This window comes from Martes martes (assembly GCF_963455335.1).
Source record: "Martes martes genome assembly, chromosome: 2".
Lineage (NCBI taxonomy): Eukaryota > Metazoa > Chordata > Mammalia > Carnivora > Mustelidae > Martes > Martes martes.
In genome coordinates, this window is record NC_137889.1 from 108,656,645 (window position 1) to 108,789,015 (window position 132,371).

Below are 132,371 nucleotides of genomic sequence, written 5' to 3' on the forward strand. Positions count from 1 at the left end.
CTTTTCAGTAGCGGCTTACCAATGGTTGAAGTCTGGCCAGCAGGCAAAGGCACTGGGCTGGACACTGGTAGAGGTTTATGATTTCCACCACATATGCACACTAGCAACATATCATTGCCCACAATGACCGTTTTTGAAAGGCAACATGTATTTATACAGCTAAATATATTTAAGTGAGTCCGAGAAAAAAATAATTTTGTTATATTTTTATCACATCTCATAGCATTTTCCTATATTTATTATGGGAGAAGGTAACACTGAGCCAGCTGCAGATCTGTCTCGTTTGTTTAATTAATGGAAAAATAACAAAAGAAATTAATTTTTTTAAAAACTCGAGTTTTCTGATCTACTCTGCTGTCTGTTGTCAACTTTTAAGTACTTTCCTAGAATCATAGCACTTTCAAAATCTTAATTCATAACTTATTGACCAGAAAGTGTCCCATGGCCAACCTAACCACCAAGGTCATCGTGCTGAAAGGCAGGGTTTTGGAACAACTCGGTACCCAGTACTTCATACTGCTGTCCCCCGTCACCGACATCTCTGCCCTAGCACTTTAAGGCTTATCTGTATTTTAAAATTAAAAGGACAAAATCTTTAAAATTAAGAAGACATAGGACCATCTTATCAAAAAAGAGTAGATCCTTAATGTTGAGATTTTAAGTGTAAGAGAAGTGCGATTATAGAAATAAAAATGGATGTAGAAACAGAATTTCCTGTCCTCTCAAATGAGAGCACGGGTAAACATCTTTACTTAAAGTGGTCCATGGTGCTGGGGTTGTTTATGGAGTGATATATACTATGGAATGTGGAGTTGAAGGACTCTAATTCTAGCAAAATTAGTTAAAGAACATTTTCATTACTTTGGTTCCATATCATCCTACTTTGTGATCCAACACCTAAAAGTGATTCTGCTTTCTAATTACTAAGAAACAAACTATTTTTTGTCCATTTTGTGTTTAAAAAAATTTTTTTTAAAGATTTTGTTTATTTGAAAGAGAATGAGTGAGAGAGAGCATGAGAGAGGAGAAGGTCAGAGGGAGAAGCAGACTCCCCAAGGAGCTGGGAGCCCAATGCGGGACTCGATCCTGGAAGTCCGGGATCATCACCTGAGCCGAAGGCAGTCGCTCAACCAACTGAGCCACCCAGGTGCCCCATTTTGTGTTTATATTCCCATGCATTCTTTTCAGATTCACTGCATTACAGAACTCCTCTCAATCACACTCTTCACGTTCTGTCTTCTCCAGTCAGAGCACTTCTATTCATTGTCCACCAGATGGCGATAGAAGTCCACCGACACGTTATACCAACCACAAACCCAGAGAAAAATGAGGTAAACCCAAAGGGAGAGGTAGAACTTTCTAATTTGTTTTTAAACTTAATTGTTAAATGGAAGAGGGCTATTGCATCTTACAGCCTCAAATATTGGGCTTCTTAAAAAGCCCAATTTTTAAAAATTTAGAAAGGTTTGTTAACGATAATGTTTTTAGTGAGGTAACTAGATAAAGTTTGCTAACATTTTTTTTCAAGTTCTCAGTAATCTCCTTATTGAAACTTCTTGGGTGGGGAGGAATCAAAAGTGGTGTTCCTCAATGTGCTTGAAATCTCTTATACTTTTTCATACTCTACTATAGCATAGAAGAGAAAGTCTTCATAATGGATATCATTAGCTACTGGAGACAGGATCAACTACCTTCATACCTGGATTCTGGAGTCTTTCAGGCAACCCTCTCTCCTTTCTTTGTGACTTCCCCCATTTCCTATCCCATTCACTGAATTATTGAGATAATTGTGATCTTGGGGTGAGTTTCTTAATCTCTTCGAGTTTCAGATTTCTTGTTTATAGAATTATTATTTTTTAAAGATTTATTTATTTATTTATTTATTTGTCAGAGAGAGAGAGAGAGCACAAGCAGGGGAAGCAGCAGGCAGGGAAAGAACCAGGCTCGCCATGAAGCAAGGAGCCCAATGCTGGACTCGATCCCAGGACCTTGGGATCATGACCTGAGTGGAAAGCAGACACTTAACTGACTGCGCCTCACAAGGTGTCCCTATAGAATTATTTTTTAAATGTCTACTATTTTGTGGAATTAATATACTAGCATACCTAAAGCAATGCCTACCACATAGTAGGTGCCCCCAAATGGCAAGAATTTTTTTTTAAAGATTTTATTTATTTATTTGACAGACAGAGATCACAAGTAGGCAGAGAGAGAGGGGAAAGCAGGCTCCCCGCTGAGCAGATAGCCTGATGTCGGACTCGATCCCAGGACCCTGAGATCATGACCTGAGCCGAAGGCGGAGGCTTAACCCACTGAGCCACCCAGGCGCCCAAGAATTTTACTTTTATCACCAACTTTTCCCTTATTTTGAAAGTGTACGTGTTGCTTACTAACCGTAGTGATTTGTATACAGTTCTTATCATTTATGCCTAATGATCATGGGACAAAATTATGACTATGCCTTTTGTTTACATATGTGCAGATTAACTATCAAAATGACTACATTTTGTATCTATGAAGAACTCCTGTGTTTGCAGCCATTACAATTTTTTGCTACTTTATCTTGGTTGGCTGATTACAATATTAACATAATACATAACACATACACACACACACACACAGAGAGAGAGAGAGAGAGAAGATACGTTACCTAAGCCCAGAGTGTGTCTCAAAGCACATATTTTCCAAACTTCAGCTAGGGGGAAAACTAACAGATACCAGACACACGTCTGACGTTCTCTGCCTTGGTTCTAGAGAAACCAGGTGGGTTATATGACCTGATTTCAGCTCTACAACTTCTATACCTCTACTAGAGTTCCATGGAGAACGAAGTAAGAACTCCTTGTCTTAGAAAGTAGGTAGGAAATCCCCCACTTCACTCATGTACCAGAAATCTCCCAGATCCAGGAAATAAGAACAGCTAGGTCTTAGAGATGGCTTTTGGATGAAGTTTGTGCAGTCTACGACGGGGCACCATCCATCCAGTTTCGGTGGGGCGTCTCATTCAAGGATAAGACGATTAATTTTGATAAATAATGAAGATCTTCAGTAGGTTCCCTTAAAGTTGTAACACAGAAATCTTTCACAGAAAAAAAAATAGAAAGTCAAGCTACCTACAACACTTCTATGTGCCATTCCTCACTATTCATGACAGTTAAAATTCTCCTCCTCTTTCAATCCCTCAGTCCCTCCGTGTTGTTCTCTCGGTATTGCTTGTACTTTGCTCACTCCCTTCTTCACACGTGGTATAAAAGTGAGAAGCCATCAGTCGTATGCAGCCGGGCACCAGTCACAACGAGGACAGTTAGAGGCCTCTCTGTTCTCTCCTTGTGAGAAGAATGTAGGATCCCTTAGAATGTATCGTTCTCTCTTTCTGAACGTTTTTTCTCAAAAGAAATGTTCTCAGAGAATTTCTGGGGAATAACATTACCCATGTTGTTATATTTAAAAGAAGAAAATCTCATGGGAGAAATTTCTGTTTAAAATAACCCTCTCCCATACCAACTTTCTTGTAGCTCAACCCCCATAATACCAAATAAATTTGCTAGAGTGTGATAAGGACTTGTTTTAGTGTATTATACAGCCACTGTGAATAGGATTCTGCGTGGTTTCTACTTTTCACTAGTGAAGAAGAAAGTTGTTATAAGAAAAAAAAAACCTTTTTGAAAGAAATTGTGAGCCAAGAAAATAAAGAAAATCTACTTCAATCCTTGAACAAAACACAGCAGAAAGAAAGACCCCACGGGAAGAATACTGTATTAGCTTGCCAGGAGTGCCTTAACAAAATACCACAGACTGGGTGTCTTAAACAATAGACATTCCTTGGGGCACCTGGGTAGGGTCGGTGGGGCATCCAACTCTTGGTTTGGGTTCGGGTGGTGATCTCAAGGTGATGAGACGGAGACCTGTGTCAGGCTCTATGCTCAAGTCAGAGTCTGCTTAAGATTCTCTCTCCCTCTCCCTTTGCTCCTCCCCCTCGTGCACACGTGCTCTCTCGCTCTCTCTCTCTCAAATAAATAAATAAATCTTAAACAAAAAAATAAATTCCTTTTCTCATACTCTGAAGGCCTGAAGTGCAAGATCAAGGATTCAACAGGTTTAGTTTCTACTAAGGAGTCTCTTTGGCTGGCAGATAAATGGTGGCCTGGTTGCTCTGTCCTCACATGGTCTTTCCTCTATGCACAAATATCTGTGTCCTCATCTCTTCTTATAAAGACACCAGTCACATCGATTAGGGCCAATCCATATGACCTCATTTTACCTTAATTACCTCTTTCAAGGGTCTATCTTCAAATACAGTCACATTCTGAGTTATTAGTGGTTAGGACTTGAGGAGGGGTCCATAAGGCCCCTTGAGAACATATCTTTTTGGCATGCAGATTATTTTGAGAACCTGTGCGCCCAGGAGAAACTTTCGCCCCTCCCTTAACCACGTAGAAGAATCTAAGTTAGAGAGTCTTTCCAGAATAAGGGTATTAGCAAAGATAAAATTTATCTGTGTGACCCATCTACCCGGCAGGGCAAACATCTAATTACCAAACATCTGCTCTTCTTATCTTCCTGGAATTAAATTCCTTTCTTCTGAGGTCCCAAATCCCTTCCCCCTTTTTAGTCCAGAATGACATATATACCTCGTTTTGCTGGTCTCTGGAATTTCCATGTCTGTGTAGATTCCTTGTACATATGCTCTTACATTTGATTTTCTTCTGTTAATTTGCTTCATGTCAATCTGATTTTTAGTCCCTCTAGGACCTTTGAAGGGGACAGGAATTCTTGCTTTCTGACATACAAGTTATAGGGGAACACAATTTAGCCCACAACAGAGATTTAAATTTTGTTGGAATTTTAGTTGGATATCCTTTTAAAGACTGTAAGGATATTAATAAGCATTTTTGTAATTATTGAAAATATCAAACTAAATGAAATCCATGTGGCAAGTAGAATGGCAAGTTATGGAAGCTGGAATGGGGAGCAAGTGTGGAGCATGTGTAGTTGAACTTCTCTCCCATTATGGGGCTACCTTTTCCAGAATTCCCAGAATCCCAGATTAAACGTAGTTCATGATCAAAATTCATTTGTCCTGTTCTGACACCTAAAACAATAGACTTACCACTCTTCAGAAGAAAGCTTTCTAATATTTTAGGAAGTTAGACTCATCTCTAGCCCAGCCCCCAACACCCACAAATTCTTGCACATTTTTATATGTCAATCTTTTTTTTTTTTTTTTTAGATTTTTTTGTTTGAGAGAGAGAGAGAGCAGGAGAAGAGGAGTGTCAGAGGGAGAAGCAGACTCCCGCTGAGCGGGGAGTCTGATGCTAAACTCGATCCTGGGACTCCAGGATCATGACCTGAGCCAAAGGCAGTTGCTTAACCAACTGAGCCACTGGGGTGCCCCAACCTTTTTTTTTTTTTTAAGATTTATTTATTAACTTGAGAGAGCATGCATGAGTGGGGGGAGGGGCAAAGGGAGAGGAAGAGAGAGAATCTCAGGCTGACCTCCCCACTCTCCCTCCTTGAGCTCGGAGCCGGACGCGGGCCTGATCCCATGACCCATGAGATCATGACCTGAGCTGAACTCACAAGTCAGACGCTTACCCAACTGAGCCACTCAGCCACCTCTATATATCAAGTTTCTTAAAAACCTTGTCATCGTAATGATTTTTTAAAAGTGTGTCCTAACTGAATCAGTATGTTTGACATATTTAATCTGGGATGTTTTGAAGAGAATTGTTTCACACAATTGACCTTTTTATGTAATTGAATCTTATCCTTTCCACTAGTAACAAAAAAAAATGAACTAGATCTGTAATATAGAAACACCCCTTCTTAGGATGTTTTAACTTATGTAGCTTCATAAATAAAAATTTACCTTCTGGAGCAAGTTTGTCAATTTTGCGTGCTTCCAGCAGATGGCACTAAAGATTGTGCTCAGTAATTTTAGTGGCGGGTAGCCCTTCCCAGCCCCTTCACAGCCTACCCCACCCAGAAAACAAGGGAGTTCCTGAGGGGTAAACGCACAAGGATGTTGCAGGGAAGGAAACTAGGCTGGGGATCACCCATAGGCTCCCTGAGTTGTCCCACTGTTTGAGAAGGATGGGTATTTCCCGCATCTCTCAATGCACTGTGGCCCACAGTGTGCCCTAGCCCTTCAGTTGGGAAGTTCTGATCTGAGTCATCTTCTTATCAGTTTGGAACCTATAATGAGTTTTTTTTGTTTGTTTGTTTGTTTTTTTAAGATTTCAGTTATTTATTTGAGAGAGAGAGAGAACAGAGGGAGAGTTAGAGAGACCAGACTCCCTGCTGATCTTAGAGCCTGACTCGGCGCTTCACGCCAGGAACCTGAGTTCATGACCTGAGCCAAAGGCAGACTCTTCACCAGCTGAGCCACCTGGGTGCCTCTGAGTTTACATTTTTAAAGTATATTTTATAAATATGAATCGCAGGTCAGGGAGAGAGCAGTGAGAATTTTGAAGGTATTCAGAGTAAGGCTTTGAAGATAAAGGGATTTAGGAATGGAAACTCATAATAATTAAGTATACAGTGAATTGGTACAAACCACTTGAAAGTTGGAACAATTCTGAAGGGCAAACAGTGAATCATGCCATTGTTATGGACTGAATTGTGCCCCCACTTCAAATTCGTATGTTGAAGCATTAAACCCCGCATGACTGTAGTGGAGCTAGATCTTTAAGAAAGTGATTTAAGGTTAAATGAGATCATAAGGATGGAGATCTGATCTGATAGAACCTGTGTCCTTACGCAAAGAGACACCAGAGAAGTATCTCTCTCTGTAATGTGAGGACATAATGAGAAGGCCGCGTTCTGTAAGTCCAGAACAGAGCTCCCACCAGAGCTTTACCAAGCTGACACCCTGAGCTTGGATTTCCAGCCTCTAGAGCTGTGAGAAAATAAATTTCTGTTATTTAAGTCACCCAGTCTGTGGTATCTTGTTGTGGGAGCCTGAGGTAATACACCATTTTTCCTATAACAGACAATGATCAGCAACAGGAAAGATAAATGCCAAAATGGAAACACTGCTGAATGTGTGGCAAGGTGATCAGTATCAACATCCCATGGCCACTAACCCATTAGGAGCTGGTTTGGTATCTTAAAGACCTAAGAAAGTACTGCTGCTGTAGAATGCCAGGGAAATGCCAGAACCGGCAGCATCAGCATCACCTGGAAGCTCATTAGAAATGCAGAATCTCAGGGCGCCTGGGTGGCTCAGTCAGTTAGGCTGAGCGTCTGCCTTCGGCTCTGGCTGTGAGCCCAGAGTCCCAGGATCAAGCCCTACATCAGGCTCAGTGGGGAGCCTGCTTCTCTCCTCTTTCTGCCTTCACGCTCCCTCTGCTTGTGCTTCCGCACACGCGTTCTCTCTTTCTCTCTCGCTATCCCTCTGTGTCAAATAAATAAATACAATCTTTAGGGGCGCCTCAGTGGCTCAGTGGGTTAAGCATCTGCCTTTGGTTCAGGTCATGATCTTGAGGTTCTGGGATGCAGCCCCGTATCCCGCTCTCTGCTCAGCAGGGAGCCTGCTTCCCCTCTCTCTGCCTGCCTCTCTGCCTACTTGTGATCTCTCTCTCTGTGTCAAATAAATGAATACAATCTTTAAAAATAAAGTAAAATAAACACAATCTTTAAAAAAGAAAGAAGAAAGAAATGCAGAATCTCATGACATCCCCAAATCCACCAAATCAGAAACTGCCTTTTAACAAGATTCTCAAAGTGATTCATATATACGCTGAAGTTTGAGAGGCACCACTTACCGTTTGCTACAGGCAAAAAAAGAGAAGAGTAAGCTTGCTCCTAAAGCTTCAAAGAGCTGACTCAACTTTCTGTTTGGTGGACATGCATATATGGCCCAGGAGGTAAACCTTTCTACTTACTCAGGACTTGCGAATATTGGGGCTTAGAAACAACGGCGCTTTAGGAACCTAGCCTAATCATATGTAAGAGTTTCTAAAGGTTCTAAAATAGATTGTATATCCTTGCTGCTGTATATCTGTGTGTGTGTGTATGTGTAGAAAGAGAGCTGTCCTAAAGAGATTTCAAGTTATATAGTAGGTGCTCAGTAAATGAGAATTCCATTCATTCAATTCCCTTCAGAATAGCAGGTTAGAAATTCTCAGATGGCAGACTTGTGGGCCATGTTTATCATATTCCCAGAGGAATATATATGGTTGTTCAATTTAACTAATTGCTTCAGACTGCTGTGCATTTTCAGTTTCTTCCATTTTACCAATTTTCTTGTCTTTCCTGTATTTATTTTGCCAATAGCGATTGTTGCTCTCAATGTGTCTGTATCAATAACAGCTCTTTCCCCTGCCTTGTGATTCATTGTTTCTAACTTGCTATGGGCTGGAGAAGTATAGAAATTACAGAACTGTAGATCTAAAATAATAGCCAAATATTCTAAGTAAGAACCTGAGAGAATTTCCTGCACGTACTTTTGTGCACAGGTTGACTATGTGATAACTATTTGCCTAATAATCCCATTTCTTTTTTCTTTTAGGACCTTAGCTATGTCTTTGATGTTCAGATATAACCTTGCTACTCAGAGTGTGGGCCTACTAAAAATGCACTAAATGTGTAAATATACCAGATAGAGGAGGAGAAAGAAGAAAATCATTTTTCATATTGGGAGAGGGACACCTAATAGGGAATGCTTCTAAAAGAGAAAAGGTGGGGGCACCTGGGTGGCTCAGTGGGTTAAGCCTCTGCCTTTGGCTCAGGTCATGATCTCGAGGTCCTGGGATAGAGCCCCAAGTCGGGCTCTCTGCTCAGTGGGGAGCCTGCTTCCTCCTCTCTCTCTGCCTGCCTCTCTGCCTACTTGTGATCTCGCTCTCTGTCAAATAAATAAATAAAATATTTTTAAAAATAAAATAAATAAATAAATAAATAAATGAAAGAGAAAAGGTGTTCCACAAAGTCAAACAGGATTTAAAAACTAGAGAATTTAAAAAACAAAAACAAAACTGTCTGAGGAAGATGCAGAAAGAATTGGACTATCATCTTCTGAGATACACACTGGTCTTTAGTTGTGAAATCTCTTGTACCTTCTGTTATAGAGAATAGAACTCCTAAGTTAGGGGTGACAAATAGTGGTACGTGTGTCAGAACGTCACACTCAGCAAAAACGTCCCTCCTATACCTGCAGAAGGGCTTAATTTCATTTATAGCACTTTCCCACTGAACACAGACTTGGAGTCAGCATTTGCCTCCAAACTGCCCATCATTTCAGAACTGACACAGGCCCTATCACATTTGGCATTTCTGTATTTAGATGTGTATTCGCACATCTAAAAACTATGACTTTTAATGACTGGTGTAAAAAAAAATTGAAGAGATGTCCTGAAGAAAAAGAGCATCACCTCCTAATGTTAAATAAAACAACGAACCAATTCAGCTTAACTTTGCTATTCAAAAGCAGTGTTTCTCCTATTCTCCTGTGTGTCAGAATCACCAGGAGAGACTGCTGTTGGGTGCCCTGTCCAGAGTTCAGTAAGTCGTGGGTGGGACCTAACAATTTGCATTTCAAACATTTGGAGATCCACCATTCTAAAGAATACTGGAACAAATTTTAAATATGTAAAACTGAAAATCCTTTGACAAGCAAAATAGTACATCATAATTAGCATAGCTTTATGAAGAAAAATGTAAAGGAACCCAGCAGAGTTTGTAGTGAAAGAACAAAGATTGTGGAGCTAAATAGACCTTGGTTTGATCTCTGGTTCTGCTACTTATAGGTTCATGATTTTTACTAAGATGACTTGAACTCTATTAAGCCTTAGTTTCTTCTGGTAAAGTGGGGATAAGAAAAATATCCTGTAGAGTTACTGTGAGGACTAAATGTATCAAGTGACTAGTACAGTGCCTGGTATATGGTTAAGTATTCATTCAATCCTTCTTCCTTTCCCTCCTTTTCTCCATTGATGGCAGTAATGGAGCCAAATAACATTTTTTAAAAGGTTGTAGGATCTGACATGCAAAAGATTCTTATAACCATACTAGAAAAAACTACAGTGAATTAGTGGACAAAGTGGAAGCAATTTAGGTTGTAAAGACTGGGGAAGATCTGTGGAAACATAGGGTCCCAGCCCACCTCTTCAGGAGTCGCCCCTAAAGTAACAGGGCTCACCTTCATTCCATATACCTGTGATGAAAATGGGATTCCTATACCCAGGAAAATACATTCAGGGGCACAATGCCAATTGCCTCGTTATTCCCTTGCCCTCATAATGGTAGCCCTTATCCAGGAGTTTTTCTTCTGAGCCTTTTTTCAAGGAACTCCTGGAAAAGCGTTGGAACCTATAACCATGTAATCTCCTTGATAAAAAGCAGAGTGTGATCTTTTGCTCGTGTAGAACTTAGGTTTCTGTGTGGAAAAGAGCTTCCCCCTTTTGTCTAAGTGGAGTGTGATATATCGTTGAAAATCCTAAAACTCAAAAGTACAAACCCAACCACTGAAATCCTATTTGTAGTCCATTTGGGTCATTAAAGCACCAAGTACCATTAATTTATGGCAATGAGGAGAGGCAAGCTTTGCATTATTTCGGAACACACTACATGATCTCCATAATTAATTCAGTAAATTAGACTTTCACTCCAGAAATATCTTGCTAGATCCCATTTCGAGTTCAATGATGTTTCTGAGCAATTTCATTTCAAATACAGAATGATGGTAGCATACTCAGAATTCCAAGATGGCGAGACGACTTGGCTAATGTAGTCTAAGATTTGCTTGCCTGTTAGCATGCTGGGACAGGTCAGGGATTAAAAGATTTCAATGTAGAGGAAGCAAACTGAATTTTTGCTTCGGATACTAGAGCTTCTTTCCTAAACATCAAAAGAATGGAGCTACCCTTGGCAAAAATCATAAAGATAAAGCTTGTCCTCCAGTTTCTCTTAATGTTTTCTCCTCCCTCTTCCCCAGACTTAAGTCGGCGGAAAAAAGTTTAGAATATTATTTCGATTCTTGTGCTTATCAAAGAGAAATGTTTCTTTCTCCTCTGCCGAGGGTTAGAATTCCCTGGGAATTCAGGGACCCTGAAAGCCATATTTCCTTTAGAGTTAAAAGTAAGGGGGGGAAATTCAGGATTAAAAACCAAAACCGAATCCAGGGTTCTCTTTCGGGGGAAGGGAGGACGGGTGGGTGGGGTCAGTCCGGTGCAGCGTGGCCCCGGGGCTCCGGATGTCACCCCGCGGCTCTCGGATCCCCCTCCCAGCAACGTCGCGCCAGGTTCGCCGCACACCCAGCCTCCGCACGGGTGGGAGCCGGCCCAGGTTTCCTTCTCCTACCGGGGTCCATCCCTCCCGCCTCACAGCGACCCTGGCCACGCCGAGGCCAGAGCCGTTGTCGCCAAGTTGGCGGTGAGGCCTCGGTCCCCCGCCCCGCCTCAGGCCTGAAAGCGCCGGGCTTCCGCCGGCAGGGGGCGTTGCAGCGGCGGCCCGAGGCCCGCGGTACGGGGACCGACCCGAGGCTGGAACCTCGCACTCAGCGTTGGGGTCGCGCAGCACCGCCGGGCGGGACCGGCCACGGGTCAGGGGCCAGGGTCCAGGGTCGCGGCACTCGCGGCGGCCCAGCTTGGCTCCGCGGTACAGCGCCGGCACGCCCGGCCGCGGTCCCGGGCGACTCCCTCGGTGACGCGGGGCGCGTTCCTTCCTCTTCCTTTCGCCTCTCCGGCCCCGCCTTCCTTTCCCTCCGCCCACCTCCCCGAAGCGGAGCCGCCGCCGCCAGCCGCGCCGTCATGTCGGCCCCCGCCGAGTCCCCTCATCCGGCCGCCAGCGCCCGGATCCCGCCCAAGCTTGGCGGAGCCACAGCCTCAGGAGCCGCCGCGCCCGCAGGCCCGGGCCCGGCGCCGCACCAGCAGAACGGTGAGGCGGCCCGCCCCATCGGAGCGCGGGGCCTAGCGCCGGCGGGGCAGCCTGCGCGGCCGCTCAGGGCATACCGGGCCGGGCCCAGAGGGGTGATGGGGCGGGGGATGCCGGGGGTGGGGGAGCGGGTGAGGGGGAGCCGCGGACGAGGCCAAGCTGGGGGCGGACTGTGGGGGGGTGCGCGGGGTGCGGGGCGCGGGCGGGGGAGGGGACGGGCGCCCTGGCGCGGGGGCGGGGGCCGACCCGGGAAAGCTGGGGCCGGGGCTGTTTACGTAATGTGACCCTAGGCCCGAAGTCGTCCGGGGTTAGTAGGGGAGGTGGACAAGGAGGGGCCCAGGCCCGCTTTAAAAACCCTCGTAACCCGCCCTGAGCGCCGGCGAGTTGCCCCGAGCGACCCTTTCGCCGGCGAAAAGCCGAGGCCGCGGAGTGCTCAGTCTGGGGAAGCCTGGTGTAGCCCGCGAGCTGCACGGATTGTGCCCTTCCCGTCTCAGGAAAATTGCTTTGATTTCTGCGGCCCAGCGAGCACGTTGCCTTGAAGGGAACTTAAGTTAGCGCTCAAGTTTGTAGACAAAGGGTGTAAATCTGCAACACAAGTGTAACCGTAATGCTGACCCAGTTCGGCCGCAGGCTCTGTCATTGCTGCTGCGGCTGCCGCTCTGGCGTTTGGAGTCTGCCTGTGGTGTTGGAAAGGGAGCAGGTGTCAGACGGATTTAAACGAACACCTTTAGATGGGGGGGAGAGGGGGGCTTTTTTTTCCGCCAGCTCCACTTTCAGAAAGACGACAGCGTGCCAGAGTTGGCCCCGCTTGGAGGGAAGCTTTCAAGGCCTTCATACAGGCAGCAGCCAGTGCGACTTGAAAGCCGCGTTCATGCTAAAGTCGTAGCATTTTAGTATGCGGGAGATTGAAGTGAAAAACGATCATTTCTAGGATATATATTCCCTGATCATTGGGATCTGAATGTTTGTGGGTGGCGCCGGGGAAGGGGGAACTCACGTTATAAACTTGATAGTATTTTAGATGAGAACCCTCGAAAGTCATGAAAAAGGCCGTTTTTGTAAGAGAACAAAACTACATTAGTACTTTTCAAACAGTTGTTAGATTGACCTGTTTTGTCCAATTTGTTAATGGAAATTCACTGGACTATATAAATCAGTTCAGCCAATATGTGGTTTTTCAGCTGACGCTTTTCAAACACGGATACCGTTTATCCTGAGAATCAGAGGTTGAATTTTTTTTTTTTTTTTCATAAAAGTGATGTCTTGGGCCGACTCTCCTTTGGATCAGCCGTACTTGTCAATATTACATGCTTTACTCCCAGTGGTCATTGTTTACTAGCGTGTAGAGTGAACAGTGTAGTAGGTTTTGTGTTCCTGTCCTGAACATTCATGAAGATATTTCTGAGCAGTGTTTGTCCTTGTAAACTTGATATAAATTGTTTTTTCTTTTTAAATGGTCTTCTGTGTAAAGGAACTAGCACATGTTTATTTAAGGAGAGATTGCAAGTCTTTTGGAGTATTGTAAACCTATGTTTAACAGTGATCCAAGGATTGTCTTTTCTTGATTTTCTGGGTATGCATTATTTTGTTAGTGAATGATTTTTTTTTTTAAGATTTTATTTATTTCTTTGACAGAGATCACAAGTAGGCAGAGAGGCAGGCAGAGAAAGAGAGGAGGAAGCAGGCTCTCCACGGAGCAGAGAGCCCAGTGTGGGGCTGGATCCCAGGACCCTGGGATCATGACCTGAGCCGAAGGCAGAGGCTTTAACCCACTGAGCCACCCAGGTGCCCTGTGAATGATTTTTTAAAGTCGTAAATACGGCTCCTAGGCTTACAAATTTTGTGAAGGCCCAAGAGATGCCAGGGTATCTATTGTAATGAGGATATTAAATCTGTTAAGAACATTAGAAGCCAAATATAGATGATGCTTTGTTTCTACTGTTTGTAATCATTACTTTAATATAATTCATTTCAGCATTTGTTGTGTATTTACCAGTTGGGTACTTAAGATAAGCCTAGTAGAAATCAGAATCCCTGCCTTTATCCTAAATTCACCTTTATTTTGTTGACATTCGAGTTCATTCTGACCTTGATGGATTTGAAGGGTAGGAATAGGAGGGCAAGACTGTCTTGAGGCAGAGGCTACAGCATGAACTAAAGTCTCTAATTGTGAAAGTGCATGGCATGTTTAGAAACTAAGCTGTCAGGAGGCAAGAAATGTGCTGGATGATAGGGAGAACCCAAGGCATTGAAGCTGAAAGGAATACTTTAAAAGGGGTCAGGTTGCAGAAAAGCCTTAAATGTCATTGTCAGGGAATTTGGAAATTAAATTCCTCCTACATTCCATCTCCTTCATAGGCCAAGAGAGTAAATTTTACCAGTTCTCATCACAAGGAAAAAAAAATCTGTAATTATGTATGGTGACAGACGTTAACTACACTTATTCTAGTGATCATTTTTGTAATTTATACAAATATTGAATCATGTTGCATACTGGAAGCTAATAGAGCATATGTCAGTTATATCTCAATTTAAAAAAGATAAAGAACTAGGGTCAATTTTTTTGTTGTTTTGTGGAAGGTAGTAACTTAAGTAGAGAAGTAACAAGGTCAAATCTAGTTTTGGGGGGGTTTGCTAATCTTAGAAAAAAATTTTTTGCTGCATTGTATTGGCATTTATAGATAAAGATTAAGCAGTCCTTCAGGGTTTTGGTTTATTCTTTAGGCCTACATGAAACAGTTTGCCTTTTAATGTGTCTTTGTGGAATTCCAGACATGGTGAAAAGAAACAGGTCAGAAGTGTGCATATGAAACATTACAGAAGACAGAATTGTTAAACTGGAATGGTGTCTAGTGATCACTTATTTTAGTGGTTATCCAACATTTTAAAAATCAGATTTATTTTTCCAAAGAAAGTAGTGGCTAGAGCACTGATGGAGAAATCTGAAAAAAGTGGACCTGCTACAGTTAAAATAGAGGTAGGGGTTCAGGTGTTCTTGGAGTGCAGTCTGAAAAACACCTGGTCCACTTTTGTAGATGTCCAGTTTTGTAGATGAAACCAAGATCCAGAAAGGTTAGGTGGGTATGTTTTTCACCAGTTCCTGTGTAAACTTTGTGAGGGCTGCAGTTTTGTCGCTCTTGTCACTGCTGTATATTCAGGTATTCATTAAACATTTGTTATATCAAGTCCAATTCAGTCTTCCTAATTCCTCCAGTTCTTTTTCTATTAAGAGACTGTAGAAAGTCTCTTTAGAGACTTTGACCTATTTTTGCAAAGGGTAGGGAATAGGCAGAAAACTGAGACTTCATTATCACTTTTGTTTTCTAGGTTTAACTGCTCACATGCTTTCCCCCCACTCATTTGAAGATGGTTTGATTTGAGCCTATGACGTAATTGTCTTTAACTTCCTTTTGTGTACTTGTATTTCTATACTTCAGTTTTTCACTGAGCAGCTTATGGGCTTTTAGAATTATTTGTATTTCCATATGAAGTGTTAGTTGAATATTCTTCAGATTTTACTCCACCTTTTGAGAGTCTCTCCAAAGCCCAGTCCTCAAAGAAGGGAAGATTGGGTGAAATAATATCCTGGTAATATGATGGTGCAATTCCAAAATTTCTCCCAGTTGACTTAAATTAAAAGAGATGTTTTAATTCGTTTATTTATGTATTTATTTTAAAGGTTTTGTTTATTTATTTGACAGAGAGAAAGGCAGCAAGAGAGGGAACACGAGCAGGGGGAGTGAGAGAGGGAGAAACAGTCTTTCCACCAAGCAGAGAGCCCGATGCAGGACTCGATCCCAGGACCCTGGGATCACAACCTGAGCCAAAGGCAGAGACTTAACTGACTGAGCCACCCAGGTGCCCCTGAAAGAGATAGTTTAAAAGCTTTTGAGGGGGGGCACTTGGATTTAACAGTAAACCACTACCACTTCATTCTATTTAAGAAGCAAATGGTGCTCGTTTTCAAATGAAAACGTGTTTTCTTCCTTTCATATGCCTTTTCCAGGAATGATACTACTGGCAGTTTTATCATTTCTATAGCCAATCATGTGAGAAAGATGAGTTAGTAATGGGAATTACTGGGATCCATTATGGAAGATATAAACATACCTTTCCCTCAGCAGTACTATCTGGTCAGTTATAGGAAGCCCTTCAGCTTTGAGAGCACATGCAAAATTTAAAAGGATAAAAATCTCCCTGGTGTGTCTGAAGTAAGTTTCTTTTGCTCAGAGCAGGATCTGTGTCTCAGGTTTCTAGTCTTCTTTTATAGCTTAGCAGAAGCATCAGGTCCTCTGGTGAAGATATTGCCATGGTGTAATGTAACCATCTGGATACAGCATTTTCTTCTAAGCTGATTAGTATTTCGAGAATCTTAAGAATCATTCCTTATATAAACAAGTGCCTTTTATCTGCGTTTAACTTTTCTTTTTCATTGCTGTTTGTGTTGCATTAGTTATTTGCGGTATCTTATTCCCACTCCACACCCTCCCTCCCCCCTGGTTTCTGAGACTAGATCTGTAATAATTTTTGTAAACCCCATTCCTTGCCACTGATTATAGTATTTCAGCTAACTTCATTTTCCTAATCATCTGTAAACCCTGAAGTATTAGAAGCCTAAAGACACTGAAATTTTTGAGCCACTCTTTAATGGACTTTCCTAGAAACGAGAGCATCCTCACAGTCAGCCCTGCATGTGAGAGCAGATCGTGTTTTATTCAGAATTGTCAGAAGGTGTGGGCTAGTGAGAAGGTTGATGGCTTTGATACAGCTCCAGGTTTTGTAGAGGTAATTACTTAACATCTCTGAGCTAAAGGGGATAATAATACCTTCCTTCTAGAGTTGTTGAGAGAATTATATTAAATAAGTAACTATTTTTAAAGTACCTGGTGCTTAGCAAAACGAGATACTTAGCAAATGAGAGTCTCCTACATTCCATCTCCTTCAGAATACCAGGATATAATTTCTTCAGGTGGTGGAGACTATATGAATTTTCCTCATCATATTCCCAATGGCAGGAGGCAGTAGGCACTCAACTGAGTAAGTGAACTTGGCTTCATATTCACTATTGTTTTTGAAGATGCCCCTAAAAGGATCCTTTCCTTTATTTATCCTTTTTTCCTATATTTAAGGCTCAATCACTGTTTCCGTCTTTTTATTATTTTCTTCCCCTGCCCAGCCCTTCCTCCCTCCAACATATCTGCTCTTGGAAGGTTCCCTCTAATGGCCATCTACCTCAGCTAGCTGGCTTGTGGGAAGGTGGATTTAATTGGTTTCACGTTTTCTAAATTTCTGTGCTGGAAGCTGCTTGTAATAGGAGCCAAGGAAAAGCAGGATGAGGTAGGGAGGCGAGAGGGAGTAGTAAAATGCCTCGCCTAAGCCAATGGCCAAGTTGTAGCTTGCTTGTTTTTGCTAGTATTTCTGAGAAACAGGTATTGTGAAATGAGCTTTGGAACCTGCAATGCCTGGCCTTTTCACTACTTACCAACTATTTGAATCCATATATATTAATGATCTTGCATGTCCTTATTTGTAAAATGATGATAGTGCTACTTCACAGGGTTGTTGTAAGAATCATGTAAGATAATGTAGAGAAAAGCAAAGTACCTGGCATGTAGTAGGTTCTCAACCAGTATTTGTTTTCTTTTGGTCCCGTTACTCTTTCTTTTTTTTTTTTTTTTAAGATTTTATTTATTTATTTGACAGAGTGAGAGAGATCACAAGTAGGCAGAGAGGCAGGCAGAGAGAGAGGGGGAAGCAGGCTCCCCACTGAGCAGAGAGCCTGATGCGGGGCTTGATCCCAGGACCCTGAGGCCATGACCTGAGCCAAAGGCAGAGGTTTAACCCACTGAGCCACCCAGGCACCCCAGTCCCGTTACTATTAAAGCAGCCAAAGAGGAGAACTGATGGACTTAATGCAGTGAGATTTCATCCAAATGGTCATAGACTGTCTGGCTGTGGGCTCTGTCTGCCAGCAGTGATTGGGACAGTTAGTTTTTTAGCTATTAGTCTTCCATTAGAAAAGAATAATCCAGGGTATCCAGATGTGATTGGAATTCCTCATTTTAAAAAAGATTTATTTTAGAGAGAGAACACGTGGAAGTGGGGCAGGGCAAAGGGAGAAAGAGAGAGAGAATCTCCAAGCAGGCTCCCCACTGAGCACTGAGCCTGATGTGGGGCTCCATCCCAGGACCCTGAGATCATGACCTGAGCCGAAATCAAGAGTCGGAGGCTCAACTGACTGAGCCACCCAGGCACCCTAGGAATTCCTCATTTTTAAAATCACTAAGGGGCGCCTGGGTGGCTCAGTGAGTTAAGCCTGTGTCTTCAGCTCAGGTCATGATCTCAGGGTCCTGGGATCGTGAGTCTGGGATCGTGAGTCTGGCATCCGGCTGTCTGCTCAGCAGGGAGCCTGCTTCCCCCCTTCTCTCTCTCTGCCTGCCTCTCTGCTTACTTGTGATCTCTCTCTCTCAAATAAATAAAATCTTTTTAAAAAAATAAAAATAAAATCACGAGGGGTGTGGTGGTCATATATTTTTTATGCTTGTAAAAAATTTATATTTTAGCAACATTATTGATACTTTATTGCCAGGGGTCCTATATCCAAAATATTGAGTAATCAGTACTACATATACTGATGACTGAATGGATACCAGCCTTGACACCAGAACAGGATTCTGTAAGCCTATAATGTTCCAGGCCTTAGTCTTTTAATTTGCTGGATCATGAGGAGATCTTGCAGGTCTGGGGCAAGGGACCAGCTTTGTGGAGTATAACGGGAAAGCAGGATCAGGGCTGTGTGACTATTTATTGATGGCATTATTTAACAAGAATGATTGTTAAAATGCATAGTAGCTGGATATTGACCTGTTTCTTGGTAGTTCAGTGATGAATAAATTATGTTCTTATATCTGATTCTGCCTCTCCAGGTTAGTATGAATGTGTCTCTGTAGGATAGAGGAGCTTATACTTTGCTGACCTTGATGTTCTTTTTAAGGTGCTGAAAAAAAAACTTTAATCTGACATTTAAAGAATATTGAAATGTGATTCAAGAAAAGACTAATGAAGCAAATATTCTTGATATTAAAAATGTTACTTCTGGGACATCTGGGTGGCTCAGTGGGTTAAGCCTCTGCCTTCAGCTCAGGTCATGATCCCAGGGTCCTGGGATCGAGCCCTGCATCGGGCTCTCTGCTCGGTGAGGAGCCTGCTTCCCTCTCTCTCTCTGCCTGTCTCTCTGCCTACTTGTGATTTCTCTCTCTCTGTCAAATAAATAAGTAAAATCTTAAAAAAAAAAAAGTTACTTCTCTGGCAAGGTAGAAGATGAGGAAACTCATTTAAGGAGAGCTTATGATTAGTTTTTATAATAAATGTATAGTGACTAGATATTCCATAAAATATTTACCTTGTAAATTTGGATTTTTATGTCTGGCTTGCTTACAGCAAGAATAGAATAAATTTTTCTTTGGTGGGAATCTAGTCTGTAGAAGGAGATTATGTCCCTGAGGCAGGGACATACCTGCCTTTGGGTAGATCTTGGGTAGATCTTTGGGTAGATCTTGTGATAATTTAGTCTTGCCAAGAAGGGCATAGATGCCTAGAGAAAACCAGAAGCTATATCTAACTGGTGTCTAACTGATGGTATAAGCAAGGCTGACCAGCTAAGTACCTCCATTGAAAGGTGTATAGCCTATTAGTTGAAAATCTTATGTTTACTTCTCAAGTCAGTTTGGTAACAGTGGGTAGATAATGTGTTAGAATAATCTGTTTCCTTTTTTATACAGACATACCTCACTTGAGGCTAAGAATGTAGCAGCTTTTCAAAGATTGTATATAATCTGAATTTTTCTGCTTTTCAGTGATTTGTTGATGCTCTTTTTGTGAGTCACTGTTAAGCCATTTGGTGGATGCAGTAATTATATTACTTCATCGATTCTAAGACACTTTTTTTTCCACATTTTTATCTCTGAATTTGGGGAGCATCTTAGAATTGGTGAATTTTTTTTTTTTTAAGATTTTATTTATTTATTTGTCAGAGAGGGAGAGGCAGGCAGAGGGAGAAGCAGGCTACTGCTGAGCAAGGCGTCCGATGTGGGACTCATCCCAGGACCCCAGGATCATGACCGGAGCTGAAGGCAGATGCTTAGCTGACTGTGCCAAACAGGTGTCCCAGAATTGGTGAAATTTTGAAATTGGTTTTACTGAAACTGTAGAAGTTACAGTACAGTTTTGTGAAAAGCTGCCATTGACATCTGATGTGGTGAGCTGAGTAATGGCCCGGTACTATGTTCCCTATCCTAATCTTTGAAATCTTTGCAGCTAAGATTAGGAAGTGGGGATATTATCCTGGATCTGGGTGGGCCTGATATAATCACAGCAGATCTGATTAGAGGGAATCAGAAGGAGTCATCCAGCAGAGAAAGTAATGAGACCACAGAAGCAGAGGTGGGAGTGATGTGCTTTGAAGATGGAGGAAGAGGACACAAGCCAAGGAATGTAGGTGGCCACTAGAAGCTGAAAAAGGCAGGGAGAGGGATTCTCTTCTTGGAGCCTCAGAAGGAACCATCTCTGCCCATGACACTTGGACCTTAGCCCTATGAACTGATTTTGAGATTCTGACCTCCGGAACTGTAAAATAATAAATTTATGTTGTTTTAAGCCACTAAATTTATGGTAATTTGTTATAGTAGCAGAATATACCTTGTAGGTTTAAAAAGCAGCACCATCAAAACACCTTAGATATAATGAAATACAATATATTACTATTTTTCTTTTGTTTCAAGTGATGTTCATGTACTTGAATTAGTAGAGTAAAATGTGTAAAATGCCACAGTAAACAAGTTCAAATTTACAAGAACATAGTTGTTCTTGTACTAGAGTGTAAGTTGCTTTAAGTAGTGGAAGCTCTTAAAGTTTTGTGTTCTTTCTTTTTACTTACCATGTAGTCCTTGTTGATCCATCATGATGAGGGAAATGCCTGATACAGAAATATTTGATGATTATTTACTAGACTTTACTAGACTCAGGATATAGGAATGGTTTCCATGAGCCAGGCACTATGCTGAGCTTTAGGGATATGATAGAGCTGAGAGCAAACTAGACTCGTTCTTCACTGTGTCTGCAGTCAGACAGTTACAGTAGCATGTGAAAAGTGCTAGGATTATGGTCCAGGATACTACAGATGCAACATTAAGTAGCCATTCATTTGCCGGGTTAGCAGATGTTTTCTAGAAGCAGAGCTGAACTGAGATCTGAAGAATGAGTAAAAGTTGATCAGATGAAGGGGGGAAGAGGGAATTTTTGAAGATTCCAGGTTGGGGGGGGGGAGGTCTGAGGTGAACAAACACAGTTTAAGAAAAATTTAGTATGGTCAGAGTGCATGTGGAACAGTGTTTCTCAGCCTTTTCATACTCATGGCTACCTTAGTGCTAAAATTTTAGGTGGTGGCATTCTTGAAGGAATTAAACTTTAGACACTTGTATTTTTAAAAAGCAGATTTTAGAAAAGTGTCACATGTTTATTTGATCCCTGTCAGAAGGCTTTACAAGGCAACTTAACTGTATTCTGCGGTTACCAACCCTTTTGATGGCCTTTCGAGGTAAAAGTCTCGCATATACTCTTTCCTGATATGTTGTGACTTCTTCGCTCCCTTCCTGCTAGGTCATCATTCTGTGTCACTTTGACCTAATGATAGGCACCTTTGGTTTAACAAAATTATGTTTTATTTACTGATCTCGCTCTCTGTCTCTCTTAAATAAATAAATAAAATCTTTAAGAAAAAAATTCTTAAAAAAAAATAAAAAGGCTGCAATCAAGGCATCAGCAGGGCTAAATTCCCTCCTCGAAGCTGAGGGAGAGTATCCGTTTCTTTGCCTTTTCCCACTTTTAGAGGCTGCCCGCATTCCTTGATTCATGGTCCCCTCTTTCTGTCTTCAAAGCCAGCAACATCTGGCACCATCTCTTAGGATCTTCTGTAGTCACACTTTCCTGACTCTCTTCTACTTTTAAGGACTCTTAACAATTATGTTGAGCTCACTTGGATAATCCAGGCTTTTCTCCTGATTTTAAGGTCAGCTGATTAACAATCCCGATACAGTCTGCAACCTCAGCTTCCTTTGCCATGTAATGTATCGCATTCACATGTTCTGTTGAGTAGGACATGGACATTTTGGCGGGGGTGGGGGGTTGAATTATTGTAGCTCCCAATGTCTTACAGACTATGTTTAAAAATTTGAATTTTTCCTTGATGGCAAGAAAAACCACTAGAAAACTTTAAACAGAGAAATAACATGACCAGATTTGCTTTTTAGGAAGATCACTCTGGTTATGTGTGGTGCAATCATTGTCTAAAAAATAGTGTCATAGAGGGGCGCCTGGGTGGCCCAGTCAGTTAAGTGTCTGCCTTCAGCTTAGGTCATGATCTCGGGGTCCCGGGATGGAGCCCCGCATCAGGCTACCCGCTCAGAGGGGAGTCTCCTTCCTTCATCATGCTCCACTCCCTGCCCCGGCTTATGTGTGCACACGCTCCCTCTCTCTCTTTCTCAAATGCATAAATAAAATTTTTTAAAAGTTGTGTCAGTCAGTTTAGTAAGTCATTGCCAGCACCTTTTTCCATTTATGCTTTAAAAGCTTATTTTGCAATAATTTTAGATTTGTAGAAGTGATGCAAAGATAGTACAGAAAATGCCTTGTTCTTCACTCAGCTTCCTCTAAGTATTACATCTTCTCATGTCTTAACATCTTACAAAATCATGGTACATTTATCAAAACTAGGAAATTAACATTGCTGAAATACCATTAGCTAAACTATATCATTTCCACCATTTTTTTTTCTGTTTCTGAATACAGTCCAAGATATCTTGTTGCATTTAGTTGTTTTGTCTCCTTAGCTTCCTCTGATCTATGACAGAGCCTTAGTTTTTTGTTTGTCTTTTAGGGCTTTGACAGGGCCAGTGAGTTATTTTGTAGACAGTTTCTCACTTTGCTGATGCTTTCCCATGATAGGCTGGGTGGATTCTTAAGAATTTATGAATGTTTATGAGTTCATGAATTTTTAGGAAGAATAGCACAGAGGCGAATTGTCCTTATCACATCGTATCATATCAGGGATTATATGTATCTGCTTGTTTTATTACTAGTTTTGTTAATCTCTTGGACACTTGATTGAAGTGTCTTAGCTCAGGCCTCTATGACAAAATGCCATAGATGGGGCACCGGGGTGGCTCAGTCATTAAGCATCTCCTTCTTATAAGGATACTAATTCCATCATGAGGGTCCTACCCTTGTGACCTGTTCTAAGTCTAATTACTTCCCAGAGGCCCCATCTTAAAACTATCAAATTGGGGGATAGAGTTTCAACTTACGAATTTGAGAGGACATATTCAGTCTCTAATAGAGGCTGCCAAGTTCCTCCAGTGCAAAATTAATATTTTTTTCCTACTGTTCGTTAGGAGTAACTTAACTTCAGCCCACATTCAACAGAAGGGGAATTAAGAATTACACTCTTCCTTCTGCAGCGAGGTGTATCAAATAATTTGTAGGTATATGCTGAAATCACAGTAATTCGTAAATATTCTTGGGGAGATACTTTACTCTCCTGCTGCTTCTTAAAATTTTATCCACTAATTTTAGCATTCCTCAGTGGCTCGCACCCGCAGTGATTTTTACTATGGAATTCTAATGGTAATTTTCTCTTTTCCTCGTTTATTCTACATTTATTATTTAGAATTTTTCCATATTTTTCCGTAAGGAAGACTTGCCCCCTTTTTTTAATTTTAAAATATTTTCAGTCATTTATATTATTTTGGACTCATGAATATTTACTTTATTCTTTGAATTATAATATACCACTATCATTATTTATATTTGTTGCTCAAATTGTTACAGTTTTAGCCATTGACATCTCTTTGAGGTTGTCTCCTGTGTTTCTCTGCTGCCACCATTTTGTTTTTCGACTGCTTCCCTACTTCCTTTTTTCTTTTTAATTTTTAAATTTTTTTATAAACATAATAAATTATTAGCCCCAGGGGTACAGGTCTGTGAATCGCCAGGTTTACACACTTCACAGCACACACCATAGCACGCACCCTCCCCAATGTCCATAACCACCCCCCTTCTCCCAACACCCCTCCCCCCAGCAACCCTCAGTTTGTTTTGTAAGATTAAAAGTCACTTATGGTTTGTCTCCCTCCCAATCCCATCTTGTCTCATTTATTCTTTTCCTACCCCCCAAACCCCCCATGTTGCATCTCTACTTCCTCATATCAGGGAGATCATATGATAGTTGTCTTTCTCCGATTGACTTATTTCACTAAGCATGATACCCTCTAGTTCCATCCATGTCGTCGCAAATGGCAAGATTTCATTTCTTTTGATGGCTGCATAGTATTTCATTGTGTATATATACCACATCTTCTTTATCCATTCATCTGTTGATGGACATCTAGGTTCTTTTCCATAGTTTGGCTATTGTAGACATTGCTGCTATAAACATTCAGGTGCACGTGCCCCTTCGGATCACTACGTTTGTATCTTTAGGGTAAGTACCCAGTAGTGCAATTGCTGGGTCGTAGGGTACTTCTGTTTTCAACTTGTAGAGGACCCTCCATGCTGTTTTTCAGAGTGGTTACACCGGCTTGCATTCCCACCAGCAGTGTAGGAGGGTCCCCCCCCCCCCACATCCTTGCCAGCATCTGTCATTTCCTGACTTGTTAATTTTAGCCATTCTGACTGGTGTGAGGTGATATCTCATTGTGGTTTTGATTTGTATTTCCCTTATGCCGAGTGATGTGGAGCACTTTTTCATGTGTCTGTTGGCCATCTGGATGTCTTCTTTGCAGAAATGTCTGTTCATGTCCTCTGGCCATTTCTTGATTGGATTATTTGTTCTTTGGGTGTTGAGTTTGCTAAGCTCTTTACAGATTTTGAATACTAGCCCTTTATCTGTTATGTCGTTTGCAAATATCTTCTCCCATTCTGTCAGTTGTCTTTCGGTTTTGTTAACTGTTTCCTTTGCTGTGCAAAAGCTTTTGATCTTGATGAAATTCCAATACTTCATTTTTGCCCTTGCTTCCCTTGCCTTTGGCGATGTTCCTAGGAAGAAGTTGCTGCGGCTGAGGTCGAAGAGGTTGCTGCCTGTGTTCTCCTCAAGGATTTTGATGGATTCCTTTCTCACATTGAGGTCCTTCATCCATTTTGAGTCTATTTTCGTGTGTGGTATAAGGAAATGGTCCAGTTTCATTTTTCTGCATGTGGCTGTCCAATTTTTCCAACACCATTTGTTGAAGAGGCTGTCTTTTTTCCATTGGACATTCTTTCCTGCTTTGTCGAAGATTAGTTGACCATAGAGTTGAGGATCTATTTCTGGGCTCTCTATTCTGTTCCATTGGTCTGTGTGTCTGTTTTTGTGCCAGTACCATACTGTCTTGATGATGACAGCTTTGTAATAGAGCTTGAAGTCTGGAATTGCGATGCCAGCAACTTTGGCTTGCTTTTTCAATATTCCTTTGGCTGTTCGAGGTCTTTTCTGGTTCCATATAAATTTTAGGATTATTTGTTCCATTTCTTTGAAAAAAATGGGTGGGATTTTGATAGGGATTGCATTAAATGTGTAGATTGCTTTAGGTAGCATAGACATTTTCACAATATTTGTTCTTCCAATCCACGCTTCCCTACTTTCTGACACTTCAAGATACTCCATTTGTCCTTGCCCTATCCCAGCACCAGAGTCAGTTCTTTGTCCCAGGAGCCTGGTTCCTTCTTTCAGGGCATGGTATTTAGAAACTGAGAATTGGGCCCTGAAAATATTGTAGCTCCTGGCATATCACTGCCTCTAGGCTTTCTCAGTAGACAGAGTCAGGAGATATATATGTATTTACTAAATAATGTATGTACACATCTCCATGATTATATCTACGTCTGTTCCTCTATGTATATATATTACTTAAACATCCTTCAGTTGGGTTATCCTACATCTAATGCAATTAGACTGATCTTTCAGTTTTTATTCTATCTATCCTAGATTATCTTGACATCCTGGTTGATTTTTTTTTTAACAAAAATTTGCATATAGTACAACTTGCTTGTGTTCTTTATAGTGTGCAGCACTGTGGGTTTTGACAAATGCGTGCAGTTAAGTATCTACCGCCACAGTATCGTATAGATCAGTTCTGTTACTATAAAATGGCCTTAACGTAGTCCTGTTGTAATCCTCATCTCTTCCTGCACCAGCCCTGACAACTATTGCTCTGTTTTCCAATTCTGTCATTCTGCTTTTCCAGAATGTCATATAAATGGCATCATAAAATATGTAGTCTTTTAGGTCTCGTTTCTCTCACTGAGTTACATTCATCTGTGCTGTTACATGAATCGGTTGTCTGTTCCCTTTTATTGCTGTGTACTATTCAATTGTATGTGTGTACTGGGATTGTGTAACCATCCGCTGTTGTTGAATATCTTGATTGTTTCTCGTTTTTGCTGATTGTGAATAAAGCAGTTGTAAACATTCATGTACTGGTTTTTGTGGGAGCACAAGTTTTTGGCTCACTTAGGTTAAACATGTCGGAGTGGCACTGCTGGGTCAAGTGGTAAATACAGTTGACTGTGAACAACACAGGTTTAAACTGCATGAGTCCACTGATGCAGATTTTTTTTCGATAAATACAGTACAGTACTATAAATGTGTTCTCTTCCTTATGATTTTCTTAGTAACTTAAAGCTTACTTTAGTATAGTAACGTACAAAATATATGTTAAGTTTATGTTACTGGTAAGGCTTCTGGTCAATAGTAGACTATTGGTAGTTAAGTTTTGGGGGAGTCAAAAGTTATACTCAGATCAACTGTGCAGGGTGTTCTTGCTCCTAATCTCTGTGTTGTTCAGGGGTGTGTGTTGTTTTTTATTTGACAGAGAGAGACACAGCAAGAGAATGAACACAAGCAGGGGGAGTGAGAGAGGGAGAAGCAGGCTCCCCACTGAGCAGAGAGCCCAATGCGGGGCTTGATCCCAGGACCCTGAGATCATGACCTGAGCTGAAGGCAGATACTTAACAACTGAGGCACCCAGGCGCCCCTATATTTAACTTTAATAGAACTTGCCAAACTATTTTCCAAGGTGGCAAATAGTTTTTGCATTCCCTCCAGTAATGAATGAGAATTCCTGTTGCACCACATCTTTGCCAACATTTGATATTCTGTGATTTTTTTGCGGTGGGCTTTAGTTAGTCTAATGGGTGTATAGCAGTATTTCATGGTTTAATTTGCATTCCCTAATGATTAATGATGAGTATCTTTGTGTATGTTTATTGTCATCCCTATATCTTCTTTGGTGACTCTATTTTCAGATCTTTTACCAGTTTTTTGGTTGGATTATTTTCTTATTGTTAAGTTTTAAGATTTCTTAATAAATTCTGGATACAAATCATTGGGCATGTGATTTGCAAATGTTATCCCCTTGTCTGTAGCTTGTCTTATAATCCTCTTGGTGGTTTTTGTAAATCGAAGGTTTTTAATTTGATAAAGTCGCTTTTCTCAGTATTTTCTGTTCTTTTTTTTTTTTTTTAAGATTTTATTTATTTATTTGACAGACAGAGATCACAAGTAGGCAGAGAGTCAGGCGAGAGAGAGAAAGAAACAGGCTCCCTGCTGAGCAGAGAGCCCGCTGCAGGGCTGGATCCCAGGACCCTGGGATCATGACCTGAGCCGAAGACAGAGGCTTTAACCCACTGAGCCACCCAGGCGCCCCAATATTTTCTGTCCTTAATCATGCCTACATAATCTTCTATACTTTCTTCTGGGAGTTTTTAAATTTGACTTTCAGATCTATGAGTCATTTTGACTTAAATTTTGCTTAAGACCTGAGATATATTGAGGTTCATTTTTTGAATATGGACCACGGCAGCCACATTTGTTGGAAATACTATCTTTTCTTCATTGAATTGGCTTGACGGCTTTGTCAAAAGTCAGTTGGCTGTATTTTTGTGGCTCTATTTTCAGAGCCCCTTTTTTATTATGTTCTATGTGTCTGTCCTTTCACTGGTACCATACTTTTTTGGATTATTGTAGCATATAAAGCAAATCTTGAAATTGGGTAATATGAGTCCTCCAACTGTGCTTTTTCAGAGTTGTTGTTTGAGATTTTAGTACCTTTGCCTTTCCATAGAAATTTTAGAATCAGCCTGTTGATATCTATAAAAGAGCCTATTGGTATTTTTATCAGGATAACATCAAACTTAAAGATCAAAACTGAGATAATTTGTATCTTAATACCAAGTTTTTCAGTCCACAAACACAGTACACAGTCCATTTTTTTAAAGAAATCCTTGCTTTCATCAGTGTTTTGTAGTTTTCGGCATATAGGTCCTTCACATATTTCATTAGATTTATATTTTAAGTACTTTCTTGTGATATTATAAATAGTACTGTTTTTTAAAAATTATGAATCCTGTTTGCTTGTTATTTAGTGTGAGAAGTGCATTTGACTCTTACATACCAATCTTCTGTCTTGTGACTTTGATAAACTCACTTATTATTAGTTCCAGGCTTTTCTTTTGTCTGTTTTTCTCTCTCTCTTTTTTAATCCTGTCATTTTGTAAATATCGTTTTATTCTTTTCTAGTCTGTGTGCCATTTGTTTCTTTTTCTTGCCTTACTAAAGTAGGTGGTAAATCCTGAACTTTGTTGAGTAGGGGAGTGGCTTTTATTTTTTTACTGTGAGTGTGTGGTAGTGAAGAATATGGTAATTACTAGTGTTGCTTAGTGCCATTGCTTCAGTTTATGCCACAGGACCAGCGTGTTACCCGTCATTGCTTTTGTGCCATTAGTATAAATGTCACCACAGTGAAGAAGGCAGATATTTTAATATTGTTATGAAAGTAGTTTTTACCTGTGGATCCCCCAGGAGTCTCCAGTATTACCAGGGTTCTAGGTACTACATTTTGAGAATTGCTGTTCTATATCCTTACTGTATGCATTTCCTAGGTCGGCTGTAACAAAATACTACAAACTGGGTAGCCTGAAACAACAGAAATTTATTCTCTTCTGGTTCTGGAGACTAGAAGTCTGCAGTTAAGGTGTTTGGCAGGGCCACATTCTCTCTTTAAGGGAGAATCTTTTCCTTGCCTCTTCCAGCTTTTGGTTGGCTGTTGGCATTCCCTATATTTTGGCCACATCACTCTGCTTTATCCTCTCATTGCCTTTTCTTTGATGTGTCTGTCTTCTCTTTATGTGCATCTTACAAAGATATATGTGATGGCATTTTTAGGACCCACTCAGATAATCTCACGATCCTTAGCTTAGTCGTGTGTCTTCTGTCATAAAAGATAATATTGGTCCTTTCCCATATAAAAGCATTTTTTCACATTCTGGGGATTAGGATGTAGATGTGTCTTTTGGGAGGCTGCTGTTCATCCTACTACCCTTATTCATTACATAAATGTTAGACTGCTTCCCCCGGTTTCTAAAATTTTATTTTTCTTCAGTCTTCTCTACTTTTTAAATTAGATCACTTTATTTATTAATTATTCATTTTTAAGTAAGCTCTACACCCAACGTAGTGCTTGAACTCATAACCCCAAGATCAAGAGTCGTGTGGTCTACTGACTGAGCCAGCAGGTGCCCCAAAATTAGATCACTTTTTTAAATTAAAGATTTTGTTTATTTATTTGACAGAGAGACACAGCAAGAGAGGGAACACAACCAGGGAGAGTGGGAGAGGGAGAAGCAGGCTTCTTGACAAGCAGGGAACCGGATGCAGGGTTCCATCCCAGGACCCTGGGATCATGTCTTGAGCCAAAGGTAGACATTGAACAACTGAGCCACCCAGGCACCCCAAAATTAGATCATTTTATTGATTACTCTTCAGGTTCATTGATTATTTCTTCTGTCATACTGTTGAAGCCATCTAACATAACTATTACACCTTTAGTTTGAATATTTTCATTTTCAAAATAGTTTTCATTTCTGTTTTGATACTCTGTTCATTTATTGATGTTATTTTTTTCAATTCCTTAAATATATTTTCTTTTTTGAACATATTTATAATAGCTGCTTTGAAGCCTTTGTCTGCTAAATTCATCTTTGGGGACCACTTTGAATCTGGTCTCTGCCTGATTTTTTTTTTTTTTTTAACTGGACATCTCAGTGTCTCTACTTTGTCTATACAGCTAGTTAAGCTGCCAGCTAAGGACTTGACACAACAATTGTAACTGACAAGAAGTAAGTTTCAGGGAGGTAAAATGAATGAACACACAGACTTACCTACAAATATATTTATCATTGTGTAGCTTAATGTTTTTTAAAAAAAAATGGAAAATAACCTAAATGGTGATAAATAGAAAAGTGATTAAAGTATGGTAAATTTATATAATGGATATTATTCAGACATTTAAAAATCATGATGAAAAGGTATTAAAGTCAGGCTACATAAACAAATCATTTAAAAATGTACATTATAATTCTACTTTTGTTTAAATTAGATAAATCCAAGAAGAAATTACTGGGTTATTGATAGTAGTTATCTCAGGTGGTAAGTTTATGGATGGTTTTTATTTGATAATTTCCTATACCTCTTTTTGCAATGACTATATATAACATTTGTAATTAGAAAAACACTTTTCTAGGGTTATTTTTAAAAAATTTGACTATCCACATATGTAACTAGTTCATCCTTTCCTCCACAGCCTTTGTCTCTATTTTAGAAGTATTAAAATACCAGTAGTCTAATATGCTGCAGAGCCATTTTGCTTTTTTTTTTTTTTAAGGTTTTATTTATTTGAGACAGAGAGAAAGAGAGAAAGATTGAGAGAACGAGTGAGGGGAGAGGCAGAAGAAGCAGGCTCCCTGCATAGTAGGGAGCCTAACGTGGAACTTGATCCCAGAATGCTGGGATCATGACCTGAGCCAAAGGCAGATGCTTAACCAACTGAGCCACCCAGGTACCCTTGCAGAACCACTTTTTTTTTTTTTTTTTTAAGATTTTATTTATTTATTTGAGAGAGAGAGTGAAAGAGAGCATGAGAGCAGAGAAAGTCAGAAGGAGAAGCAGACTCCCCATGGAGTTGGCAGCCGGATACGGGACTCAATCCCAGGACTCTGGAACCATGACCTGAGCTGAAGGCAGTTGCTTAACCAACTGAGCCACCCAGGCGCCCCAGAACCACTTTTAATCCAAAAAAATATGTGCATCTAAATTATCCCAGAAAGCCAGTTCTTTTTCTTTTCTTTTCTTTTCTTTTTTTTTTTTTTTTAAGAACTCAGTAGCGTTAACTAGTGAATTATTGAACACTACATCAAAAACTAATGATGTACTGTATGGTGGCTAATTGAACATAATAAAAAAATCAGTAGCATTAATGAAATTTAGTAGTACCTCCAAATACTTTTTATAATTAATGTTTCTACTAATGTCCAACCTTAATGTTTAGGCCTAGGTTGAAAGCATTTCAAACCATAAAAGACTCAATCTCAAAAAACAGACTGACTGGGGGGAGGGGGGACGGGAGAGGGTGGTGGGGATATGGACATTGGGGAGGGTATGGGCTATGATGAGTGCTGTGAAAGGTGTAAACCTGGCGATTCACAGACCTGTACCCCTGGGGATAAAAATACATTATATGTTTATTAAAATAAATTAATTAATTTTAAAAAAAAGAAAGCATTTCATACATACTGATATTCTCCTTTTTATATTTTTTTGTCTTAATAGTTGTATTCAGTAGGAACTTAATAGCTTTCACATGTAATTTTAGATAGCAAAAAGAAGTAAAATCAATTTTGATTTATCCAATTATCACAATATATAAAACATCATTTTAACATGTATTCAATATTAAAAAATTACTGAGATATCTTAGTTTTTTCAGATTAGCTATATTCCAGTACATAATAGCCACGTGTCACTGGTGGCTGCCATATTGGATAGTGCAGGTCTATAGCCTATGTGTATGATTCCAGGTGTTTTTACCTCTTGTAATAGATCCAGTTTTCAGCACTTAGTTGTTGTTTTTTTTCCTTTCATTCTTTCCTAGTGTACCTGATTCAATTTTTTAATATTTTCTTTATGCTTTATAGCTCCCAAGTAATATATTCTAGGAAGGAACTGTTTTTCTAATAGAATAGGATAACTTAGTGCATTCTCTACATATATATAAATACTATGTTTAACTTATTTGAAGATAACATTTTCTTATGTAAGACTTACTGAAACTATGATGTCTGGACTTTTAAGAATATAATGCATTTTTATGTTAGGTAAAGGTGGATTTTTTCAGTTTTAGAATCTGGAATATGAACCTTTTTTTAAAAAAAAGATTCTATTTATTTGTCAGAGAGAGAGAGAGAGAGTACACAATTAGGGGGAGTGGCAGGCAGAGAGAGAAGCAGACTCCCTGCTGAGCAAGGAGCCCAATGCAGGACTTGATTCCAGGACCTGGGATCATGACCTGAGCCAAAGGCAGGCACTTAACTGACTGAGCCACCTAGGTGTCCCTGGATTCTAACTTTAAAAAAAAAAGTAGTTAGTTACTGCTTTCAGTTACTATTGCTACATAATAAATTATTCCAAAATTTAATAGTTGAAAACAAGTATTTTATTATGCTCACAGATTCTGTTGATCATGAATTTGCACAGGGCAGTACCAAGATGGCTTTTCTCTGTTCTGTGATGTCTAGGGCCTCAGCTTAGAAGACTCAGAGGTGTTTTGATGGCTAATGACTCAACATCTCCAAACGTCAAACCTGAGTGCCTAAAGGTGACCTCTCCATGTGGTTCACTTCCCCAGACCATGGTAGCTGTGGAATAATTGGACTTCCTACATGTCTAGCTGCTCAGGGATCCACATGCAAATGTTCCATCAAACAACATAGAAACTGAATTGTCTCTGACCAGGCAGGTAAATCACATAGCTTTGCTTCTGCCAGTCTTTTTTGGTAGAAGCTGTGATAAGCCTCCTCAATTCAGGGGAAGTAGACAGATTTCACCCTTTAGTCTCCACAGTATCAAAGAATTTGGGGACCGTGTTTTAAAACTGCCACAGTTACTGAGGGAATTATAGGAAATACAGGCAAATGAAACTGCTAATACTAATGAAATGTGCATAATTTATAGATTGTGTTAAAAATAAAAGAGCATAGATTTATGTGACTTATGTATTTATAATATTTGCCAGGCTTGGTTTTAGTATAGCAGAAGAAATAAAACTTTAGTATTAGTTTTGGTATTATACCATAATAAAATTAGGAGAGTTATCTAATACATTTTAAAGTTGAAGAAAATGTATTTCTTGTTAGGTCACAGTAAGACAAAATTTTTAAAAATCTTTTACATGTCCTAGATACCATTTTCTTTTCATTTAAGCTGATCCTTATGTTTATTTTTTTCAAAGTGGAAGCTTTTGAAAATTGATTTAAAATATTTGAAAGGAAATATTTTTCTCCCAAAGAAGTCTTGATTCATTTATCATTTTGACCAAATTATTTTTGTATACTTTTCATACATTTAGAACATTTAGATCTTGATACAGAATAAGGAATGGTGAGCATTGACATATTGTTAGCTCTGTACACCTTCACATTCCCCTGAAGTAAGCACTTTCTTTGATGGACTGGGAAGTAAAAAAGTTCCTCTGGTGGGTAGCTCACTTCTGATAAATTCTAGCATCTAGTTACAACATTCCTGTTAGTTTTAGAAGAATGATGTTTGAGTAGGTTGGACATACTGATGGTTATTTCCCTGTTTTCAGATCATGTAGCATGGATGAGCCACATTATTTATTAAGTGGATAGATACTTAAATAGATTTGTCTAATTCTGACTTGGCTCTTCTCTTCACTAATTAAGTCTTACCAGTGTAGAGTTTTCTGAGACTGAAGTCAAGAGTAGCAAACCATCCTTGTCTATTTAAGGAAAGAAGGGAGGGAGAACATTTCTTTTCTTTTTTTTTTTTGGGGGGGGGGGCATGTTAATGAAAGATTCCTATTGACTCTTTTCCTTTTAAGTAAATAAATTCTTTCAGGTGAACTATGACCATGTAAAATATCCTGTAAGAAAAGTAAATTATACACCTAGTAAAACAGTGTTACTGAGTTTGGGTTCTTTATACTTCTTGGAATTATAATAAGTATGGTTGTTATTTTTTCCTTATAGTTTGATTACATGTTATCTTTTTTCTGCCATAGAATATGTATTTATGTGACCAAACTTAAGGTGCCACTACATTATTGAGTAGAAATTGAAAACAGAATAAGGAAAGATAAGCTTTATTCATATATCTTCTATAACAAGCATTTTTATATTTTTATGTTTTCTATTTTTAATACATTATTATAGCAAGGAATACAGTGGCACATCCTTTGTGTCAGTGAACTTGAAACAGCTTGTGAATATTTGTTTTGTTGTCCTTTCATTTGAGGTATGGTACAGATAATGATTTCATTCCACAACATAGAAAAATTACATTTGAGGCTAAAGTTTGCCCTTCTTTGGAACCAAGACTGGAATTCCACTGTTAGGGACGATTGACCATTTGCTGGGCTAAGGAAAGCCAGCCAGACTTTAGTATAGCGTGGGTGGGAGGTCATTGTTTAAAAGCATGGATTTGGACCAGGTTACTTGATTTATCTTAGTCCTATTACTTCCTAAGCATGTGAACTGTATTAAAGGACTTAACTTAGGGGGCATCTGGGCAGCTCAGCCATTAAACATCTGCCTTCGGCTCCAGTCATGATCCCAGGGTCCTGGGATCAAGCCCCACGTCGGGCTCCCTGCTCAGCTGGAAGACTGCTTCTCCCTCTCCCACTACCCCTGGTTGTGTTCCCTCTCTTGCTGTGCCTCTGTCAAATAAGTAAGTAAAATTTTTAAAAATAAATAAATAAATAAATAAATATAGAGCTTAACTTCTGTGCCTCATTTACCTAACTTGTAAAGTGGGTATAATGATACATTTGCTTCGAAGGACAGTGAGTGGCACATAATGTAATATGTTTAATGATGTTTATAATATTAACAAAAGTAATACTAAGATTAATGTTAATTTGAATGGCATTGATATAAATACATTCTGTAGTGGTCAAGGAAATAAATATAAATGTCAGTGGAAGTATTAAAAGCATTAGAGGAAAATTAGTATATATTTATATAATATTAGAAAAGGGAAGGCTCTTTAAGTATGATTTAAAAATGAACGAGGTCAAAAAATAGTAACCTGATGTAAAATACGTGTAGTACATAATAATAATTTCAGATTAAATTTCTTTTTTTATGGAATTTTAAATTTAATTAAAAAAATTTTTTTATAAACATATAATGTATTTTTATCCCCAGGGGTACGGGTCTGTGAATCTCCAGGTTTACACACTTCACAGCATTCACCATAGCACATACCCTCCCCAATGTCCATAACCCCACCCTCCCTCTCCCGACCCTCCTCCCCCCAGCAACCCTCAGTTTGTTTTGTAAGATTAAGAGTCACTTATGGTTTGTCTCCCTCCCAATCCCATCTTGTCTCATTTATTCTTTTCCTACCCCCCAAACCCCCCATGTTGCATCTCTACTTCCTCATATCAGGGAGATCATATGATAGTTGTCTTTCTCCGATTGACTTATTTCACTAAGCATGATACCCTCTAGTTCCATCCATGTCGTCGCAAATGGCAAGATTTCATTTCTTTTGATGGCTGCATAGTATTTCATTGTGTATATATACCACATCTTCTTTATCCATTCATCTGTTGATGGACATCTAGGTTCTTTTCCATAGTTTGGCTATTGTAGACATTGCTGCTATAAACATTCAGGTGCACGTGCCCCTTCGGATCACTACGTTTGTATCTTTAGGGTAAGTACCCAGTAGTGCAATTGCTGGGTCGTAGGGTACTTCTGTTTTCAACTTGTAGAGGACCCTCCATGCTGTTTTTCAGAGTGGTTACACCGGCTTGCATTCCCACCAGCAGTGTAGGAGGGTCCCCCCCCCCACATCCTTGCCAGCATCTGTCATTTCCTGACTTGTTAATTTTAGCCATTCTGACTGGTGTGAGGTGATATCTCATTGTGGTTTTGATTTGTATTTCCCTTATGCCGAGTGATGTGGAGCACTTTTTCATGTGTCTGTTGGCCATCTGGATGTCTTCTTTGCAGAAATGTCTGTTCATGTCCTCTGGCCATTTCTTGATTGGATTATTTGTTCTTTGGGTGTTGAGTTTGCTAAGCTCTTTACAGATTTTGAATACTAGCCCTTTATCTGTTATGTCGTTTGCAAATATCTTCTCCCATTCTGTCAGTTGTCTTTCGGTTTTGTTAACTGTTTCCTTTGCTGTGCAAAAGCTTTTGATCTTGATGAAATTCCAATACTTCATTTTTGCCCTTGCTTCCCTTGCCTTTGGCGATGTTCCTAGGAAGAAGTTGCTGCGGCTGAGGTCGAAGAGGTTGCTGCCTGTGTTCTCCTCAAGGATTTTGATGGATTCCTTTCTCACATTGAGGTCCTTCATCCATTTTGAGTCTATTTTCGTGTGTGGTATAAGGAAATGGTCCAGTTTCATTTTTCTGCACGTGGCTGTCCAATTTTCCCAACACCATTTGTTGAAGAGGCTGTCTTTTTTCCATTGGACATTCTTTCCTGCTTTGTCGAAGATTAGTTGACCATAGAGTTGAGGATCTATTTCTGGGCTCTCTATTCTGTTCCATTGGTCTGTGTGTCTGTTTTTGTGCCAGTACCATACTGTCTTGATGATGACAGCTTTGTAATAGAGCTTGAAGTCTGGAATTGCAATGCCAGCAACTTTGGCTTGCTTTTTCAATATTCCTTTGGCTGTTCGAGGTCTTTTCTGGTTCCATATAAATTTTAGGATTATTTGTTCCATTTCTTTGAAAAAAATGGGTGGGATTTTGATAGGGATTGCATTAAATGTGTAGATTGCTTTAGGTAGCATAGACATTTTCACAATATTTGTTCTTCCAATCCAGGAGCATGGAACATTTTTCCATTTCTTTGTGTCTTCCTCAATTTTTTTCATGAGTACTTTATAGTTTTCTGAGTATAGATTCTTTGCCTCTTTGGTTAGATTTATTCCTAGGTATCTTATGGTTTTGGGTGCAATTGTAAATGGGACTGACTCCTCAATTTCTCTTTCTTCTGTCTTGTTGTGAGTGTAAAGAAATGTGACTGATTTCCGTGCATTGACTTTATATCCTGACACTTTACTGAATTCCTGTACAAGTTCTAGCAGTTTTGGAGTGGAGCCTTTTGGGTTTTCCACATATAGTATCATATCATCTGCAAAGAGTGATAGTTTGACTTCTTCTTTGCCGATTTGGATGCCTTTAATTTCTATTTGTTGTCTGATTGCTGAGGCTAGGACTTCTACTACTATGTTGAAGAGCAGCGGTGATAACGGACATCCTTGCCATGTTCCTTACCTTAGCGGAAAAGCTTTCAGTTTTTCTCCATTGAGAATGATATTTGCGGTGGGTTTTTCATAGATGGCTTTGATAATATTGAGGTATGTGCCCTCTATCCCTACACTTTGAAGAGTTTTTTTTTTTTTAATTTTATTTATTTATTTAACACAGAGAGATCACAAGTATGCAGAGAGGCAGGCAGAGAGAGAGAGAGAGGGAAGCAGGCTCCCTGCTGAGCAGAGAGCCCGATGCGGGGCTTGATCCCAGGACCCTGAGTTCATGACCTGAGCCGAAGGCAGAGGCTTAACCCACTGAGCCACCCAGGTGCCCCCACTTTGAAGAGTTTTAATCAGGAAGAGATGCTGCACTTTGTCAAATGCTTTTTCAGCATCTATTGAGAGTATCATATGGTTCTTACTCTTTCTTTTATTAATGTATTGGATCACATTGATGGATTTGCGGATGTTGAACCAAACTTGCAGCCCTGGAATAAATCCCACTTGGTCGTGGTGAATAATCCTTTTAATGTACTGTTGGATCCTATTGGCCAGTATTTTGGTGAGAATTTTTGCATCTGTGTTCATCAAGGATATTGGTCTGTAATTCTCTTTTTTGGTCGGATCCTTGTCTGGTTTTGGGATCAAGGTGATGCTGGCTTCATAAAATGAGTTTGGAAGTTTTCCTTCCATTTCTATTTTTTGGAACAGTTTCAGGAGAATAGGAATCAATTCTTCTTTAAATGTTTGGTAGAATTCCCCTGGGAAGCCGTCTGGTCCTGGACTTTTGTTTGTTTGGAGATTTTTGATGACTGTTTCAATCTCCTTACTGGTTATAGGTCTGTTCAGGTTTTCTATTTCTTCCTGGTTCAGTTGTGGTAGTTTATATGTCTCTAGAAATGTATCCATTTCTTCCAGATTGTCAAATTTGTTGGTGTAGAGTTGCTCGTAGTATGTTCTTATGATTGTTTGTATTTCCGTGGTGTTGGTTGTGATCTCTTCTCTTTCATTCATGATTTTCTTTATTTGGGTCCTTTCTCTTTTCTTTTTGATAAGTCTGGCCAGGGGTTTGTCAGTCTTATTAATTCTTTCAAAGAACCAGCTCCTAGTTTCATTGATTTGTTCTATTGTTTTTTTTTGTTTCTATTTCATTGATTTCTGCTCTGATCTTTATGATTTCTCTTCTCCTGCTGGGTTTAGGCTATCTTTGTTGTTCTTTCTCCAGCTCCTTTAGGTGTAGGGTTAGGTTGTGTATTTGAGACCTTTCTTGTTTCTTGAGAAAGGCTTGTACCTCTATATATTTTCCTCTCAGGAACCGTTGTGTTTTCATTATCATTTGTTTCCATGAATTTTTTCAATTCTTCTTTAATTTCCTGGTTGACCCATTCATTTTTTAGAAGGATGCTGTTTAGTCTCCATGTATTTGCGTTCTTTCCAAATTTCCTCTTGTGATTGAGTTCTAGCTTCAGAGCATTGTGGTCTGAAAATATGCAGGGAATTATCCCAATTTTTTGATACCAGTTGAGACCTGATTTATGACCCAGGATGTGATCTATTCTGGAGAATGTTCCATATGCACTAGAGAAGAATGTGTATTCTGTTGCTTTGGGATGAAATGTTCTGAATATGTCTGTGATGTTCATCTTGTTCAGTGTGTCATTGAAGGCCTTTATTTCCTTGTTGATCTTTTGCTTGGATGATCTGTCCATTTCAGTAAGGGGAGTGTTAAAGCCCCCTACTATTACTGTATTATTGTTGATGTGTTTCTTTGATTTTGTTATTAATTGGTTTATATAGTTGGCTGCTCCCACGTTAGGGGCATAGATATTTAAAATTGTTAGATCTTCTTATTGGACAGACCCTTTGAGTATGATATAGTGTCCTTCATCATCTCTTATTATAGTCTTTGGCTTAAAATCTAATTGATCTGATCTAAGGATTGCCACCCCATTATTATTATTAGCATGGTACATTGTTTTCCACCCCCTCACTTTAAATCTGGAGGTGTCTTCGGGTCTAAAATGAGTTTCTTGTAGGCAGCATATTGATGGTTTTTTTTTTTTTTTTTTTTTAATCCATTCTGATACCCTGTGTCTTTTGATTGGGGCATTTAGCCCATTAACATTCAGGGTAACTATTGAGAGATATGATTTAGTACCATTGTATTGCCTGTAAGGTGACTGGTACTGTATATTGTCTCTGTTCCTTTCTGGTCTGTTACTTTTTGGCTCTCTCTTTGCTTAGAGGACCCCTTTCAATATTTCCTGTAGAGCTGGTTTGGTGTTTGCAAATTATTTCAGTTTTTGTTTGTCCTGGAAGCTTTTTATCTCTCCTTCTATTTTCAGTGATAGCCTAGCTGGATATAGTATTCTTGGCTGCATATTTTTCTCCTTTAGTGCTCTGAATATATCATGACAGTTCTTTCTGGCCTGCCAGGTCTCTCTGGATAAGTCTGCTGCCAATCTAATATTTTTACCATTGTATGTTACAGACTTCTTTTCCTGGGCTGCTTTCAGGATTTTCTCTTTGTCACTAAGACTTGTAAATTTTACTATCAGGTGATTGGGTATGGACGTATTCTTTTTGATTTTGAGGGGGGTTCTCTGCACTTCCTGGATTTTGATGCTTGTTCCCTTTGCCATATTAGGGAAATTCTCTCCTATAATTCTTTCCAATATACCTTCTGCTCCCCTCTCTCTTTCTTCTTCTTCTGGAATCCCAATTATTCTAATGTTGTTTTGTCTTATGGTGTCACTTATCTCTCAAATTCTCCCCTTGTGGTCCAGTAGCTGTTTGTCCCTGTTTTGCTCAGCTTCTTTATTCTCTGTCATTTGGTTTTCTATATCACTAATTCTTTCTTCTGCCTCATTTATCCTAGCAGTAAGAGCCTCCATTTTTGATTGCACCTCATTAATAGCTTTTTTTATTTCAACTTGGTTAGATTTTAGTTCTTTTATTTCTCCAGAAAGGGCTTTTATATCTCCAGAGAGGGTTTCTCCAATATCTTCCATGCCTTTTTCCAGCCCGGCTAGAACCTTGAGAATCGTCATTCTGAACTCTAGATCTGACATATTACCAATGTCTGTATTGATTCGGTCCCTAGCCTTTGGTACTGCCTCTTGTTCTTTTTTTTGTGGTGAGTTTTTCTGCCTTGTTATTTTGTCCAGATAACAGTATACGAAGGAGCAAATAAAATACTAAAAGGGTGGCAAAGACCCCAGGAAAATGTGCTTTAACCAAATCAGAAGAGACCCCGAATCTTGGGGGGGAGAAAGGGAATAAAAAGAAGTTCAGAAAAAAAAAAATTTAAAAAAGAAAACAGATCAAGAAAAATATAAAAAAGAAAAATATATATATATATTAGACTGGTGACTAGAACAGGGTCACCCACTTAATTTTGGGAGTATTTTGGTTTTTTAGAAGAAACTACCTCCCAAAATTTTAAAGAATGAAAAACGTATATAAGGTTAAACACAATGAAGGGATGGAATATGCCTATAAAAATGAAAAAAAAATTTTTTTTAATTTCTAAAAGAGGAGTTGATAAAGTAAGTTGGTTGGGAAAATAAAGAAAGAGGAAGTGGAGAGAATTTGCTCGGGCTGGAGACTAGAACAAGCCCAGAGCTAGATTTAGGGTATATTTTGATCTATTAGAAGAAGTTGTACCCCAAATTTTTTAGAAGAACAAACTGTATGTGCATACAAAAAATAAAGTTAAATACAGTGAAGGACAAAATATGACTATGATAATGGTTCAAAAAAGATTTTTTTTATGAAAGATATTGTTAAAGTAGTTTAAAAACGTTAAGAAAGAAAAGGGTAAAAGTTAAATAAAAATTAGTAGAAGAAAAGAAATTAAATTAAAAAAAATTAAATTAACTGCAAGACTTAAGAATCATGGGGAGAAAACCATGAGTTCCGTGCTTTGCTTTCTCCTCCTCTGGAATTCCACTGCTCTCCTTGGTAAGTGAACTTGGTCTTGGCTGGATTTCTTGTTGATCTTCTGGGGGAGGGGCCTGTTGTAGTGATTCTCAAGTGTCTTTGCCCGAGGCGGAATTGCACCGCCTTTATCAGGGGCCGGGCTAAGTAATCTGCTCACGTTCGCTTTCGGGAGCTTTGGTTCCCTGAACGCTTTCCGTAGAGTTCCAGAGGACAGGAATGAAAATGGCGACCTCCCAATCTCTGGCCCAGAGGAGCTAAGAGCTTGGGGCCCCACTCCTCAGTGCGCCCTCAGAGAAAAGCGCTCAATCACTCCCGTCTCCCTGGCCTCCGGCTGCGCTCCAAGCTCGCCCAGCCTGTGACCAGTTCAGTGTAACCCCGAGCTGAGAGCTCACTCCTCGGCTCTGTCTCTGTAGCCGGCTTCCCCGCTCTAATACCTGCGAGCTCTGTGACACTCAGACACCCCCGATCCTTCTGTGACCCTGCGGGACCTGGGGCCACGCTGACCCCGTGTGGGCTTCACCCCGGTTTAGCCTCTGGAACGATGTCCCTCAGTGGAGCAGACTTTTAAAAGTCCTGATTTAGTGCTCCGTTGCTCTGCCGCTTGCCTGGATCCGGCCCCTCCCCCCGAAGTCTATCTTCCCATCGCTTTGGATTCACTTCTCCGCCAGTCCTACCTTTCAGAAAGTGGTCGATTTTCTGTTTCTAGAATTGCTGTTCTTCTTCTCTTCGATCTCCCATTGGATTTGTAGGTGTTTGCAATGATTGATAAGCTATCTAGCTGATCTCCTGCTACCTGATGTAGTCTCAGCCTGCTGCTTCTCCGCCATCTTAAGTCCTCCCCCCGGTTAAATTTCTTAATATACAAGAACATTTATAAATCATTATGGAAAGCACAAGACTGTGAGAAAAGGGCAAATAACAGAGAAAGACACCTAAGTAGCTAAGAAATATCTGGAAAGAGTCTCAGCATTACTTCGTTAAGTACTGCAGCCTGAAATGTTTCTCCCCTATCAGATTGGCAGAGATTGAAATGTTACTCAATGTTGGGAAGATGAGGCACTCCTAAGCATTATTCATAGAAGGTATGAATTGATAGACTTCTGAAGAGATATTTGACAGTAATTGTCAATCTTAAAAGCACAAACCCTTTGAACTCCCAGTTTCACTTCTAGGAACTTATCCTACAGATTCATTACAGAGGTTGACCTCAAATATATAAATTAGCTCAGTTTCTGAAATAAATATTCATCAAAGAAGATTTAGTAAATAATGTTACATCTCTAATGAAATACTGTGTAGATTTTTAGAAGAAGAGTGAAGATTTATATATGCTAATAGAAGGATATTCAGAGCACATTAAGTAAAAGAAAAGCAGGTTGTGGAACTGTGTCATGAAGGATATAAAAAAGCCATTAAGTAATAGATACATGTGGAAAGAAGGATATTAGCTACCAGGGAAAGAGGGGGAATTGTACTTTTTACTTTGTATTCTTCATTATTTGAGTTTTTTTTTTTACAATGGGTATATTGTTACTTTTATAGTTTAAAAGAAACTAATAAAAAAGGTTTGCACTTTGTCTATACTGGATATAATAGTTATCTATTGTTGCATAACAAAATACCCCCAAATTTAGTGACTTAAATAGCAACTATTTGATCTCAGAGTTTCTGAGGGACATGAACTTAGGAGTTACCTTGCTGGGTGGTTCTGACTTTGGATGTCATGAGATTGTAGTCAAGCTGTCAGCTGGGGCTGTAGTTTTCTCAAGACTCTACTGGGTATGAAGAATCTGCTCCCAAGTTCACTGATGGGGTTGGTGCAGGCCCCAGTTTCTCTTTGGCTATTGGCCACAGCGTTCAGTTCCTTACCTCATGGATTTTTCCATAGGGCTCTTCACAACTTGGCAGCGTTGTTCAAACTGAGTGATCTAAGAGAGGGAAACCAGCACCCAAGATCAAGCTAATCTTGAAAGTGATACATCATTACCTCTCCGACATTATTTTGGTCATATAAATCAGTCTTGGTATATTGTGGGACGGTGTGAATTCATATACAAGTGTATGAATACCAGGAGGTGGGGATCACTGGGGGCCACCTTGGAGGCTGGCTATCACAATGGGTCTGTAACAGTATATATCTTTTGTGACTATTGGAGAGGTAAATTAATTAGGGTGACATTTGATGGGAACGTTGCTTAAAAATTAGTTATCTCCTTGCCAATTCCTGTGTTTGCTCTTCTTTTTCAGGTCCAGCACAGAGTCAAATGCAGGTTCCATCAGGGTATGGAGTGCATCCTCAAAACTACATTGCTCCCTCAGGACATTATCCTCAAGGACCTGGGAAGATGACCTCATTGCCATTGGATAGCCAATGTGGTGATTACTACTCCGGTCTCTATACGGTACCGACACAAAATGTGGTGACTCCTAATACAGCAGATCAACAACCAGGAGCACAGCACATGTATGGCAGGGGTCCTCCTGCCCCTCATATAGTGGGATCCACTCCGGGATCTTTCCAGGGTGCCGCATCACCAACATTGCATTTGCATACGAGTGCCGCCCAGCGGTACTCCCATTTTGTGAATCACTACAGTAGCCCAGCCATGTACTCTGCCAACTCTTCTGTTGCTTCTCAGGGATTTCCCTCTACCTGTGCTCACTATGCTATGTCAACTGTTTCTACTGCTGCATATCCTAGTGTTTCATATCCCTCTCTGCCTGCCGGTGATCCATATGGGCAACAAATGTTTACCTCACAGAATGCTCCAACGGTCAGGCCACTCAGAGAGAATTCATTTTCTGGTCATAGTACAGTCATCAGTCATCCCTCACCACTTCCACCTCCTCCATCACACCAGTACCACCAGCAGCAGAGTCTTTCAGGATGCAGTACTCTCTCGTGGTCAGCTTCAGGCCTTCCGTCAACCCAGCATAATATCGTCCGAAACCACACTGGCTCCCTGGCTACAGCCAACAGCAGCCCGACAAATACTGGTAGGTTGAATGGAAAGTTCACCAAAGCATGGCTGAAAATCATTTCATTTCCAGTCAGGTTTTTATTTGCATGAAGATTTAAGATGATATTGCTTAATAGAAAAAGTGGAAGTTACCTTTGCAGTTTATTTGCTTTATTTATTGTGGTATTTTAGCAACATCTCCCTGAACCCTTCCCCTTGCCCTATTCATTTAGCCACCCAACTACCTGCCGTGCATAGTTATGTTCCTTATCATGACTGGGATCTTAGTCAATATTTATTGATAAATTTTATGCCTCTGCAGTAGTTGTCTTTAGTATGAGTTAGGTCAAGGGCAAAATAGGAGGGTCCATTTGGGCATATGCTTTGTTAGCCACTACTTTCTTTTTTATATTGTTCAACCTTAGGACAGTTACTATTCCAGCCAGAACCCTACTCACTATATATAGAATACCACCCTGGTTTCTCTAAGTGAGCCCCTATTAGTGATGCTCACAGAAGAGAATATATATGTATATAATATGTAGGAATACATACTAAAGCTTATGTTTCCTCTTCCCAAATTGGTAAATTAGGATGGAGGCTGGGGAAGATGAAGAAAGATGCTTGAAGAATAGTCTTGTAGTTAATCTTTCTGACCTTCTTAAACCAAGATGTAGTTAAATTTATTAGTTTAAAAATTATGTAAATTATGTGGTCTTTTTAGTGTGGGCTTTCCATATCATGTACTCATTTTAATTCAGCTTGTAAGCTTGAACTTAACAAAATACCCTCTTGAACTGAATGAAAATGTATGTAAAGAATGGGAACTGGTGAAGCTGTGGTAGTTTTCTGAATGTTGCCTTTAAATTCTGTATCAGAGTCCAGATAGCCCTAAGTGAAGGATGTCATTGAAAAGTATCCTTCCCTGGACAGTTAGATTATTTAAAATTAGAACTTCGGAACATTATATCTGAATATATTTGACATCATTTCTTCTTTCATTACTGTTATTTAGAAACCCTTTTGGCTGCAATCAACTAATAATGGTTTAAACAAAAAAGGTGGTATTTTTCTCACATAACAAGAAGTCTAGGTAAATGTAGTGGAAGCAGACGTCCTCGGTGTCTTTTCTCTCCCTGGTCTACCATTCTTTGCATGTTGGTTTCCATAAACTTCGGTGCCTGTAGACATCAAGTCAGAGTTAAAAGCAGGAAGAAGGGAAAGGAAAGAAGATGGGGTAATGGCACTGGCAGACTTTCCCTGTCATTTGCCATAGCTGTTTTAAAAGAGAATCCCTTGGGGCGCCTGGGTGGCTCAGTGGGTTAAGCCTCTGCCTTCGGCTTAGGTCATGATCTCAGGGTCTTGGGATGTAGCCCTGCATCAGGCTCTCTGCTCGGCGGGGAGCCTGCTTCCTCCCCTCACCCTCCCTGCCTGCCTCTCTGTCTACTTGTGATCTCTGTCAAATAAATAAATAAAATCTTAAAAAAAAAAAAAAGAGAGAGAGAATCCTTTATTTTAGGAAAGGTTAGAAAATGAATACTTATCTTTGTAGCCTTCATGGTAGACACGGGTAAGAAAGAAGGGGGTTGGCATTGACTGGGTCTTGGGTGAATCAATCTAAAGCATCTGTCACAGTTCCCAAATTTGGCTGTGTATCAGAATCTCTTGCACAGATGTGATCTTCACCCTTACTTACTGAGCTAGAATAGAATCTCATTCTCTAGGCTCGTCTTGGGAATCTGTATTTCTGACTTGATCTTGTCATGATGCCTAGTAAAAAAAGGTCAGATTTTTTTTTTTTTTTTTAAATGAGGAAAGCTATCCAAGTTGGGTTGCCTGCTTGTGGTCATTAATATTAGAAACCCGAGTTTGTCCTGGAGCTCAGTTTCTTTGACTCTCAGCCTTCCCTTCTCAGAGTTAGGGCTTTCTGTCCTCTAGAAATTCTGGGTTTTTTTCCTCTCTTCTTTCAGCAGTCTGTTTGCAGTCAGCTTATCCTAAGGTCTCTCTGCCTTAAGGATTTTGTGACTTTCGGGACAAAAAAAAAAGAAGAAATACACGTAATTCCTGTCTTATTTCTGAGATGGGAATGGAATCCTGGATGGAACCAATTATCCTGAGATACAGGATCAGGGAAATATGGGGCCACTTGGCTAATGAACAGAATACCTAATTGGGAAACACTATCCCTGAAAAAAATATTGAATAAAGAATACAAATAGTTACAAAATTACCTTCTATTTGAATAACTAGTAATTAGTTCTTCATGTAGAGAGAGAGATCTTCATATATAGTTCTTCATATAGAGAGAGTATATTTCCATTTTTTTAATCCTAGTACTATATTGTGAAAGCCATAATAAATGTGATTTTAGAAATTAATTCATGTTAAATAGGGGGTTTTTTGGCTTTAGATTGGTAAATTACTTTTTAATTACAGTTTGGAGATTGACAAATATATCAGGTTAATTTGACACTTGTTTTTTGTATTTCCAAAGAAATAAAGAAGTTACTTTTAAAACCTACTTTGAAATGAAATATAGAAGTTCCCAAATTTTCTCAGTTGATCCGATGTTTATCGATATTATTTTTCATGATGTTCTATGCAACTTAGTAATAATAGTTCATAAGGTATTTGGTAGATATCACTGTGTTTCTCTTAGAAGTTTAAAACACCCCTTGGTAGTTTTTTATAATGAAAAAATGATGAATATACATAGAAAGAGTTCAAAGAAATAGATTAAATGGAAAGTAAATGTTTTCTACCACTAGAAATTTTGGCCACTAATTTTCAGAGATGGTCACAATTAACAATTTTTTGTGTATCCTTCCCAAAATTCTCTACACATGTACAAGTGTTCTTTATTAGTATCGTAAGCACGCACATACATACTTAAGTTAATCATTAAATAGCAAGGAACTGTTTTGTATGATATGCTAAATACATGAAACTATTGAAATTTTTAATTTTTTGGTTAATTTACAATACTTTTACTAAAAACCCACTTAATCTTAGTACATAAATGTGCTATATTGGAATATAATAAACTTAATTCATTAAAAAAAAAAACCTTTGGAACCCCATGAATTTTTGCCAGGGTGACTTGGTTGCCTAGGGAGAAGGTTTGGCAACCATGGAAATACTGATTTAAATTTTCTAGAAAAAAAGACAGCTTTTATTTTCATTGGTTGCCTTTAAATAATATTGGCACATTAGAATAATTATCTTAGCTATTAAACATAGTTTTAGGTGAAATTCAACCATCAAGTAATTAACAAAAACGATTGCACTTTTTTATTACTTGATTATACTAGTTACATTTTCGGGTGTAACAAAAGTTCTTAAACAATTCATAAAGTGTTGGAGATCCAAAAGCATGAACATGAGTTAAATGATTACCAAAACATGTTGCTGCATACATGCTACTATTTTTAGGCAGTCATTGAGTTCATTTTCAGAAACACTGGAATAAAAGAGAACTTTAAATGTTCTCTCACTTGCCTCTTTATTTTATGAGAACATGCCAGTATATTTCAGCACTAGAACTTCAGATTTTTTGTTAAAAGTTCTATCCCAAGTATGTATGTCTGGGTGCTATGTTTGTTAACATAGGGTGAAGTTTTGGCTGCTGTGTAAAAAGTGTCATTTCATTAGGACTGTTACTGTAGGTAAATCTCTGAAGGTTTAAAAAGTTTTTCCTAGTTTGAGATAAAGTTAGTTGAGTATGTAACTTTGGGATATAAAGATACCTATCTTTGATAGCAAGATGAGTATTGGAACATCATTTAAAATCATTTTCTTAAATTTTTACTATCCCTTTGTTTTGAAAAGTATATAATTTTAAAAGTTAGCAAGATAAATCTTGGCTAAGAAGTAGAGTTTTGCCAGAAAATATTATTTTCATTAAAATTATTTTTACTTTTTTTCCCTGAGAATCACATATTATGAAATAGTATTATTGTCTAATGGTGTTTTACTGTGTGCAATTTTATAAAACAAAAAGCATTTTAAAAAGTACTTATAGAAATAATAATAATAAACTTCTATTTAATTCTGTATAAAAATCCACAATATAGGGGTGCGTGAGTGGCTCAGTTAAGTGGCTGCCTTTGGCTCAGGTCACGATCCCAGAGGGTCCTGGGATCGAGTCCTGCATCCAGCTCCCTGCTCGGTGGAGAGCCTGCTTCTCCCTCTCCTTCTGCCTGTTTGTGCTGTCTATCAGATAAATAAATAAAATCTTTTAAAAAGAAAAAAAAATCCACAATATACGTGGCATACAGTATCTAGTTACTGGTAAGTTAATGTTGTATCTGTTGTCTTGAGGTATTGATATGCCTGAGGAAAAGCAAAATAAATTCTCAGTGTTCCCTGATATTTCAGCCGCAGTCTGAAGAATAAATTCTTCATGTATGAAGTAAATTGCAGGCAAAATAAATATTTAAGTGTACAAGGCAAAATTTAAGAAACTTTTTAGCAAAAGTATGAAAGACTACCACTAGAAACTTGTAGAGAAGCGTTTCTTAAAGACAACACAGTAAAATAAATTATAGTTTTAAAGAGTAAGCATGCTCAATTTGACTAATTTTTGAATTAAGAACTTTTCTCCATTGAAGGGCATGAAGAAAACAAAAAGACAAGGCATAAAATGGGAGAAAAAAATACAGTATTTATCCAGAATACACACATAATACATAAAATTAATAAGGAAGAGAGCAACAACCCAAGAAAAAAACAGAAGATCAAATGAAAACATACTCAACCTTTTAAATAATCGGGAAAAGAAAATTAAAACTAGAGTGGGATATCTTTTTATAATTAGCAGCAGAATGGTAAAAATTTGAGAGCCTGACCACACCATTGGCAAGGATGTGGAATAACAGAACTCTAGACACTCTTGTTGTTAGGAAGAATATGGGTTCAATATTTTAGGAAAATTTGGCATTACTGGAATTGAAGATGGCCATGCCCTAAAATGCAGCTATTCCACTTCTATAATGTGGTGCATGAGCCACCCAGATTTGTATTAAAATGCTTGTTCTTACAAGTCTCGTACGGCCTGGCCTAAGAGACTACATTTTTATCACGTCTGCAAGAGTTGTTGCTAGCCTAGGGACCACACGTCATAGGAAGGCTCTAGAGCACCACATCTTTTGAGATGTGTAGCACTTACAGAACCTGGTGACATTTGCTTGGGATACTGGGCTAAAAGGACTGGTCTGCTCTTTAGGCCAAAAGACCTTATTTCCCCCAGGGGGATTCTGAGCCACTTGCCTTACACCTACAGCTACCTGAGCCGGGGTACACACCTTGAGAAGCTCCGCCCTAGAGAAACATGCATATCTGCTCCAGGGACAGGTTCATGAATATTTATAGCAGCACCGTCTTTGAAAACCAAAAAGTGGAAACCCAAAAGTCATGATAGTGGAATGGGTAAATAAATAATGTCCTTCCAGTGGAGTGCTGAACAGAAGTGAAAATATGATAGAGGGCTGCTGCGCTCATAACATGAGTGAATCCCAGCAATGTAACTGCAGAAGTCATGAAGAATGCATGTAGGGTGATACCATTACCAAGTGAAAAAAACAAGCAGAAATCATGTTTAGGAATACTTGTCTGTGGGGTAAACTATTTAAAAACAAAAGCAAGGGAATAATAAGCACAATTCAGAAGGGAGGACTTCTGTGAGGAGTACGCTGACAGCGTCAGCAGTTTTGGAAAGGTTTTATTTTCACAACTGGATGCTGAGTTCATGGGTATTTTATTACGGTTTTATATCTGTATTTATGTACATACGCATATACGTATCACAAACTCATCTATACCAATTATTAAAGAAAAATGTTTATGATATCAAAGCTGGGAGTCAGTGTACTCTACTGGGGAGAGAGCATGGCAAGTTCAAGGGACTGGAAGACGACCAGTGAAGCCAGAGGAGAACTCAGGCCAGGATGAGGCTAGGGACTTAGGATCATTCCAGGCCTCGTTAACCATGTTAGGAAGTTTCGAGGGTAAGATGTTTTGTCTCCACCCTGAAGCACTGGCAGAATTTTGAAGGATTATAAGCATGTCGGAGACTGGCTGTAGTGGTTCTGGAACAGAGAGGGGCCCTGTTTAAACTGCTTATCTTTGACTTTGTGCTGGGAATTGCTTTTGAAAAGTTAATTGTGGGACTAGTTTGAGGCCTAGGATGATGGAGTTGTTCCTGATACAGGTTTTTTTGCTTTCTTCTGCCAAGTGCCTCTAGGTACTACTAGCTTATTGCATTAATTCAAGTCCAGAACTCTAGCCTCACTGGGCTCTGAATGCTCTGAACCAAAGCTGCAGGTGTTCGTTAGGATTAGTTTCCTGGTTTATCCTTCTCCTGAGGCTATAACCCTCAGGAGCACTCCCTTCAAAGCAGAGCACTCACTTCAAAGTGGAAGTACAGGATGCCTCATCAGGTACCCCACCCGGTATGCCCTGGCATGTGTCTTCTGTTTCAAAACAGAAAACAGCAGATCAGCTTTGTAGCAGACAGTGAAAGCAGCTGTGAGTGTTGGCTGTTTCTCTGAGTTTTCAATTTTGTACAGATTTTGGCCCAGAAATTTATTAATAGCATGTTAGGTCTTTGATGATTTTAGGAAAGTATTATAAAAATGGTTTTTAGGGCGCCTGGGTGGCTCAGTTGGTTAAGTGGCTGCCTTCAGCTCAGGTCATGATCCCAGGGTGTGGGGATGGCCTGCATCAGGCCCCCTGCTTAGCAGGGAATCTGCTGCTCTCTCTCTGCCCCTCCCCCTACTGGTGCTCACTCTCTCTCTCAAATAAATAAATGAAATCTTTAAAAAAACATAGGTTACCTTTAATGGGAGGTTCGGTCTTTACCTCACCCATCCTTACTGTGTCTTCTACCCCCCTTCCCTTTTCTCCATCATCCAATGTTAGATGATTTTACCTTTCTTAGTTTCCGCTTTGTACTCTTAAATATTCTCATCACTCTGTTAACGTTTTAATGATTATATCACTTATCTAATTCTGGTTTAAAACGAAACGACTTTTTTTTTCATAGTTCTGTGGGTTGGATGGACAATTCCTCTACTGGTTTTTCTTGGACTCACCATTGGGTCTTCATTTAGCTGGAGACTTGGCTGGGTTGGAAGATCCTAGAACTTCACTCATGTATCCAGCAGTTGGTGCAGATAGTTTACAGGGGTACCTAGGTTTTTTGACACTTAACTAACTTCCTTACATGATTACCTCAGGGCAGCATTTCCAGAGCAGAGTGGATAGCTACACGGTTTCCTGAGATTTGAGTTCTGGGACTTGTATACCATTGCTTCTGCCACATTCTGTTGATTAAAACCAGTCACAAGGTCAGCCCTAATTCAGAGGGAGGGAAAATAGACTCCACTTCTTAATGAGAAGAATTGCAGATTACTGTGACCATGTTTTCAGTTTCCCAAAATGATGTTTGTCCTCCCTAAAAACGATGAATAGCACATTTAGACTCTTTCCACCTTCTTTCCCATTCCCTATTATATTTCTATCATTTGTACACTGTGGGGCATATAATGTGTTGGGGTTTTTTTTCCTTAATTTTTATTTATTTAAGTAGTCTCTATCCCCAATGTGGGGCTTGAACTTGTGACCATGAGATCAAGAGTTGGGTGCTCTTCCAGTTGAGCCAGCCAGGCGCCCAACATATAACATGTTTTGTTCTATCACCACCTTCTTATATTTGTTTTAGTCTTAGCCCTTCTAAGTTTGTCTCACTCTCTATGCACACACATATACATATTTAAATATACATGCACATATGTACATACATATATGCATGTGTTCATTATATTTTCACTGTTCACTACTAGTTTTTTGCCATAGGTTTTTTTTCCCTAACTTTGAGATATAATTGACATACTACATTGTGTAAGTTTAAGAGGTACAAAGTGATGATTGATATATGACACACATATTTGTTAGAAAATGATTACCACAGTAGGGTTAGTTAATATATCCATCATCTCACAGAATTACCTCTTCTCTGTGTGTGGTGAGAACATTTAAGATTTACTGTCTTAGCAACTTCCAAGTTTATAAAACAGTATTGTTTATAAAACAGTATTGTTAACAGTATTGTTAACAGTTAACATTGTTAATGTAATTGCTGTACATTAGATCCCCAGAACTTACTCAACTAAATTTTTATGGGGCTGCCTCAGTGGCTCAGTGGGTTAAGCGACTGCCTTTGGCTTAGATCATGATCCTGGAGTTCCAGGATCAAGCCCCACATCTTACACTCCCTGCTCAGAAAGTCTGCTTTTCCCTCTGTCCCACACCCTGCCGCCCCCGGCCCACGCACTCTCTCTCTCTCATTCACTCTTTCTCTCTCTCAAATAAAGAAATAAAATCTTTAAAGAAAACCTAAAAATTTATGGTGACAGATGGTAAGTATGCTTATTGTGGTGAGCATTATGTAATTGTCAAGTTACTATGTTGTAAAACCGAAACTAATATAATATTGTATGCCAGTGGGTATACGTCAATAAAATAATTAGTTTATACCCTTTGACCAACATCTCCCTATTTTCCTTCCCCCTCCACCTCACACCCATGCCAGGCCCTGGAAGCAACCATTCCACATTCCACTCTGTTCCTATGAATTCCAACTTTTTCTTACATATAAGTGAGATCGTGTACTATTTGTCTTTCTCAAACTTATTTTAGCACAATATCCTCAAGGTCCATCCATTTTGTCACAAGTGGCAGGATTTCCTTTTTTGTGGCTAAATAATATTCGTGTGTGTTTTATCCACTCACCCATCAGGGGACACTTAGGCTGTTGCCATGGGTTTTTCAGTGAGCTCTTGGTCAGCTGAAGATTATCGTCTAGATCAGGCGGTTTGAGCTATCACAGAGGCCCACTATGAATCACCTGTACTTTGTTTATTCCAGACGTCCAACCTAGAGTTATCATTGAGTCCTTACTTGATTACGTTTGAAATACAGCCTCTGATTAGTAGCAGTAAATAAGATGTGACAGTTTATAATACAAAAGGGGATCTGAGCCGATACTAGAAACATTTGTGGAATTCATGGACTACATTACTGCAGAAGCAAATAGCCTCTATTCATCTTATCTTAGATACCATTATGTAGTACAATAATGAATTAATAGTAGCGATGATTAGTAAAGAAAAATTGTTTGGGGTTCATTTTGTTTAAAAAGGTAAGGAGGCTTATGACATGTTTTAGGAAAGTTGCTATTAAAGATTATTAAAACATTTGGTATTTAAGTTTTCAGTTTTTCTGGAAATCATTTCTTTGGACATTCTTATTTTTTCTATATAATACTAGATAAATGTGATCCTACCGAGGTTTCTACAAGAACTTCAAATAAACCATATTTTGTTGGTATCTTAATATTTTCGAGTTGATTGCTGTGGGTGAAATAGTTTTTTGTCTCCAGTTACAGATTCTTTATCTTGTCCTGTTATGCAAAATGTTCAGCCTCTCAAGTCCAGCCCAGTCGTATCTACTGTTTTATCAGGAGCCTCATCAACACGAACACCTCCAGCTGCAAATCGCCCAGTTGAGCCTGTAGCCTCAGTTACACAGCCATCAGAGCTGCTACAACAGAAAGGTATTCAAAAAATGTATTATGTATGTGTGGAGAGAGCACACACACACACAAATATATACACACATACTGATTCAAAAACCTGATTTTATTATTTAAAAAAATTTTTTTAAGTTATTTATTTATAATCTCTGTACCCGATGTGGGGCCTGAAGTCATGACCCCCAGATCAAGAGTCACATGCTTTTCTGACTGACCCACCCAGGTACCCCTCAAAGAGCTGATTTTTAAAAAGTCAAACTGTGTAACCATCATTTATAGAAAATAGATGAAATGTAATTTATAATCTCAATTCAAACACTATTCCCTTTTTATATATTAACTTCCAGTCTGTTTATGATTATTTACATAATCGCAGTCACATCTTACATACCATTTTGTGTATTGTGTTTACATTTATTAAATTATACACAGTTCTTCATATATCCACACATAGTCATTGTAGTCATTTTCATGGCTAATACTTCATCGTTTCAGTGTATTACAATTTACCAGTCCATCCCTCTGTTGTGGAACATTTGTTTCCTATTCTTTAAAGGTTATTATAGTTTTCTTTTAGGATAAAGCATCCAAGATTTTTTATTTAATGAATCTCCATATCCCATTTGATGGTTTCTCTACTTGTTATTATTAATGAAAGTAACTTTTGACCCAGTTTTGGGAATAAGAAGGATGAAAACGAAACTGTAAGCCATACCTTTGCAGCATGGATAAACAATACAGTGTATTCATTTGCTTGTTTATTTAATAAGTGACAGGTAACTAAAATGTGTTATTTTTGACTCTCTTTCCCTACTTTGCCTTTTATTTTTTTTTTCCTGTCTAAAATTCCAAATCTGTTGATGTTTCCAGTTGAAATACTGTATTTTTTATGTCGTGAGAGAGAACTGAACTGTTACTAGGAAGTCTGTATTTCCATAGCAACCATTAGTGGTATCTTAAGGACTATACTTAACTGTGTTATGGCAGCTTCTCACCTTGAATTTGAAGAATTCTCTTTCTCTCTCTCATGTTTCTGAAACTCGGAAAGAGCATTTCAGGTTGATCTCACTACTTGCTGTCTGTTGAGTATGTGCTCAAGAGTACTTTCTATCATTTGATCAGATTATACATCATAAATTTTCTTATTTGGCTTTATAGGAAAACCAACTGCAGCACCCTGGAGTGTCCATTGATTCCCAACAAGCCAGTGGGTATATTAGGAATAAAATCTAGTTTTTTTTATAAGCATTTGCCTTTAAAATGAGGGACTGGTAAGAAAGTTTTGCTTATCATGAGTAGAAAAAAAACATAAGCATAGGCTGAACCCCTAACAAATGAATGGTATCTTTCCTCTACATTGATGACTGCCTTCCATTTCTTAAATATTATGTTCATTTTGACCCTTCACATTCCTCCTCCTAATATCTTTTTTCCTATTATATTTTCTTTTTTTTACCATTTTAAGTACCATCTTACCATTGTACTTTAAGTGTCATTTTACATGGTTTTACAAACCACATTCCCACAAAATAATCATAATTATGTTTCCTTTCTTTTCTTACTCTAATATAGATTTAATAGGATAGATTTGAAAGAGGAGCTACCATTTATGGAGCATTTACAATGTGCCAGAAACTTTGTATTTCTTATCTCGTTTAACCCCCATTGCAATCCTATAATATTATCCCTGTTTTATGGATGAGAAAAGTGAGATTCACAAAGATTAGGTGATTTCCCCAAGATTTTAAATTATTCTGCCTAAGTAGCAGAGTGAAAGATTTTTAATTCAAACCTGTTTATTTTTCTATAAAGTGAGGCTGAATTGTTTTCTTATTGCTAACAAACTTTTGATGTACCTAAGAGAAGCTCCTTGAATAAATAACAGTAAAGAGAATACTAAAAACATTTGAACTATAGCTTTTATTGTTCCTTTTTCTTAAGTAAGGGATTGGTTTAGCTTAGTGGCCTTTTTACCTTTGGATAGATCTGATGTATAACATATAGTGTGCGGTGGGGCTACTATATGTGTTGTGTAAGTTGTGGTTTGTGTGAATGGTGCCTATTGTAGTTGGGTGGTGTGTGGGCTGCATAAGCTATGCTGTGGTTCTGATATCCCTACTAAAATATTAATGCTTCAAAGAGATTACTATTTTTCTCCTGGCTTCAAAGACATCCTTGCCTAGTTATTCTCAGGACCCAGCATTCTTATACTGGTTTTGAGGCAGGAGGCTGCAAAGTTTTGCTTGCATATCTCCTAAAAACTTTTTGGGTAAACTCTGTAACCACTTAAACATTTTTTAGATTGACATCTAAAATTTTTCACCAGAAGTCTAAATAGTTGAAGGCGTGTAATTTTTCAACATAAAGCGTATATTGACTTTTAAAATAAAGATGTTGTTGTATTCTTTGTATCCACTAGAATGAACCTACCATCATCCTTTTAAAAAAGGCCCAAATGAACCTTTGTTTAAAATTTTTCTCCTTAATGTCATACTGTTTTCCCTAAATAAAATAATATAATATACTCTTAAGCTAGAAACTCTTGTCATTCTATCACACTTCTCTGCCATAGTAATATTATATAAATTGAAATTTTACATTTTGCTTTATTGTCTATGACCATAAGATCTAAGCATTAACATTTTTTCTTCTAGATTAAACTGTCAGTACAATTATTGTTAGCATATAGTTGGTCAAAACAACATATAAACATGAGTTTGCGTATATTTTAGTGGGAAGTACATTTTTACTGGAAGCATATCTTTCGATGAGATGAATGGCTCTCCCCCATCCCCACCATAGGTTTGTGTACCTGAGTTGTATATGATTGAGTGCTAGAATAAGATAAACTTCAGATAAATTTCATTCATAGTTTTTATTTTCACACATATAATTGTTATAAACTTTGTTCAAGTGAAGTAGCTAGGAATGGTAATGAAAAGGTTTTATTAAAGCAGTATTGTTCTTTGGAGTTTTTTAATATGCTTAACCTTCTGAGTTACATATCAGAAATTTTTATTGTTGTTTGTTCCATTTTATTTTCCAGGTTGTAGATAGATGGTAGCATCATTACTGTCATGTAGCAGTTTACTTTATAAAGTGTCTTTAACTTTTATTCTCTCACTTGATCATCAGGTGAAGCAAGCATAGCATATTTCATCTTCCTTTTATAGAAGAAGAAATTGAAATTTAGAGAGGTTAGGTGTCTTACCCAAAAACAAACTCCCTAAGTGGGGTGCCAAGATCAGTATAGATCTTCTGCATCCAAACCTAAAACTTGTTTAACTGAATCAGCAATATTCAGAATATTGTGAATTTCATTGTACCGTTGCCAGTACAATATCATATCCTTTAAGTGTATTTTTATCAAAGACTTGAAGCTGTGATAGAGGTCATTTGTTTTATGTGTGGTATCGCATATAACCTAATTGGCAAAGGCAGTCTTCATTTTCAAACCAGTGAGACAAATTTTATTCTTTGTCAGAAAATCTAATTTCATTTTTTTAATCTAAAGAAATGTAGTCCTGGAGTTTCAAAGGAGTATCATAAGCTCCATTGAGAAATAAATTATAGCATATATCTTTTAAGCCAAATTACTAAAAGCAGTCAAATTTAAACAGCAAAGATCTAATGTGATTAATTTATCCTTTTTTATAGTAAGTTATAAAAACTAGACAATGAGTCAGTATGCTGTTTTTCATTACCAAATTTGATATAAAGCAGTGCAACATGTACCCAATATTATGCTATTTATGAGCGAGGATTAGCTTGAAAAGCATTGTATTCCTATGGTAAATATATGCATTTTGTGTATCAAACTCTGATATTTGACTTTTTAAAATGTTTAAATAGGAATCAAGTATAAAAATCAGAAATAACTTAATTTCATCAGACATCATGATTAAAATGTTTCCATGTAATTAATTGAAAAAAAGAAAAATATATACCATTAAGTCATAATAGGTTCCCATTAGTAAATATTTTTTTGTTCTTAAAAGGAGGCAGAGAGAATTAAATATTGTATAAAATAAAAGGAGATGAGAAATGATTGTAATCATTGTAAGTATTTTACGATAAAATAGGTTGTAAAATACTTTGTTGAACATCTCAGATTGACTCTGAAAGAAATTATGTACAATTTTTATCTGTGAATTTTATCCAGTGTATCTTGAAAAAATTGGTCAATCCTAGAAAACATTCTACTTGTTTTTAAAAGAATTTACATTGCTAAGAATACTACTAAGATTGGTGGAGGTTTTTTTTTTAATGACTTGCCCTATCCCCTGTAGAGTGAAGTATAAATGTTTTTAATTAAATATACACAAAGACACATTTTTAAAGTTCAATAATAATAATAGCTAATAATTATATAGTAATTAGTGTATTTCAGGCAACATTTTAAGCTTTGAAATATATTAATTCATTTAATCCTCAGAACAACCATTTGAGGTAGTTATTACCCCTTTTTACAGATGATGTAAATGAAAACTAGAGAGGTCAGTAACTTGCCCACGGGAACATAGGTGGTAAGTGATAGAACCTAGAATCGAATTCAGGGTCCCCATCTCTATTCACAGTGTCCTTCAGCTTGTCTTTTCAGTCTTTCTTACTGTTTTTGCTTTGTTCTCATGGAACTTTCAAAAGCAGTGTGTTCTCTGACAGTAGTAGTTTTGAGCTACATGTATACAGAATTATTAAATAAAGTCATCATTACTCCCACCAGTCTACTTTTCAGTATTTCTAAGTTAAGAATATTCCAGTGAGCACCAACCCTATTTCTAACATATTTTGTCTTGACTGAAACATGAATAGCAGGGTAACAGAAAGTCTATAGATATAGGGTGTCTTGATTAATCATTTAAGGAAGGAGGAAGCTTTCCTTTTAGGGCCAGAGGTTTTTTTATATCTCAGGGCCATGTATTATGGTAAGATTTAGGAAAAGTTAAGAGTATGTGTTTCCTTTGTAAAGTGAGGGAATGGCTGTTGTTAACATAGGCACTTTCTTAGCTGGGTAAGTGTCAGAAAGAGAGTACTATGGAAATTGATTCCCTTAAAACCATTATTTTGCAAAGACTGAGAAAGTCATGTAGTAGTATGTGTACCTAGTTTGAAGACCAGCTTAGGCAAGATAGCACTCAAAAGTCTGAACTCTTGAATTTAAAAAAGCTAACTTCCACAAGGGATTTGTTCTCTTCAGACTAGTTTTATTTATTCCCAGTGTAGCTGTATCTAGGGAACAGTGAAGATGCCCTGTATTAAGCCCCTCCAAGAGTATGATCTCTTGAAGAGTTTTGCCCGAAGGTACTTTAATATGAGAGGTAGTTTAAACCGAATGTCCTTTTTAAATTACTGGGGTTCAGTTGATAATAAAGCTCTTCATCGTGTTAGGTTCTATCTATGAAGATAGATTACTTCCTGATTTACTAGATTCAAACCGTGAAAACTCTGGGTAAAGCAGAGTAAGTTAGGATACAGCATTCCTATGCCCTTTGGTGGTGGTCGTAGAGGTGGTGGGTAGAGTGGGAGGTACTCCGTGTGCATTTCTGCAGTGGCTTTTAGACTAAGCTCTAGAGGGTGCCGTATTCTGCCACCTCATATATGCAATCTGAGTATCTCATCCATAGGTTCTGGCTGTCAAAGAAGGTCTCAGTAAAGGTAGTCAGGACGTTTGCATAACCATTCACATATCCTACAGTACATGACTTGGCTGTCAACTCCTTTTTGGTTGTAACTCCCCATTTGTTGCCGTTTGTATGTACTGTACCCAGCCTAAAGCGGGGCATTTAAATAAGGATTGATTGTTATTCTGGAGTCACAAATAAAAATGTCATATTCTTGTGCCATTTAATATCCTCCAGCTTTAAGCAAAGTTTACTTGGACAAGCAAAGGAAGGCTAAATTCTCAGCATAGTAAGAGTCACAGTTGGGGAAGGCTTAAGTCTTGACACTTTTATCATTAGCACTTCTATAACGGGTTGCATCTTTTTTCAGGAAAGTAAAAATTTGAGTATGTTGTGCAGTGGTCTGTTAATATAGTATGTTGACATCCATTGTATAATATAAAATGATCTAATAACATTATTCTGTCTTATTCATACGTTTCTTCCAGGGCATTAAGTAATTGCTCTTTAGGTTTTTTTAAATCGTTGTGTAGCCATCTCATTTATTTCCAATTAAGCGTTGGGTATTTTTCTAATAAGTGAATCTTTTTAATTCAGTAAATGTGGAGAAAGAGAGGAAGATGTTTTATCATACATATAGGTTTGTGCTGTACTTTGGCTCCTTTGGTTAGTGTCAGAGTCAACAGCCTGAATATTGATTCAGTCATGAAAAGAGTGGATTCTCTTCTGATTTTTTCCTGCTTTAGTGGCCTCTCTTAGCACAGTAAGTGGAGTTTCTTCTTTCTCATTTCTTCTTATTGTATACACACACTTGTACTTTTTAAAGTACAGTGCTAATTGCATTTTGAGAAAGTACTTCATTTTTAAAGAGGTTCTTAAATTGAAGAATTTGTTTTCTCTAAAATCTTTTTACAGGGGTCCCTTGGGTGGCTCAGTTGTTAAGTGTCTGCCTTCGTTCAGCTCAGGTCATGATCCCAGGGTCCTGGGATCGAGTCCTGCATTGGGCTCCCTGCTAAGCTTCTCCCTGTCCCACTTCCCCTGCTTGTGTTCCCTCTCTCACTGTGTCTCTCTCTGTCAAATAAATAAATGAATAAATAAAATCTTTAAAAATAAATAAAATAAAATCTTTTTACTGTTAACTTGTGTTTAATTGCAAACTTTTTAGTATATTTAATGCAAGGTCTAATATTAGCCAAATTTTCATTTTAAATAGGCTTTTATTAGAGGAATATGCCACTCTGAATGTGGTCTTTCAAAGTATCAAATTGATTTCTTGCATTGCCTGAATTTATTTTAGTTTGCATTGATTTTTATTTTCTCAGATGAGTTTGTAATAACTACTATTTTATCTATATATATTTTTGAAAGATTTTACTTATTTATGAGAGAGAGAGAGCACCAGCACGAGCATGGGGGCACTGGGAAGGTCAGAGGGAGAGGGAGAAGCAGGCTCCCCGCTGAGCACAGAGCTGCCAGGAGCTTGATCCTAGGACCCCTAGATCATGAGCTGAGCTGAAGTCAGACGTTTAACCAGCTGAGCCACCCAGGCGCCCCTATTTTATCTAACTTTAAAAGATGTCTCAGCAAAGCCAGCAGATCTTTCTGTGATTTATTTGGTCCTAATGGGAAGATCAAAGCTTCACTCATCAACAGTTTAACCTTTGCACTCTTCGGAGCTCAGATTTTTCTCTTTAATTGCTTTTTTCCTATGATAGACATGAGTTATGTTTTGTTTTGTTTTTTTAAAGATTTTATTTATTTATTTGACAGATCACAAGTAGGCAGAGAGGCAGGCAGAGAGAGAAGGGAGGAAGCAGGCTCCCTGCTGAGCAGAGAGCCCGACGCGGGGCTCGATCCCAGGACCCTGGGATCATGACCTGAGCCGAAGGCAGAGGCTTTAACCCACTGAGCCACCCAGGCGCCCCATGAGTTATGTTTATTAACATGCTAATTTTAAAAGGTCATCTGAAAGGAAAAAAGAAAGCATCGGAGGACTACCATGTGATTTTGGTGAGGCAGGGCTTTATTGTGCTTCCGATATTGTGAAATGTCCTAAAAAATCCACACTGTGTTTCTGTGTTTTTTTCTTGTATCTTTTTTTTAAGTTGATTAATAAGGTTTTCTTTATAAGGATATTTATTCCTTTTTGTATATTCTTATTTTTAATTGGGGTTATTTTATTTTCCCTCATAAAACTTTGTAAATGTCAATTTTTAGGTTAATTTTTACCAGATTTATTAAACAATAAAAATGCCCAATTACTCTTTTTTTTTGTAGAGTGAGAAGTAGTATTACACAGTTAACCACTGTGCCTTTTCCACACAGTCTTCCTTCTCAGTGTGTCTTACACAGAGGACCAGTCTCATTCACCTTCTTCAGACTGACGTGTAGGCAGTAGGCTGAGATGATTGGTCATCTCAGAAAATTCAGTGTTTTGTAATTGTCACACTTGTAGGGCCACAGTTAATAAGCTCTTTTTTTGAGCATCTGTGAGCAGAGAACTATTCTGAGTACAGTTCTTTTCTTTAACTGTCATTCTTTTTCCGTTATGAGAACTGAGTTACCATCAAAGTGGCATTAGCAGAAGGAAGGTATCAAGTATTTGCATGTGTGTTGAATGCGGTATAAATTCATTTCAGTAGAAATGATCACTGCTCAGCAAGAGTGCACAGTCCCAAAGGAATTATACCACAAGGGCCCCAAGGTCAAAGAAGGTAAACATGTATAGAGCTCAGTAAAATTTTCAAAGTATCATTGCAGTTTCCTGAATACTATCAGTGTAATACATGGTACTTCTTTCACACTTAAACCAATTCATGTAAAAGCTGCTTTTACTAAACTGCTTTGCAGAAATTTTCTAATGGTTCCAGTTTTGATAATAAATTTGCTAACATTAAAATGCATGCTGGGATGTTCTTTAGAATGTCAGAGTTCTTTCTCACTTTTAATGCAATGTCAAAATTTTATTTCTCATCTTTCCTGTTGGTTTGACTCTTGTGTTTGTGCTTTCCACTTTACAGGCATGCAGTATGGTGACTATGTTAATAATCAAGCTAGCTCCGCACCAACTCCCTTGTCATCAACTTCCGATGATGAGGAAGAGGAGGAGGAGGATGAGGAAGCAGGTCTGCTTTAGCTTTACACCAGTTCTCGATCTTTTCCTACTCAAATTTTCTTTTTATGTCCACAGTCTGCTAGCCTTTTTAAAAAAAAAAAAAAAAAAAAGTGTTGCAGTTTTAGCTCCATGAACTTGCTTGGTTTGGGTTACAGAAAGGTTGGGTCATTTGAGAGGTTGGGTCACTTGGGTTACAGAAAGGTTGTGTTTTGCTTGTTTGTTTTATTTTTCTTCCTTTGGACATCTTTTACCATTTTGTAAGTAACAATGCATCTTTCATGATGATAGAGTGCTTTCTTCGTTCAGAAATGCATTTCTTCTCATGTCACATGCCAAAGAATGAGCCCTAACTGAAGCTTTTGGCTTATGATTGCTTTAGCACCCTTTTAGGAATAGTGTTTTATATTCTGCTTTGCATGTCACTTTCATCTAATTGAAATGAACCATATGGGTTTTAAAATAGTAAAGAGAAATTGACAGTGTTTTTTTTTTTAGGTCCTTTTTGGCCCTTCTCATCATATATTTAAAAGAGCAAGAATTTATAGTTATTATCCTGCTTCTTTTGAAGTTGTAGTTCACATCTTGCTAGTGGAGAAGTTGCGTATGTGATTGTGTGTTGCAGCCTGTTTAATATCCTTTTCTAGCTTTGCTGGGTAGAACACTGCTGAACATTAAGCAGTTCACTTCCTTCATTAATTCTAACAGTGTAAGACAACCAATAAGTGCTGACCTTTCAAGGTATGTATGACCATGATTCTCCTTTGGTCATCTTTATTAGTGAGTAGAAGGATATGCTTTATAAACAATATTTTTATATGTTTAAACACAAGTTTATTTCTTAATGCATTTTTGAAATATTCAGATCCTTGTGCACAATTTGAGGAGGGCTAAAAATAGAGGGTTATAGATGGGGGGTAATTTTTTTTCTTTAAATATCTAAATACCCATCTGTCTTTTTGGATTTTTTGTCATTTTTAAATTCTGTATAATTTCAGTCTTACAGAAAACTTGGAAGAAGAGTAAAAGAAACTCCCATGTGTACCTGTATAAACGATTTTGCCCCTCTTGCTTTATTATTATACTTTTTTTTTCCTACATCATTTGAAAGTAGGTTGGAGTTACATGTAGCTTTACTCCTCTGTACCTTAGTATGTATTTCCTCATTATAAGAACAATGTCTTACATAACATAAATGTAATACAGTATTCAGGATATTAAACACTGTTGTAATAATATCTGCTACACAGGGGCACCTGGGTGGCTCAGTGGGTTAAAGCCTCTGCCTTCGGCTCAGGTCATGATCCCAGGGTCCTGGGATCGAGCCCCACGTCGGGCTCTCTGCTCAGCGGGGAGCCTGCTTCCCCCCACCCCCCTGCCTGCCTCTCTGCCTACTTTGTGGTCTCTGTCTGTCAAATAAATAAATAAAATCTTTTAAAAAAAAAAATCTGCTACACAAACAATAGTCAGATCTCAGCAGTTGTCTCAATAAGATCTCTCATAGCTGTTTTCACGGCCCAGAATCCAGTTCAAGGTCATCCATTGGATTTTGTTGCCATTTCTATTTAGACTTCTTTCATCGAAGACAGTCCTTTAACCTTCCGTTCTTTTTCTTGACTTTGACATATTTGAAGAATACAGGCAAGTTGTTTTTTAGAATGTACCTCAGTTTGGGTTTATCTCATGCATCCTTGTGATTAGATTCAAATCGTGGTTTTGGCAGGATTACCCCTGAAATAATGTTATGTTCTTGGTGTGTCCTGTCCCAGGCACATGATGTTGATTTTTTCCCATATTGATGATGTTAACTTTGATCACTTGATTAAAACAGTGTCTGCCAAGTTTCTACACTGTAAAGTTACCACTTTTTCCCCTTGAAATTAATAAGTAGTTTGTGGGGTGATTTTTTGATAGCGTGTAAATGTCCTGTTCTTAATTAAACTGTCACTCAGTTTTAGCATTTATTAATGATTTTCTAATTCCAACATTCCTTCTATATTTAGGAGTCAAGGTTTCAGTGTAAAGGAGAGCTTTTTCTTCTCCCTTGTTGACTTCTTTGGGTTCATATGGACTCATGGATTCTTATTTTATTCACTCAGTAATAATCCATTTCAATCATTAGTTATTTTCATAGTGGCTTGTCCAAGATGTGGCCATGACAGATCCTTCAGACAGTCTTTTGAACATGTTCTCATGAATCTTTAAGCACATCGAGGCCTCAGTAAGATATTCCTAGCTCATCTTATACTGCTGCAACAATGGACTGAGCCATTTGTCCAAGGTGTCCTGTTTCCTTTAGTGAAGAAGAGTATTTTAGAAACTAAGATCTGATTGTAGTGTGTGGTTATTGCCACTAATGGGTCATTTGTTCTTAGGCCCTATAGTATTATTATTATTTAATGTATATATTATTCAGATCCTCTCATGATCCTTATTTTGCACATTTCAAAAGTGTATTATTTCATATAATGTTATCTGTCAGCCTAACTTTGCACCTCTTTTTTGTAATTTTTTTTTGAATTCCCGTGTAATTAACTAAATTACTCTCATTTTTATTCTGCTTGTAATTAGGTGCAATTGTTGAAAAATCTGTTTCCTTAGGCTAAAAATATTGGGAAATCAAAAAAATTAAGCATTTATGGTTTTTCTCCTATCATCTTTGTCTTGTTTAATTACTTTTTTCTTGAATATATTACAGATTAAAAATTTCTGAGTTTTTTATTAAAGATTTTATTTAAACTCCAGTGTAATATTAGTTTCAGGTGCATAATATAGTGATTCAGCACTTCCATACAATGCCCAGGACTATCACAACAACTGTCCCCCTAATCCCCATCACTTCTTTCACCCTTCCCCCCACCCACCTCCCCTTTGGTGACCATCAGTCTGTTCTCTATAGGTTAAGAGTCTGTTTCTTGGTTTGCCCCTCTCTTTTTCCCTTTGCTCATTTGTTTTGTTTCTTAAATTCCACATATGAGTGAAATCATATGGTATTTGTCCTTCTCTGACTTATTTCACTTAGCACAATACCTTCTAGTTCCATCCATGTCTTTGCAAATGGCAAGATTTCATTCTTTTTTATGGCTGAGTAATATTCCTCTGTGTGTGTGTGTGTGTGTGTTTGTGTGTGTGTGTGTGTGTGTGTGTGTACACCCACCTCTTCTTTATCCATTCATCAGTCAACAGACACTTGGGCTGTTTCCATAATTTAGCTATTACAGAGAATGCTGCTGTAAAGGTCGGGGTGCATTGAGTAAATACCTAGTAGTGCAATTGCTGGATCATAGGGTATTCTATTTTTAACTTTTTGAGAAACCTCCATACTGTTTTCCAGAGTGGCTGCACCAGAATAATTTCTAAGTTCTTAGATCAGTGGCATTTAGATTTTGATAATACTGGACATTTTTGAGCACTTACTGTATGTCAGTTGCAGCACTAAAGAGCTGATGGATTTTTGTGTCAGTTTTTCTAGATTCAAATCTTGACTTTGACACTTAACTAGCTTTGTGACAAGTTTCTTAAACTCATTGAGTCTCAATTTACTCATCTGTAAAATGGGAATAATAATAATAGTAAGATTCACGTATAGTTATTTTGAGGATTGACAGTATTCTTTGTGAAGAGCTTAGAACAGTGTCTGGAAAATCAAAAAGATAACAGTCATTAACATTGAGGTTATGTTCTTACTGCAGTTTATTTTGTTCAGCAGTCCTGTAAACCAGAGAGAATTGGCTCCATTTTTCAGAGTTGACTGTGATCTGAAGGAGCTAAGTACCACTTATCTCTGGTCCCACAACTACTAAGTAGCAGGGTGGAGATTGAAACCAATGTCTGTCTTGTCTGCACAAAGGTGTGAAAAGGAAGAAGTTTCTGTCTGCTAGTGAGCCCACAAAGCACTGCAGTTCAGGGAAACTAGAGGGCCTGTGGCAGTAATCACTACTGAGTTACTTACATACTGTCTTCTTCCTGCCTTTTTTTATTATGCAGCAAAATATTAGGACTCTACCATGGACATTTTTACTAGAATCCTGTGTTCTCAATTCATGGTTTGTTAAAAAAAAAATCATATATTTGTTGATTGCAAATTAAAGACATGTTCTGAATGGGAAAGAAGATGTAACTTTTAAATGAATTTAATTTTATTTTTTAAACCCTGCTCAGTTCCAATAATTTTTTCATGTGTGATGAGGTAAAAGAAAATGGCTCGGATTGTTGTGGGGACTACATATAAGTACTTATAAAAAGTAGAGCTTTAGAGTGCTCTACTTTTTAAGCATTTCAGTGGTATTCATTCCCTATATTCGTGGAACTTTTGTGTGTTGAGTTTATATGGAATTGTTCTCCACTTTTGAAAAAATTTATTGAACAACAAGGAAATATTAATGAGCAGGTTCAGAAATCATTACTATTCCTCTTTATAGTTATGGTATATAGATTTTGTAGTAAGGATTGTCTTATATTTTGTTAGAAGCTACTAAAAGTTCAGAATTGTTGGAGAATAAACTTAAAGGAAGCTTAGCAAGTAGGAAGCTATCAGGTTCCCATATGATTTATCTTAAATCCTTGTCTTTAAGTTTATTCGGTGACAGGTATTCACTCCTTCAGTTGTTGGTGCTAGAGTAGACGGTCAGTTAGTTTTAGGTCCCATACTGCAGACAAATATTGGCATAGTTGTTATAGTAAGGACTAGAGTGAAAGGAAGTAGGCAGCGAAATAAAAATTGAGAAGTGAAATGCTGTGAAGTTGGGGAAGGAACACAAAGACTAATTCAGACTTCAGACTTTATCAGCCCTGTTCCTGCAGAATATTGTCAGGTAATGTTCTGTTACCTGCTATACAAACTCTCAAGCACCTTTTCTCTAAGGAATTTTCAGGTTGGGAAGAGGCGAGAGGGCAACAGGTAGCTTTCTCACATGGCTCTGGGAATATGACAGCTTGGGTGCTGTATTTTGTAAGTGCTAGTGGAATAAAACTTTTGATTTCTCATAACGAGTTTTAAGGTCGTAGTCAGTTTTTGTTTGACTTTCACACAGGCTAATAGTAATTATCAGCTCAGGTACTACGTTAGAAATAATGATATATTTATGGTTTGCCTTGGATATTTTAAAAGATAATGTTTTCTTATGACACAGAGCAAGTTAAGTCGACTCCTGTGGATAACAAGAGAATATTGGCCTGCTTAGGTCTAACTTCCAAAGAGAACTCTTCTTTTTTTTTTAATTCAAGTATCATTAGATTTCTCAAACTTCTTCATCTTACAACTAGAAGATTGTACTTTTTGACCAATATCTCCCCCTTTCCCCTGCCCCTCAGAAGTGAATCCTTAAAAGGGTTCAAATCTGTATTTCCCTTTAATTGATGTAGTGTTTTATTATTTTAACAAGTAGATATCTTTCAGCTGAATTCAATACATGTATAATATATTTTTAAAATTTTATAAATTGAATACATGTCCTGGGTCTCTGAAGGATATTCATGCCACAAGAAAAGTATTTGAAGGTTTTCAGTGTTCATCTATATTAAAAAGAAAATGTACCTGTTACATTTTGTACATTACCCGTTACCTGGCATTTAACTTATAAACATGCCATACATATGTGTATATGATTGCTTTAGCTGGAAACTCCCAACTTTCTGCAGAGTGAGAGGGGGAGAGTGTTCGGGCTACAGTGGAAGGAGATAGGTACCAGCATCTAGAGTTAGAATTCAAAAGCTACTTTCAAAAAGAAATAGTATTCAAGTAGTAATTAGATGTCTAGGCTAGCCCCAAATCTAATTAACTGAAATACTAAATATTTGAAAATGCTTTCTTTTTTTTCTCCAGCCATGGCAAATGTAATATAGATTATGTGTTTTATAAGTACCTGCAAACTGGTCCTATCTAAGGTTTAAGAATGAGGGCAAGTCCCTAAGCTACTCATTTGACTAAAGTCAGCTCGTGCGCAGAAAGCAGTATATATTGCTTGGTGTCATGCTTCAGAGATTAATACAGTAGCATAGCCTCCTCCATATACTCATCATATGGTAGGGAAGTATATGTGATCACAGTATGTCTTGAGAAGTGCATTAAATAAGTGGTGAAGAAATTTCCTGACATAGGAAAGGAAATGATTTTCCATGGGTATATTAGAAAGGTTTTATGGAGGATTTGAAATTTGAAGGATGAGTAGGAATTTGCCATGTGGAAAAACAGAATCTATGCTAGTGAACCAATATCTATGGTGCAGAAATACAAGAGAAGATGGTATGTTGGGTGCAGAATGAAAACATCAGTGTGATTGTATCGTGAGGTAAGAGAGAGAAAGTGGTGTGAGAACAGGAGAGAAAAAGAGGTAAAGAGGGCAATTGGAAGCCACGTTTTGAAATTCTTTGATACCACAAAGGTGTTTAGACTTTATTCTGTAAGATGGTAGGGGAATATTGAAGGTGTTTTTAAATTTGTTCAGAATACTAACTTGTATAATGTATCTCTTAAAAAAATATGACTTTGACTTGTGTTGGCAGTGAAGTCGTGACCTAGTTAGAATTAAACAATAAGTTTTAGCAAAACTTGAGATGTTCAGTGGTCTAGAATTAAAACTTTTATCATGGCTTTGCTGTTTAACAAGTTGAAAATAGAGGGGCACCTGAGTGGCTCAGTTGTTAAGTGTCTGCCTTTGGCTCAGGTCATGATCCCAGGGTGCTGGGATTGAGGCCCACATTAGGCTTCCTGCTCAGAGTGAAGCCTGCTTCTCCTTCTCCCACTCCCTCTACCTGTATTGCTGCTCTCTCTCTCTCTCTCTCTATGTCAAATAAATAAAAATATTTAATTTTTTTAAAAAAAGTTGAAAATAGAGATTTGCATTGATTCTTTTCCTAAAGTGAACTTTAGAGTAAGCTAGCAGCTTTCAAATTATCTAATAAATTTAACAGAATATTTCTTTTTTAAAAAAATTTATTCATTTGAGAGAGAGAGTTGGGGTGGGGGAGCAACAGAGGAAGAGGGAGACAGAGAGAATCTCCAGCCGACTCCCTGCTAAGCCTGGAGCCTCACATAGAGTTTGATCCCAGGACTCTGAGATCATGACCTGAGCTGATATCAGAAATCAGATGCTCACCCTACTAAACCACCCAGGCACCTGAAAATGGATTATTTCTACAAAATTAATACTTTAAATCTTTAAAATAATTTGATATGTGTAAACAGTCTTAACATTATTTTTTTTCCCAAGAATAATTATTTCCTGATATTTACATTTGAGTTTTTCTTGGGTACCTGGGTGGCTCAGTGTGTTAAGCATCTGCCTTCAGCTCAGGTCGTGATCCCAGGATCCTAGGATCAAGTTCCACGTCAAGCTCCCTGCTCAGGGGAGAACCTGCTTCTCCCTGTCCCTCTGCTGTTCTCCCTACTTGTGTACTCTCTCTCTGTGTCAATCAAATAAATAAAATTAAAAAAAATAAAAGTTTTCTTGATCAGAGAGGAACGTTATGTATTTTTTTTAAATAATAGCTTTATTGAAGTACTGTAAAATTTACTCATTGAGTTTTTAGCATATTAACAAAGTTCTGCAGCAATCACTATGTAATACCAAACATTTTTATCGCCCCCAAGGGAAACTTCCTATCTTTTAGCAGTCACTTACCGTTCTTACCCTCCTCCACGCATATGTACATGCATCTCTAGGCATCCACTAATCTACTCTCTGCCTCTAGATTTGTCTGAGCATTTCATATAAACAGATCATATAATATGTGGGTTTTTGTGACTGGCTTCTTTCTCTTCACATGGTGTTTTCAAGGTTCATCCATGTTGTGGCATATGTCAATACTTTGTTCCTTTTTATTGCTAATACTCAGTTGTGGAGATACATCACATCTTATTTATCCATTCATAAGTTGATGGACATTTGGATTGTCTCTATGTTTTGGCCATCTGAATAATGCTACTATTGACATTCATGTATGTGCATGAATACATGCATACATGTCTTTGTGGAGGTTTGTGTTCTCATTTCGTTTAAGTGAAATTGCCAGGTCTTTAGGTAACTCTGTGTTGTGTTTAACCTTTTGAGAAACCACCAGGACATTTTCCAATATGACTGTACCCTTTTAAAGTCTCATGTAATTTCCAGTTTCTCTGTATTCTTGCTAAAACTTGGCATTATCTGTCTTTTCAATTATAACCACTCTGGTGCATGTGAAGTGGCATCTCATTGTGGTTCTGATTCTCATTGCCTTAGTGGCTGATGATGTTGAACATCATTTCATGTATTTATTGGCTATTTGTTTGTCTTCTTCAGAGAAGTGTTTAAGTCCTTTACTCATTTTTAATTTGGTTATCTGTCTTTTTATGGTTGAGTTGCAAGAATTCTTTTTATATTCTGCATACCAGACCCTTACCAGATATATGATTTGCAAATATATTCTCCCATTCTGTGGATTGTCCCTTCTTTCTTGAGGATATTGTTGGGAGCATGAAAGTTTTTAATTTTCATAAAATCCAGTTTACTCTTTTCTTCTTGTTGCTTGTGCCTTTGATGTCATATTTAAGAATCCTTTGCTAGTCCACAGTCACAAAAATTTACTCCTATATTCTCAGATTTTTGCTGCTTACATTTAGGTCTGCGACCCATTTTGAGTTAATTTTATTGGAGGGTATGGAAGGGGTCTAACTTTATTTCTACTTCATGTGGCTGTCTTATTGAAAAGAATATTCATTCCCCATTCATGTTGTCTTAACATAAGGTTTTGAGATGAAATTCCCATAGCATGAAATTAACCATTTTAAGGCGTATAATTCAGTGTTGTCTAAACAGTGCAACCACCACCTCTGTCTGGCTCTGTCATTTTGGTGGTTGTGCAGTCACCACTTCTCTCTTGTTCTGACTTCAAGAAAGTACTAAGCTAGGTAGAACTGAACATTTTCATCATCCCAGAAAGAAACTATTTTCATTAAGCAGTAACTTGCCATTTTCTCCTCCTCTCAGCCCCTAGCAACTGCCAGTCTACTCTCTATCTCTGTAGACTTACCCATTCTGGATATTTCATATAAATAGAATCATAATCATGGCCTTTTGTGTCTGGCTTCTTTCATTTAGCATGTTTCCAGGGATCGTTCACATTATAGCATGTAACAGTATTCCACTCATGTGTATAGCTGAATAATATCCCGTTATATAGATACGCCACATTTTGTTTATCCATTCATCTGTTGATAAATATTTAAGCTGTGGTATATTTTGGGGGGAGACTTACTAAACAAGGATTTTAACTTAATTATTGAAGTATAGTTAATATACAGTGTTAGATTCATTTCAGGTATGCAGCATAGTGATTTGACAATTCTGTATGTTAGTGCTCACCACAGTAAGAGTAGTCACCACGGGTTGCCATATGGTTTTATTACAATATTATCAACTATATTCCCTATGCTGTACTTTTATCTCCATGACTGATTAATTTTATAACTGGAAGTTTTATACCTCTTACTCCCTTTCACCTGTTTTACCCATCCACCTACCCGCCTCCCCTCTGGTAACCACAGTTTGTGCTCTGTAGTTAAGAGTCTGTTTTGTTGTTTATTTGTTTTTGTTTTTTAGATTCTACATATAAGTGGAATCATATGGTATTTATCTTTCTCCGACTTTTTCACCTAGCATGATACCATCTAGGTCCATCTGTGTTGTAGCACATGGCAAGATGCCTTTCTTTTTAATGGCTGAGTAATATTCCTGTGTGTGTGTGTGTGTGTGTGTGTGTGTGTGTGTGTGTGTGTGTCTGAGAGAGAGAGAGATCTTTACCCATTCATCTGTCAGTGGGCATTTGGGTTGCTTCTATACCTTGGCTGTTTTAAATAATGCTGCAGTGAACATAGGGGTGCATGTATCTTTTCAAATTAGTGTTTTGGTTTTGGGGGGTAAATAACCACTAGTGGAATGACTGGATTGTTTGGGTTTGTTGGTTTGTTTGTTTGTTTCATTTTTTGAGGAACCTCCATACTGTTTTCCATAGTGGCTGCACCAATTTACATTCCCAGCAACAGTGTAGGAGGGTTACCTTTCCTTTACATCCTGACCAAAGGTTGCTCTTTCTTGGCTTTTTGATACTAACTAGCGATTCTGACTGAGGCATAGAAATGCTGAGTAGCAGGCTAAGTAGCAACCCAGCCCAAGCTGGAGACTCCTTTTTTTAAGAAGGTTTCATACAGCTGTGCTGCCTTGTAAAAGTCATTAAAATTGCATTATCTTATGATATCCTAATATTGATAAAATGTATTTAATAGCTTGAGATTTGGTAGATGCAATCATGGAGGTGTTACTCTAGTAACGTTTCCATCAATCTAACATTTATATTTGTGTTTTTGACTGCTTTTAAAAGTTTGATACCTGTTTTTCTCTAAGACAGCTTCACATCATCTGATTAAATTTTGTTCCACTTGTCAGCTCCATATTCTTCCCACTCATATTAACAGAAATTTACATATGGTTTTTAAAGGTCGTTAAACATCAGTCACTTTCAGTTTAAAGTCAAAAATTTTTCCTAGTTCAGCAAAACTTCTTTTTCAAAATTGCCAGGGGGTGCTCTACGATCCATCGTCATTTTAAACTTAGTGGATATTTTGGTTTTTCCTTTTAGGTGTCGACAGCTCTTCTACGACAAGCAGTGCTTCTCCAATGCCCAACAGTTATGATGCCTTGGAAGGAGGCAGCTACCCAGGTAATTTATTTTGTGCTTATTTGATGCTTACTTGAAAAATTACTGACCATCAGTTTTTTCCAAACATCAACATATATTAGACATACTTAGCAGGCTTTTTTTATATAGCAGTATTTTTAACAGAAAAAAAGGGACATTTTCTGGTATTTTTCAGCCTTAATTTAATAGTTGTAATTGCCATGTAACAACTACAAATGTTGTTTCTGGGAGGCCTAAGAAAATTTATTATTTTACTTTTGTTATCATGCTCTTTATCTTTTTGCTCTTTCTAAAAGACTTTTAATGCTAAATAATTCTCCTCTTTCCCTACTTTCTTATGCTAATAACTTCTTAAGTAAATTTTATATTTCTGTTCTCATGCTTAGGTCCTTGAATTCCTTCCAACTAGCCTCTGAGTATAAATAGTCTTTGACTCTTTACTCCCCCAATGGCTCCTGGCTGCCTCACCAGGTAAATAGATTAACCAACTTGGGGGTATATCTTGGAGGCATTACTTTTAACCTTATCTGGAAATAATTTTGGTCATTACATAGGAATAGGAGTGGTGCATAGTATTTTAAAAATACAAACTTAAGTTTTAGAATTAGTAGTCATTTCATTATATCTTAAATTGTGATCTTCCTTTTTTGTGTGTCTCTTATCACAGATAAACTGACAACCACATCTAACTTCTCTTTTTCTCATTTTTTCTAATGATTCGAAACTGTAGGATGAACAGAACAAGTAATTTGCCCTTCTCTTTATTTCTTACCACCTTGGTAATAATCCAGGATGGAGCTTAATTGAAGTTGAAATATGCTGGACTTAACATACTATCTTGCTATCACTGTGCTATGAAGCAGTAGAAAACTTTCATCTTCTCAGCTTAGTATAGAGTTCTCTTTTAATATTTCAAGAATACTTCAATAAGCTACTCACTCTTTTGTGGATAAGGATTTTTTTCCTCTAGGGATGCGTGTTTGTGTAAGAAATTGGGGACCGTTCCAAAAGCAATCACTGTTACCAAAATATTCCAGAAGAGTTCATTCGTTCAGTAAAAGGGGAATACTACCTGTGGAATCACTGTATTGTACACCTGAAACTAATGTAACACTCTATGTTAACTATCCATTTGTTTAATGAAAAAAAATTTTTTTAAAGATGAATTTACTATAACTATATAGTATTTCATGAGCTTCAAATTAACCTAACAAAACAAAAACAAAAATTAACCTGAAGTGAAATGCTGAATGGGATAGTTAAAAGAGCGTGGCTTTGAAGTTTTGAAGTTTGACCTTGATTTGTTTGTCCATATTCATTTCATCAACAAATCATAATCTTCCTATGAACTGTGCTGACACTAAGTGAGTGACCTTAGGCAAGTTTTCTAGCTATTTATAGTGCACCAGAATTAAAGATGTGAACATCTAGAGCAGTAAGATTAAATGAATTGAAAATACTGTGTCAGGTGCTAGGATAGAACTTAGGACTATAGAAATGTATGGTATAATGTCCCTTTCCTAAGAAAGGGGAGAAGTTTTAGATCTCCACATTTATGACTCCAGCTTTTTATATCTTATGCTAATTACTGTTAGCATGTTAAGAGAACTTTCTACTTACATTCCCATCACTGTGATGAAGGATAAGCAGGATATGACACTACATTAAACTTCTTGTCCTGAGAAACCTGGGAGGTTTCCAGAAAACCAGTAAGCCAGCCCTTGCCTAATAAGCACAAGATGATAGAAGAATGTCTGGGAACATATCTTCAAAATGAGAGCCAATAGATATTGTCAGTAGAAAGATATGATTCTTGAAGAATCTTTAAAAAATATGTTTTATTAAGTCAAACGCTTTTAAGAGCATATTTTTGTAGAGTCTGGTTCCTGGTGAAGAATATAATTTTTATATGAAAAATAGATTGAAATTCATATATATGATATAGATTTATTTGACTTTAAAATAAGACTAACAGTATAGCAACATATTAATAATGGTATGTGTAGTAATTTTTAGGGTTTCTTGTGATTTTTGTGCTTAATGATTAAATTTTCTACAGTTTTTTCTCAGTTTTAATCAAATTTTAGTTCTTTATTTTAACATTTTATTTATTTATTTGAGAGAGAGTGTGTGTGCACAAGCAGGTGGAGCGGCAGGCAAAGGGAAAGGGAGAAGCAGACTCCCTAGTGAGCAGGGAGCCCAATGTGGGGCTCAGTCCCAGAACCCCTGGATCGTGACCCAAGCTGAAGGCAGATGCTTAACTGAGCCACCAGGAGCCTGTAGTTTTTTGTTTTAAATTTAAATTATGGAAGAACATTTGTTCATTAAATTTTATTTGGCATCTGTTACATACCAGACATTGTTTTAGAAGCTGAACACTATACACTAGTCTTTCATAATCTCAGTTTTGCCTCTGCAAATAATACAGACCTCTAGCTGAGTAAAGGGGGCAAAGGGTTCATGGTTCTATTCTCTCTACTTCTGTGGATGTTTACAATTTCTGGATGTTTGCAATTTCTCCTAGTCAAAGGTTTATAAAAGGAAAATGCCAAAGATTATGCCTTGCCCGGGAGCCAGCTGTTTACAGAGTCCTGATTTTCAGTGTTAACACCATGTTTTTCCCTTTGCTAGATATGCTTTCCTCATCAGCAAGCAGTCCTGCTCCTGATCCCGGTCCTGAACCCGACCCTGCTCCCGCTCCTGCTCCAGCATCTTCTGCTCCTCAGCCCTCAAAAATGGCCAAGCCATTTGGGTATGGTTATCCAACTCTTCAGCCCGGTTATCAGAATGCTACAGCACCACCTAATTCTGGAGTACCGCCCAGTAGCCCAGGTTATTCTGGATTCCAGCCGTATGCTCAAGTATGTATAAAGACACCGCAGTTCTAAAATTGTCAAACTATTATCAATTCTCACAAATCCCTGGTGATTCAAATGGATCATAGGTGTGAATACAGATAAGCCTAGGTCAAACGTACATAGATTTTGGTTCCAGTTTGTGTGTGTATGTGTGTGTATTTGTGTGTGCATAGATAGAGATAAAAAGAAATATAAATATCAAATCTTTAAAGTTGTTATATCTGGATCAAGTTATTAGGTAAGATTTTTCTGTCCTTTGTTGTACTTTTATTTTTTAGAGGCTTGCAGGTTTATTTCCGTTCTACTATTTCTATTATTCTTTTATAATCAGGAAATTAAATGTTAAGTTTTTTTAAAGTCTGTAATATTAAGCTGGCTTTTTCCTCAAAAAAAAAATGATGTTATAAACGTGGTGTGGAATTTTGGTTCCAACTCTTAGATCAAAGAAGTCTTCATGGTGCAACATAGAACTGAAATTGGTAACAGTCTCCACAAATGTAAATGCTAATCAGTAATTATATTTATTACAATAAATGACCCATTTATTATTTATATTAGATGATCCATTTAATATATAATATATAAGAATATAAATTGTATTATTTAATAATATAATATTATATATTATATTATATATAATATCATATATTATTATATTATTATTATTATATATAATGACCCATTTATAACAGTGACCCATTCTGATACGACCTTTTTTGGAGTCACCTTTTAAATGCCATATCAATTTAATAATAGGGAATAGTAAGTATCTTACATTTATATTTATTAAGAATGTAAAATGTAAGAAAACAATTGAAATGGTAAAGCATTCTATTTAAAATGAAAAACTGTTCTTAGTAGACTAACCTTATAGAAAATTCATCTTATGGTACACTAAGAATGAAGATTAAATGGGCACCTGGGTGGCTCAGTCGGTTAAGTGTCTGCCTTCGGCTCAGGTCATGATCTCAGGATTCTGGCATCGAGCCCCACATCAAGCTCCCTGCTTAGTGGGGAGCCTGCTTCTCCCTCTCATGTGCCTGCTACTCCCCATGCTTGTGTTCTCTCTGTCAAATAAATAAATAAATCTATAAATAAATAAATAAATAAATCTTTAAAATATTTACTACCTGACCCTCTACAGAGAAAGTTTGCTGATCCTTGAAATAGTAGAATGGAAAGTATTGTTTTTTTGTTTTTGTTTTAAGATTTTATTTATTTATTTGAAACAGTACAGAGGGAGAGTGAGAAGCAAACTGCCCACTGGGCAGAGAGCCCTATGTGGGCTTCAATCCCAGGACCCTGAGATCACGACCTGAGCCAAAAGCAGCTGCTTAACCAGCTGAGCCACTGAGGAACTCCAAAAGTATTCTTTTTCCATTTTATTTTGCAGAAGTTAAGAGATTGTCCTTGGACTAAAAGTAAAAATTAATATTTATTATACTAGATTTTAAAAATAACTTCATTCTTGGGGTGTCTGGGTGGCTCAATCATTAGGCATCTACCTTCGGCTCAGGTCATGATCCCGGGGTGTTGAAATCGAGCTCTCTTCGGGGTCTCTGCTCGGCAGGAAGCCTGCTTCTCTGCCTCCCACTCCCCCTGCTTGTGTTCCCTCTCTCACTATGTCTCTGTCTGTCAAATAAATAAAAATCTTCAAAAAATAAAAATAACTTCATTCTGTCCTTCTGTAATTTCCATCCTTTTTATACTCTAATTCCAATGGAAGGATCACAGGAGTTTGAATGAAGGAGACAGAGGCATACTAAAAAGTAACTGATGATTAATCACGGGAGAAATGAGAATCATGAAGCAAAAGCTTTAGATTTTATACTGTTAGAGATCAGTGACTTACACCTTTCCTTTTTTATAACCTTTTATTGAAACATCTGTATTCTATTTATGTATAATTAAATAAATCAATATCATACTATTTGATACCTTTCTACAAATTGGACACATGTAACCAACAGCCAGAGCCCTTTCTTATGCCTTTTCTAGCCACTAACCCCCAAACAAAAGTTAGTAACTATCTTGACTTCTAATACTGCACATTAATTTTACCTGTTTTTAATAATAGCTGTGTATATTCTTGCCTAGACTCTTTGGCTCAACCTTATGCTTACTGTGTGCTTACTGTGTTCATTCATTTTCATGGTTTCATGTACCCCATTATGTGAATATAGTAGTTTATTTATTTGTTCCATTGTTGCTGGGCGTTAGGGTAAGTTTCCAGTGTGGGGCTATTATATAGCGCTCTTGTGAATATTTCTGTTCGTGTCTTTTAAATGAGTGTATGTATCAAGGAGTGGAATTGCTGGGTCGTAGAGTATCCAGACTCTCCGAAGTTAATGCAAAACAGTTCTCCAAAGCAGATGTTCCAGTTTATACCTCCATTAACAGTGTGCGAGAGTTCCAGTTACTGTATGTCCTTGTCAACACTTGGAAATTTGACCTTTTTATAGTAGTTATCTTCTTTTCATATTAAAGTGAAGAAATTGAGATTCAGATAAGTGAAATCATCTGTCCAAGACCAGGCTTAGTTCTGAGAATACAAGTCTTTACAGTTCAAAATTAAGCACTTTTTTCCTTCTCTTTAAATGGTAGGGACTTGTGCAAAAGAAGACCAAAGTCACACTTGATATATGTATCTAAGGAAGATGACAGAGCAGCAATTTGGTTTTATTTAATCTGAATTTAAAATAGTTTTTTGGACATTAGTTTCAGGGTCAGTGAGCAATAATAATTTAAACACACAGCTAGGATGTACATTTAAATTCTCACCTGCCTATTAAAAAAATATTGTAGATTTTAATCTAAGATTAATATTAGCAAACTAATTTTAAAAGAAGCCACTTAAAGGTGACTTTTTATATGCCCTTCTGGTTCCACGGTTATGGCCAGAGGGGTATCAGGGTCACCAAGAATAATTTGGAGGTTGCCAAGGACTTGTTTTAAAGTGTTTTCAAGTCTGACCGAGAACTCTGACATTGTCAGGGAGGGTGAAATTAAGAAAACAAACGAGTAATAGGAATGAAATCAGAGGTAATGAAGGACCGTAGTCAGAAGCTTAGATTTTATCCCAAGTCGAAAGGGGAGACATTGGAGATTTTATGTAATGGAATGATACATCTGATTTACATTATTTAGAGAATCATTTGGGCTGCTGTGTGAAGAACAGATTAGGGATGGAATTTTCTGAAAAGACAAAAATGGAAACAGGGGGGCGCCTGGGTGGCTCAGTGGGTTAAAGCCTCTGCCTTTGGCTCAGGTCATGATCCCAGGGTCCTGGGATCAAGCACCGTATCGGGCTCTCTGCTCAGCAGGGAGCCTACTTCCCTTCCTCTCTCTGCCTGCCTCTTTGCCTACTTGTGATCTCTGTCTGTCAAATAAATAAAATCTTAAAAAACAAAAATGGAAACAGGGAGACAAATGGAAGCTTTGCCATAATCACAGAAATGTATGATTGTGCTTTGTTCTAAGGTAGTTATCGGTGAAGGTAATGAAAAGTGGATGGATAATGTCTGTCTTTTGACTTATTGATGGATTTGTTATGGTAGTTGAGAGAAAGGAACATATAAAAGATAACTTGGGTTTTTGGCAGAGCAGCTGGGTAGAGGATAGTTCGTTTACTTTGAAGGTGAAGAGAGACAAATACGTCTAAGAGTGGCAATTGAGTTGGCCGTGTTAAGTTAAAATGCCTAGTAGACATTTACATGGAGCTATGTAGCAGGCAGTGGAAGTGTATATGAATGTGCATTCCTCTATATTACCAAGTTCATCAAGAATTATTTTTTATTAAAAAGAATTATTTTTTATAAGTAGATGTATTTTTTTTATAATTTAGTCATAAATTACTAAAGTCCCAGCTCATATTCTTTCATAATTATTCAGGTCCTCTGGTTTGTCTGATGCACATTGCAATATTTCTTCCACCTTGACATTTGTTTTTAATTTTAATGGTATTTTTTGGCATTGAAGGAATATCTTAATTTTATATAGTCATATTATGATTTCTTATTAATTTTATTTTCAAGGATTTTATTTATTTATTTGACAGAGAGAACATAAGCAGAGAGAGTGGCAGGCAGAGGGAAAGGGAGAAGCAGGCTCCCCACTGAGCAGAGAGCCCAACAAAGGGCTAGGTCTCAGGACCTTGGGATCATGACCTAAGCTAAAGACAGATGCTTAACCAACTGAGCCACCCAGGTGCCCCCATATTATGATTTCTTTTGTTTTTACCTTTGTTTGTATCCTTTAAAAGATCTTTTCAACCTTAGATTAGGAAATATTCCCCCTATAAATTTTTTTTAGTTCTTAGGTGATTTCAGTTTTACGTCTTTAATCTATTTAAGGTTTTATTTTGGTTTATAATGTAAATAATAAACTCATTTTCCTCCCCAAAAATAGCTCTAAGTTCACTATCATTTACTAAATAATCTGTCTTTTTTCACTGGCCAAAAATTGGGTAGTTTGAGCATCAAAATGAATAACTGTAATTCATTAAGTCACTTAGAGTTCATAGAAAGCTGTGAATTCATAATAATACTAAAAATATAACAAATGTAACACAGAAAAAATAAACAAAGCAAAACTCATTGAACATGATTATACATTTTTATGCCATCAACTCATTATCCTGAAAATTGATTGTTGAAAAAACTTGGAAACAAAAACGTTTATCCTGCCTCACAGAATCCAGATTCTTGATGCTGAAAAACATTGCTGAAATTTTGTTATGAGGTTTAACTGTGCTAAGATTTAAATTTATTCATTATTTTGCTTTGAGTTTTTTTTTCAAGACTTCTTTAATTGAGCTGCCCTATTAAAACCATTCTGTTTCCAAGCCAGGTTCAAATTTTTTCATATTCTTACTTATTCGGTATGTTAAAATCCTATATGTAGTATAGTACATTGTATTCATGCTCATTATATTGTTCTTTTGTTTGTTTTGTTTTGAATTGCTTTGTCAGCAGTATCCTGGTATGAACCAGCTGTCCTCTGGTCTGGGAGGTCTGAGTCTTCAGAGTTCTCCACAGCCAGAAAGTCTGAGACCTATAAACCTCACCCAGGAGAGGAATATTTTACCCGTGACTCCTGTTTGGGCTCCTGTACCTAACTTAAACTTAGACCTCAAAAAATTAAACTGTAGCCCAGAGTAAGTATTTATTTTATGATCTTTAGTAAATGATACACTTTGTCAGAAATGTTTGACTTTCAAAACTAGTAAAAGTGATATTAATTCCTTGATTGAAAGTTTTGTTAATGGGGAATTTTCCATTTTATTTTGTATAGAAGTTCTAGCTATAAAATTCATTTTAGGTCCTGTTCCTGCCTCCATCTCTCCATCATTCCTATTCCCTATCACCTAATGCAAGGGAAATTTTTTTTTGAGTGAAGGAATCAGGAACCCAGATCCAACTCTATTTTTCTTAAATTTCTTTTTCCTTACTTATCACCAGTAATAACTTCTGATGTCTTTTAAATAAGGTGGAATCTTTAAAAATGTATGCCCTTCAATCTCTGCTTTAAAAAGGACACTGACTTCACTTAACGTAATCCCAAGAACAGGTTTAAATGGTTTGTCTCTGAGTTTCCTTTTTCCACGCAGCATAGAATGTAAGACCATTACCATATCCAGCCTGGATTTAAATTTGGATTTCCTTTCTTGAATATTTCCTCACCTCATGGAGAAGGTTAGCTGACTGTTGGCATCTGGTGGCCACAAAACCCAGGTGTTTCCTCCTGGTGGATGAGTTAGTTCTGCCATGCACTTCACAGTACCTTCAAAACCAAGCCTTCTCCTTTGTTGTGTGCTTTCAGTACTTCTTTCTCCTGAGAGTAGGATATTCCTACGCACCCAGATGCTTCTTAGAAAACATCTTTCTGCTCCTCATAAAGTAAACTCTGATTCACAGAACATGTGTCTTCTTCCTTGCATTAGGAGAATTAGTGTTCCTCTTTACAGCCAGTATTTTTCTTTATTAGGGCAATAGTTTTCTGGCTTGTTAAGAAAACTGTAAACTTCTCTTTTTTCAGTCAAAATCTTATGTAGATTTCTAATACAGAAAACAGAAAATGGACTTCCTTCTGCCACACACTATGACCAACTCCCATCAGTGCCTGAGGCAGTGTCAAGATCATTGCTGTTAAAATGTACAATCATTGATCCTAAGAGGAAAACAGCTGCCCACTCCTATGAATATAAGTTGCTGTCAGGTCTATGAGTATATGGCTTTTGGCCTCCTATTTTGAAAGATTAGGCATTGCCTAAGTAGGTGAATATAGTGTTTATATATGTCATAGATAGTGGATGGTGTGTGCTTCTACTCAGTTATGTGTTTTCTGTGAAAGTCCCTCTCTTACCAAAATAGCAATGCATAGTATTTGGGAGTGTAGACTTTACAGTTGGATGGACTCAGGTTCTTACCATGGTTCCACTGATAAGTAGCTATAAGACTCTGCAAATTTCTTAACAGATTTTCAATATTGTCAATTGTAAAACAGGAATAATAACTGTGCCTACATATAAAGGTAAATCATTTATTCAGTAAATATTTACTGAATGCCTTCTAAATTAAGGGCCAGGCACTGTTTCTAGATGCCAGGAATGAACCAGTAAACAGAGTTCCCTATCTCTTGCAACCTTTATCCTATTAGGGAAGACATACTATGAACAGTCAAAAAGTCTAAGTTAACCATCCTACATTATACACCATCTGTGTAATGTAATGTCAGAATATTACTGTGAAGTAGGGAGTAGTGAGGCCAGTAGAGGTTGGCTGTTTTCAGTTGAGCAGTCAGGACAGGTTTTCCCAAAGAGTTAACACTGAGTGGAGATCTGAATGAAGTGCGAGAGCAAACCACATGACCCTGGGAAGCAAGTGCCAAGTATGTGCAAGCTATATAAGCAGCAAATGCAGAAGTCATGAAGCAGGGATCATCTTAGTGTTCAAGGAACGCCAACAGCCTGGAGTCCAAATATGTCTGGATATCTCGACATACTGTGAGCTGCTCTTCTTAAAATTCCTTTCCTGGTTTCCAGTACTTCTCCTGCTTACCTCTTTGCTCCCTTATTGATTCTGTGTCTATTGACCTTAACTTATAACTTAGTAAGTTATAAACACTAACTAAGTAAGTGAGTACTTAGTAAGTTATGAACACTTTCTCTAAGAGAGGGATAGTGCTATGATGGCACAGAACAAAATGATGACGATCTCAAGTGGAAAAGACAGACAGGGTACACAGCCAACTAAATCAAAGCAGACTAATGATACCATAGAAGCATAAACTGATCTCAGAGCACAGAGGAGGACATCGTTTCTTCTGACTTGTGATCGGAGGGAATGGTGATTTCAGAAGAAGCGATAATTTTGATGGGTCTCAAAGTAAGAGACTCATCAAAGGACTTTCAGCAGGTGAAAAATGGGTAGTAAAGCAGGAACAGCATTATTAAAGATACAGAAGTTACCTGTTCACTTGTGTTTTCCTTTTCAGTCCTTCTTAATTTATGTTCTCCATGCTAGTAATAATGTTTTTTCCCAAATCTGTTGTACTTTCCCACCATGAAAATGTTGAATCCTTAATTAGGGTTTTTGACCTATATTGTATATATGCCTGCTTAGTGTAATATGGATCTTCCTAATTGTAGTTATATAACACCCAGACGATTTTCATTAATGCCCTTAAATTCTCTTGATTTCTGCATCTATAGTATATATATATAGTGTGTATATATATATAGATATATATATAGTATATATCTATAGTATATATGTATTTTCTGATCGTTAATAAAGTCTGTGTTGTCTGTATTTTTTTGCAGTTCATTTCGGTGTACTTTGACAAATATTCCGCAGACACAGGCTTTACTGAATAAAGCTAAGCTTCCTTTAGGACTGTTGTTACATCCCTTCAGAGACTTGACGGTAAAGTAACATTTTAAAATACTTGTGGGTACTGATGTGTGTTTATGTGTAGTGTGTTTTGACTGTATATTTTCTTGGAGATTTTTTCATCTTCTTTTATCTTTTAAGGTAGAAATAATCATTTTTGTCAGTTCACCTCAGCAAACATTTTCTAACTACCTGCTTTGTAACAGGCCCTAACCAAGCACTGGTAAATACAGAGATAACTAAGTCATTGACCTTGCCCCTGAGAAATTTGTATCTAACAGGGGACAAAGATATAAAAAGAAACAACTACAGTACAGGGTAACTAATACATGTACCTAAACAAATTCTACAAAGTGCTGATAGGCAGGGAGTATAGTATAGTACTGGGTGCAGTAGCAGAGGTTTGCTATGAGTGATGAGGTCCGAGCTGGACTTTGAAAGGTTAATGGTTTTGGAAGTTGGAAAGGCCATTACAGTTAAACCTTAGGCATCTTTATTAAACATAAAGGTCGCACCAACGGTTGTCCACTTGGGGGTGGAGGAACTGTATGCTGGTTCCTAATTCTATGAAACAAATAACTTTTGTAATCATAAGTCCAAATGCTTCAGGTCTTCTGAATGAAAACATTTCTTAAGTTTCCATAGTCTGTTGGTTTCATACTAATAAGCCTGCCGGATTTTTACATATAGTTCTGATATTTTATGCAAATATTATCTTTAAAATTTCTAAACTTCAAAAATTAAGTTTCTGCAGATACATTAATTTTCTCTAAAAGGTCCATTTCTTTCTCATATTTTTTTATTACCGTGGTTTTCTACCCCTCTTAATGCTACTGAGTTTCTTTTGCTCTCATTCATCCAAAAAAACGTGTATAAACTACCCATTATGCTAGGTGCTGAGATACAAAGGTTAGTAAGCGTCCTCATGGAGCTAACTTGCGTACTAACTCGGATACGTAGAAAGGAGCAGAGTGGATAGAAAATAAAATAATTATAAATGTGCAGTAAATACCTTGAATTTATTCACTTAGTAAATACTGTTTGATCACCTGTAATACTGTTTCAGCTATTATCTCTAAATCAGGATCGTTAATTTCCCATATACATAGGTGAGAATTTTTGTCTAAACACAGATGCCATCATGATAACCTTCTGGAAGTATACACTAAATTGGCAACAGTAACTTTCTCTGTGCTGTAGAATTCTGGCCAATCCTTTATTTTCTCATTTTCAGTTAATTGTATTTCTGTTTTTTCATAAGTATTATGTCATTACTTATGTAATAAAAACTATATATGTGAAAGAAATTGAATACAAACACATAATTATAATGTAGAGATAGGAAAAAGTGCCAGAAGGAAATATACTAAAATGTTATCAGGGATTAATTCAGGGAGATAGAATAATATGTGATTTCTAAGTGTTTTTTTGTATTTTCTAAATTTCTTAAAAATGAATATAAAGTTCCTTTCCCAAATCTTTTCTTTCCTTTTCCTTTTCCAGAAGCTCTCTGAAACAGATTTATAGGTTTATTTTTACATAGCATAATTTGTAATCTTTGCCCCCTCAGCACTTGAAAAGATCACTAAAATTACCAACTTTTCAATGGTCTCTTTTTTGTTAAGTTTAGCACCATAACATTTTCACCCTCTTAAAAAAACAACTCATTCAAATTAGGTAGGACTTCTACCTTTCGTCATCTGAAACTGTCTCACGCACACAAAAATTTTTTTCCACATATTTCTTTTAAAAGCCACACTGTGCTTGGTTCTTGTGGCCTTAGTCCCCGTCAGGGCTGTGGCGGCCATCTAGTGCACAGTGCCTTATGCTCTGGGACTAGGTGCTGTCAGGCAGCAGACACAAAAACATTTCTATGTGGTATGTGTTTCTTTCTCAGTGGTGTTTCTGGAGGCTAGCTGATGAGCTCCAAATTAAATTATTTTCTTGGCAAACCAGGCTTTTCATATCAGTCAGTAGCTTTTACTGCATTTGGTTTGGTGTTATCTTACAATTTGTGACAGAGAAGGAGAAAACTTGATGGCTGCTTGTGTTGCTCAGCCTATCACGGGATTTTATGAAAATGCTTCCATTTCAGAACACTGTTACGGTTTTCTGTTCTGTCTGTGGAGCAGAGCAGTATGTGTTCCATTTTTACCCTGAAGTGCTTTTTTTCTGCTACAGCATCTTTATTTTACTTCCTAGCAATTACCAGTGATAACATCAAATACCATTGTGAGGTGCCGATCTTGTCGAACATATATCAACCCTTTTGTATCATTCATTGATCAACGGAGATGGAAATGCAATTTGTGCTATAGAGTTAATGACGGTGAGTTTCAGAATCTTAAAATAAGTGTGTCTAATATTATTTTAAACATTTTGACATTTGTGGTCATTAGCTGGTCTCCATTGCTTTAAAAACTTTCATGCCACTTTTTATGCGAGAATATAGGCTAGGGACACTTGATCTTGGCTGGGGATGATAATGAGGAGAGTGACAGTAACAGCAAAGTAAAAAAATAGTCACAAAACAAGCAATGAAGGTCATGTAGACTAATTGTGCCATGTCTCTCTGTTATCCCCTTTAGTCATTTCTTAGGTCCTCTTAGTATAATTGCTTTCAAATTTGTGTTTCTGGTTTTTTTTCCGTGTCATGTGATACAACAAATAGGACATAAGCCTAAGAAGCAAGGTTACCTGTGTCCTGGTTTCCTCACCTGATTTCACAATAAGTTTTTTTTTTATCTTGATATATTTTTAAAGAGCGTTTTTATCATTGGATGTTCACAGAACCATTGTAAACCTTATACAAATATTGATGGTAAAGATGTTTATTTCTTGGTATGCATATGTCTTGTTTAGTTACAAATTATATTACTAAATTTGTACTGGATTTCTAATTTTTACCTAGTTCCTGAAGAATTTATGTATAATCCCCTTACTCGCTCTTACGGAGAGCCTCATAAACGACCAGAAGTACAGAATTCAACTGTGGAGTTCATTGCTTCTTCAGATTACATGGTAACTGCTCAGTGTAAAAATTAGTCGTGGGCTATAACTGTATTGTCATTTATAATTTGCTGTTGAGTGAATTCTTGGAAAGTTTGAATTGTCCCCAGTATGAGTTTTTTTTAAATAATGCTGAAAGTTTATACTTCACAAATAGAAAACTCTACAATTGTAAAGGTTACTTGATGTCCTAGAAGAATGCAGTTATGTCAGTAAGAAACATTAGTAGTTTTTTTTTTTACGATAAAGACTATTTATAATATTATTGCCATTTTGACTTAATTGCTGACATGAAATGAAAATAAATATCCTTTTACCATGTAATATTTAAGACCTTCAAATAGAAAAACTCACATTTTTGCCAAAAAGTGCAGTTTTCAGGCTCTTAAAGATATCACCATCTTACTGATTCACCCAGTACAGATATCAAGATAAATGGACAATGACTTTAATTTTTCTCTTTCCAGTTTATCATCAAATTCTGCTTTTCTTTTGTTTTTCTTTTTTTTTTTTTAAGATTTTATTTATTTGAGAGAGAGAGCACAAGCAAGGGGGAGGGGAGAGGGAGAAGCAGACTCCCCAATTGAGCAGGTAGGCCATTGTGGGACTCATCACAGGACCCTGAGATCAAGACCTGAGCCACAGATGCATACTTAACACACTGAGCCACCCAGGCGCCCCCTACTTTCTCTTTAATTGTACTACAAGAGCTCATTCTTTTCCCTTTATAAAAACAAATTCTTGGTTTAAGTTCTTCTCATCTTCTTTATTGTATCTGCTCATTTTAAATGTATTTATAACAGCTTACACTTATTTCTTCAGTACCCTTGTCACTAATATTTGTTGTCTACAAAAATAGAAGGTGTTGCTAGTGTGGAAAGGTGAACAGAGACAGCTAATGTGTATTAAATTTCTGTTTGGCCCATTTCTTTCTTGGTTTTTGTAGTTTTTATGGTCCTTTGGGTCCACTTTAGCATCTGCCCACTTAAACTACTATTTCCTTGTCTGTTTCCATATTAACTATAGTAAACTTTTTCTCTTGGGCGTTTTTACTCTCAGCTTCTTACCTTCTTTACAACTTACATTCCCAACTCTGGTCTGACTCCATAGGATCTTAATCTAATTGAAATGGTAAAGCAAGAAGTTAATCTTTAATTTTTGCCATATGACCCACGTGATCCTTGGTCAGCATATTAAGAAAAAAAAAGATTTTCTATATCCTTTCAACTTTCTATAACAGTAATTTTCAAGCATACTTCAAAAAAGAGATAATAGTATAGTGAACTATTATTTACCCCTCACCAAGCTTCAACAGTTGTCAGCATTTTTCTAGATATATTTCATCTATCCCCAGTCCCACCTCAATATCCCCTCCCCTCACACCACCCTGGAATTTATACATATCATTTAACCTATAAATACTTCAGTATATATCTCTAGCAGATAATGACTTAACATCCTTAGAATACCATCACAGGACTTCCTTTATACTTGGCATTTAACCCTTGGGATTTAGCCACGACCAGCTAACCCTAGAGCTAGTACTAATGTCTAGTACTATTGTCCGATTTTAAAAAGTAAATATAAAAAAACAGTGTTTTTCTGTATTAGGGAAGGGATAGAGATCTTCATATTAAAAAATAAGCTCATGTTTTTCTTTGAAAGATGAATCTCAATCAACACTCTACCAGGAAAACATTAGCCCATTTATTTAACCATTACTGTATAACAACTCCATATATATATATATATTTTTTTTTTTTTTTAATTTAATTGAGAGAGAGAGAGAGCACACAAGCTGGGTTGGTGTAAAGGGCAGAGGAAAGGGAGAGAATCTTAAGCAGGCTCCATGCCCAGTGCAGAGCCTAATGCAGGGCTGGATCTCACAACCCAGAGATCATGACCTGAGCCGAAATCAAGAGTTGGACACTTAACCCACTGAGCCACCCAGCCGCACCTAACAACTGCCTTATTATGCTTAATCCATAACCAACTTTATAAGAAAAAAGTTAAAGGAGTGTCATTTTCATTAGTACGTAAGATCTAATAAAATGTCAATCCTCCTATTTGTGTATTTTTTGTGTGTCATTTACTCAGTAAATATCCAGTAATAATAGTGTTATAAAAAGAATAAATTGTGCCTGCTAAATAAAGTACATTATTTTCATTCCTTTCAGCTTCGTCCTCCTCAGCCTGCAGTTTACTTGTTTGTTCTAGATGTATCTCATAACGCAGTAGAAGCTGGATATTTGACAATTTTGTGCCAGTCATTGTTAGAAAATCTAGACAAGTAAGAAATTTTTTTACTCATGATGTGTGTGTACAAATATATATAAATGTGAAAAGTTTATTAGCAATTTATGGAATTAAGTTTTTCATTACAGTTTGACATTGTTTATCTCTCACTGCAAGAGTACTTCTTGTCCACCTCAGACTAAGGGTCCTTCTTCGGTTACTGCACTTTTTGACATGGTATCTGAATCATAAAATTTTGTTTTGTTTTGTTTTGTTTTTAATTTTTTTATTTACTTGACAGACAGAGATCACAAGTAGGCAGGGAGGCAGTCAGAAAGAGAGGAGGAAGAAGTCTCCCTGCTGAGCAGAGAACCTGATGTGGGACTCCATCCCAGGACCCTGAGATCATGACCTGAGCTGAAGGCAGAGGCTTTAACCCACTGAGCCACAAAGGCGCCCCTTCCTTTTAGTTTCTGCTGATAACTTAAGAGTTCTCGTATTTTTATCCTTATTGAAGCATTTGCCCTGGTTTTAGTCACAGGTGCTTAATTCAGATAGAGCTCTAGCAGTGAGTGGCAATGGAAGACTGTGCAAAGAGATAGTTTTGAAACTGAAGAGGCAGCTTGCTGAAACAGTGTGAGGATATATAACCCTAGAAATAGGAGCCAGACCAATGAGTAACTATTTGTGAGTTAAATAGGCTATGCAAAACCAAAAGGACAAAATTGGGAATGGAAGATCACTTAAAACATGTATATATGTTTAATTAAGCAGAAAATAGAAGCATTAAGAAAGTTAAAAAAAAAAAAAAGGTAACCTGTTTTTGGAAAGGGCTAGTGATAACAACATTGAGAAAGGAATTTGATGTGGAGCAATTCCAGCTCAATTCTGAATTTTGAGCTTGGAATAGAGTAGATACATAGTCTCCATTCTAATTGGTAACAAACTACCCTAATACTCATTGACCTTAGAAATTTCAGAGGAACAAAGAATTGTCTATAGAAACATCATAAATCCTGACCTATATTGGCAAGCTAAATACTTGCATTACTTGGTTCATTCTGTTCTCTGAAGTGCTTTTTGATCTTGTTTGCAGACCATCTGACTAGCCTGATCAGTCATGCATAATAGGAATAATGCTTTTTGTTTTGATGCACACTATTTTGGCATCCTCTAATATTCAAAAATATTTTTTAAATATTGCTAAAATAATATAATTATTATATATAAAATTATATAACAGCTGTTAATATAATTGGTGGTACATAGAAACATAGCTTTGTAAGATGAGGCATCCAAATGAAATGGTAATTTATTCTTTTTTGCCAAGGCATTGACTTTTGCATACTGAGTTCTAACAGAAAACTTCTAAAAGGTTGATGATAGATAAAATGTCTTGATGTTCTTAAATGTGGTTTTTATTTAAAATTTCTACATTAAAATCTGATTTACATTACATTGTCTTTTCTTGGAAAGTACTCATATGTCATTCTTCCCTTAAACTGTTTAAACTAGATACATTATTTTTGTAATATTGGAACTGAAAATAAGAGTTAAATTTTTAGTTAAAAGAGTGTGTTTTAGAGGAAAGTTAGCAAGAAATCTTGGGGGTTTTTTGGTTTTGTTTTGAGAGAGAGAGAGTATGCGTGAGGAGGGCAGAGGAAGAGGGAGAGAAAGAGAATCCCAAGCAGGTTCCACATACCCAGCGTGGAACCCAACTCAGGGCTTGATCTGACAACCCTCAGATCATTGACCTGAGCCAAAATCAAGTCAGACACCTAACTGACTGAGCTACCCAGGCACCCCAGAAATCTTCGATTATCTAGTCATTTCATTTTTAGTTTTGGTTTATTATTTATGGTTCAGTTTTCTGAAATACTAACTCTAAACATGTACTTTCATCTGAAAATGGGATGTTTCATCCTTGGTCTTTTCTGATGTATGTTGGTTTAGGGAGGAATAACTTCCTGTCATCTGTGGAAAAGCACATGTAATTATTCTTAGACTTAGTTTACTATTTTATTATTTTTTAAAATAAAATATGCAACTGAAAACTTTGAATTTAAAGTTGTCCTTTTTATCCTTAGGCTTCCTGGAGATTCACGAACAAGAATAGGATTCATGACCTTCGATAGCACTATTCATTTCTACAATTTACAAGAGGGATTATCACAGCCTCAAATGTTGATTGTGTCTGATATAGATGGTAAGCAGTGAGTAAGTCTTTCTAACTATAGATTTTGGAATTGAGGCTATTTGTTTGACAGTATATCCTGTCATAATTCTGTAAGGATAATTTGTTGTACTTTGATATTTGTCTTAAAAAAGTTTCCTGGGGGGAAAAAAAGTTTCCTGGAAAAAAAAAAATAGTTTCCTGGAAAATACTTCATTCTAAGTTTTCTGTGCCTGTGTATGTACTTATACATGTGTGCACACACATGTAAAATGTATGCATAGTGGATATATAAGCAGTATTATGGTGCCCATTATATATGGCCAGATAAAAACTATTTTTAAATTGATGATATTCTTTTGACTTGATTTATCTGTTGATTAAAATAAATGTTCTTCCCTTTAGATGTTTTCCTACCTACACCGGATAGCTTACTTGTGAATCTATATGAGAGTAAAGAGGTGAGATAGATTTTTTTTCGTAAAGTGTGAAAATATTTCTTTTATTTCAACTGTTGACTGACGTCTTTAACATTTGTTTACTTGGTATATAAATATCACATAGACAATGTAGATAGCGTATCTATTGACCCCTCAGTTTACAGTCCCCCAAGATAGAGTGGTATATATTATACTCCAGAATGTTTTAAAGAAGAAAATTTCCTTGCCCTCTCAGTAATTCAATTTTTAATCTTTGTTTTCCCAGCTTATAAAAGACTTATTGAATGCATTACCAAATATGTTCATCAATACAAGAGAAACACACAGTGCCCTTGGTCCTGCACTTCAGGCTGCCTTTAAATTAATGTCTCCAACAGGTGGCCGTGTGTCTGTATTTCAGACACAGTTACCTTCCTTGGGTGCAGGACTTCTGCAGTCCAGAGAAGACCCTAATCAGAGATCAAGCACAAAGGTATTGTATATTTGGTTTCTTGGTCATATTTAAGATGGTGTTTGTACCTCTATAGACTGTGTGACTATTTGTTCATTCTTCTACTTTTCTACCTCATTAATAGTAGAAACTCTGCTGAGAAGGTTTGATCAGATTATCGTTTTGTGTTGTTTTAGTTCTTGGTTTACAAGTCATAGAAATTTAGAAATCATTTCCTCTAATCCTTTCATTTTACAGATGAGGAAAACAGATTAAACTTGCCAAAGGTTGAATAACTAATAGTAAAGATGCGACTTGATTTTCTGGCCACAGTGCTCTTTCCTGTTATATAAGGGATAATACTTACTAAATCTGAGATATTATAATTTAACATGCTCGTACTAATAAACATTTAAGTACAAAGGTAATACAAATCATTGCCTAACAAATTAAACCATCAGTAATCTTTACTGTCAAGATAATAGCGTTTATGGGCACCCGGCTGGCTCCCTTGGTAGAGCGTTGAGACTCTTGATCTCAAGGTCTTGAATTTGAGTCCCACATTGCAGGTAGAGATTACTTAAAAATAAGATCTTTTAAAAAAAGTGTTCAGTTATATAAACATGTACAAATAAGCATAATTGGGCATCATACATATACAGGACATTTTTTAACTGGCTTTTTTTCATTGAAAGAGTATATTGTGAGTATTTTCTGAGGTCCCTGGAAATTATCTTTAAAAAATGTTTTTAGGAGATATCTGGCTGGCTCAGTTGGAAGAGCATGCAACTCGATCTCAGAGTTGTGAGCTCAAGCCCCACTTTGCGGGTAGAGATTACTAAAAAAATAAACTTTCAAAAATAAAGTAAGAAATATTTCTTAGTAAATATAAATGTACTCTATTTAACTAGTTGTCTCCTAACTACTAAATTGTTGTCTCCAGTATTTTCACTATTAAAGGAAGACTATGAGGCTGAATACTACTTGAGTTTTTATATGAAGATTTTGTTAGAGTATTTTAATCCCTTATTTCAAATAGTAAGTGAACTGGAATCATTTTGTGCTGTCTGTAAGTTTTGTCTGACCTCAAAGAAATATTACTGCAAATAATTATTAGTATGAATTTAGCAGTTTTAATAGTACCTTAATTATTTAGCCACATATTCAGTTTTTCCTTAGGAAAAGTTCCTAAAAGTAAAATTATTGGGTCAAAGAGTATAAGCTTTATTTAAGTTATTAGTGTGTTTTATTTGTGTGGGTTTTTAAAAATTTTGTTTTGCTTTATTTTATCAACTATGCCCTTAAAGACTCTCAAATCTTCTAGCTATCATTAAGTATTGTTGCTTTTTTTATTCTTCACCAATTTGCCAGGGAAAAATAGTGCCATATTTCACTTTTATAGAAACTGCATTTCTAAGTTATTTTCAGAAAAAAAACCCTAATTTTAAAATAAATTGGGGCAAGTGTATTTTTTAAACTCGTCAAGTATAGCTATCACTCAGTTCATCGATCCATTGCAGTCCATTATAGAATACTGAGGGGTTTGGAACACAGGAGAGTAGTTATGTGTTACTGAAGTCTTCAGTGCAGTTTTGTTTTGTTTTTCTCATTTAACTTCTAGAAATATTCTTTATCTGCCTGGGACTCAAAAGCTTAAATGCCTGTGCTGGTTTACATATTTCTTCATATCAGAGTAAACCCTAATATAGTAATTTTACACTATAATTAAGAGGATTGAAACATTTTGTTTTGTAACATAGGATAGTAATGAAGAACTTGGAGCCTGGCTCTTACATTTTTAACTCCTCTCGGTTGCCACCTTCTCAGCTCAAGTGTCCTTACGCCAGTAGGAAAAGCCTTCCTTAACCTCTGACTCTTAAACATCTTTACGAACAGTATACAGTGGGCCAGACTTGGCAGGTATATCTTCCAGCATTCACCACTCAGTAACTATGTAATCGGTCATTACTTAAACTAGTTTTTGCCTCAGTTTCCTCATCTGTAAAATGTAGGTAACTTTGATTTGCATAAAACATCTCGAACAGTGTTTTTAAGTGCTTTATAAATATTAGCAGTTATTATTGTTTTTAAAGGATCTGTGCCAACTATCTCGACATTTAAAAAATTTCCGTAGTTTGATAGGAGGACAAAGGATAGCCCCTTCGTTATTGTAAGAGAGACGTAGAAATATTTGTCCAGTGCAAGGTTTCTAGCTCTTACTTTATGACCTGTTGACTTAGGTTGTACAACATCTTGGCCCTGCAACTGATTTTTATAAGAAACTGGCTTTAGATTGCTCAGGGCAGCAGACTGCAGTGGATCTGTTCCTTTTAAGTTCACAGTATTCTGATCTTGCTTCTCTAGGTAAGGAGATATCGTCATGTTCATCTGTTTACATAAACGCTTTTAGCATGTAGTCAAATCTAAACTCTTTATTAAGAGTTCTCAACATTTGGGGGTAAAAAGCATGTGAATTAGATAGATACAGTCTCTGAAAATTACCAGTAAACTGTAAAGCACTATACATATCTAAAACGCTATTACTCTTTGTTTTTAAAATCTAATTCCTTTACCATTTTGCTTAATAATAAACCTTATCACATACTTTGCAAATATTTGTGTTTGCTCAGATTTATGTATTATCCTTTTGACCACTTAGGTTTTCTCATTATGACAGATTTTGTTCATGACATTGAATCTCTTCTGTTGTTGGACAAGTAAGATATTACTGGGTATTATTACAGGATATTCTTACTTCTGTAGCTAATACTTTTTCTGTTTCTCTCTGAAGCTTGCATGTCCAAGTACTCCGCAGGGTGCATCTATTATTACCCGTCTTTCCACTATACTCACAATCCTTCACAAGCAGAAAAGTTACAAAAAGACCTAAAACGGTATCTCACAAGAAAAATTGGATTTGAAGCGGTTATGAGAATAAGGTGTACAAAAGGTATGAAATTATTAAAGTTGGGCTTTATATTATATACTTTCATCAAAATTAATTACTGATGACTACCTGCAATGATCCTTCATTATGAAGAACTTTCTGCCTTATCCAGGTAGCTGTAAGCTCTTTTAAATATATGTAGTTATTGAATAATCATTGCCCAGTTTTTTAAGTAATTTGAATAAATAAGCAAAAGTAATGTTTGCTTTATTAGGAAGAACTTAAGAGAAAGCCACATTGGGGGTGATTTTAGAAGGAGAATTAGAAGAGTAGGGAAGACTGTAAATGAAAATTGTCTGATAAATGATCTTTGCCTTCGTAATCATTCAGTTAGTCTTTAGTTTACCTCAGTTTCATGTGAATGTTTGCTAGAGGGAATGTCCTCTCTAATTTTAATTCTTAAATGAGTTACACAGTAACTACCATTTGTTTCATATGAGAAAGTATAAGATCAGTTATCAATACAAGTTAAATGTCTACTTTCCCTTTTATATAACCTGTATTGTTTTTTTCTGAACTGGTATTTAGAACCTCTGCTAACACCCCAGTCCTACTCTCCAGTTATCCTTTTGATTCAAAAATCAGAGAGGGGTTTTACTTTAAAAAGTAACTTTAGCCTGAGATAAAGATACTTTTGTTACTTCATCTTTTATAAAAAGTTTTCTCTTCCCTAGGTCTTTCAATGCACACTTTTCATGGAAACTTCTTTGTCCGTTCCACTGATTTGTTATCCCTTGCCAACATCAATCCTGATGCTGGATTTGCAGTACAACTGTCAATAGAAGAAAATTTGACAGATACTTCCTTAGTGTGCTTTCAGACAGCCCTGTTATATACATCAAGCAAAGGTAATGTTAACAGACAGGAAATAAAATCAGTAGTAGTTTTCCCCTCCTTTTAGATGCTAGGGAAATGGGGACAACAAACATACAGTGGGAGATAAATGGAGATAAAGGGAATTTGCATAGTTAATGAAATATGCATTCTGTTTTTGTTGTTGTTTTTGTTGTTTTTAACTCATTTTTGAATCTTTAATATCTTCTTTGACTCGTGGAAGTCATGCATTCTCAGGGTCATATGTGTCTGGTAAACTCATGCTAAATCCAGTTGTGTCATCCTTAGCATTATTTTTTGCCCCATAAAATAAAAAATTCTACCTAGCACATAAGGCCCATATTAGTTATTTGACAGTCAAGTTTTCTGACATTTTACTATGTAGGATATAATTTGGAATGATCTATATGAAAATAAAAACCAGAACCTAATGTTTAGCTATATACAAAATATAGTATAGGTTTATAGTCCACAGATTTGAGAGTGTTTTATTTTTCTTTAAAACATGTTACTTGAGGGGTACCTGGGTGACTCAGTGGGCTAAGCCTCTGCCTTTGGCTCGGGTCATCGAGCCCTGCATTGGGCTCCCTGCTCAGCGGGAGCCTGCTTCCCCCCTCTCTTTGCCTGCCTCCTCTCTGCCTACTTGTGATTTCTCTCTCTGTCAAATAAAATCTTAAAAAAAAAAAAAAAAAGTGTTACTTGTAACACTTTGTTCTCACATTTCAGAATCCTATGGGTTATTTAATCCATTTGGAATAGTAATTTGAGTAATGTTTTGACCTGTTTGCTTTATTTCTGTCTTGGCCCGATGTGTTTCTGCAATGATGTTGCTTCCTCCTTCCGTATAGGTGAACGGAGAATTAGAGTGCACACGCTGTGTTTGCCAGTAGTAAGCTCACTTGCAGATGTATATGCGGGAGTGGATGTACAGGCTGCCATCTGCCTCCTGGCAAACATGGGTGAGTGAAAATGTGAAGGAACAGGTGAAAGGTGGTTTTCTGTCCTAAAAACTGAAACCTGGGCATTTTTTTTACCCTACAAATCTCTTACTTAGAAGATATATACGTTCTCCATTTTCATTTACAGTACTGTGAATTGGACTCTTCTTAACAATTCTTATTAATTCGTTAGTTTAAAAATCTTTGAGGGCTTCATAATCACTGAAAGCTGGTAACAACCCAAATGTCCTTCAACTTGTAAAAGTAGGAACAAACCATGGTATATCCATACAGTGGAAATACAACTCAGTAATAAAAAGAAATGAACTGATGCTATGTCAGTAGACACGAATGACTCTCACAGGCATTATGCTAAATGAAAGGAGTTATACATTCATATGACCTCCTGGAAAAGGGAAGATTATAGGGATGAAGAACAAACAGATCATTGATTATCAGGGTTAAAGATAGTGGGATTTTACCACAGTGGGGCAGTACCACTGGATATTTTGGGGGTAATGGAACTGTTGTGTATTTTGATTATGGTAGTGATTATATGACTATGTGTTTGACATATAATCACTGTACAATTATACCCAAAAACATAAATTTTATTGTGTGTAAATTTGAAAAAAATATTTTGGGGAATCAGTGTAACATTGAGTGTTTGGTTTTCAGTGAATTTTCTCTTGGGGCATGAAATGAACTTTATTTTTCATATAGTCCTAGAGAAAAATTGTCATTGTTATTCATTTTGGGAAAATTATAATAGCATTTACAAAAGTATGCCAGTTTTTAATTATTTTTTATCTATATTTCAGTATATTATAACAGATTATTTTTCAGTGTAGTTTTATTTTTAATACTTGAGCACATCTGTAGGCTATCTTTAGTTTAATAAAATATGTACTTAGAAGAAAATAAGTTTCACACCGATATCTGGCTTTTCACTGTCTGTGTGAGAACCTATGTTCAATTGCCCTCTTTGTTTCCTTGACCCGGGAATGCTTTGACAAAGAAGATTTCAGAGGATCACAAGGGATAACTCAGATTGTAGAACTTACATTGTTTATACAGAAAAAAAAATATGATACTTTATACATGTGACTTCTACTGGAGTAACTGCACCATCCCTAGAGCTTTCTCAGATGTAAATGGTTGATACACATTCTCTAATATCAATGGCAGTTAAGTGGTTTCAGATGTAAAGAGATGAAGACAAAAAGATTCAAAATAATCTAGATCTGTTCTGATTGTGAGAATTATGCAGATTTACTTCCCAAAAATTGTGTAATGAGCAGACACTTGCAAAATGAAGGGGCAAGTAAAATGTTAGTTTTCTCTCCTAAAAGCAGAATTTTTGTTGGTTTCTTAAATAATGCGTGTAAATTTTATCCCTTGTAGCATTCATCGGAGTCTGGTGGTTAAATCCATGTTCACTGTGATTGCGTTACAGCTGTCGATCGGTCTATCTCGTCCAGCCTGTCAGATGCAAGAGATGCCTTAGTGAATGCTGTGGTGGACTCCCTGTCTGCGTACGGCTCAACAGTCTCGAATTTACAGCACTCCACACTGATAGCACCCAGCTCCCTCAAGCTCTTTCCCCTCTACGTTTTGGCCCTTCTCAAACAGGTAGTTCTTTGTCTATATCATATATGTATCAGATGCATTACATACCTTCTCAGTACATAGGTGAAGAACTGAAATCCAGGTTTTCTGGGGTTTTTAATAATTAACTAGATAGTTTTACAACGTAGCATTGGAAAAGTTTTGAAAAACAATAGATCAGTAGAAAAATACATAAAAACAAATGATGACTGTCATGAAGCCATATGCTCTCACTCTTCAGTATATGGGAGTAGCTTGAACAATGGTGTGCTTATAGCACACTCTTAATAACGTATGTGCTTCTAGAAGGAGATTCTAAGGAGAGGATTTACTGTCCATCGAACATCTTTCCAAGTCTCAGGCACTATAATAGTTGTTATATATGCATCATCTTATTTAATCCTTACAGCAGCCTAGAGAGGTATTTTTCCTCTGTTTTTCTTATGATAACATAGCTTTGAGAAGCTAAATAACTAGCTCACATATCTGCCTATTGAATGTCAGAGCTGAGAATTTAATCCAGGTCTATTTGAAGGCCATGCTTTTTCCATACTGTGATGATATATATATTTGTTTTGATATTTGTCTATATTTATGTTTTATTTGAAAAATGCAGTGTTGTTGTTGTTGTTTTATAGAAAGCATTTAGAACCGGTACAAGCACACGCCTGGATGATCGTGTATATGCCATGTGTCAGATAAAGTGTCAACCGCTCGTTCATCTGATGAAAATGATTCACCCCAACTTATACAGGATAGACAGATTGACAGATGAGGTATAATTTTTTTAGTGTATTTGAAATTTTTGTAATTTAAATATATTTGAGTGTCTTGATTCTACAGTTAAGCTACTAATGTATTAGTAACAATTTTTTACATCTGCTTTTTCCCTATGATAGTAATAATACATTAAATAAGGACACTAGCCATGAATTTGGTTGAATAATAGGACTGTCAGATACTGTCTGTGGTTATGGGGTTTTCAGAAATATGGGAAGTAATTCACCTTGTGATTTGGTTATAATATTTATTACAAAGCTAAGTTGTAGAGTGGACATTTCCATTTATATTTTGTAGATATTGGCTGTTCTTAATGTGATCAGAGTACAATTTTTATTTTTGTTGGGTTTCTTTTTTTTTTTTTAAGATTTTATTTATTCATTTATTCATTTGAGAGGGAGAGAGTAAGCATGCACAAGTAGGGAAAAGGGCAGAGGGAAAAGCAGACTCCCCTGCTGAGCAGGGATCCTGACTCAGAGCTCATTCTTGGGACTCTGGGATCATGACTTGAGCCAAAGGCAAAGCCTTAACAAGACCGAGCCAGACAGGTGTCTTGTTTTATTTTTAATTCCAGTATAATTAATGTATAGTTATGTATTAGTTTCAGGTATATAATATAGTGCTTTAGTAATTCTGTATATTACTCAGTGCTCATCTTGATAAATGTACTCTTGATCTCCTTTATCCACCCCCCCACCCACATCCCCTCTGGTGACTGCCAGTTCTCTATAGTTAAGAGTCTAGTTTTTTGGTTTGTGTATGTGTGTTCGTTTGTTTTGTTTCTTAAATTCCACATGTGAGTGAAATCTTAACGGTATTTGTCTTTCTCTGACTGACTTATTTCACTTAGCATTATACCATCTACATCTATCCATGGTGTGGTAAGATTTCATTCATTCTTATGGCTGAATAATTTTCCATTGTGTGTGTGTGTATATACACCATTTTTTCTTTATCCATTCATCTGTTGATGGATACTTGGATTGTTTCCGTACTTTGGCTATTATAAATAATACTCCAGTAAACATAGGGGTACATACGTCTTTTTGAATTAGTGTTTTTGTATTCTTTGGGTAAATACAAATTAATAGCTCATATTATAATTCTATTTTTAATATTTTGAGGAACTTCCATATGGTTTTCCACAATGGCTACACCAGTTTGCATTCCCACCAAGAGCACATGAGGGTTCCTTTTTTCTCCACATTCTTGCCAACATTTGTTGTTTCTTGTGTTTATTTTAGCCATTCTTACAGGTGTGAGGTGGTAACTCATGTGGTTTTGACTTGCATTTCTCTGATGAGTGATGTTGAGCATCTTTTCATGAGTCAGGTGGCCATCTGGATGTCTTTGGAGAAATGTCTGTTCATGTCTTTTGCCCATTTTTAATTGGATTATTTGGGGTTTTGTTGTATAAATAATTGTATAAATTCTTTATATATTTTGGATATTAAACCTTTTCGGTTTATTGGATATATCTTCTCCCATTCGGTGTGTTGTCTTTTCGTTTGGTTGATTGTTTCCTTTGCTGTGCAGAAAGCTTTTTATTTTTATGTAGTCCCAGTGATTTATTTTTGCTTTCATTTTCCTCACCTTAGGAGACCTTCTAGAAAAACATTGCTATGGCCAATGTCAGAGAAATTACTGCCAGTGCTCCTCTCTAGGATTTTTACAGTTTCAGATCACATATTTAGGTTCCAGTTTCATTCTTTTGTGTGTTGCTCTCCAGTTTCCTCAACACCATTTGTTGAGGAGCCTGTCCTTTCCCATTACATATTCTTGCCTCCTTTGTCAAAGATTAATTGACCAAATAATCATGAGTTTATTTCTGGGGTCTCTCTTCCATTCCACTGATCTATGTTTCTGTTTTTGTGCCAGTACCATACTGTTTTGATTATTATTGCTTTGTAGGATATCTTGAAATCTGGGGTTGTGATACCTCCAGTTTTGTTCTTCTTTTTTCCAAGATTGCTTTAGCTATTTGGGGTCTTTTGTGGCTCCATACACATTTTAGGATTATTTGTTTTATTTCTCTGGAAAATACTGTGGCTGTTTTGATACTGATTACATTAAATCTGCAGATTGCTTTGGGTAGTATGGACATTTTAACAATATTTATTCTCCCAACCCATGAACTTGGAATAGCTTTCCATTTGTTCGTGTCATCTTCCATTTCTTCCATTAGTGTGTTACAGAGTTTTCAGAAACAGGTCTTCTACATCCTTGGTTAACTTTATCCTTAGGTATTTTATTGTTTTGGGTTTAATTGTAAATGAGGTTGTTTTCTTAATTTCTCTTTCTGCTACTTAATTATTAGTGTATAGAAACACAACCGTTTTCTGTATATTGATTTTCTGTCCTGGAACCTTACCAGATTCATTTATCAGTTCTAGAATTTTTTGGTGGTGTCTTCAGGGTTTTCTTTTCTTTTCTTTTCTTTTCTTTTTAAGATTTTATTTATTCATTTGACACAGAGAGAGAGATCACAAGTAGGCAGAGAGGCAGGCGGGGGTGGGGGGTGGAAAGCAGGCTCTCTGCTCAACAGAGAGCCCGATGCGGGGCGCCATACCAGGACCCTGGGATCATGACCTGAGCTGAAGGCAGAGGCTTAACCCACTGGGCCATCCAGTCGCCCCTTCAGGGTTTTCTGTATAGACTGTCTTGTCATCTGCAAGTAGTGACAGTTTTACTTCTTCCTTACTGATTTGGGTACCTTTTATTTTTGTTGTTGCCATCTGATTGCTATGCGTAGGACTTCTAGTACAAGTGGTGAGAGTGGGCATTCTTGTCTTGTTCCTGATCTTAAGGGGAAGGTTCTCAGTTTTTCACCATTAAATATGATGTTAGCTGTGGGTTTTTCATATATGGCCTTCATTATTTTGAGGTATGTTCTCTCTGATAGAAGTGCAATTTTGATTATATTATAAACCAGATCTGATGTCCAACAGTTATTTTTAATATGCAAATACATAGTGTCTTTTCTTCCTAGAGTTAAAACTACTCTTTGGAATCTTCTGTATTTTGCTCCTTGAGAAATGTAAAAGAATTGCTTGCTTTCCAGAAGATTTAATAATCGTACTTTTAACGTATCCAGATCCCAGAAGGGAAGAAAGTGGACAGATCATTTTACATATTCATGTTTTTATCTTTGTTTTTTAAAGATTTTATTTATTTATTTTAGAAAGAGAGAGAGCATGCACAAGCGGGGCAAGGGCAGAGGAAGAGGGAGAGAATCTCAAACAGACTCCTCGCTTAGCACAAGCCTCATGCAGAGCCCAACACAGGGCCCGATCTCTTGACCTGAGATCACCACTTGAGCCAAAACCGAGAGTCAGACACTTAACCGACTGAGCCACCCAGGCACCCCATCATGTTTTTATCTTTGTAACTTGAATACATTTGAGTGTCTTGATTCTATAGTCAAGGTGGTAATGTATTATCAGTAACCTTTTGCATCTTACAAAATTCTCAAGTATCGTTTTTCGGTATTTTATAAAGAGCTATGTTCCACACTGTGCTGATAGTTGTATAAGCTCACTCCATCTTTTTTTTTTTTTTTTCAGGGTGCAATACATGTTAATGACAAGGTTGTACCTCAGCCACCTCTTCAAAAATTGTCTGCAGAAAAACTGACAAGAGAAGGTGCTTTCCTTATGGACTGTGGCTCTGTAAGCACCCTTTACTGATAAAGTTTAACACTGTTCCAGCGGGCAAAAGGAGAAACACATATAACCATAGATCAGGCAGTGAAAGGTGAAATAAGGAACAGAGAGGCAATAAATTAGTCCCTCGCACAAGAGGTCAATCTATTGTAGACTTTTCTAGTTGGATATCGTTTTATTATCATGGATTATTTATTGTATGGATAATGTATACTTGATAGGAAAGTAAAGGAATAAGTTCTGTCTTTAAGGATTTTACCATCTAGAATTCTAAAATTCAAAGGGACCTCAGTAGTCTACCAATTTCAACTTCTGTCCTTTGCCTGAAATGACAGTAGTAATTACGAGTTTAGGAGAAGTCACTGGGCAGGATGGTGGTGAAGGGTATCAGAATGGTCAAGATGACTTCATAACTGATACCTTTTGAGCAGGAAAAGGGTGGATGTGGGAGAGCCCATTAGTTAAAATAGACAATAACTGAAAAAGTGGATAGGAAAAATAGTCTTGGCTAAAATACTTGGTTATCTTGGCTAAAATACTACCTTCTAAAGGGAAAAAAGATAGAAGATGGTAAAATATAGTTTATGGGCATTCTTGAAATTTAAGCTAAGAAGATGTGAACCACTCTAGATTCCTGGATACAGATTCCAAATGTACCAATTACAGATTTCCTTTTTACTTTTATGTTTGCTCTTGCTTAACTGAGATCATATAATTTACCCCTTTTCTGCTTGATAATTTTGAGAAAAGTAGCTATAAAAAATTTCAGATTAGGGAGTTTTAATATTTTGTTGTTTTTTTCATTTTAGGTTTTTTACATTTGGATTGGAAAAAGCTGTGACAATCACTTCATAGAGGATGTACTCGGGTATCCTAATTTTGCATCAATACCACAGAAAATGGTCAGTGCCTTTTACAGTTTTAAGTTTTTGTATGCTTATTTAAAATTTTTAGTGAGCTAAAATTCACACACTTCACCATTTCAGTTGTCATAAAGTATACAACTGTGGTACAGTAATCACCAGTATTTTAATTTCAGACCATTTCTGTCACACACACCCCAAAAAAACCCTGTATTCCAAATTCTTCCCTACTGCTTTCCCCTGGCAACCACTAATTACCTTCTGTCTCTCTGGCATTGCCATTTCATGTTTATGGAATCCCATAATATGTGGCCTTTTGTGTGTGTTTGTTTCACTTCTCATGATGTTTTTAAAGTTCATATTGTAGCATGTATGAATACTTCATTCTTTTTTATGACTAAGTAATAATTGAACGGTTAGGCTACATTTTTAAATCCAGTCATTCATTCATGAACATTGGGTGTTTTTCATTTTGGGGCTTTGTGAGTAGTGTTAGTATGAACAGTTTATGTGCAAGTGTTTGTGTGAACACAACGTTTTCAGTTCTCTTGGGTATATACCTAGGAGTAGAATTGCTGGGTCACATGGTAAACTGTGTTTAACTTTTTGAGGAACTGCCAGAATGTTTTCCAACAACTTTAACTTCTGATTTAAATTATTTTATTGATAATAAATGTAGTTTTTTCAATGGACATTTATTGTATGTTTATTAACCAATACCAAAGAAATATGATCCTAAAATAGTTCTCTGTAATTAATAGGAAAGACCTACTTTACCGTTGGATATTGTAGATATGTCCTTCCTCCTGAAGTTAATTTGAAATCTATGTAATTTTTATCACATTCTGATTGTGATATTGCTATTTCAAAGTCACAGTTGTTTGCAAATAGCAAACAATTGCTGTTGTCTTTTTCTGTTTTTTTTTAATTTGACACACTAATTCCAGAGTTCACTTCTAAGACTCAGCAAATGAAGTTAATAAGGAGAAGTTTGAAAAGAGGGGAAAAAAGTCAGCAAATGGGAAAACCATATGAAAAAGAAGTTCTAAATAAAATAGTAAACTTTATTTTAGTGCTGTAGTTATTTAAGCACTGTGATACTAGCATTATAAACATATCAGCAGAACAAAACAGAGGTCAGAAATGGATCTAATGCATGAAAAATAGAATGTGCTAATGAATATATTTAAAGAAAAAATACTAGAAAAATAATCTTTATTGTATTAAAATGGATAAGGCCTTTGTAAGTCAGTGATGAAAAAGATTAATAAATCTGATAGCATTAAAAACTAAAATATTTCTATGTGGTGAAATAAATAAAGCCAAAAGACAGACAACAAAATCAGAAAGTTATCTGTAGCTCAGGACTGAGAATGGGCTAATTTTTCTAGTATAAAAAGTTTTCTTACAAATCTTTCAGAAAAAGACACCCTGGTCCCCTCAGAAAAAAAGGAAAAGAAAAATGGGCAAAGGATTTGAATAGACAATTTACAGGGGGGACATATAGTAGTAGCCATATGACAATGTTCAGGCTCACTCATAATTAAGAAAACAAAATAACAGTAAGTAAAGCTTTTCTATTTAAATTTTTTTGTTTTACATGCTCTATACTTTGAGTGATTTAGTTTACCATTAATTTGGCTTTGGAAACATACAAATGTTTCCTCCCATCATATAAATTCATATACAAAAATATTTATTTATATTTTGTAATATATATTTATTCAATTTATAAAATATATAAGAATAAACTCTTTAAGTCTTTAAAAAGAATCTTGCATGTAGTTTTTAAATGTATTTACACATCCACACTGTTCTTTAAAATTCCTTACCCTTAAATTTTTTCTTAAGTTTTTATTTTGATTCCATTTAGTTAATACACAGTGTTATATTAGTTGCGGGTGTGCAATGCAGTTCAGCATGTCCATACATCACCAGGTGCTCATCACAAGTACGCTCCTTAACCCCCATCCCTTTTTTCACCCCTCCTACCCTACCTGCTGGTAACCATCAGTTTGTTCTCTATAGTCTAGAGTCTCTGTGGTCAAAAGTCTCTTTCTTAGTTTCTCTCTCTCTCTCCCTCTCTCTTTTTCCCCTTTGCTTTGCTTGTTTGTTTTGTTTCTTAAATTCCACAGAAGAAATCATGTGATATTTGTCTTTCTCTGATTATTTTGCTTATTAGCATTGTACTCTCTAGCTCCATCCATGTTGTTGGAAATGACAAGATTTCATTCTTTTTATGGCTGAGTAATATTCCAGTGGGGGTGTATATATATTTATAAGTGAGAGAAACATATATGTCATTTCTTCTTTAACCATTCATCAGTCAGTGGACACTTGGGCTACTTCCATATCTTGACTATGGTTGATGATGCTGCTATAAACAGGGATTCTTGTATCCCTTTGAATTAGTGTTTTTGTATCCTTTGGGTCAGAACCTAGTAGTGCAGTTGCTGTGTTGTAGTGTGGTTCTATTTTTAAGTTTTTGAGGAGCCTCCATACTGTTTACCACAGTGGCTGTCTAGTTTGTGTTCCCACCAACAAGTACAAGAGAATTCCCGTCTCCCATCCTCACCAACACCTGTTGTTTCTTGTGTTGTTGATTTCAGCCATTCTGACAGATGTGAGGTGACATCTCATGGTGGGGGGGGTTGTTTTTTTATATCTCATTGTAGTTTGATTTGCATTTCCCTGATGATTAGTGATGACTAACATATTTTCATGCATCTTGTTGGCCATCTGTATGTCCCTTGCCCTTAAATTTTAGGGACTAACGGAAACACACAATTCTCTGAGAATAACTGTTTTTAGAAGAGGATGGAGTCTATAACTGTTGGGTAAATTTAGAAGTTAGTGATAACCCCCTTCATTTGCATGTTTCCTTTAGATGAAACTAAAAGTACAGTACAATACCAGTGACATACTAATCATTGTGTATGTTTTATTGACTTAGTTAGAAAAAATATAGTATGCAGGCAAAATATCAGTGACATACTTATCATTAAACATGTGTTGGGGCACCTGGGTGGCTCAGTCAGTTAATCATCTGACTCTTGATCTCACCTCAGGTCATGATCTCAGAGTTGTGAGATTGAACCCTGCCTTGGGCTCCACACTGGGTGTGGAACCTACTTAAGATTTTCTCTATCCCTCTCCCTTTATCTCTCCTTGCTCCCCTTCCCCCTGCTTGCGCATGTGCACACACACACTCTCTCTCTAAAAATGAATGAATGAAACATGTTTTATTAACTTATCCAGAAAAATATAAACAGATTTGTGAACAATCTGAATTTCCCCCTTTTGGTTGCTGCTTTAGGTCTGGGAATAGAGTGCTGGCAGTTGGTTGGTGGTAACGGGAATGAATCATGATTTAATTCTAATATTGCTACAGTCCATAAGAAAGGAAGTAATTTCCTAATTGTATTACTTTTACCAGACTCATCTTCCAGAGCTAGATACACTTTCATCAGAAAGAGCAAGATCCTTTATAACTTGGCTTAGAGACAACAGACCATTAAGCCCAATTCTTCACGTGGTAAAGTAAGTACTTCTGTAACTTAATTATGAAATTGTCTTATCCTGTGCAGTCTGTGTGAAACTGCTTGTCTTCAGAGCAAACCTTAAATAATATTATGAAAACATATACTAATAGGAGAATGCTGTTAATTGATTAATAGCCATGTTCTGTTTTCCTAAAGCCCCCACGTGTTAGTAATTTTTAAAATATATAATTACTCTGTAATGATGTGCATTTTTAGACAAATACCCCCTCTTTTTTTTTTCATTTCAGAGATGAGAGTCCTGCCAAAACGGAATTTTTTCAACATTTGATTGAAGACCGAACAGAAGCCGCATTCTCTTACTATGAATTTTTGCTTCACATTCAGCAGCAGATTTGTAAGTGAAGTGGAATAAAATTCGAATATGAAGAAAAAGACCTATAGCCTAGGTAAAGCATAATCTGTCAGGGAAGCACATCTAGGATATTTGAAACGAAGGCGTTTGCTGTTACAAGACAGAGTGCGTATAGTGTAGCACCCTGAGGCTTTGGCAAAAGGTGAAGGGGAAGAAAGAACTTGACAGGTTTTCTTCAGCCTGAATTAATGGTATTGATGATGCTGTTTCACCGAGTCCATTTTGAATTGGTTTCTGCACATTTCCAGTAGCGCAGCAGTGCAAGCCGGCACATTTAGGTAGCTCTGTGGAATGATACGTCATAATGTCAAATTAGATCAATTCCTTTTTCTGATAATTAATATAACTCTTCCGGACTTGAACTCTGTCTGACAAGAGATGCCAAAAGGCAGTGGTACCGTGTTACTTGTTTATATGAATTACTTTTTAACAAGGAATGATTTGTATTCATGAATTCAATATTTTCCCTGTAAAAAAAAAAAGTAGCATTTCAGTACATGAACTATAGAAAAAAATATATATAATGTACATAAATGTTACATTTGTAAAGAAAATGTAAAAATGTAACTACAGAATACGAATTGCTTAAACTGTGCTGCATTGTTGGATGACAACTCCTTTTGTCACAGTTCAAGAATGAGGTTGACTAATGCGTATTACAAATTGAGTCCACAAAAGAAATACAAAACTCTTTGTAATTCTGTTAAATCTTTTATGTGGATTTATTTATGATCAGCCTACTAATTAAAAATATTTTGCTTGACAATATGTGGTGTTTTTTTGTTGTGGGGAGGGTTGGTGTTACTTTCGCATATAGGATATATTGAGTTTACTACTTGAATTTAGTAGTATTTGAATCCATTCGTTTTTATTCGTTTCTGGACATTACCAAGTACTCATTCTGTTTGTATTCTAAAAAACCAATGTCACTTTTAAAATACATATGAGTATTGACTAGGTATAATCTTAATTTGTCTTTCTCAGTTAAATTAGGCATTTTTTTCTGTACATTCATAGCAAGAAAATTTTCATAACATATGTGACACTTCTATTTAATTGACTGTTGTGATTTTCATCTTGAATTTTGAGAGTGATTTTATTCTAATGAGAAAAATCTCTCATTTGCTAACAGCATAATGAAACTATTACTGATAGTAATAGTAAAACTATTACTGATCTATTAGATTGTGGAATGGAATTCTGTTTTATAACTATGAAAGTCCCATCAATTAACTTTGAAAGGAATAAGATTTTTAGTGTGTGTAGTGAGTGATTTTTATTGGTTTTGTGTTTGGTGGTATTTTCTTTAGATAAAAATAAAAGTACTCTCTCACATTCCCTGATGGAAATGAGAGGTTAAATGACTCACCCTAAATGACATTACTAATTAGTGACAGAGCTAATAGTAAAAGCCAAATGTTCTCCCCTCCCACCGCCTACCCCCATCCTGCCCTCACCCCCAGGACTGTATTTGTCTCTGTACCGGGCTGCCTCCAGAAGAGTGAATCTTACTGAACATTAGGGAAAACTACAACACTCTTAAGGACAGCTAAATACTGTAATTTTATAACAAAAAGTGTCATGTTTCTATTTTAAGATAAACAAAAATCTTTTGTCTGGATATTTTGTTTTTCATTCAATAAATATTTATAGGCACTTAATACTTGTCAGACTTTGTTCTAGGCACAAAACACAAAATCCCCACTTTCATAGAGCTTACAGTTTAGAGTAATAGCGTGGAGGACTACAGAAAAGACAGTATATGTCAGGCGTCAGGAATGCTACAAAGAAAAATAAAACTGGATAAATCAAGAATGCCGTTTTGATAGTAACTAGGGAAGGCCCTTCTGGAAAGGTGACAGCTGAGCAGAGATGTAAACCCACATGGATATCTGGAAGGAGAGGCATCCAAGTGACAGGCGAATATAGAAATTATCTTCAGATTGCCCTTGTTTTCTCTGGGGAAGGGGAAAAGTAGAAGAGGTTTCAAAAAATAGTTACCCAGGAGAGTGAGCAATTGAATTGATTAGTGGCCTGTAGTAGGATTGTCAGGCAGCACTGAGAACCCATCTTGGCGTATGAGTCATGAGCTTGAAACCATCTAGCTTAGCTGTGCCTCTTTCCTCTAGCCACATTCAGCTGCATGGTGGACGGTTGGATATCAGCATGGTTGGTACAAGGGAATTGAAGACACATAAAAGGACAAAAGAGGGACTCATTTAAAGGAGGGGCATGCAAAATGGGAGAGGGATAGAGAAAGGGAAGTAGGCTTAGTAGTTTTAGGTCCCGTTGAGGTCAAAGGGCTATTAAAATATGGACACCAGAGAGAATGAGATGGAAAGACAAGAAGTGGTGTCAGTATATGGGATGTTTGAAATTGAGATTTGAGCGAAGTTTAGAATTTGGTAATGACAGAAATGTAGGATCTGTCTGTGGGAGTGGGTGGTTGAGGTGGCGTAAAAGATCAAGGGGGAAAGGAGGTCAGAACTTAGAATCCAGGGTTTTCAATGGACCATTCATTTGACTATTAAAATAAGTGACAAGAAATAGTTACAGAGAGATGGGGACTATAAATAAGGGAATAGGGGAATTTCTGGCGTGATGGCATGAGCTCAGAGGACCTGGGGTGGGCAAGGAGAAAGGATAATCTGGATGTCAACAATTGAGGAGCTGAGGGGTGCCTACCAAGGGTTTGAGATTAAAAAACAGACACCTTGGGGCTCCTGGGTGGCTCAGTGGGTTAAGCCTGTGCCTTTGGCTCAGGTCATGATCTCAGGGTCCTGGGATCGAGCCCCGCATCAGGCTCTCTGCTCAGAAGGGAGCCTGCTTCCCCCTCTCTGTCTGCCTCTCTGCTTACTTGTGATCTCTCTCTGTCAAATAAATAAAATCTGTAAAAAAACAAAAACAGACACCTCTTGAAAGGTTTGTAAGGAAATTGTGTCCTCAAAACACAGCCAGGTTTGTTAGAATGTGTAGAGACTGACATCAACAGGAATATAGACATGATGCGTTAATTGTCATGGGAGATGGGAAATTAGTTCTGGTCTCTGGCCACTTATTTGTGAAGAAAACAGATGTGCTTTCCAGGAGTTCTGAGCCCCTTTTCAGTTGATTGAAGCTGCCTTTAAAGTCAGAGGTTCTTAGTGTTTGTAGTGGGAATGGAAAGAGAATTTCCTGGGAGAGCTTTTTCGATACACAGCAATTCTGTCTCAAATCATATTCACCACCTGGATAGGAGGTTGACCAAAGAAATGTACTTTATTTATGACAGAGCAAGAGAAAGAACACAAACGGGGAGTTGGAGAGGGAGAAGCAGGCTCCCCGCTGAGCAGGGAGCCTGGTATGGGGCTTGATCTCAGGACCCCAGGATCATGACCTGAGCCGAAGGCAGACACTTAACGACTGAGCCACCCAGGCTCCCAAGAGATGTATTTTAAAAGAGTGTCCCAGGTGGTATGAAAAATTTCCTAATCTCCTATTAAAAACCATTGTTGAATAGGAACATACAGTTCAATTTATAGAGATGTTTACATGTTGTAGGGATGTTACTAGCATATTTACATGCTAGTTTTCTGGGGTACTTTTATAGAACAAATTAAGTGTAGTCCACAAATCAGTGGAAGAAGGATTCTATGTTTTATTTATACATTAATGTATATGCATGTGCAAAAAACTCTGAAAGCTGTTTGTGGATAGGAATCTATTGTGGTCAACTCGTGAGGCTATGACATGCATGTATTAACGACATGTAATACTAAGCCATGAGTGCTCTATTTTTTTTTTGAGTCCTCTAAAGTAACTTTTTAAGACATTAAAAATACTTTCAAAGTTAAAAAAAAAAAAAGCTGAAGACAACACTGCAGATACTCTCTGAGTATCTCACTGAGATTTGAAATACTTTCTGAGTATTTCACTGAGAAGTGAAAGAAGAGTTAAAGGGAGAAGAAAAAAACACTTAAGCTTTGCTGTAAGAGACTGAGTTGTCCTGAAAAATAAAAGTGGTAGGTAGATATTTTACGAGTCACTCATTTTTTAGCTCTGAATCCAGAGATAGAATCTGTATCAACCAGAAAATTGGGTCTCCACTTCTGCCTTATAATATCTATAAGACATGGCCCTTGGCATAACCAGTGGGCAGGAAGGGTATGTACGTGTACATACCCTTGTGCGAGGAAGGTTGTGTGACCTGGGGACACAGAGGCAATGCATTCCCTTCTGATAGGTCTGGAGCCAACCCAAAGGTGAAAGCCATTTCTGTAGTTTCCATCGGTAAACAATGCATAGTTATGTAGATATTCATGTCCATCTGGAGGCCAAAAAGCATTTCTTACTAGGAACCACTAAGTGAGTTGATAAAGGTTGCTAAAATTTGTTTTCACTCATTTGTGAATAAACAATCATAAGCATAAACCAGTATTAAAGTTACTTGAGACTACGTCTGTTCTCCTAAGAAACTTGGTTCCCATGCAAGGTTCATAATTTTGCAAAAACTCCCAAAAGTGCAATTACTGTGCCACAGAGAGCCTCTCAGACAATAGACAAGCTACCCTCCAGCCAGGACTCAGGCACTTCCTTATGAGTGCATCGTAACTGTTGGGAGATGTTCATGGTTTTTGCTACTTTTGCTTTTCAGATACCTTTATTTTAGCTTGGTAGCCGTGTAGGTTGTTGATAAATTCGATTCGTGTATAGTGATGTCTATTTGCTTATTTTTACACTGTAACGTTCTAGTTTTCTGTAACTACATTTTAAGTATATTTTTAGTGCACGAGTCCTAAAACGAGTACACTCTCATCGCTAAAACAGAAATACATATAACCTACACCTCTCCCTAGCTTGCAACACTTCATTGACGATATCAGTAGTATATAGGTGCTAATTTAAGTAACTTATAAATAGAAGGAGAGTAAGTGCAATATAATAGTTTCTTTTAAAGTTAATAGCCTGTGGCTTTATAATATTAAATCACGTGCTCAAGCTTATCTTTTCTTTATAAATAAATAATATGCAAACCCCATATGTTCCTCTCAGTTCTTTATTACATTGAAAGTTACTTTAAGGCACAATATTATCTTGGGTTTTTTAGTACTTATCCCACCTCACATATTTATGAGCCCTTATCCCAGGACAGGCTACATAACAGGAACACATTTATTTAATTAAATGACCAGAAAACTGATCAGCCTTTCTTACCGTGAAATCATTTTGCAATGACCCTAGAGAAAGCCATGAAACACTACTAGTTTGGAAAGCCAGTTCCATTTTTTATAGAATTTTTTAGCTGTATTCCAGTTTCTTTCAAATCTTGCTCCTTCAGGACCTATGTCTTATGACTCGCCTATGAACAATAGGAAATACATATTAACTATCGAAAGGTGAATAGTTTTACTAGAATGCAAGATACTGCACCCGTAGACTATCTCCTAGTAATGATCAGAAACTGATCATTATTTGCTGAGTCAAGAATAATGGGCAGAAATGAAGGAATAATTTGTTTCAGCAAGAAGGGTCAAAGCTTAAAGCAACGTTCCTTAGTAACTAGGATCCAGAGTTTTGTGTCCCCAAGAAATAAGGGGTCTGAAAGCGTCTTTTTCCCCAAAACATAGTGAAGCTATATTGTCTTTGTAGAACTTACGGTAAACTTTTGGGTCTTCCTCAGGGAAGGAATGGGAACAAAACTGGACTGGGGAACGGGTGGGGACCAGAAGGAGAACTCTGAAAGGAGAAGGGGACTGAGGACACTTCAGAGGAGCTGCCCTTTTTTCCCCTCCAGGCTTTGCACGCGCTGCTCCCCTTACCTGGAGAACCCTCTGACCCTGACCTGGCTTTGCCCCCGGAGACCCACTCAGCTTTCAGAACTCAGCCTAAAGATCACGACCTCCTGGCAGCTTTCCTGACCACTACCCCATCTACTTTCAATCCCCCTCCTGTGTGTTTCCCGCCCTCCGTCTGCTATCTCTGTCATAGCCCACTGTGTTGTACTTAACGTTCCCCCTTAAATGAAGGCAGCTGTGTTGTCTCAGCACCCAAATGCCTTCGATGTGCCATGCCTGGCACATCATAGGCATTCAGTAGATATTGAATCAATGTTAAATGATTGCAACTTTGAGATAAAATGAGTTGAGAACCTGGAAACAAAAGTAAAGAAACAGGCGCCTGGGTGGCTCAGTGGGTTAAGCGTCTGCCTTCGGCTCAGGTCATGATCCAGGGTCATGATCAAGCCCTGCATCGGGCTCTCTGCCTGCTGGAAGCCTGCTTCTCCCTCTCCCTCTGCCCTTGCTTGTGTTCCCTCTCTCCCTGTCTCTCTCTGTCAAATAAAGAAATAAAATCTTTTTTTAAAAGAAAGAAAGAAAAAGTAAACAGTCTCTGGGGTAAAGAAGAAACATACTATACGATGCTAGGTAGAAATTGAAGGGAAGTCAGCCAGAGAGAATGGAAACAGTGTCAGAAGGTGGATACGGACGAGTCCCATGAAAATTCCGGAGTGCACCACCTCTGAAGTTTCCCGAGATTCAGCAGACTGGAGCTTGTTGCCAAGTTCCCCCCCAAACAAAAGCCAATGCTGCTCCTGGGGTCACCTTCCACAATGCTATGTACAACATTTGTGGGTTCTGGGGGCTCTTGGAAGCTGCATATCCTACACTTGAGTGTGCTGCTCCGATGCATTTACCAAGTAACCCGCTGGCAGGCAGAGCAGGAGATGGCTCCACACTGAGGCCGGCCGCAGTGCAAGCCCCTCTGCCGCTTGAACTTCACCTCTCCAGGACTTGGGAGTAGCTGTATCTTCCGCAAAAAAAATTTTTGTCTTTTCGAGAATAGCTCCTAGATTGCTGCTGGGCATGCCTGCCACAAGATACCAAGTGCCCTTGTGATCTGAGCTGACCGGTGTGAACTGGGCAGTAAGACTGGGTGTGCCCAGCTGCAGGCTACCATTAAATGGAAAGAGTGTGTCAGGGTGCCTGGGGGTTCAGTTGTGAAACGTCTGCCTTCACCTTGGGTCATGATCCCAGGGTCCTGGGATCGAGTCCTGTGTCTGGCTTCCTTCTTGGTGGGGAGCCTGCTTCTCCCTCTCCACCACTTGTGCTCTCTCGCATTCTCTCTCTCAAATAATAAATAAATACAATTTTTTTTTAAGTGTGTAAGGTATCAGGCGCAGCTGGTCGTGGTAAGTGGCGAGCAGGTGGCTGGGATCTTAGGGCAGCAACTCCCGCTGCACTGCAGCTGTCCCTCACTTCCCATCTACAGCCTTGGGAGGTATTTCCCTAGGACCAGTTAACTAGGGAAGAAAAACTCGACTATAGTACTAGTCTAGTGGTAAAGGGAAATCCCCTTTGTGGGCAGAATTTGAGCTATTTGTCTACACTGAGATGGCCAAGAGATGTAGGTCTGGACAGCTTCCCAGGCAGTAGCTATTGGCTAAATGGTAATGGATTTGGAAGGAACAAAATTGGAAATTGATGACAAACAGGTTAGGAGAACAGGTATGCAGATAGATTTCATAAAATGGACAGAGTGAGAAGATACTTGTATACCATAAGAATGTACACCGAAGGACATCTGCAGCAAAAATTGTCCACCTCGGTCAGGTGAGCAAAGTGACCCGACTGTGAATGTCAGCCTTTTCCTTAGCCAACCCCTGGGCTCAGTGGCCCATGTACAAAGTTGCCCTATCTTTGAGAACAGAAGCTACACGTGGGCTAAATAATGACTCCCACTACTTTATTCCTAAGCCTGTTTTCAGGGGAGACCTACTTTGATTTCTTGGGAAATCGATTCTTGGGAAACATCGTTTCTTGGGAAACAAAGCAGCCACCCACTAGCAGGATGATGACACTGGACCTTTCCATCATGGAGTCATTTGTCATCGATGGAATAGACACATACCCTGAGTATGGCTTTGCCTGCCCTGCCTTCGGGACTTCTATCTACACCACCATCTGGGGGCTTCCGAATGCCTTCATCATTACCATGGGACCTCCACGACATTGCCTCTGATCAAATCACCCACCCCATGGCAAAAGAAACATGGCAACGAGAATTCACTGGTCTTCCCACAACCTGTCACCTCAGAAAGCTGCTGGCCTGGTAGAAAAGTGGAATGCTCTCCCAAAGACTCAGTTGCAGTGACTTCTGGTATAATATCCCACAAGATAGAGTGTAGACTTTAAGTCTGCAACCAAATTTTTCTTTCATAGCCAGAACACACAGGTCTGAGAATCAAGATTCAGAGTGAGCGCATTGCCTCTTAGCCTAGTCACAGAATTTTGGGGTCTTCGTTCCCAAAGGTAAGATGGTCCCACTGGGGGAAGGGGGTGACACAATAATGTCCCCTACTGAATTGGACGTATGACAACCATCTGGCTGTTTTAGCTTCTTATACCAACAGCCAGAAGGGGACCGATTCTGATGGTGACGAGGAATTAATTTGCTGCTATATAATGGGGCAGGGAGGACTATATCTGGGACCTTTAGGATTTTCCAGAATGCCTCTTAATATTTCTATGTTCAGCTCTAAAAGTTAATGGAATATTACTGGAATTTGTTTTAAAAAGGGTGAGGAGGTCATTGATTACCCAGACTCTTCAAAAGTTAAGGTATCTCTCTCCCCACCAGGTAAAGAATGCCAAGTAGCATTCTATACTGTGCTGAATACAAATTGGAAAATGATCTGAGAGGTATAGTGCAAACAAATTTGACAGTGAAAAAGAACTCAATTCTAGCCCTGGATCTGTCACATTATATTAGACCAACTAGAGTGGAAAAAATAGGGTTTGAAAGCCAAACAGAACAAAATTTGAATTCTAGTCTCTCTGGTAGCTGTGTGACTTGGGGCAAGTCTCTAAACTTCTCTGAACTTTATTATTCCTACTAGGGATAATTCTGTGCTAAGAATCTTGTGAGAACTCTATGGTACGAATGTGTAAAGTTTCTTGTGTAATACCTGGACATGATAGAGTTGACCCTTGAACAATAGTGAGTTTGAACTGTGCAGTTCCATTTATTTGAAGATCTTTTTCTTTGGTTTTTTTCTTCTTCTTTTTCTTTTTTTTACTTTTATAAAACCAAGTTTTTGCTTCAAGTTCCTTTTTTCCCAAATTTTTATTTAAATTCTAGTTAGTTAATATATAGTATAATATTCAACAGTAGAATTTAGTGATTCATCACTTACATACAGCACCCAGTGCTCATCACAAGTGTGCTCCTTAATGTCCATCACCCATTTACCCCATCCCCTCACCTACCTCCCCTTTAGCAACCCTCAGTGTGTTCTCTATAGTTAAGAGTCTCTTATGGTTTGCCTCCTTCTCTTTTTTTTTTCTGCTTCCCCTATGTTCATTGTTTTGTTTCTTAAATTCCACATATGAATGAAATCATATGGTAATTTTCTTTGACTGACTTGTTTCACTTACTGTGATATACTCTAGTTCCATCCACATCGTGGCAGACAAGATTTCATTCTTTTTTATGGCTGAGTAATATTCCATCATATATCTATACCACATCTTCTCCATCCATCATCTGTCGATGGACATCTGGGTTCTTTCCATAGTTTGGCCATTGTGGACATTGCTGCTATAAACATTGGGGTGTACATGTTCCTTCAGATCACTGTATGTGTATCTTTGGGTAGTACAATTGGTAGTGCAGCTTTTTGAGGAACCTCCATACTGTTTTCCAGAGTGGCTGCACCAGCTTGCATTCCTGCCAACAGCGTAAGAGGGTTCCCCTTTCCCCACATCCTCGCCAGCATCTGTCGGTTCCTGACTTATTAATTTTAGTCATTTTAACTGGTGTGAGGTGGTATCTCATTGTGGTTTTGATTTGTATTTCCCTGATTATAAGTGATATTGAGCATCTTTTCATGTGTCTGTTGGCCATTTTGATGTCTTCCTTGGAAAAATGTCTGTTCATTTCTTCTGCCTATTTCTTAACTGGATTATTTGTTTTTTGGATGTTGAGTTTGATAAGTTCTATGTAGATTTTGGATACTAACCCTTTATCAGATAGGTCACTTGCAAATATCTCCTCCCATTCCATAAGCTGCCTTTTAGTTTTGTTGATTGTTTCCTTTGCTGTGCAGAAGCTTTCTGTCTTGATGAAGTCCCAGTAGTTCAGTTTTGCTTTGGTTTCCCTTGCCATCAGAGATGTGTCTAGTAAAAATCTGCTACAGCCAGTGTCAAAGAAGTTGCTGCCTGTGTTCTCTCTAGGATTTTGATGGTCTCACATTTAGGTCTTTCATCCATTTTGAATTTGTTTTTGTGTATGGTGTAAAAAAGTGATCTAGTTTCATTCATTAGTGCAATTGTAAATGGGATTGATTCCTTGACTTTCTGCTTCTTCATTTTTGGTATTTAGAAAGACAACAGATATCTGTGCATTGATTTTATATCCTGCAACTTTGCTGAATTCTTGTATCAGTTCTAACAACTTTTGGGTAGAGGCTTTTGGGTTTTCTACAGAGTAACACGTTGTCTGTGAATAGTGAAAGTTTGATTTCTTCCTTGCCAATTTGGATGCCTTTTATTTCTTTTTGTTGTCTGATTGGTGAGGCAAGGACTTCTAGTACTATATTAATGGACATCCTTGTCTTGATCCTGAACGTAGAGGGAAAGCTCTTAGTTTTTCCCCCTTGAGGATGATATTAGCTGTGGGTCTTTCGTATTTGGCCTTCATAATGTTGAGGTATGTTCCCTCTATCCCTACTTTGTTGGTTTTAATCAAGAAAGGATGCTGTACTTTGTCAAATGCTTTTTCTGCATCTATTGAGAGGATCGTATGGTTCTTATCCTTTCTTTTTTTAATGTAGTGTATTGCATTGATTGATTTGCAGATGTTGAACCAACCTTACAGCCCAGGAATAAATCCCACTTAATCATGGTGAATAATTTTTTAATTATTTATTACTGTTGGATTCGATTTGCTAGTATCTTGAGAACTTTTGCATTCATGTTCATCAAGGATATTGGCCTGTAATTCTCCTTTTCGGTGGGGTTTTGTCCGGTTTTGGAATCAAGGTAACTCTGGCCCTGTAACATGAGTTTGGAAGTTTTCCTTCCGTTTCTGTTTTTTGGAACAGTTTGAGAAGAATAAGTATTAACTCTTCCTTAACTGTTTGGTAGAATTCCGCTGGGAAGCCAACTGGCCCTAGCCTTTTGTTTGTTGGGAGATTTCTGATTCCTGATTCAATTTCTCTGCTGGTTGCAGTTTTCTGTTTGTTTGTTTGTTTTCAATAAATGCAGTATAGTACTTAAATGTACTTTGTCTTATAACTTCTTTTTTTTCAAAGATTTTATTTATTTATTTGAGAGAGAGATCACAAGTAGGCAGAGAGGCAGGGAGAGAGAGAGGGGGAAGCAGGCTCCCTGCCAAGCAGAGAGCCCAATGCAGGGCTCAATCCCAAGACTCCAACACCACAACCTGAGCCAAAGGCAGAGGCTTAACCCACTGAGCCACCCAGGCGCCCCTGTCTTATAATTTTCTTAATGACATTTTCTTTTCTCTAGCTTACTTTACTGTAAGATTACTGTATATAATACAGATAATATGGAAAATATGTGTTAATTAACCAGTTAATTAACCAGTTAATTAACTGGTTATCAGGAAGGCTTCTGGTCAACAGTAGGCCTTTAGTGGTTAAATTTTTGGAGGAGTCAAAAGTTAAACATGGATTTTTGACAATGGGGTGGGGATGGAGGGGGGTTGGTGCCCCAGATCCCCGTGTTTAAGTGTCAACTACACTCAGTAAATGGCCGTCAATGATTTGACAAAATAGCAGCACAGCAATAATATAGTGAAGAGCCCCTCATTTTGAGCCTACCTTTTTCCCTCATCACCAGCTTCATTGGGCCTCCCATCTATCAGTTTCTACCTTCACTGAAATTCTTCCCCACTGAGACTAGCACTAAAACTCTTAGTGCTGGCTACCACCACCATAACTCCCTTTTTCCTATGATCAATGTATTAACCACACTTCTGTTTGCTTCAGACCAGTCAGCACTGTGGGTATACAGAAGCAGTCTTACTCCAATCCATCATATACCATCGCACCTCAAAACCATACTAAGTTTCATTTGAGATCTAGCTTTAACTTTCTACCTGATAATCTCTTTATTAGTAGTTACGAACTCATGCCTCTGGGCCTTTGAACATGCTGCTCCCTCTGCTAGAAACATGTCTTCACCTCTTCATTTGGCTAGCTCCTATTCCTCTTTCAGTTATTAGTATGTGCAGATATCCACTGAAACCTTATCCCAAGCCTAGGTGGGGGGCTCCCTGCTACATGGGTCCATAGGCTCTGGTATTTTTCCTATTACAATATTTATTTCACTTTATTTAAATTACCTGTTCTGTTTAGCTTTCCTACTGTATCCTGTTTGGGCAAGAAACTCAGCTTTTTCTTTTTCTTTTTCTTTTTTTTAAAGATTTATTCATTTATTTGTCAGATAGAGGGGCGCCTGGGTGACTCAGTCAGTTGAGTGTCTGCCTTCGGCTTAGGTCATGATCCCGGGGTCCTGGGATCATCGAGCCCTGCCTTAGGCTCTCTGCTCAGTGGGGAGACTGCTTCTCCCTCTCTCTCTGCCTGCCACTCTGCCTACTTGTGTTTTCTATCTCTCTGTCAAATAAATAAATAAATAAAATCTCTTTAAAAATATTTTGTTTATTTATTTGATGGAGAGGGGGAAAGAGATTGGGACGGGACACAAGCAGAGGGAGCAGCAGGCAGAGGGAAATGCAGGCTCTCAACTGAGCAGGGAGCCTGATGTGGAACTCCATCCCAGGGCCCTGGGATCATGACCTGAGCTGAACACAGACACTTAACCAACTGAGCCACCCAGGCGCCCCAAAACTCAGTGTTTTCATTCATCACTCTATCATTAGGGGCTTGAACAATATCTGGCACACCCTTATGCCCACATAACCAGAAGTATGTGTGTTTGTGTTATTCTTTATTATTATTATTGTTGTTGTTATTGTTATTATTCATTTCTTGAGAGAAAGAGAGCACATGCGCCCACACGGGAACAGGGTTGTAGGGAGGCAGGGGCAGAGAGAGAATCTTAACCAGGCTCCATGCCCAGCACAAGCCCAACAGGGACTCGATCTCACAACCCTGAGACCATGACCTGAGCAGAAACCAAGAGTCTGACCCTTAACCAACTGAGCCACCTAGGTGCCCCAAGTTTGTGCTATTCTTTTTTGTTTTTTTTAAGATTTTTTAAAAAGATTTTATTTATTTATTTGACAGACAGACAGACAAGTAGGCAGAGAGGCAGGCAGAGACAAGGGGGAAGCAGGCTCCCTGCTGAGCAGAAAGCCCGATGCAGGGCTCGATCCCAGGACCCTGGGATCATGGCCTGAGCGGAAGGCAGAGGCTTAACCCACTGAGCCACCCAGGTGCCCCAGTGTGTGCTATTCTTAAAGGTGGTTGCTCTTTTGAACTTTGAAGTCCTGTTCTATTTTTCACCATTTCATTCATTCATTCATTCATCAAATATTTAAGAACCTACTATGTGATTGGCATTGTGAGGTAATAGTTTTAGAGCAGTGAACAAGGTCCCTTCCGTCATGGAGCTTGCACTCCAGCTGGAGGGAAGAGATAAAAGATAAATATATAATATGTCGGGTAATGATTAAATGCCAGGAAGAAAAGTAGAGCAGAGTGAAGGCTACAGGCAAGGAGTAGGAGATAGTGTGGCCAGTACAAAGCCTTTGAAGGGCTTTGAAAAGAGGAACGATGTGATCTGACCCTCACAGGAGTCCAGCCAGCCCAAAGTAGGCCACTGAAGGGGGGAAGGTGGACACCGTGAACAGCTCATGAATAAATCAGGCCCTGGGCGTGGTTCAGATGGGACTTGTTTGCTTTCAGAGAATGTGAAATTCGGGAATTGACTTCGGCAGGCTCGATGAAGCCTTACTTGATCATTCTTTTATTATGCTACTGGGTTCCGTTTGCTAAAATTTTATTTAAGATCTGTTTTATTTACTTGTAGAAGATTGGTCTATAGTTCACTTTTATAGTATTCACCTGTTTAATTTTGATCAGCGTTATGCTTGTCTTATTAAATGAGTTGGCCAGCATCCCATCTGTTTTTGATGTTTTGGAACAGTTTGTATAGATTTTGGTATATAAGATAGGTATTACCTATTCTTGAAGTTTTGGTTGAACTGGCCCATTATGCCTCCGGGCCTGGGACACTTTTCCAGGTAGATCATTAACCACTGTTCTAATCTATGACCTTGGATAGACTCAGGTTCTCTAGATTGAGCTAAGTTTGGTCTTTATAGTTTTAACTTGATTGGTGTAAGCAATTATTATTGGGGGTTAGCTTTTTTCTTTTCTTTTTCATGGGCGGGATTAGCTTTCTTCATCATTTCTTTCATGTTTATGTATTCCTTCTTTCTTTTTCTTGATCATTCTTGTTTCAGGGTTGTCTGTCTTGGCTTAAAAAAAATAAGAAACAAATTTTGGTTTTATTGACTCTCTATTTTGGGGAGAGCTTGCTTTAGCATAAAATGTGGAGGAAGTTTGATTCACTTTCTGCCTTTACCTCTATCAGTTCCTTTCCACTTCTTCCGTTGGGTTTATTTTTACTGCTGTTTTACAAGCTTCTCATATTGTAAGCTTAGTTTATTTTCAAACTTTTCTGTTTTCTATTAAATGCATCTAAGACTGTGCAATTTCCTGAGTAGAGAAGTTTTAATATTAAGTGCTTTCATTCCTATTCAGTTTTAGAATAGTTCCTGATTTCCATTTATTTTGTATTTAATCCATGACTATTTGTAAGTGTGTTATTTAAATTCCAATGGTAGTGATGCTTTGTCTTTTAATTTCTAATTTCATAAACATACCTTTTTTTTAAGATTTTATTTATTTTTTATTTGACAGATAGAGATCACAAGTAGGCAGAGGGGCAGGCAGAGCGAGAGAGGGAAGCAGGCTCCCCGCTGAGCAGAGAGCCCGATACGGGGCTCAATCCCAAGCCCCCGGGATCATGACCCGAGCCAAAGGCAGAGGCTTTAACCCACTGAGCCACCCAGGCGCCCCAACATACCTTTTTTTAAAAGATTTTATTTATTTACTTGACAGAGAGAGAGATCACGAGTAGGCAGAGAGGGGTGGGGGAAGCAGGCTCCCCGCTGACCAAAGAGCCCAATGCAGGGCTTGATCCCAGGACCTTGAGATCATGACCTGAGTCGAAGGCAGAGGCTTAACCCACTAAGCCACCCAGGCACCCCATAAACATAGCTTTTTGTTACCAGGTTTGTAAAATTTTCTGAGAGGGGCACTTGGGTGGCAGTCAGTTAAGTGTCTGATTCTTGGTTTCAGTTCGGTTCATGATCTCAGGGTTGTGAGATCGAGCCCCATGTCAGGCTCCATGCTCAGAACAGAGTCTGTTTGAGATTCTCTCCTTCTATCTCTACCCCCTCCCCCAACTCACGTGCTCACTCTCTCTCTAAAACTAAAAAAGAAAAAAATTTTTTTTTGAGAATTCCTTTGGGCCTGATATATGGTCATTATATTGTGAATCTTCCACAGTATTTGAAAGTATATATTCTCATTTGGGTACAAAGCCCTTTATGTTTTAATTGTGAAAAATGAAGGTCTATCTTAACCTCAAGAAACAAATTGAGGGTTGCTGGAGGGGAGGTGGGTGGAAGGGATGTGCTGGCTGGGTAATGGACACTGGGGAGTGTATGTTCTATGGTGGGTGCTGTGAATTGTGTAAGACTGATAGTTCACAGACCTGTACCCTTGGGGCAAATAATACATTATATGTTAATAAAAAAATAATAATAAAAAAATGAAGGTCTAGGGGCACCTGGGTGTCTCAGTCAGTTGAGCATTCAACTCTTAATGTCCACTCAGGTCGGGAGATGGAGCTGTACATGGGGCTCCATGCTCAGTGGAGAGTCTGGTTGGGATTCTCTCTCTCTCTCTCTCTCTCTCTCTCTTTCTCTCTCTGAAATAAAGAAATCTTAGAAAGAAAAAAAAAAAAGAAGACCTACGGCCTGGAGGCAGAATAGGGAAAAGGAATATCCTTCTCTAGAATTCAGTCAGAAGGGGGCCTCCAAGTAAGACCTGAGGGGATCCCTCCACCATTCTGCCTGCCCCTCCTACAATCCAGTGCAGCTCACATCTTCAGAGGATATATTTAAGGTTGTTCAATTCAGATGATTTTACCAGTTAAGACCAGGTGACAAAAAAATATAAAGCTTTTTTTTGAAAATAAACTTTCCTTCCACCCTGACTGAGACTAGCCTCTTCTTCTTTTTTTTTTTTTTTTTTAAGATTTTATTTATTTGTTTGACAGACAGAGATCACAAGTAGGCAGAGAGAAAGGGAAGCAGGCTCCCTGCCGAGCAGAGAGCCTGATGTGGGGCTCGATCCCAGGACCCTGGGATCATGCCCAGCCAAAGGCAGGGGCTTGACCCACTGAGCCACCCAAGTGCCCCTATTTATTTATTTGAAAGAGAGAGTGATCGAGAGCGAGAGCGAGAGTGGGAGAGGGAGAGGGTGAGGGAGAGAACACAAACAGGGAGGGGCAGAGGGAAAGAGAGAAGCAGGAAGCCTGATGTGGGGCCTGTCGGGGACTCCGGGATCAGGACCTGAGCTGAAGGCCACACTTAACTGACTGAGCCTCCCAGGCACCCCTGAGGCTAGCCTCTTTGCCAGTAGCAAGAAGCAGTACTAACACTAGATAATTCAATTCATTATTGGTCGGCTTATCTGTGAAAAACTGGTTCTTCAAATGGAAGGTAGTTTGAGGACGTAGTGAATATAGAGTCTGCAAGTGCAGGTTGCATGAAAGCAGTGGATGAAATCTGTGGACTAGCTTTATTAGAAGTTGAAGTACAAATATGAATATTAATGACCTAATTCAGAATAAGACACAGGGTTAAAACAAGGGTTCAAAATTTTAAAAGAGCCCTAAAATCTCAGTCATTAAGATAATATCTTAATGTAATTTTTTTTAGTTAACATACAGTATAATATTAGTTTCCAGTGTACAGTATAGTGATTCAACACTTCCACACGTCACCCGGTTCTCATCACAACAAGTGCCTTCCTTAACCCCATCACTTATTCTACCCACCCCCCCACCCACCTCCCTTCTGATTACCATCAGTTTGTTTTCTAGAGTTAAGAGTCTGTTTCTTGGTTTGCTTTTCTTTCTTTTTTACCCCTTTACTCGTTTATTTCTTAAATTCCACATATGAGTCAAATCATATATTTGTCTTTCTCTAATTGATTTATTTCACTTAACCTAGTGCTCTCTAGCTCTATCCATGTCCTTCCAAATGGCAAGATTTCACTTTTTGATGGCTGAATAATATTCCATTGTATGTATATACACCACCTCTTTATCCATTCATCAGTCAGCAGACACTTGGGTTGTTTCCATATCTTGGCTATTGCTATAAACATCAGGGTGCATGTATGCCTTTGAATTAGTATTTTCCTATTCTTTGGGTGAATATCCAGTAGGTTGATTGGTGGGTCAGAAGGTAATTCTATTTTTAACTTTTTGAGGAATCTCCACACTGTTTTCCACAGTAGGTATACCAGTTTGCATTCCCTCCAACAGTGTAAGAGGGTTCTCCTTTCTCCACATTCTAGCCAACACCTGTTGTTTCTTGTGTTGTTGATTTTTGGCCATTCTGACTGGTGTGAGATGGTATCTCATTGTAGTTTTGATTTGCATTTCCCTGATGAAGAGTGGTGTGAACATCTTTTGATGTGTCTGTTGGCCATCTGGATGTCTTCTTTGGAAAAATGTCTATTCATGTCTTCTGTTGCTTCTTAATTGGGTTATTCATTTTTGGGGTGTTGAATTTAAAGCTCTTTATCTATTTTGTTACTAACCCTTTATTAGATATGTCATTTGTAAATATCTTCTCTACCTTATAGTCTGCCTTTTAGTTTTGTTGATTATTTCCTTTGCTGTACAGAAGGAAACATTTTTTTTATTGTGATGTCTTCTCAATAGTTTACTTTTGTTTTTGTTTCCCTTGCCTCAGAAGATGTATCTAGAAAGAAGTTGCTATGACTGATGTCAAAGAAGTTACTATCTGTGTTATCTTCTGGGATTTTTATGGTTTTAGGTCTCACACGTAGATCTTTAGTCCATCTTGAATTTATTTTTGTTTGTGGTATAAGGAAGTGGCCCAGTTTCATTCTTTTACATATAGCTGTCCAGTTTTCCCAATACCATTTGTGGAAAAGACTGTCTTTTTTTCCATTGGATATTCTTTCCTGCTTTGTCAAAGATAATGGACCATACAATTGTGGGTTCATTTCTGGGTTTTCTTTTCTGTTCTGTTGATTAGGCGTCTTTTTTGTGTGTCATTACCATACTGTCTTGATGATTACAGCTTTGTAACAGAGCTTGAAATCCAGAATTGTGATGCCTCCAGCTTCGTTTTCTTTTCTAAGGTTACTTTGGCTATGTAGAGTCTTTTGTGGTTCCGTACACATTTTAGTGTTAGATTGTTTGTTCTAGCTCTGAAAATTATTGGTGGTATTTCGATACGGATTACATTAAATGTATAGATTGTCTTGGGTAGTATTGACATTTTAACCATATTTGTTCTTCCAATCCACGAGCATGGAAAGTTTTTCCAGTTCTTTGTGTTGTCTTCAATTTCTTTCATCAATGTTTTATAGTTTTCAGAAGATAGGACTTTCACCTCTTTGGTTAGGTTTACTCCTAGATATCTTGTTGTTTTGGGTGCCATTGTAAATGGGATTGATTCCTTAATTTCTCTTTCTGCTGTGTCATTATTGGTGCAATAGATTTTCTATGGTGATTTTGTATCCTGTGACTTTACCAAATTTGTTTATCAGTTCTAGCATATTTTGGGCAAAGTCTTTGGGTTTTCAATGTACAGTATCATGTCATCTGCATGTAGTGAGAGTTTTACTACTTCACTGTCTATTTGGATGCCTTTTGTTTCTTTTTGCTGTCTGATTGCTGTGACTAGGACTTCCTATGTTGAATAACATGGTGATAGGGGACATCCCTGCCATGTTCCTGACTGCAGAGGAAAAGGTCTGTTTTTTCCTATTGAGGATGATATTAGCTGTGGATTTTTCATATATGACCTTTATTATGTTGAAGTATGTTCCCTCTAAACCTACTTTGTTAAGGGTTTTTATCATGAATGGATGCTTTGTCAAATGTTTTTTCTGTGTCTATTGAGAGGATCATATGGTTCTTATCCTTTCTTTTATTAACATGATATATCATGTTGTTTGATTTGTTAATATGGAACCACATTTGCAACCCAGAAATAAATCCCAGTTGATCATGGTGAATGATTTTTTTTAATGTATTGTTGGATTCACTTTGCAAATATGTTATTGAGAATTTCTGCATCTATGTTCATCAGGGATGTTGGCCTGTAGTTCTCTTTTTTTAGTGGTGTCTTTACCTGATTTTAGTATCAGGGTTCATTCTTGGCTCATGGAATGAATTTGGAAATTTTCCTTTTTTTTTTTTTTTGGAGTAGTTTGAGAAGAATGGGTTTTTGTTTTTGTTTTTGTTTCTTTTTTTTTCTTAGAGAGAGAGAAAAAAGTGCATGTGCACATGCAAGCAAAGGGGGGAAAGGCAAAAGGAGAGGAAGAGAGAGTATCTTTTTAAAAAAGATTTATGTATTTTTTTATAAAGATTTTATTTATTTATTTGACAGACAGAGTTCACAAGTGGGCAGAGAAGCAGGCAGAGAGAGAGAGGAGGAAGCAGGCTCCCTGCTGAGCAGACAGCCCGATATGGGGCTCGATCCCAGGACTCTGGGATCATGACCCGAGCCGAAGACAGAGGCTTTAACCCACTGAGCCACCTAGGCGCCCCAGATTTATGTATTTTTTTAAAGATTTTATTTATTTATTTGACAGAGAGAGGGATTACAAGCAGGCAGAGAGAGGGGGGGAGGCAGGCTCCTCATGAAGCAGAGAGCCTGATGCGGGGCTCGATCCCAGGACCCTGAGACCATGACCTGAGCTGAAGGCAGAGGCTTTAACCCACTGAGCCACCCAGGCGCCCCAAAGATTTATGTATTTTAGAGAGAGGGCATGCACAAGTGGGGGAGGGGCAGAGGGACAGAATGCTCAAGCAGACTCCCTACTGAGCATGGAGCCCAATACAGGGCTTAATCCCAGGACCTTGAGATCTTGACCAGAGCCAAAATCAGGAGTTGGAAGTCTAGCTGGCTGAGCCACTCAGGCGCCCCAAGGAGAGAGACAATCTTAAGTAGGTTCCATGCCTAGTGTAAAGCTGAATGATGTGGGGCTCGATTTTACTACTCTGAGATCATGACCTGAGCCAAAATCAGGATGGAGTTGGATGCTTAACCAACTGAGCTATCCCGACACCCGATATTAACTCTTCTTTAAATGTTTAGTAGAATTCTCTTATGAAGTTATCTGGTCCTGGACTTTTGTTTATTGGGAGTTTTTTGATTACTGATTCCATTTCTTTGTTGATTTTTGGTCTGTTCAAATTTCTATTTCTTCCTATTTTGGAAATGTATCTGTTTCTTCCAGGTCATCCAGTTTTTTGGCATATAATTTTTCATAATATTCTCTTATAATTGTATTTCTGTGGTGCTGGCTGTTTAATGTAATATTTTTTAAAAACCAAAATTAATGAAAACATCCATAATGAACAGGATATCGAAAGTTTAAATAAAGCCAGAATTTGACTCTTCACTTCAACAATTCACCTCACCCTAATCCCAGCTGTGGTTGTGGGAAGGTCAGGTGGCTACATGATGTCAGAAGAGATAGGCAAGGTTATCTTGGGGTCTTGAGTCCCAAAGTCTTGGGGTCATAGTTATATAATTCCATTCTTGAATTCTGACTGTATAACATCCCAAGCTTCTGTTTCTTCATTTGTAATAATGAGCTAATAATACTTAAAATACTTATCCCATAAGGATTTTGTAATGACTAAACAAGGTAACACAAAGTACTTACACCTGATCCGCAGAGACAGAATCAGCTTTTGTGGAGCATGAAGTTTCATATATACTTTGGAAGACCCTTTTTATGAAAAATAATAAAAAGTGAGAAATACAAAATGACATAGTAATGAATAGTTAGAGGGAGAAAATAAATCATAAATGATAATTTTTTTAAGAGCACAAAAGGAAAATATTTTTAAAAATCCGTCACCCTTATGTACCAACTACGATTCTTCTTTCCAACAGTATTTTGACTACATTCCCTTTAATTAATTTTTCATACCACAACAATTTTTTATACTTTCTATAGAGAGACTAGAGAAAAAAAAGCTTTTTTTCTCTAGCATGTAGATTTGTTTTATACCACTGATAGTTAAGAAAAATGTCCCTAAGCTCTAGGACTCACCATTGGTAGTGTCGTGTTAATTCTTAGGCTTGTTCTTTTTTTCTTTCTTTCTTTTTTTTTTTTTTTAGATTTTATTTATTTATTTGGGAGAGAGAGCACAGTCTGGTGAGGGGGACATGCATAGGGCAGAGGGAGAGGCAGACTCCCCGCTGAGCAGGAGCCGAAGTGTGGCTCCATCCCAGCACGCCAGGATCATGACCTGAGCCAAAGGCAGACGCTTAACCGACTGAGCCACTTAGGCGCCCCTAATTCTTAGGACTGTTCTTAAATTTGGGGAAACTTCTATCAAGTATTTTTCATATATGAACTGTAGTAACTGGAAGAATAGTCCATAGACCACCTTCTGGGTCCCCTGATCTCAAACATGATTTCCTTTTACTAAGCACATACTTCCGGTAACCTGGGATGTCAGCACACTTCTGGGAGAGAGCCTCTGGGCACTGCAGACGGAATAGGCTTACTGCTGAGGTTCTGTCCACACAGTGGCTCAGCACACACAGATCTCTTTGGGGCACAGCAAACTTCCCCACAATGTATGGGAATCTTGGTAAGAACAATGACTTAATGTGAGCTACTTTATAAATGCTACTTAGATACCATAGCCTTTTCATATTTCATAATTCTTCATTTCTCTCTCTCTCTCTTTTTTTTTTTTGAAAGAGAAGGGGGCAGGGGGCAGAAGAAGAGGGGGAGAGAGAGCATCCTAAGCAGACTCCATGCCCAGTGCGGAGCCTGAGGTGGGGCTTGATCCCATGACCCTGAGGCCATGATCTGAGCCATAATCAAGAGTCCAATGCCCAACAGACTGAGGTCTTTGTTCCTTGCCCTGGAGCTCTTGACACAAGCACTTCCTATCTCTGCATTTTGTTTTCTTTGCTACCTGCACCCACAGCTCCAGGACTTTTCCTCAGTCACATCCGTTTTAAGTTGTTCTTGCAATATCTCTTCCTTCCCATTAGCATCATTTCATTTATTCATTGTTGACGAAGTCTCGAAAGCAGGTACTGTTCTAGGTCTTCAGACACAAGGATGAATAAAGGCAAGCACCTGCTCCAGCATTTATGATCTAGCTGGAGAGCCAGACGTAAGTGCAAATAAATAGTGTGATAAATGCTACAAAATAGGCAGGTGTTCAGTGCAATGGAATGGTTCATAATAATAATAATAATAATAGCATTTATTGAGGACTTAGATGCCAGCAAAGTTCATTTAGTTTAAGTTGCAGGGGCTCTTCCCTTACACAAACCTCTTCCAAGACCATTGGGCTGAGAGGTCCCTAGCAATGTGTTGGTTATATATTTTTGTAATTTTTTCTAAAAGTAAGATATTTTAACTGAAATCAAGACCACTATCTTTTTTAAAAATTAACATATAATGTATTATTAGCCCCACAGCCTCACAGATCTGTGAATCGCCAGGTTTACACACTTCATAGCACTCACCATAGCACATACCTTCCCCAATGTCCATAACCCCACCACCCTCTCTTCCTCCCTCCCTCCCCCGGCAACCCTCAGTTTGTTTTGTGAGATTAAGAGTCTTTTATGGCTTGTCTCCCTCCCGAAGACCATTATCTCTTTTTGTTGTAGTTCAACCACTCCTCTGTCATGGTTTCTTGGATCAGGAGGTTGAGGAGTTCTGGCCATTTTCAAGATGCAGCAAAAAGTAAGTGGAGTTGGAAATACATTTAGGTTGGATTTAGCGGGATATTTTAATGCAGTTTACAGGTCATTTCCATGTTGACTAAATTATTGCTAGCCACACCCATGTAGAAGCGACTTCTAAGAATAGTCTGATCACTTGTGGGGCCAACTTACCCTGTGTTGTGACCCCCAAAGTGCAGAGCCCAGAGACTGCACTGCGGTGTGGCTGTGTCTAACAATGCCAAGTTACCAGAAGTCTGTGGCTGGTGAAAAATGGCATTTGAAATGAACAGCCCCAGAAGTCTGTGGAATACTGTTCCAATTAGTATGTGCACGAAAAACACCTAATGGAAGTTTTCTCCAATTTAGGAACAATCCTAAGAATCAATACGACATTACCAACGGTGAGTTGTAAAGCTTAGAGACAATTTTCTCAACTGTCAATGATATAAAACAAATCAGTAAGCTAGAGAAAAGACAGCTATCTTTCCAAGTCTCTCTGTAGAAAGTATTGCAAAAATTGTTGTGCTTCAAAAATTTAATTAAAGGGAATGTCGCCAAAATACTGTTGGGAAAAAAGTATTACAATGATGTGTACTGGCAGAGTCTGTGCTCCCAAATAGACATTTTTCCCTCCTCTTTTCCATGTCCCTCCTAATAAAACTCTTCTTCCTTTTTCTTCCCCCGCCCCAGCTCTATTGAGATATAATGGGCAAATAAAAAGTGAATATATTTGAAGGGTACAGTGTGATGGCCTGATACATGTATGCATTTTCAATGATTATCACAATCAAGTTAATTAATACATCTATCACCTCGCATACTTTTTTTTTTGATGTGCTAAGTACAGTTAAGATCTACTCTATTAGCAAATTTCAAGCATACAATGTGGTATAATTAACTATCGTCATCATGCTGTACATTAGATCCCCAGAATTTGTGTGCTCTCAGACCAATAGCTCCCCATCTTTCCCATCTCCCAGCCGCCGGTAACCACTGTTCAAATCTCTGCCTCTATGTGGATGACTCTTCTTGGTTCTACATATAAATAAAGTTATATGGTATTTGTCTTTCTCTGTCTGACTAATTTCATTTAGCATAAGCTCCAGATTCATCCATGTTACAAATGGTAGGATTTCCTTTTTTTTAATGGCTAAATAGTTCATTGTATGTATATAAATAGCATATAATATACTAGATATAAATATATAATATGTAACAGAGCATGTATAATAGATACATAATTATATATCACATTTTCTTTATTCACTCATCCCTCCATAGATATTTGGTTTGTTTCCATATCTCGGCTATTAGAAAAAAAGGAGCCCTTGTTCACTATTGGTAGGAATGTAAATTTCTGCACAGCCATTACGGAAAATACTATGGAGGATATTAGAAAAATTAAAAATAGAACTACCATGGACCCAGGGTAGCTGGGTGGCTCAGTTGGTTAAGTATCCAACTCTTGATTTCAGCTCAGGCCATGATCTTGGGGTCATGAGACTGAGCCCTGTATCACTCAGTATGGAGTTGGCTTGAGATTCTTTCTCCCTCTGCTCTTTCCCCCATCTGTGTGTGCACATGCTCTCTCTCTAAAATAAATAAAATCTTAAAAAAGAA

The 132,371-nt window shown here is 37.8% G+C and overlaps 1 protein-coding gene across 4 annotated transcripts; it reads left to right on the plus strand.

Moving 5' to 3' along the window:
• The first annotated feature begins 11,702 nt into the window (after positions 1-11,702).
• Positions 11,703-109,394, plus strand: SEC24B (SEC24 homolog B, COPII coat complex component). Of its 4 annotated transcripts, none has more exons than XM_080796147.1 (24): positions 11,747-11,874; positions 43,440-44,189; positions 53,592-53,765; positions 62,386-62,490; positions 73,092-73,172; positions 75,783-76,012; positions 80,980-81,164; positions 83,832-83,934; positions 86,104-86,230; positions 86,813-86,922; positions 89,088-89,200; positions 91,233-91,351; positions 91,724-91,779; positions 92,024-92,230; positions 94,429-94,552; positions 94,980-95,138; positions 95,810-95,983; positions 96,818-96,928; positions 98,364-98,539; positions 99,154-99,291; positions 102,859-102,963; positions 103,767-103,859; positions 107,257-107,360; positions 107,611-109,394. In XM_080796147.1, exons 1-24 carry the CDS (start codon positions 11,748-11,750, stop codon positions 107,723-107,725), a joined length of 3,786 nt encoding a protein of 1,261 aa, XP_080652273.1. In that variant the 5' UTR covers position 11,747; the 3' UTR covers positions 107,726-109,394. The 4 variants fall into 4 exon arrangements, with proteins under 4 accessions (XP_080652276.1, XP_080652275.1, XP_080652273.1 ...); XM_080796148.1 differs by having other exon boundaries at positions 80,983-81,164; XM_080796150.1 differs by lacking the exon at positions 62,386-62,490 and having other exon boundaries at positions 11,703-11,874; positions 80,983-81,164.
• Positions 109,395-132,371: the final 22,977 nt, after the last annotated feature.

Bases quoted from the DNA above. Each gene is read 5' to 3' on its own strand.
- SEC24B (XM_080796147.1), top strand. From the start codon at position 11,748: ATGTCGGCCCCCGCCGAGTCCCCTCATCCGGCCGCCAGCGCCCGGATC. The intron at 99,292-102,858 runs GTATAATTTTTT...TTTTTTTTTCAG, and splicing joins TAGACAGATTGACAGATGAG to GGTGCAATACATGTTAATGA. The intron at 107,361-107,610 runs GTAAGTACTTCT...TTTTCATTTCAG, and splicing joins CCAATTCTTCACGTGGTAAA to AGATGAGAGTCCTGCCAAAA.